Here is a 125483-nt window from a genome sequence, read left to right on the forward strand (position 1 = left end):
TGGTCTATGTCGATTTCTTTCATTTTCCTTCTTCTTTCAGCCTTGCCCATTTCTTAAAAAAAAATAGTATTTTAATCAGCTCTCTTTCAAAGTCAGTAAGGAGCTCTGCTAGAGCTAAAAAAATATTATCTTGCTTGCTGTGTTCCCTCAGCACCTTGACCATCACTTTTGAAATGGACAGAGACACAGATAAGACAGCTGTTACATGGTTCTGGCTGAAAGTGCTGAGATTCCCTAGCCAGATATCAGTATAGTAGTAAAGTATATCAGGTATGGTAGAGAGCAATTCTGTCAGGATGTAATTATTATATATATTACTCTGTTATATGTTTTAATTTTCATAAATATATAATTTTAAAATAGAGTGATTGGGGGGTTATGCTGCCATATTATGATACATAATATTGTAAGAAATCAAAATGGATACACATATAGGTATGATTGAGGATTATTAGGGGACTGGAGCATCTCTCACATGAGGAGAGGCAGAGAGAGCTGAGACCATTTAGCCTTGAGAAAAGAAGGCTCAGGGGGTTCTTATCAATGTATATAAATACCTGATGGGAGGGAGTAAAGAGGATGAGAAGGTTCTTCTCAGTGATGCTCAGTGACAGGACAAGAAACAATCGGCACAATCTGAAATACAGGAATTCCATTTAAACATCAGAAAAAAATGTTTTACTGTGAGGGTGGATGAACATTGCAACAGGTTTCCCCAGGGAGGCTGTGGAGTCTCCATCCTTGGAGACATTCAAAACCTGCTTGGACATGGTCCTAGGCAACCTGCTCTAGCTGACCCTGCTTGAGCAGGGTTGAACTAGACAATCTCCATATGTTCCTTCCAACCCCAACTATTCTGTGATTCTCTGTTTCTTTATAGTCACTGAATAAAGTCCTGAGAGACCAGAAGCCACTTGTGGGCTAAATAATAGCTGGCAAGGAGCCTGAAACACTGAAAAAAATTGTTTCCTATTGATTGGTTTGTGCTGTTTTCAGAGAAGTAGGACTTTTGGCATTCTTCATAAATGAACAGGATCAGAGAAACATTTGATTTGAAAATTATTTTCTCCTTAACCAAAACAGACAATTGGATTTCACATTCTGGTTAACTGCTAGAAGAGACGAGGTGTAAAGCAAGAAAGCTTGGACTTTGAAGTGACTTCCATCTGTGGTTTGCAAACTTCTTCTTATTAGAGAAACACCTACAATGTCCTGAGCATATCCAAACATGCCATCCTCATTTGGAAACACACCAACTTACATCAATGGAAGTGTTGCCAAGTAAGGCCTACCATTAGTACATACAACAAAATTAATCTGTCAACATGCTCCTTACACTTAAATACCTCCTTTTGCTTTGAAAATTTTTGCCTGTTAGGGTCTGTCTAGATTTTGATATTTTTAAAAATAGTTGATGATGCACTGTCAATCACTACAAATGTCAAGTTTTTGAAAAATTTTTAGTACTTTAAATGCAATAGAAAAAGAGAGGCTTCTAAATTTTAAGTTAATTAGATTATCATCTATTCTGGACCTTTTTATACCAAGTATAAACTCACTGAATACACTTATTACAAAAATCCCTGTGTTCCCTTGGCAATAGCTTGCTGCTTCCCTTTCCATTTCAGCTGCACTTACAATTTTCTGCTCCAGTTCTGATACTCTCTACTCCTGCTGCCAGACACAGAACTGAATCCTACCAGCTGCCTTTAAGGGGTTAGGCTGATGATTTCTCTAAATAGTGCAGTAGTCCAATTTAGGAAGAATGTGTGGTCTATCTTGTAGCATTAAAAGTAGTTTGTTAGGAATGCATATTAATAATCTCTTGGTTGGGTTTGAGTTGTTAACCAAGAAACTATGGCCCATACTTTAAAAATAATGTTTACTGAAACTAAGTATTTTTTAGTACCCTACTAGTATGGAATTTTAAGTAGCGCTAAGACTATATGTCTTGAGGCTGTCCATTTTTTTAGAACAGATAGAGGTTATGGATTCTTAATTCAACAATGTGACATGGGTAAAATCCCTAACAAATATCAATAGTTCAAAGATCTGGGAAGCATGAAAGATGTAGTGTCCTTGGATATCCCCAGTTGCTTCAGTCTAAGAAAAAAAAAAGAGGAAAATAGAGCAACTAGGATAACTGATATCCAATGAAATATATTCATAGATGTTGCAAAGACTTATGCATGAGTCTAAATTGAATCAACAGGATGGTTCATGTGCATTATTAGCATTTGTGCAATTTTTTCCTACTATCTCATTAGCATCACAAAATGCCCACCAATGGGATATTGATAGTCAGCCAAATCATGTGTGTTGAAATTACTCTTTCATATTATTCCCATACTTTCCTTACATACCCCTGCAAACTAACAAAGTATCTGTGAGTGATTTTAAAATCATTAATATTTATAAACAGTACTTTTTAAAATATTATACAGACAATTCAAACTTCTCAAGGAATGCGGTATTTATTGCATGACTAAGCTGGTAAATGCAAATTTGAAAAGAAAATCTAATCTAAGTATTCATTTGATGATGAATTAAAATCACCAAGTTATTCAGCACAATTCAAAATGAAAAAGCTGACATATCATTTATTGCAAAGGCCCCTGCTATAATAGGAATGTCATTGTTTCCCTTTCTGCTGGTCTCACACATTCTTTTTAATCTTGATTATTTGTCACCCTGTTAGAGACTTCTTATGGTAATGAAATTCTTTTGTTAGTGATGTAACATGAGTCTTTTACTGCATTTTTTTCTTCCTACATAAACTACAATTGCAGTTATAAACATTGTGGCGGATACTTTTTTTCTGAATCGCACAATTACTGATTGTTCTAAGGAAACACATGTTCCTAGCTGTTGCTAGGTGGCAAATGCTCTTAAAGATTTTGCAAGCTACAGATTTCTTCAAATCCTCAGTCCTCCATATTTGCTTTATAACCCACAGGAACAGATAAAAAGTATTCAGCACTAGGATAAAAGTTTTGAATGAGACAAAATGTTTTGCTTCAAAGCCTAGCCCAATCTCTAACTACAAATCAGCTTAAGACTTTCAAAAAGGATGATTATCCCGTATCTGCTTACTGTGAGGTTGCTCATACCTTCTTCTAAAGACTCATGTGTTAGCTATTGTTTACAAAAGGATCCTAGATGGAATAAGCTTCATCCACAGTACTATGAAAAATATAAGGGTATGAAAGAGCAATTTCATGGAGTGCAAGGGAAAAATCCCAAATTATTGCCTATTTTAAGCTTATCTAGGAACTAATTTTGCCTGATATCTAGCAGTAGCATTGAGAGTTGTGAAGAGTATGCAAACTCATTGATAAATCTATTTTATAGAGTTAATTTGAAAAAGGTCCTGTATTCTAAATCTTAGCCCCATGCAAATCTACCATTCCTAGTGATATGATTTTTTAAAACTGCATTTTAACTCCTACTACTATTTCTAGCAGAAACTTTATTTTTCGGATATTCTTTTGAAATAAGGCCAAATTCACAACTGCATTTAACTGATGAGACTTTTCACCTACAAAAGCTGTCACACCAATGTCAGTAGGCTTTAGTCCCATATCCATATACCAGGAATATTTATTAAAGGATAAGACAAGGAAACTACGAATAAGAAGAAAAAATCAGACTCATCAGTTGATAATAGAATAGTTTCAGCTTCTCCTGCAATATCTCGTATCAGTGCAGAAATCAAAAGTCCCTGAACCTCACACAGGCAAGACCTTAATGAAGGTAGTTATTGCAGCTGGAGAACACTGCAATGTCTGACTAGCACCATAGTTACTTTCTCCCACACCTCTCCCTCACAGTTTTCTCCCTTTCTCTCACATGACTTGCTGTGCCCTCCTTCAACCTGCTATTTTCTCATTTCTTCCCACTCCTTACATTTGTCCCCTATATGAGGCTCTCGAATACCTTTGTTTTCAAATCAGATTGCTTCTTCTTTTTTTTTTTTTTTTTGGCTGTCTATACCAGTTGAAGGAGCAGTAGGAAGACAAGAAAGACAATCTTCCAACTTTCAGTTCCAGTGCCCAGTCCCTCAATAGTCTCTAGCTATGGAAAGCAGCAGTTCGGCACTTAAAGCCCTGCTCAGTCTTGAGGTAGTTATCTCAAATAGTCCTGCTCAGTGCATTTAGAGGTTTTAGAAAATTTAGCTGTTAGACTCTAAGGACATTCTACAGAATGTATCCAAAAAGCAGTTTTCAGAAATTTATACTTCAGCCAAATTTAGACAAACTGTTACGGGGCCCAGAAAAGGCATTTCTCTTACTGTCCCATCCTATTTACATATCTGTCATTAAATTTCACTTTCTTGAGCCAGCGGGGATCTTCTCAGCAAAACAATGGTAAGAATTCTTCAATTTTGAAAAACTCATTTCTTCCCTAACCTCATGTTTTAAATGAAGCTATGTCATTTCTTCTGAAAGTTAAACAAACGAATCATTCTGAGACAAGCACTTGGAGAACCACCTCAAGATTTGAAGCGGGAATTAACAATTGGAAGTAAAAGGCAGCAGGGGGGACTACATCCCAAAGGAATATAGTTGTCTCTCTCTCTCTCTTGCATTAGTGACACTTTGTCTGGTGTATGCCTCAGCTCACACAATCCAGAAGTCCCCTGTACCAATGTGTAGCCCTGTCAAGGCTGCATCCAGGCTTCTCCTTGGTACCAAAATATAACAGAAGACAACAATTGTTCCAGGATGCTTAGAATCAAACTACTGAGAAAGATATAAAGGGAAAACAAATGATGTAGAAAAGAATGAAAGATACTGGAAGTAAATAAACAGAATTTCAGAGAAACAGAGAAAAAAATAAGAAATCTCAAGTGTGTTCTAAACCACTTTTACCAAATATGATTCACATTAATTTCAGTCTAGCCCACCATTTAAATGATTTTGTACTGTAGCATATTTAAGCCTTCAGTTTTTTCCTGTAATACCTGGTGTTGTAGAAAATGTCATTTTAGAAAATACGATATGAAACCATGTTTAGAAAATAGGATATGAAACCAATTTCCTGAAGAGCTAGGAATAGGATCATGCTTTTATCTAGGGTTATACTAGCAGTTCTGGCAATTTTCTTTTTTAATAAACATGGAAAACTCTGTAGGACAACAAAATATTTTGCTAAAGATGCTGAAATCAAATAGGTCAGAAATGTTTCTGAAGACAGAAAACGAGACAAAATCCTTGATGTACGAATGTAAAAAAGGCAGATGGTCGTTTTGTCTGAGTTCAGAGTAGTTAAACACAAATCAGTTCTGATTAGGAAACTAAATAGCTATGTTGGAGTAGTTTGGAGCCTAGACCCTAAATAGGGCTTGCTGGCTCATACACAGTGCTGCGTTGAGTTACCCCCATTCTGGACTAGAGCTGCTCTGCACCTTGGTAGTTTGAATCACAGCCATAAGAGCTTACTACTGTTTCCACAAGTTTGTGGAGACAGGCCTGTTGAAGAATCAGCAATATAGAGTCAGATTAGATGAGTAAGCAGTCATGTATTGATATTTCTAGAATATAGGTCATAAACTAATGTGAAGCTGAGTTTAGTCCTTTCCTAAAGCCAAAGAAAACTTTCATTCCTTTGAAAATACTTTTGCTTTCTTCTTGCTAAATCGACCATAGATGTTCTGCTTTAGCACCAAGACTGGGTAACGCCAGATACACATTCAAGTTCGTCCTCTAAAACAGCCGATGTGCCAGTCATAGGAAGCAAATAACTGAAAGGCAGGAGGTGAGTCTTTCACTGGGAGGCTGCTAAAAGAGAAGAGGATGAAGTTTAATTTAAGACAGCTAATCAATCTTTCCAGATGCCATGTAAAATAAGCTAATCTTGACTCAAATAATTTTCAGTAAGACAGTGCCTCTGTAGCTAACTTCCCAGTTCCCCCTGTACTGATGTCCCTGATTTTCTGCCTGGCACTACCCTTCCCCCCAAATTTGCACTGGCTAGGGTGGCTGAAGTCTGGTTATGGACCTTGACTCACTTCCTTCAAGGCTACCCAAGCCCTGCAGCCACTCCAGAGAGTGGACCCTGGCCACAGGTGTGAGCATGCATAGGGAAGAGCCTTCCCCCACCCAGGCAGGGACCCTTGAACCTGGGTCTTTCGACTCTCGGACGCTGTCGTCCTGGGAAAGGCCTCCTCCCTACGGCAAGGGCAACGCAAACTCTAGGTCGGAGCAGCTGCGGAGGGGACAAGCCCCAGTCCTTTCTTCAGCGGCTCCGAAGTTCGGCGTAGAGCCCTATGTGGGCAGCGGGGAGGTAGCGATGCTGATGCGGGACACGGGTGCCACAGACCCGCCCAGTCCCGGGAGCTGGCGGGCTCGGCCGCAGCAGGGCGGTGCGCGTCGGGGGAAGTGGAGGCTGGAAGGCTGCGCGCGCTCGCCTACGCAGCGGGGGTGTGGGGGAAGCGCCCGCTCCGGACACGGCGTGGGAGGGGTGGGCACAAGGAGGGGAGGGGAAAGCTGCCGATACTCATGCTGCTGCTGCATGCTGGGGCGAGTGGAGAAATTGGAGCTGTTGCTTTAAATCCCGTCCCAAGGGGCGTGGAAGGGGCCGCGAGGGGGACTGAGCGCGCGCGCGCGGTATCTCCGTGCGCTTCGGCAAGGCAACGGTGCCCTGACTGGCGGGGGCGGGGCAGTAGAGGCACGCTGGGCGCTGCCGTGTGGGTAGCGGTTGGTAGGAGCAGAGTTGTTTCTGAGGGAGTCGGGGGTCCTTCTCGGCTCCCCGCCATGGCCATGTCTCCGTGCAGCAGTAGCGGTGTTTCCTCGTCGTCCTCGTCGGCTTTGGGCGCGGACGCGGGGCTGGAGGTCCGCACGCGCTCCGTGGAGCAGACGTTGGTTCCGTTGGTGTCGCAGGTAGAAATTCCGCACCGCCGAGCCCGTCCTCTCTCCCCCAGCCGGGGATAGGGCGGGAGGGAGCGGCTCCAACCGCCAGCGGAGGCATGGCGCGGGCGGGCCCGGTTCCCCTCTTCCCGGCCGGGTCTGAGCTTGGCCGCGGCAGAAGTTTGTGCGCTCGGGTCTGGCCGCTCTGTAGTTCCCATGTTTCCGGCGGCTCAGGCGGAGGCAGCCTCGCTTTGCTGCGCCTCCTCCCTCCTTTTCTTCTAAGCTAGCATCCCGGCCCTGGGGGTCCCGCTAGGGCTGAGTCGCGCCGTCCGGCATGGGACGGGCGGCTCGGTGTGCGGCTGGGGGAAGAGGGCGATCTCCCGCCCTTTCAGGGCCCTGTGCGGGGAAGGGAGCGGGAATGCCGCTCCTGGAGGCCGGCGGGCTCCGGAGGGGCACCTGGGGGGACGGGGATGGGGGAGCGCGCCGTCTCACACCTGTCCCCCGGTAAAACTCCAGGCGCTGAAGTTTTCCGCAAGGTTGCGGTGGCGTTGCGTAACGCCTGTGGCAAGCCATTGCGTGTTTTTAAACCTGCGATGCTGCGGTTTGGAGCGCAGAAGCAGGGGCACAGCGTTGGTTTGGCTTCTCGTGTGCCTGAATGGTGAATTGGATTGGTACGTGAGCTACGCGGCTGGAACCATTAACGTTGCTCTTGGAACAAAATTATTTCATCTTCTGTGTTTCCTGGGCTTTTCAAATCTCTTGCCTTGATTTTTTCAGCTTGTAAATATTCTCTTTTTATAATTTTTCATGCTGGTGAAAACAGTCGATTTTCAAGGAATTTGTCTAAATGTAGTTATTTTCACTGTCAGGCCTGAATGTTTTTCATTGCATTGTTGCATTGATTTGCGTTCTCATCACATCCGAAGATACTACTTGAATTTTAAAAAGCTAAATAATACGTAAAGTGTGCTTTTGTGACATCTTAATATGTCTGACATAGTGCTAACTGGGCTTAAAAGCCTAATTTTTTTTCCTTTTTCCCTTAAAGTCTTAAATGGTGAATATATGTGATTCTTTAAGTGGTAAATATATGCAAAACACTTCACTTTATTAGCTTCTAAGTTACAAAATTGGAGTTCAGTATACCTAATAAAATTGTTCTTTTTTGTGTACATTATTTTGATTCCTTATTTTTGAGTAATTTCTTTTTAGTATTTTTGTGCTTTTAAATACTGGTTATAGAAGTTAGCAGGTAGAAACCTATGTGCATGTCTGTGCAAAGTGTTTATATGATGTGCAGCATCCATACAAAAATCATTAGCCCTTGTGATGTAAAGTCATGTCTATACTAATATAGCCCATCTGGAAACAAACTTTCGTGAGCCCCGCTTGTACAGCCAGGCATCAGGAAAGGTTTGCAGTAGGGTAATTGAGGCTCTGTACTTACTAGAGCAGTTAGTTGTCCTCTGTTTAAAGAAATCTCCTTCAGTTCAAAGAAGCCCATCTCCGGGATTCAACCGCTTGCTTGAAGGTGAAGTCAAATTAAAGATAAAGTTCAATGAATCTTCCACTTCTGAAATGATTCAGGGAGGTAAAATATTGAGACTGTTTTTAGGATTCTTAAGAACAAACAAATAAAAAATTGCAGAGGGTAAACAATTACAAAAGTTTAAATTCTTACTTTTAACAGATATCTGTGAAGAATTCTTATTCTTCTGGAATAAGAATGGTGGTCTTGCTTCTTTGTAGATTTGTTGCACATGTAACATGTCATGCATGATTTTTTGTTGACTACAGAACCTATGACTATGTCTTCCAGAAATTTTCCGCATCTTTCACTTCCACTGTGTACAATACAAAGTGTCTGAGCACTTCTGATGCTCAGAGCTTATCCTTTTCCTGGTAAAGCGTTTCAAACTTCAGACAAGCTTGTTCACTTGAATGTGGGGTACTTAGAGTACTGATAGTTCCAGGCTAAAGTTGCTGATGATGTCAGCTGTAGGGTATCCCATCAGGCATGTTTAGTGAAGCACTTACTGTACTGTTTTATGAATTCTTTCTTTACTGTTTCTTGTAGATTGTTAAGTAGAGGTTTCACTGTTAAGTGTAGGTTTTCTTTGTTTGAGTATTTTTGCAGAAATGGTATTTATTGATATAGATTATTTAGCTTGTTTTTGTATGCTGATACACATACAGATGAGCTGTGTATCTGCAGTAATGTTTGGGACTATATTTTTCTGTTCATACAGAATACACTTGCAAAGGATAGGGTTTTTTTTTTTTTTCCTCTGTCTCTCTGAAGTTAATTTCTGGCACCCTTTTCTTGAAAGTAGAGAAACATATATTTGTATGCTACTGAAAAAAGAAATACTCAGAGCATTGTTATTGCTTTTGACTACTTATTTTAGGCAAAGAGAAAACAATAGGCTGCTGTGTCTGTCAGACTTGCTTTCAATCTTCTTTGTTTAATAAAACCTGTTTTTCCTTTGTTAGGCAAAGAAAAAGGATGCATAGACTCTTAATTGATGCACTGTTTAGTGCCTCTTACTAATTGATGTGTAATATTGTAAATGTGTATTTGACAGCTTGCTCTTGTTCTGTAAATGGGATTTTTTTTTAATTACACTTTACAACTTGTTTGTCTTATAAATGGAGACTACATAGTATAAGAGAATAATTGCTGCCAGCAGTGCTAGCAGATTCCTGCTTTCCTGGCCAGAGAAATTACCCTTAATAGACATGTCTAGCAATTATTCTAATAAACTTTTTTTTTAAGCTTAGTATTTATAAACTTGAGCTTAGTCTTCTTTCTACCTGAATCTACTTAGAGCCTGATGTGGCTCTTTTATAATAGGCCTACAACTGACAAAACAGAACTGCAGACTCAAGCCATAGAAAGAAATATTAGTAAATATGGAATGCTAACTGTCTACATAGCCATACTCTGGAGAGAGTCATTCAACAGTATAGCACAAAGCATATGTGATAAAGTTTTAAAAAATATGGTTTTACAGGTCAAAACCCACAATTTTTTCAGAATAAGTGGAATTCCCTTTTTCTGGATAGATGCCTTTAATTTGGTGTTTCACATGTCTAGATTTTAGAAGAAAACTGTACTATTTACATCTCCTTTGTTCCTGCTACCATTTCCAGTGTAATTAATGTTGGTTTAGATTTCTTTTATGGAAAGTTTCTGGCAGCACATGTCAGGAAGGGTGGGTAAAGCAGTCAGTGCTTACTCCTTTAATAGCAAATTGTTAAAATAATTGAGGAAAGGCCAAGGGAAAAATCACTTTCCGGGATGTGGCTACACCAGAGACTTTCTCAGCTACCGTTACATACCTGCTTGTTAGTCTAGCAGTGGTCAGGTATCTTCACAGCTGTAGGAGTCTATCTGGAAGGAGTTGTTCCAAGGAATCATTATGAGAAATTGCAGAACAAGTATTTGTAAAACTTCACAATACAGCACATGGAAGAAGTCCACTGAGATGGAACTCTGAACTGATATTTGTCTATATATGTTCCTTGGAAAACAAAGACAGTTCTCACAGTTGATGGTAGTCTATCCTCCAGCATCCTGTGCGTAGAAACTGGGATTACATCTAGCTTCTCAACTTTCAGAATATCCATTTTGTCGTAGGCGCTTTGGAAAATGAATGTGAGCAAAACATGTTGAGTAACGTGTAGGCAACCTTTCTCGTTATGAGAGATTGTGTCAGAGGTTTTGGAATTGGTTTGCCCAATATAGTTAAAACAAAAACTTAAGTAACTACAAAAGCCTCTGATATCAGTGGATATCACTGGACCTGCTTTGAACTGGCGGCTGTATTAGATCACCCTGGACGTCCCTTTCTTCTTAAATCTGTGATTGATTTTTCCTTTTTTTTTTTTTTTTTTTTAATTTCATGGTGATATATATTATAATCAAATGATCTTGCTCCTGAGGAAGAATGATCAGCTATTGTTTTATGAGAGAAGCTAAGATTGTCCTTGCCTGTGAGTACCACTTTATCTGCAATGATTTTCACCTGGCATTTTATTTGTCTGGTCAATATTGCAAGATGCTTCTGCAATTCTGTAGCCAGGTCTTGTCTTTGCTGTCCTGAATAACTCTGAATCACTGACAAATTTTTATTTTTTTTAATGCTTATCTCCCCTCCCTTTTTTATGAATATGTTGAATAATCCATGTCCTAGAACAGGTTTCTGTGAAACTCCATTGGTCATCCCCTTCCACTGTAATAAGCAACTATTTACTTCTTCCCTTCCTCTGCTCTTCCTACTTACTTCATTTTCCTTTGCCTCTTTCTATCCCTTAATCAGGTAAATATTCATGGAAAGGACCATCTTTATTCTTTCAGAGACTTGCTTAATTTCCTTTAAAACTTTTGATTTGAACTTTGATTTCTAGTTTTTCTCAGGAGAGTATGTATCCATATAGTTCCTTTTCCATATAGTTGCTGATCTCTACAGAGAATGGCATAGTTTTGTGAGGCAGAATTTCCATTAAGAAACACCATGTTGAGTCTTTTCTAGTATATCGTATTTATTTGGGTGTCCACTAATGTTCTTCGTTCTTGTATTGATTTGCCTTATACACAGGTCAGACCGTCCTCCACCTCTGAAGTATCAATTAGTTTTAAGTAGAAGGTTGCATGAGAAAGCTAATGTCAGCTGTTGCATCCTTGAGTTCCTTGAAATCTTAAGAGAACAACATCTAATGTTGGCAAGTTGTTCCTTTTCATTTTATCTAATTGTTTTATGGCCTCTTCCATAGTCAATAGATCCCTTGCAAATTCTGAGTCCATCACAAAGATAGATTCTACTATAGGGATCTTTCACTTTCTTCTGTAGTTCAGCATGAACATGAATTGCTACTTTGCTCTGTCCTATTTTCTGTCAAAAGGATGAGGCAAAGCTATGTTAGGGAGGTAACTGGGTATAATGTCAGGCTTACGGTCCTGAAGAAATAAAGTGGACCATAAGAACCGATAGGTTACTTTTGGTTAGTAGAACTGATATTATTCTCTGTGGAATTGAACAGACTTACACTGTTGAAGAGAGAGTCTTAACAGAGATGTATAAAATTGTAGGCATAGAGTTCAGTCTGCCACCTTTCCATGACATTAATCTTTAAATTTTGTCTGTAGGCTAACATTGTGTTTGGGAAAGCTGTTCTATCATCTCATTTGCCCTAGATTTTCTCAGATGCCTGGAAACTACTAGGTTCCACGTGTTGTACATCATGGCAGCAGAACTCAGAATTTACATTAAATCTCTCTTTATTTTTGGATACATTTTAGGATAAATACATATTTTCTGATGCTCAGTGTACTTGTTGATGCACATATATAATCAGAGTTGTGATGAGAAGTCTACATGACAATTCTGCTTGTTGTCCTTATGGACTGGATGTCAAATGCTAGCTGCTGCTTCTGTGCTCTCTCGCGTGTATGCTTGTATGCTGTAGCGGATCTGGGTGTCAGGATAGCGTGTGCTGCTGTCTGGCTAAATGAGGCGGTGAAGGCCTGTGTCTGCATGTCTTCAAATAGTGCATAAGACCTAGTGAGATACAGTAATTAAAGTGCAACAGTAGACGTAGTTCCCCTCCAACTCAATATGAACTACTAAAAGTATGAGTGGTTTGGGGAAGGCTGCTTGTTTTGACCAAATGTGCTACATATGATATCAAATGTGGCAAAATTGCTTTGCAGCAGGCATCCGTTGTAGGTTTTATAGCTTCTTGTCTCATCTGTAGTGCTACTGCATTTTCTTAGCAAAGGCTTTCCATTGTTGTCATTCCCTTATTTTCATAATGGTAGAAAATTCCTTTTTGAAATTCCCTTTTATAAGCTAGAAAGGAGAAAATACACAAAACAGAAGAGGAGTGAATACTATAACTAGTCCTCATTGTACAGAGAAAATATCTTGGAATATTTGCTGTAGGAAGAGGAGAAGAACAATTAGGTCGAGGCAGTAACAAATGTAGTTGATGCAAGTCTGAATCATCCTGTGTAAAGCATGGGCAGTTACCCAGGGGGGTGTTTGTAGAGTGCCTTCCAGTGTAACTTCTGTTTGTGGGAGTGGCTGTGAGATAGCTAGGTTTCCTCTGATCTTTATATATAGTAGTCTATAAATACTCCCTGAAACTAAGCCATGGAAGGATCACTGAATTCTGCCATGCGAGACTTGATTACACTGATAATAAATAGACATTAGAATATTTTTAGCTAAGCACGCTGTCTTGATGCTTCCCGTGAATGACGCGTACAACAACTTAAATATCAGTATCTTAAGGCCTTCAAAAGGCTTTGAAAACAGTTGTTTGAGACCTGTCACGATCAAACTTGTTTTTGTAAATATAAGGTGCATCTTGCACTTTGCTTAAGGCTATATGTTAGTTTCAGTAAAGGATTTGGGAAAAGACCATTTTTTGAGGCTGCTCATAGCAAATGACAAAAGATGTAGCTGACAATGTATTGAGAGACAGCATACTGCTTAAACCAAGTGTCTAGAATCTCAGACAGGCATTCCATGGGAATAGCATAAGAGCCCTGATCAACAAAATATAAGTACCGTCAAAAAGACTGCTTCCTTTCTAGCACTTGACCAGTAAATCCTAAAGTAAACAACATACAATGTATTTCTTTTGTGCAAAAAAGACTTTCAGATAATCTTTTTGCTCATTAATGCCTGCCCAAACACCACAAATGCTAGTGACCTTGCACGTTCTTTCTCTGCAAACTAGAGTATAGTGGAAATTTTCTTAACATCAGTTGTGTTTAACTTTGCCTTGAAAAGTACTGGAAAGCTTTAATGGCCTAGATTAGCCAAGGGACCATTTAAGAAGGTGAAATGCCCTGGTTCTTCATTTTTATGATGGTATGGACTGCTTGAGTCCCTCTAATTTGTTTGAGTTCAAAGTCAGAAAGATACTTTCAGCACACATACTTAAACTTTGCATTAAGATGAAGGGATAATATTCCAGAGGAGAGATGGCTGTGTAAAGATCATTTACAAGATTTTGCTGACTGCATCTCAAATGTTAGTTGCTCCTGTCTGACTGGGTAGTACCTGACTGTATGCTGATTTGGTGAGAGCTGCTGCAATGGGTCAGGAAGCACATCACGTACCAGCTCTTAAAACTCTGTGATGCAGACATGTTCTAGTGGTGCTGTGGACACCATGTAGTGGAGAAAAAACTAAAAAGTCGCTATTGTAACATTTTATAAGTACTACCTATAGCTTGCTGTTGTTAACAGGTACTTGCCTATTAATATAAAATTCCTCTTGAGGCCTATCTTATATTTTATAGACTCCAGTGCAAGTCTGATTAACTGTGGCAGATGAGAGAGGATGCATCTCCTTCTAAACAGTAAGAGGTGTCCTGTAACACTTGCCTGCTGCATTAGCCTGGGTTCTGGGTTGGTGACCACAGCTATGTGATTTCTTTCTCTTAAGTAATACTCTAATTTTATTAAATAATGCAAATGTGGTCCCAGCAGTGCAGTTTTACTGCATTAGGACTAATATCTGTCACAGCAGGATACTGAGAATGAGTTTCTCTGGGAAGCTGTGGGTATGCATAATGAATTACTATCCCTAATAAAGTCTTTTTAATCAGGAGTCCTTGTCAGATCAATTCAGTTAAGTGAGTTTGCACTTTGTGAACACAAGGCTCCAGGTCCCTGACTTGGGTAAAACACCACATCTACTTTGAAGTCAGTGCACACACAATTAAATAAGTTGACATCCTGGCCCTAAGAGTTAACTTTTGTGTGTGTTTGTGTGACAAGAAAACTAATGTAGCTCTATAGTGTCCCCAGTACATACTTAGAATATGTAATCATGCTTTGTGTGTTTCATTTTTCCCTCCAACAACTTTTGAACCCTGTTCACATCCAGAGACTCTGTACCTATCAGTGTATTTCAACCACATTTGCAAGAAAGATAGATGTTTCAAAGATACAACTTTCCAGTAAGTTTGAAGGAAGCAGATAAGAAAGGAGAGACACTGTATATATGTGTAGAACTCTGAGTGCACTTTTGAAGCAAATTTCTCAACTGCCTGCTCTCAGTGTGTGTAGCTTCATGTCATGGAGTGGTCTCACTGTGTATGAAATGGATTCTTTTCAGATTAAATTGAACTGGGAGATGATGTCCAGGAATGTCCTTAATACACTTCAATCACATATGAGCACACAGTCCTTTGGACCAGTCAAGGGGTGCTAAAAGATCCCTGCAAAGCAGATAGCACAGACTGCGACTACTTTTCTCTACAGACCCAGTCCTATTACTCCACACAGCTTGCTAACATAGACATCAGCGCCCCCACCTGAGGCACACCCTATTTGACAGCAAATAGTCTATCACGTGTTGTATAAGGGCCACAGCTTCAGGAAAGCTTCAGCTAGAGTTCATACCTTATTAGATACCAGGAAGTCTATTCTTCCATCCGTGTGTCTGTTGACTGCACCTCAACGGGAGATCACAGGATTGCCTGTAAATTCAGGCAAAACTTCATTCCGACCCCTGAAAGCAAGCAGGTGTCATGAGTTCTGGTGTTCACAGAGCAGCTGTTAAACAATGTGTTTAACAGAAGCAGTTCTGCCTCTGATTTTGAATTCATACTAGTATAACCTCTAGAAAAATCTGGCTCCTTTGACCATTCTCGTTGTTCTTATCTTTTTAAAATTTCTCTAGCTGCTCATTTTTGTGTTTGAGTCTGTATTCCCTGAAGGATTTGCATGTCACAGCATTATAATTAATAATATATGATATTATAAAGGAAGATTGTTGACTGGGGAGACAGTTCCTTAGGTTTCTTGTTCCTCTTTGCTTTTTCTCCATTTAACTTGTCCAATTTTATACCTTTGCTTTAAATGTTTAAACATTGGGCACAAAAAAGATTTTTTGCCTATTCTTTAGTTTAGAAGTCTAGCTTATTAACCCTGTAATACTAGTTGCTTTATTTGTATCCTGGAGTAAATCATATCGTATGCTTCCCCTTCCCTTTCCCACTGTCCCCATATTACTGCTTAGTGATTTTTTTTTTTTTTTTTTTTTTTTAAACACCAGTATCTAACCTGGTCAAATAATCTCTCCAGTTATTATTAGCATTAGTTTCCATTGGTTTGTCACATAATGTACAAGTGAAATTACTCTCCTTGCTCAGTTATGATCTTGTTCATTAGTCCTTTAACTTTGATTGTTAATGAACATTTTAAGTCTTCATTGAAAAATCTGAAATTGTAATTGCTATTGGTGTCAAATATGGTATTAAAGTAAATTTTCTCCAATGGATTGTGCCTCAGCTTTTTTGTAGCTTCATTTTAAATGGAGATTATTCCTGAGTATATCCTGTCATTTTTAACACTTCATGATGGGAAGAAAATGATATTTCTCAGGATTACATGTTCTTGTTGTTTACACAGCTGTGTTCTCTGCAGGTGGCAGGTTATGAGAAGCCCATCTATTTCTGAACACCTTTTCTCATTTCAGTGACACTGTGTTTTACATTTGGTATATGTCTAACTCCTACTTTTTAGAACCAGAGACAGCCTTTTCTCCTGTAGCTGATGTTTATTTGATGTCATTCTCTACCTTTCTTTCATCCTGATTGACTTATTTCTGTTTGAGGGCTGTTTGCTACTTGCATCTTTAACTAACCTACTATACAAATTTTACTGTATTTGCACAGGGTATATTTACCACATGTGATGATGTAGTGTTGATCACACTTTAAATAGATATTATATGAAGTTGTTTTTGTTCTGATATGTTTCAAATTTCTTGACTAAGCTTTGTTTTAGTGCTTTTCGTGTGTGTGTGTGTGTGTGTGTGTGTGTGTGTGTGTATTTTTTAACTGGTAACCCACATAGCCTCTGACTTCTCTGGAAAAACTATGTACCTCAACAAAGTTCCTTCCATTCCAATGTGAAGATAGTTACTGTAGTGGCTGTAATGTAGCTAGAACAAAAAGAAAGGATATTGCGCAGCTAAGAGTTCGCTATTCGAAAAGGTAGTTGCAAATCCTTAGCTGCTGTGTGTAGATCATAGGTTTCCAAGCTCAGATTAATCTGCAAATACAAGCTGCTTAAGTGGCTGTTGGTGTTGGTGGTACCTGCCAAGACAGCTGCTACTTTTTGCTCCATCTAATGAGGTGGGGAGTGAGGTGGGTGTTTTTTCTTGAAATCATGCAGAACTGTTCATCTCTATGAAGAGAATGCTGAGAAAGTGGTAGGAATTTTAAACTTCACACATATCTCTCTTAAAAGTAATTCTGAAAATGTTTATACTTCAATAAAGCAATTTGAATTGTGACATCTTAGTACTTTTATCATTTACATGCCTCTACAGTAACATCTGGAATTAAAATGCACTTAATGATATGTAGTGGGTCGTTATGGATGGATTTCGTTCATTCTACATTGTTAGTTTCATATGTATTTTTTTCAGTGTTATGCCAAACATGTTCAAACATGTTCGTGTTTTATTGAACATGTTATACAAACATGTTATTTTATTAATACAAAATGATGCATGAGGCAAGCTTGCAGCCAGGATGTGCATCCAGTTTGTATTTTAGTTGTCTGAGGCCGTGTTATTCTATGTACTTTTGAAAAGCCAGTAACTGAAAGAATGTAAAATTACTCCGTTCCTTGTATAGCATTGGATTAAGCTGTCTGCTTGAAAATCGGTTGAGGAAACATAACTTTGTTGTGACCCTCCTTTAAATTGGTTTCCTTCAGCGTAGAGTAATTTGGGCTATTGCCCTCTGTACACTTACTGCCCTTCTCATGACTATTTGGGAACTAGCTAGCTGGTATTGTTAGATAAGCTGTTGTCAAGTGTTTGGTAGTTTGTTACACCTGAAGGGCCTACAGTACAAGAATTTGAGAGAACTGCATTTTACAGCTGTTTTTAACCAAGTATCAATTTGATATTATTAATTTGAGTTTCCACTGAAGTGATGATAACTGTGGGGTTTTATTTTTGTTTTTTGTTTCTTTTTTTTTTTTAATTCCGTTGGGGAATATTATTCCTACTGTAGAGTGAACCTGAAAGTATTGAGATGTTTGCTTAGTTTACTCTTTAGCAGGACCCTGTTTTCATCCTAAACTGATATTATCAGTGGATGGGCATCAGGAGTTTGTAGGCTTTGGGGAGGAAGGTTGGTGAACTGGGAACTTGCAGGGACAGATTCATTGTATAAACCACAGAAGGTAGCCTTCCTTTATTGCTTGGGTACAGGTCAGAAATAGGAGGGCATATCTAAGAAGGCAGTGGGCAGAAGATGCATTTCTACAATGATGTGTTGTACTAGGACAAAATGTTCTTCTATCCCCTTGGCAGTCCTTGGAAAGGGGAACACTCTTTATCTGGGAAGCTCTTTACTTTTTCTGGCCTCTTTACTTTTGTCAAACGTGCTGTGGGGTTTTGTTTGTTTTTTAGTGCAAAGTGTCCTACAAAGTATTGACAATTGCAAAGGGGTTAACATTGCTAGTTTGACCAAGCCAGCCCCATGACTTGTAAAGCATTCAAAAATACTGCAAATTTTGCCAAGAAATACAACTCATTAAATGATATGGCAGATGAAAGCCTTGGGCATTGATCAAATGCTGACATAGAACAGTTCTTACACTGATTCCTTCTATTTCCGTGTTTCTGATGTGAACGTTACAGATGCAGCTTTTATACTCTTGCTATACCATAGGCTAGACTGCAGGAGAATGCAGGAGTGAATGGTGTGGGATAAGTCAACTGTGATTAAACTGACATAGCTGAGGTGTTTAAACATGTCAGCAAAGTGATACATGTAATTCTGAGATTCCTTCGGTGGAGACATTTGAGCCTCTGGGGATGTAAGGCTACTCATCAGTACTCCAGTGCAGTTCTGCAAGTGTTTTAAACTGCGCTGTTGCTTGAAAGGAGCACTTTTGCCCATCTTTTTCTGTCCATTCTGTACCCTTTCCCTTTTGCCACCAAAACTATGCATATAGCTATGCAGTGAACTGGACTGGGAAATTGATTAGGGGTAAAGCTTAACTAACAAACACCACCTTCTCCACAATTCAGTTTTAACCCACATCAGATAAATTCCTTGCAAATATGAGAGAGGGAGAGAAGGACAGGCACAACTGTCTGTTCTGGCAACACCGATGGCTTATTTGCTGGTTTAGGATGTTTGAAACTACAGTGTTGGACTTAGGTCCTGCATCTCAGAATATTGGTGTTGTACCAAAAGTGTGAAGCTCTTACATTGTAATATAATTTGTAGTTAGTTAATTCTGACTGAAATCCTGCACACTGTTCCCATATTTCTTGTTGCCTGAGTTGAAAACCTACTTCTGCAAGCCTGCCTTTCTCTTTGGATGGGAGAGGGTTCTCCTCCCTGTATTTGGTGTTTTGGTCAAATCATTTTTTTGTACGCTGTATGAGCCAGAAGGTGATCTCTGGTCAGTGTGATCCAAGAAGTAGCACAGCGTAATGCAAGGCAGAAAGGCTGATACAGAATGCAGAGTTTAGAACAAGAATGCCGTCACAAACTGTTTTACTAACTTGCATCAAAACAGCAACCTCTTCTAAATTCCAGAAAGCTCGCAAGTAATTCAGGAAGTTTAAATTATGAGTACATTGAATATTTTAATGGGGGAGTGGATGGAATAGAAAACTTAAGATGGTTTCTAAAAGGTGAATAGTTCTTTTTGTTTAAAGACTGTGTTATTCCTCATTCCTTCTTAGTCTGTCTTAAAAGACGTTTTATCCAACTCATTACAAAGGTTCCTTTCAGTAATAAGGGCTACACCTCCTGAGTCTTGGCTGATGAGTGTGTGTACTTATGTGGCAGCACAAAAACTTTGCAAGTTTTCTGATGCTGGCAAACCTAAAATGGTGTTGGTATGCCAACTAGTAGACTCCAGCTTTTACTGAGTCCATCTTAATGTGAAAGCCTGCTGAGAGACCTAGGGCAGTATATTTTAATATTGCAACTGAGAAGGAAAAATCCCTCAGTTCTTTTAAGAAGTGAAATGAGCTGAGATCACAGCAGATGAGAAAGCTGAATTATACTTTTTTTTTTTTTTTTTTCCCCCTCCCCCTGCGGAAGAACTTAAATGATGCTTCATGGTTCAACACTAAATTTTATTAGTAAAATGTACTAAAAATCTTGCCTTTAATATTAGAATTGAAATATCTTGTTGCATGTAGTTCTAATAACTAATTCTTACTTGTTTACAGATAACTACCCTTATTAATCATAAGGATAAACTAAAGCGTTCAGACAAGACTCTGCAAGCAATTCAGCGAGTGGGCCAAGCAGTTAACTTGGCAGTTGCAAAATTTGTTACTGTAGGTGAAGCCATAGCCAACGAAAATCATGAATTGAAAGAGGAAATGAGTGTTGCTTGCATTGAGGCGAAGAGAGCAGGTATGTGGTTATTCAAGAAACTTGTAGCCTCTTGTGTTTGTGCAACTTCTGGTTCTCAGTATGTTTAGTGTCAGGGATAATGTAAGAAATTTAATTGGTTGTTTAATTGTTTGACCTTCTTGTGCTGGTTCATTTCAGGCTTGATTTGCTACCTGATCTTGTCACTTACTTAAATATCAGTCATTTTATGAGGAGGGGATAGAATTGTGTGGTACCTTTTATGTGATCTCTTGCCACAAGAAATTACCTGACTGCTGTTTATTTTATGATACTACTACAGACAAAGAGCAGAATTTTAAGAATACAGGTTTAGAGCTTGCTGTTGTCAAGCTAAAAGTGCAGTTTTTAAAGTAATTTTGATGTTAGATGATTGAGATCACTGCATTCTAAATCCGAATGAAGGTCAGTGTTAACCCATATTTTATCAGTGCTCAGTAAGTTGACTCACTCTGGTAAAAATGAAAATCTTAGAGTATTTGCCTTTTTGCTGAATTGACTTTGTTGCAAACTCTCTGACTGCGTGGATTGAATTTGAAATGCAAACAATGCCCCAAAAGCCCTTTTCTAAAATAGTAGGTTACAGTCTCTGGTACTGTAAAAGAATGTCAGTGTCATCCTAGAAACTACTTCTCTAGATATCAAGTACTGTTCCTTGTATGATACTTTAGTGACTGTTAACAAATTCATATTCTTATATTTGCAGTGCAGTATTCAGCAAGGTCATATCTGGAAGAATATTACTTTTGTTGTGTCCCCCCCCCTCCCCCAAATACATTCAGATAATCGGGAGTACTGCTTGAAGTTTTTCCTCCTTTAGCAGGTAAAAGTAACTACAGGTGTGTGACAGACTTTCTCCACTGAAGCCACAGTCAGCAGAAGGTCTATCTTGAGCTTCGAAATAAAATGCTAAGAAGCCTGAATAATCAAAGTTTGCATTGATAATCTCAGCTGTTAGAAGACCAAAGCAGTCTGAAGCTTTATTTCCTGTTTTGACAGGTTTGCTGTGGCCAAGTGCTCTTTTTTTTCCTTTGTTTTTCCACCTGTGTATCTAGGAGGAGCTCAGAATCAAAACTTGTCTGACTGCACTGTTTTCTTTTACCAAATGGTTATACTCTCTTTATGTTATAAGATCTATTTCCTATTGTCCAGTGATGTGTCTTAGTCTAGAGGAGTGAGAATACAGACTGTTTAGTTTTCAGCCAAGCCTCAGATTACCTTGGCATGGGTCAGTTATTCTTTCTGAGCCATTTCAGCTCTAACTGAAGACTTGCATAGGATATTCAGTACACTGAGCACGTTTGTTGCCTGTTGTTTTGGGGGGGTTGTGTGTGTGGGGGGGGGGGCTTGCAAGTTTTTTGCGGGGGAGATTGTTTGTGGCGGTGGTTTCTTTTGTTTTGGGAGGGAGAAAGAGGGGAGTAGAGTTCCCATAACACTGTAGGAACTTGCGCCAACCATGGCTTACTGCTTCAGGCACCAGCCCTTCTCATGGGGAGGGGAAAGGATTTGTGGGGAGCTGTAGTTTGCTGCAGCTATTTGAATTCTGTGAGGAGAGTGTGGAACAGAAAACTTCTGTTTTACTCTTGCAGAGCAGAGAGAAAATGAAGGGAGAAGTAGGTGAAGAAGCATCCTCTCTAAGATAAACTTTGGTAACTGCTTCTCGTTGACTAAGATTGCACTAGGCATTTGTTTTTTCTTTGTTTCCAGTTGCATGGTCATATTAAGGAAGCAAAAAATGGAGAACTATTCTGAAACCAGTTTCCTGTCACTTGAAATGTTCTGTGTTGTAAAAATTATATATACAGTAAAGCAGTGTTGAGCAGTAACAATAAAATGAAGCTTATGTGATTTAATGTGTAAAGCAATAGCTTAACTCTGTAATTCTGGGTTGGAGAAGTTTGGTTTTTATTGTAATAAAACATTCACAGATGTGTAAGTAGCTAAATCTGACCATTTCCTCTCTGGGTGTGTTTTGATTTTTTTTTTTTTTTTTTAAGTGTTGACATTCCATCTTCTAAAGGCACACGCAGTAGAAAGCCATTGCTGTTTAGAAACAAATAGATTCAGGACATTGAAACGAGATAGTTCTGTTGTACTAGTCTTCAGTGCAGAGGATGTTGTGGAGCTATTTATACTCTATTTTAGCCAATAAATTAGATGCTGCCTGAAAAATAAAGGGAGACATGAAGAGGAAGAAAAATAACTGCTAGACATAGAAGATATGTTTCAATACTAAAGGATTTAGAACATGAAGTGTCTTAACTGCAAACAGAAGTATGGAGTCTTTAAATTCATTGCATCTCCTGCAGAGGCTTTGAAGGAAGAAGAATGTTGCATCTGACTCATGAAGGTTAATCGATTAACTGAAGTGTTTTAGACTTGTTATGGCGACTTCCTCATAATAAACCTTGTTATTTGATTGACTGAAATAAAATAGAATTATAAAACAAACACTCCAGAGGGTCTTGTATCGGACTTTCCCTAACACTGTTCCTGCACCGTTTCGGTGTTCACAAAGGCAATATAGTAGTGGAACATATCTCAAAGAAGCACATTTCTGGGTGCCCATCTGTGTGGTTTTTTTTTTTTTTTTTTCCCAAAAGAAAGGAAAAACTAGTTAATTGAAAAGAGAAAACACCCATCAAGAATGAGTTAGTGCCATAACATTTTCAGTGTTTTGACATGTTGAATGTATGGCCCTAAAGGAAAGACATGGAGTAAAAATTATGGCAATAAACAGCTGTCTGTATTCTTGCCTTTTCTTCCTTATTCCTTCCTTACAGAAGGAATAAATAAATAAGACTAAAAAGCAACAATGTAAAATAAATAAATAGAATAATTTAGGTTGGAAAGGACTTCTAGAACTCATCTAGTTCAGCAGGTCCCGTTAAAGCATGATGCTCAGGGCCTTGGCTGGTTGAGTTTTAAGTATCTCCAAGAATTCAGGCTCTGCAACTTCTTTGCACACCTCTCCCAGTGTTTGACCACCCTCATGGTGGAAAAAGCTTTTTCTTTTATTTTGACAAATTTTCCTGTGATCCAACTTCTGCATGTTACTTCTTATTCTGTCACTGTGCACCTCTGAGAACAGTCTGTTTCTCTGTCTTCTCCATACCTGCCTATTAGGTAATTTTAGAAAGCAGTAAGCTCTGCCATTAGCCTTCTCTTCTTAAGGCCGAGCAAGCCCTGTTCCTTCAACCTTTCCTCTTATGTCACATGCTCCACTACATCAATGTCAGTCTTGTACTGGGCACCCCCAAATGGGACACAGTATTCCAGATGCTGTCTCACAAGTGCCAATTAAAAGGGAAGAATCCCTTCCCTCAGGCAGCTGCGGAGTGTAGCCAGCAGGCTGCCTCTGCCAACTCTTGTTCAGCTCATCGGTCACTGGGTTCTTTGTGCCCTTCCCTGAAAAGGTTCTCCCTAGGCAATTGACCCCCAGCCTGTTACATGGTGTTATGCACTGTTACATGGTGTTATCCTGGCCGAGACACAGGACTTTGCACTTGCCTGTGTTGAACTTCATGAACTTCCTGACGGACCATTTTTCCAGCCTGCCTATGCCCTTCTGTCTAGCAGCCCTGTCCTGCAGCATATTGGACGCTCCTGCAGTTTGGTGTTGTCCACACGCCTGCTAAACGTACATGCACTCCCAACGTCTAGGTCATTAATAATGATGTTAGGCAGTAATGACCCCGTATCAGTCCCTGAGGGATGCCACTGGTAACTGACCACCAGTTGGACTTTATACCAATCCTTTGAGCTCAACGATCCAGCCAGTTCTCCATCCACCTTTTTATCCACTTATCCAGTTCATATTTCACAACTTAGTTATAGGGATGCTATAGGAGACCATGTCAAGGCCTTGCTAAAGTCAAGATGCACCACATGCATTGCTTTCTTTTCCACAGTGGGAGACATCTCATCATAGAAGGCATTCAGGTTGATCAGGCAGTCTTTGCCCTTGTAAGTCCATGCTAGTTCTACCCAATTGCTTTTTTGTGCTTCCTATGGAAATGGCTTCTGGGATGATTTTATTAATATTCCTCGAGACTGATGTGAGGATGACTGGCCAGTGATTCCCTGAGTTTTCCTCCCTACCCTTCTTGAAGATGGGTATGACAATTGCCTTTTTGCATCATCGTAATTCTCCCCCAATTGCAACGATCTTTCAAACATGATAAAAAGAAGCCTTACAGTGACACTGGGCTGCTTCCTCAGCACCCTCAAATGCATCCTGATGTGTTCCATGGGGTTGGGTATGCTCAGCTGGTTTAAATGCTCCCTAACTCAGTCTTCCCTCAGATAGGTCTTCGCCTCCTTGTTCCCAGGGTGCCATTCCTGTCCTGTAGTTGCAGATCTGCAGTCAGAGAAAGAAGTCTTTGTTCTGTTGTCAGAAGTCACAAGTTGCTAGAGCTCTGTAGAGCTGTTGACTGTCAGATGTTGCATCTCTTTCTATGTTTTCTGATTACTTTTTGTAAGACATGATGCTGCTTTTTAAAAAGGTGAATCCCTTAGCATAAGAAAAGGGCTAATGACATTGTACATCTTTCCTTGGTTACCAAAAGCACTCTATTTTAGTTGCTTTCTGTGTGTTGCTACAGCATTTTATCTTGTCATATATATTTTGGGAGGGCAAAGGAAGAGGTTGTGGTTAATTTCCAGACAAAGTTGAAAAGTTCCAACTAGAGAACGGAGTGACCTGAAATGAATTTGACTGTAGGGAAGGCAACAACCAGTCTGTTTCAGTGTTAAATGGTCTTCTTACCCAATTGAAGGCTTGTCTTACAGCTTCACTGTGGGTGTATCTGGCTGCCCGTACTGTTGTGTGGGTATTAGCTGTACTTCAAGGAAGTTTTCTTGCTTCTATTCAGGCCCTTCAGTTATGGAACTTATTTTGTCAACTGTCTCAAAGTGTATACTCCTTTGTATATCACACTCACATACTTCTAATAGAGAGACTTTCTGATTATTAGTAAATGCTCTTATCACCTGAATTAGTCACAGCAAGGTACAGGAAGTTTCCTGCCAGAATGCAGTACCTATTCAGGCAACTTAAGAGTTCAGGGATTATAGTTGTCACAGGAAAGAAATCTGTACATAATCACTGTGAATCTTGGAGCTCTGTGTTTTGAAGGACTGTTAGGCCTTCCTTGTTCCGTAGTACTTGTATTTTCTGATTAATAATGCATCCACAAGTTCTTCATATGAAGTAAGATAGCTGGAGACTCCTAGCTTTATCAGTTTTTGAAATGAGTATCTTACACATTTGGGTGAATTACCTTAGTTGAAGTCCTGTAGATAAGTCCTATTGGACTCAGTCAAATGTTCTAGGTATTATCTTCAAGGGTGATCTACAGGTTAGTTGTGATTGATCATCTTGTCCTGCTTGCTAACAGAAAGTGCGTCTGAGTTCAGCCTCCTTCAGCAGTCTTTCTGCCGTTATAGAACAGGAAACTGCCTTTCCTCCTATTCCGCTATTATCTAGGGTACTTAGAAAGATTTAATTGAATAGGGTCTTTTGATTTTCTCAGTAAACAAGGAGATCCATTGGCTGCATTGGAGTATAGAACTTTTTAATTACATTAAAAATATAGGTGGTCAAATAGCCCATTTTAACTATTACTGTATTGAATGATAGTTGAATAAAAAGATGTTTGTGAACTAAAAATGTGTTCTTTATCAGCGCTTCTTGCCTTTTTTCCTTTCCTGTCTCTGACAGCATACTGTTTGATGGTCTTTTCATGAACATAAAGTGCAGTAGTCTCATTACAGTGCTTCAATCCTATAAATTATAAAGTTGTTTGGAAGCTATTTATTCTTCAGGCCTTAGGGTTTTAACAGCAATATAAACCCTACAAATCAAAGGAATAATAACTGGAATTTGGAAAATGAAAGAGAATTTGTAGTTCTTCGTTCCTTGCTGCATCTCATTCATCCAGGATCATGGTGCTGCCTGTGTAGACATTGATTTGACTTTTGCTATTAAAATTGGAAAAATATCTCCCATGAGTGTTTCCTCACTCACTCCTGCCTCCTCCCTGGAAATTAGACTCTTTTAAGAAAATTAGTATGCCTTAGAAATGGAAGAATGGAGCAGTATTGAATAGTCAAAATTTAAATTTGGAGAGGGTGCCGCCAACAGTCAATAAAAAGAAAAAAAAATAAGAGAATTGTAGATAAGTTTGAAACAGTTGTTTTATCCACCAAAGGTAAGAGTCAAGTGTGCTCAGTGACCTAGTTTCTTTTTTTGTAAGTATGAAACTTTATTTATTTATTTATTTTTCTCTACAGGTGAAACAATTGCACAGCTTACGGATGCAGCAAGCTTGGATCATCCAGAACCTGATAGCCACATAACAATTTTTACAGACAAAACAGGTGTTGTAAAAGCTGCAAGATTGCTACTGTCTTCTGTGACAAAGGTGCTTGTGTTAGCAGACAGAATAGTTATTAAGCAGATTATAACTTCCAGAAACAAGGTATTTGTAGCTTCTTTTTTCTTTTGTTTAACTGATATCTGCAGTCAATGCAAAAGAGTGGGTGCTAAATGAACTGGTATTTTCATTGTATATCTAGCGAAAGTGCAAAATAAAGTGGTTAAAGTAAATGTCTTACGTAAGTTTACCTACGAAATATGTGAAATGATGGTAATTCAGCAGGAATAAAATAAAAATTTGTGGTGAGTTTTTACATTTTATGTGACCAGGCTAGCATCATTCACTTAATCTGTTGGAGAAGAGGCTATGTTCCTGTTTATTTAGCTTTATATTTGTTGTGAGGTGGAAAGAATGACTGTCAGTAAAATAGCTGATAAAATCTTCTCCTGGGTAAAGACAGGATGTTTCTACTGTCAGGAACAAGTTGAGAGCATTCTGAATGTGTCTAAAGCAAAAAGCTGTGAAGCATGATGATAGGAGTCAGTACTAGTGGAGATGGATTTATAGATTTAAAGTTTTGTGCAATTTAGCTTATGTTCATCTTTAAACTACTTAGTTGACTTAAACAACACATGAAGGCCTGCTTCACCTTAAATGTAGTCTGCTTCATATGCTACACGGTCTTGACTATAGGATACTCTGTTTTTTCCCTGATGTGCTGAAATGAAAGTAGAAAAACCTTATGTTTAAAAAATGAGAGCCTTATGGGGTTTGTTTCTTTTCCTTAATTTTCAACTCCTAATCCCATGTACAGCCCTTCTTTCCTCATCTAACCCCTCATGCTATCTCTTTGTCTTTTTCTGTCCCAATTTGCTTTCCATACATGCTGTTCTCTGTTGTCCAGCCACTAAATGAAAGGTGCTTAGTTGAGACCAAGGCTGAGAAAATACAGTGCCAGTTATACCTGCTTCAGTTTGACTCCAGACTTCAGTAGCACTAATTTGCTGTTTTAGTAATCTCTCCTTCTCTGAATGGTTGGTGAAAGTGGTGGCAGTTGTGTCAGTGTTAATTTGCAATAGATGCTTATAGATTGGTTTTTTCTTGCAGCAGACACCAGAGTTGTTGCCCTAAGACCATTTGCTGCCTTTTCCTGCCTTTCGTGACCATTTCTTCAGCCCACATCTGGAGCCATGCAGTGATCTGAATTCATTTTCTGTCATAAAAGTGGCTGGTTTTAAATACAGATTTAGGCTACAGAGTGACTGTACAAGTGCTTTTATCATGGAGTGATAAGGAGTCATCTGTCCTTTAGGCAACAGGGCATGGTTAATGACTGCTTTAAATATATATGAAAGTATTGTCCTGCATGCTGCAGTAATGTGAATACAACAAGCATAGGTATAGAAATACAATTTAATTCTGAAGGTATTTGACTATTTAAAATAAAGTCTAATATTCCAAACTAAGTGTGTCTAACTGTAATTGCTGTAGTCACCCTAGTTTTTGTGGTCTTTTGGGATTTACAGCATTCTCCTTTCTAAGCATAGTCTATGTGTTTGAGAATCTCTGGTTCTATTTATGATATTGGTAGGGCAATTCACATCTCTAAGATCAAGCCAAACAAATGATGGTGTCTTACACAGGCATATTCATCTATAGAGGATGCATTCCTGAAAAGCATGCCAGAGAGGAATATGATGGGCAGCAAAGCATTTTTTGCCATAAGAAATACAATAGAGGGAAGATGTGGACAGGGACTTAAGAAGTGCACATAAATTAAATATTGAGGGACAGTATAGTATATATGGTATAGAGAATGGAGAGACAGGAGCAGGATCAGTATTGTCAACTGGAGGACATGCTAGCTTTTGAAGAGGATGACTGTGACATCTCAGCTGCTTCATCTGAGACTGAATGCCTCATATTAAAATTTTAGTGCCAGTTTTCTTGCTGCCTCTTTCTGAAAAGCCACATTTTCCTTGTCATCATCTTCCTCATCTGAATCAAAAGTAGTTAAGTCAATCAAAGGTGAAAGATGGAAAAGGGGGTAATGCTTGGATGTTTAATCTCACAGATTTATGAAGTGATTGAGATCTTCTGGAATGGCGATCCAGTCCAAAACCCAGCTTCTTCTCTGGCTGATGATCCTGATGATCCTTTTTCTGCCTCTTCATCTGTATACCATATATTTTGTCTCTGTGTTTTTAAATTGCATGCGGTTCCTAAGTCCCTGCCCACATCTTCCCTCCATTACAAAATTTGCTTCACTGTCAGCAGACTTAGTTACTTCATCAGTGAGCTTAACATCTTGCTCTGCTTACTGTCATCAGTCAGGTTAGGAGTGCTAGAACAATGGATAGAGAAGTGGTGGATAGCAGGGTGTTGCTGTAATTTGCAGATCAGATCAAAATATGGTTGTGCCCTGAAGTGATGTCCGTCTAAGACTTCAGTCTGAAAAGCTACATTCATGGTGCAGCAACAGCTCTATAATTCTAAGCTCTAAATTAGATATTAACAGTAATGTGAAAGTGTTTTTGGTGCATATTTTACCTGTGAATTTAAAAATATAAATTTTAATTGCTATTTGTATGTTAGATGTTGAAAAAAAGTTTAAAATGAAAAAATTTGAAAACATCCCAGATATTTTAACACGTTCTTGAAAAAGTTTTAGATAATTTAGAGGTGTCTATACTGTTTCTTCCTGTCTGTAATTTCTTAGAATGTCAGGTATGCCTGGAATGTCTTAGAATTGTTAGGTGTAGTGGAAATCTGTGTGCTTTCACCAAAGTTTTAATTTGACAAGGAATTTGTCATGGCAGAAACACTTACCCTAGGGTAGTTGTAACAAGTTGCTTGCAACCAAGACAAGCCTTATGAAGTACTGTACTTGGCTAAACCAAAGATGATTGATTATAATTACTCCTTATGATTTTTTTTTTATTCTAGGAAGAGAAAATTGGACCTTAACTTGTATCTTTTCTCTCTTCCCCACATTCACCTTTTCCTTCTCTGTCTGCTTTCCCCTGTCCGCCTCGCCTCGCCTCCCTTCCCTTCCCTTCCCTTCCCTTCCCTTCCCTTCCCTTCCCTTCCCTTCCCTTCCCCCTCACTTTCCCAGTTTTGTGGTTCTCTGCTTTCTTCACTCCCATACTGACTACTATTTTCTCACTTTCATCTCTGTGCTCCTTACTTCCAAGTCCTTGTCCTTTCCACATCAGCCATGCTCATGCATCAACACCTTAATCCTTAAAGTTCTTGTTTCTGCAGGATTTGTGGAACTGGCTGCATACAATAATGGCAGGACATGCAGACTGATACTGCTGTCTAGTATTGCAGCAATAAGTCAGTCAGTTCCACAGTGCTCACAGGACTTAGTGGGGTATTTGCTTTCCATGGATTCTGACTATGAGTTTGAGTAGGTGCTGTTACAAGAGAATGGGTGCTTCTCAGGCCGTTTTTCTGGGTTGCAGGAAGGGACTAATTTGTCATAATCAGTTATGTAGACTACTTCTTTAGTTGAAGGAAAGATTCTTTTGGCATGGGAAGGAGAAAAGTGAGTTTAAGTTTCTCCCTTTAAGTACAGCTTATTCAGTTTTCATGGGGTATCTATCTCCAGTCTTAAACACAATGAAAAACTGCTTGGACTGTCTTCCCTTGTTAAGTCATTTAGTAGGTTTGAAAGATCACTTTGGGTTTAGAAACCATACATATAACATGAAAAACCCTAATGTTAGCCCACTTTAAACTATGTTCTAGTGACCTCAGCAGGAGAACTTCACTAACTTATAAGCTATGTGGCAGCTATTTGTGTTGAATTCTTACAAAACAGTAATTTCACGTGCTTTTATATATCTTGAGTATGAGATACAGTTTGGGTTCATTTAGTTCTTTGTTTTATAAGAGATGATGAAGATTTTTAGAGTTAGAATAAATTGCTGTTATGGAAAGCATAAAACTATATATTAACTCAATTCTAACTTTTGTTTTTTCTGTGGAATGCATCTTTTTAATGCAAGCTGCCATTCAATAAAAACAGCTGTCTGACTGTACAATTGTGGCATTAGGTTTTGAAAAACTTGCATCTGAAAATGAACCTTTAAACTGAGAATTGCTGCATATAGGTATCATCTGTACATTAATTTTCAGTACTTGCATTTTTAAATTTAATATGACTAATATTTTGTCTAAATACAGAAACTGAATTCTGTAATACTGTTAATCTTGATAATGACAAGGGTGAGAAAAATGGTTATTTGAGGTGTCAGAATGAGTCATTTTGAATGAAGTATGATTATTTATTTATACTTGATTTCCAGCTGTTGAGTTCTTAATATTTAATTTGCAACAAAATGTGTAAATTTTATCCTCCCTGCTTTAGAGGTGTTTGCAAATAATAAAGTTCCTAATTCAGTAATAGTGTTTTCTGTTTAGTATTTGTGGCAATCTACAGTATTTTCCCTTAACATCTTACAGGTTCTTGCAACAATGGAACAGCTAGAGAAAGTCAGTAGTTTCCAGGAGTTTGTACAAATATTCAGCCAGTTTGGAAATGAAATGGTGGAGTTTGCCCATTTAACCGGGGATCGACAAAATGTAAGTATTAATAAAAAGCTATGAGAAACATTGTAAGTATTGCTTTTCATCTGATTCACTAGAATATTTGGGTTCTTCTGGGACGATTAACTGTTACGAAACAAAACCCCAGTGTCCCGTCTCTGAAACCTAAATTTCTCTCCTTGCACCACCCAAAAAGCATCTTTTGATGTTAAAGCTCACACTAAGAGGCATCCCTGGGTTATTTGCTCTGTGTATCTTCCAGTAGCCTGGATGTATATTATTTGAGCTTCTCCAAATGTCCTTTGGTTTCAGTCTATCTTTGGCTCTAGCTTGTCTGCTTTGTTACTCTGATACAAATTTTGTCTGCTGTCACTTCACAGAAACATTTGATGTTTGCATGTAATGAAAGGCTTTGAAAGCAGAGTAGTTCTTTTAGAAACCTGAAAAAAAGATAGCTTTAGATGCTAATAAAGCATCTGCTTGTATTTTCTCTCTATTATGGAGTGTTTTTGTAGGTTAAGGTCAAAGCATATGTATATCAGGGTAATGCCTTTTCCTTCTTGCATGCAGCTCCTCTTTCCAAAGCTTCTTTCATTCATGGAGGAGGCTTGCTGCTTCTGTTGTACAATATTATTTGAAAATTCATTTGTTTTCTAAAGCAGCTAGTAGGAACTTGCTTTTATATCCTTCTGTTGCTTTGAATGGTCTACCTCATTAGATCATTTACAAAGGGACCCTGCTCACCTTATTGTTCAGTCATCAGTTCATCATGGAAGTAGGCCTGTTTATTGATGCTTCCATGTAAATAAAAGGTTTCCTGAGGCTTAAGATCTCTGCTGTGAGCACTGTTTGCTTCCCCTTGGCAATCAAATTCATAATTGAGTTCCCCATTCATAATTGAGCTAGGGGTCTGATACAGATTTACAGAGTTCCTAATATCCAACAGAATTCAGAAGCTATGTATAAACAAATTGTCCAAACTGATACGTATAAAAATAGCCTTTTCTGACATGACACAAGTCTTCAGAAAAAATGTTGGGGAATATTCGTAAAAACACATACTGCATACCTTTTTTCTGTTGATGTGTCCTGAGACTCCTAAAAATATTCTCGAAGAACCAGGTCTGGAAAAGCTACATATAATTAAAGGAAATCCATGCCTGGAGATGAACTCTTTATTTTTCCCTGCAATATCGTAACAGCTGTTCCTTGGAAAGAGAAAGATGCATTCCTATTAAGTGATACTCTTCTCAACTATTTTTGATTTTCAATATTAAGTGGGCTTTGGCTCTCCCCTCCTTGCTCACTTGACTCTTTTGGAAAGAGTGTTTCATTAATATTTTTTAAATTCTGTTAGGACTTTTTTGATACACTCACAGTATTTAGGTTGCTGTGTGGAGCTATTAGTTTTGATGGGAGGAGACTTCCCTCAAGGTATTTTTCCTTTGTATAATTATATGTATGCTAGAAACTCTTGAATGTGGTCAGATTTCCCAGGATGTAATGTAAGAATTTCAGAAACAAGCTGTTTTTTAAAACTTGATGACCTCAGAATCTTGAAGATTTTTCTGAATTTGTTAAAGAAGTTTTTTTTAATGGCAAAATGGAATGTTGTAATGATTTATCTTTTTTTTTTTTCTAAATCAGGTTGTTCAATTCCATCCTGTAGTTCTTAATCAAACTCAAACTTAATTTGAAATACAGTATTGTAAATTCTTTCTTTCCCCATCCCCTTCACTGACACTTGCTTAATTGCCATCATGAGCAGGGTTGATTTACTTAGGTATGAACACTTTTTCAGGGCCTAGCCAGTTTGGGAATATTTTTTAGTTAGATCTTGCAAAAAGATCTGTTCTGACATACCTCTGTAAATAAAAGGAGCCCCTTGTATTTACACAAATCTATGTGAAGCTGCAGCATTTACAAGGATGGGGCTGCAGTATGTATTGTGTTACTTTCTGCAGGGACAATGATCAGTTTCAGAAGTAAGTCTGATATGGTTATTGTGGAGCTCTTCATGTCATCTTCTGAGTGACTTTTAAGCTGTTCTCTTTTTAGGTGATAACAGTTTTGTCCATTCTATATTATGTATTTCAAGATGAGTGACAGATTCTTGATGAAAAATGCATCTTATTTTTGTAGAAATGGTTATAAACTGCAAATGAATGCACTTAGACTGAGAATTAAGCTTTCTAAGCTTTTGCATGATGAACGGCTTGGACTTTCCCATAGCAATAGGATGAAAAAAAATACGCTGCTTTGAAGATAGGGCTTGATCAGTTTATAGAAAGGATTATATGACATAGGTAACTGCAGTAGCAGAGAACTAGACTTCATTTCACTGGAAGTCCCACTCAGTTGTCCACTCCCTAACCCTTAGAAAGCACTCAGCTAATCTTTCTAGCATTCAGAAAATCTTAGTTGTAACTCCTTCCTGTTGTTAGACCCTCCTACATGTTGAGGGATTTCTTCCTCCTTCCCAATTTAGACTCTAAATTTTTCCCATATAAAGAATTTTTCTTGTATTCCCTTCATTACAGTACAATGAAAAACTGGTTCTCTACCCCTACCCCCATTTCAAATTAATTTTTAGTTGTGTGTGTTTTTGCTTGCTTTCCTGCTTTATGAATAATGCTATGTGATAAGCATAGTGAAATTAGTGAGGATTTACATAGCATGTTCTGTATTTCTGAGATCTTTTCTCTTTGAAATCTGAATTGAATAGACCCAAGAATAAATGCATAAATTAAAATCTCTCAAAAAAGCTAGTTCTAGATCATGAGTTAAGCTGAAAATAGCAGTTGTCAGATGTGGCTTTCTCACAACCCATCGATCTGCAAGGCAGTTTCCTTTTTGCAGTCTGTGGAGCAGTTAACATTTTAGATACTATGCAATATTGAAATCATTTTTTTGGTGTTTAGGATTTGAAGGATGAGAAGAAAAAGGCTAGAATGGCAGCATCTAGGGCTGTTCTTGAGAAATGCACCATGATGCTCTTGACTGCTTCAAAGGTGAGTATTCTTGGATAAGAGTATTCCTCTTACCAAACCTGGATACATCACAGGACATGGCATCTGGCAGGATAGCTGTCTGTTTTTTCTCAGCATTGTTTTAAACTTCATACTGAAAAATATAAGAACAAAGAAAGAAGAAAATCTTTTTATTCTGAGTAATGCTAGGAATGCTACTTAATATAGTAGCAGTTTAACAGAACGTATTTATAATATTCTAAACACATTCTTTAGACTTGCTTTAGCAGGAAGTATTCATTTCATTATACTGCATATGTATTCTTTGGTAATATTTCCTTTGCTTTTTTAAGACTTGTCTGAGGCATCCAGATTGTGAATCTGCTCGTATAAACAAAGACGGGGTGTTTCACCAGATGAGACTAGCTTTGGAGCAGGTAATAGAAATTGTAACTGACTCTAGATCAAATGGAGAAGATGAATTAGCTTCCATCAGTATATATTCTGGCATCAGAGTATTCAAGGTAAGAATAGAAGTGGTATTGTTTTCTGTAATTTAATAAATTACACCAAAGCTAGAATTAAATCTTTTTTGAACTCCAGATGGTGGGTGGAGTTATATCTCTTCAGCAGTTTCTTCCATAACATAACATAACAGAATCTGACAAACGGTTCTTATAATTTCTTGGCTGTTGACAAAATACACTTCCTGATATTTACCATCTCCTCCTGCATCATAGATCAGAGTGCATTCAGAACTATAATGCTTTGTTGAGTTGATGCCTTTAATATTGGATAAACTGATGGATTGGTACACTGACCAGAACTTCATTAAAATAGCTGTTGTTGAAGAATTCTTGGTTTATAACTGGTAGTATTTTTAAGACCTTACACACAAATATTTATCCAAAAAAATCATTTGAAAGCTCAAACGTTGAGTATTTCAGAATACTTTGAAAGAAGTATTCTGAATTGAAATTGTGTCTCTTAGCTCACTTTCTTTTTCCTGATAAAGTCTCTTCTAAATTTCACATTCAATTAAGAACAGTTAATGAACAAGTATATCTTCTTTCTATGGAGTCTGTGATACATTTTGATTGTGGTCCCCCCCCCCCCCCCAATTTGGTTGATTTTTTTTGTGAAATCCTCAAAGTATTCCTCTTACTGCAGATAAATATTTAGAAACAATACACCAAATAGATGATATGGATGTGGAAGAACTTGTAAAGACCAAACAAAACCTGAATACATAATTACTTTCTGAAATTGTTACTGAACTGAGAAGCTTTTTATTAACAGCAGAAAAACAGTAACATATTTACTGTTTGCTCTGATGAGTGGCCAGTAATTTGCTGATGGTATTATTAGATTAAAAAAACCCAAACCCTAAACTGGAAACCTGGATACCAACAAATTTTTTGATTGCTTTGAAATTCAGTGATGAAAAAAATCACTGAGGAGAAAAATAACATGTAAAATGATGCATCTGCTTTCTGCATTTGTATCACAACAACATAACCATGCAAATGCACAAGGAATAGAAATACTTCTTTTTCAGAATAAAGTGGAGGGTCTTCGTGAGAATCTTTATTTTCTGCCGAAAGAGAACCTTTCAACAATGCTGGAAATTATCCTGGAACACACAGAAGACTTTACAGATTCTGCCTATACCAGTCATGAGCACAGAGAACACATTTTGGAGCTGTCTAAACAGGCTAAAATGGAACTAGAGCAGCTGGTTTCAGTGTGGATGCAAGCTGTAAGAGCTTTTTAGCAAAGTAAATCTTTTCACCTCTACTTTGAAAAGAAATGTTTAATGCAATGTTTCTTTTGGTCTAGTAAGAGAGAACTGTGTGTATCCCTCTTGAAGGAAGCCTGAGATTGTCTGTACTTTTGCTGCTTCAGTATGTTCTGTCCTCCTCTTGCAGTGGTATCGCTTTAGACTTAGACTTCTGAATTTTAGTCACTAGGTGGTAGGCTAATTTTCATGCTATTAGTGGAAAGGAAAAGGCTTATAGAAGTGTTGTGCAGTCCTAAACAGTTAAGTCTTTTGGATGAGTACTTCAGAGACTTAAGTTGTCTTGATCCCATGGTAGTGATCACAGTTTCTATTTCTAGTTTTCAGTGAAAGATTAAAAACAGGTGACCTATTGACATGTGAAATATTCTAAAAATCAACTGTTATTTTTTCTCACAGGGAGAGAGAATTCATTTATTTGTCCAGTAATTTTCCTTTTTAGAGAAGAAGCACATTAAGCCTATATCTGTCATTTGTCTTACCTCGTTCCTTGAAGACAATAGAAGATACATGCACACAGAGGAGGAAAAGCAAAGATGGAAAATGCAGTTTCTGTTTCTGATGCTCACTCAATTGCAGTCTTGTTCCTGGAAATACAGCAGCTGTGTACTAGTATAGGACACTTTTAATAATACAGACTGTTGTTATTACAAAGCAAACACATTATTCATTGCATAAAGTACTGTAATTATTAAAAAACCCTAAAGCTGTGTTTAACTTGGTTAGTTTTAAGCTTTGTTACTGGTAGAAACTCAGGAAATCATCTCTAGATAATTTATGTGTTGCATTTGAGTTGAATGAGCTCCTAGTACAGGGATGTATATATATATGATATATATCTATCTATATATATGATAAGTGAAAATACTTAAGTGTGCACCTATGTGCTTATGCATCAAGTGTTTGCATTAGTACATAACTGAGCCTGTCTTTGACAGAAGGCTTGGTGAACAGCTACGATAGTATCAACTGACTGAGGCGTTTTTTCAGTTTGAGCTCAGCAGCTTCCTAAGAGGGTGAATATTTTCTGATGGACTAATATTTTCTGATGGGCATATCCAGAGAGATACGTAAAGCTCTTAAGAGTGCCCAGTTATTGCCCTTTCCACTCACCATACTTAGGAATGTATTTCCTGTTAACAAGCAGAGTAAGTGTGAGTGTTCAGTGAAGAGTATTTCAGAGTGTATTTTAAAATAGAAGTGTTTTGTAACATCGATCAGTTATGAATTATAGACTGACATCACCTGTTTTCTCTTGTTTGTATTGTCCTGTGTTAATGCATATTAATGCAAACTGGCTGGAGCATACCAGAGAATCTAATGCTGTTGGTTGAATTTTAAATGGTTTTGAAATTCTTGCTCTGTCTTGCTCGTATAGATTGCAAGGTAGTATCTTGTTTTATTTTTTCTTGTAAACTAAAGAATGTCCTTTTGGATAGGACATTCCTTTGCTTGGGTTTATTAAAAAAAAAAAAAAGTTGCACATAGATGGACCTAAAGTGCACACAGTAAAAAAAGGGATAAAAAAGAAGAAACTCACTGTAGTGAGGTTAAAATACTATGCTTATGTTAAAAATAGGTTTGTGATGTTGTACTTCCAGAGAAGTTACTTGAAGGAGAGGACTAAATTTGAAGGGCAGATAGCTTTGAGACTTGACAATTAAGAATACATAAGGAAACGATCATATTAGTTTGGGTGGATTTTTTCTTTAAATGAAATGGAGGATGTGTATGTGTAGTATTGTACATATACACATTCCTAATGTGTGCATGTTTGAGTATGTATATACATGTTAATCTAGGCTGTGAGGAGGTAATGTCATTGCAACTGTGGCCATATTAATGATCCCACCTAGGGATATATTTTGGAGAAGGATGCAAAATCACTACTACTTAACTCTTTTCCCAACACGTCTTGTCATGGTTTTTTTTGTTCCATAGATAGATTGCGTTTGCAGAAGTTGAAGCTCTGTCTTGAAGTAGACTGAACAAAATGTTGTTAGCTACAGTATTTGTTTAACTTAGACAATAATCTGAATCTTGTAAACAATTATAAAGAAGATGCTTTAAGTAAATTTTTTCTAATTCAATATAAAACATTTGGGGTAACATTTTAGATGTCACTGTATTTTAGAACAGTGTTCCTTTGTATTTAAAAAAAACCCTAAAACTGATACTCTTTTTTAGGATGTTTAGATAGAAAAAGATTTTTGGACACTACAGCTATAAAGCTTAAGAAAACCCTTTTCCCAAATAGAGCTCAGTGAGGTTCAGAAACGAATTTCTGCTGAACAGAAACAGTTATCTGACCTCACTATTATTCTTAGATTTTATTTAGTGATAGATGTCTCTATAAAAGAATTTTTAAAAGATGAACAACTGAAAACATTACATTTAGAAATAAATGGCCATCTTTTAGAGCAACTTGAAATAATGACACATGATCTGAAGGTGGGATTTGCTGGGTTTTGCCTAATGTTTTTGCCTTGTGGTTTTTTGTGTGTAGCAAAACCAAAAGACAACGGATCTCATGGAAGACTTGCAAGTAGCCATTTTAAAAATGTGCCAGTGCATGAATGAACTTAAAAGAGAGGTAAGTATAGCCTAAACAAGCACAAAGTGAAGAAAACCTTGAATTTCTTGCTTTTCATGCATAAACTTGTAAAATAGGATCCTGTACCCCCAAAACTAGTATCTACAGATGAGAGTAGCTAATCAGAATTATATTAGGGGGGTCGTATGCAAACCTTTTCTGTGTCCTTTCATATAAGTGATCAGAAATGTTGGATACACAGCCCCTTTGCTAACTACCACAACAATCAAATAAATTGGAAGTGACTACCATGTATAGAATCATTACTTCATGTGTAATGGCTAAATTTTGCTTGTGGATGCATGCATTCACTGATTGAAACTTTTTCTTGTAGTGCGTGCTTGAATGAATAAATTACTCATGCTGTTGCTGTATATTTAACCTATTTTTTATTGTTTATATTGCAGAAAATGTCTTATATTGGTTGTACCTTATATTCAATTTTTTTCCTAGACGGGTTGTTTTTGGTGGGATAACTTTACTATTTAACATCATGTATGTTTTTCTTAGATATATAAAGTACTCCAAATTTGGGTTGCAAAGTATGCTAAGAGAAGAAATATGTAAGAACTTAAGCATGCCCAAGTCATCTTAACGCAGCAGTTGTGTATATGCTTATTGTAAATCACTCTTTTCCCAAATGCAAGCATGCTCGATGTCACCAATCCCCACATAAAAATAAGGGATAGCTGCTTAATTTGGTGCATGGGAAGGATCATGCTTGCTGATCAAGGTCTTTTTTCCCTCTTATTTAGTGGATAGCCTATGTGCCTTGTATACTCCACAGATTCAAGCCAAATACAGAATTACTGATTTCTGGTAGCTTCCTAAGTATTTGTAAAGCATTCAGATGCCTTTTCAACTCCTTCCTATTATTGTTCCTTTAAACAGATGGAGAAATGAAGAGAACAACAATGTTCTTATACTAGGCTACAGAACAGTGCAAAATGTTAGAGAAGTATGATAAATTTGCTCAGACTGAGCTCTGAGCTGCTGTAGCTGGAAACGCTTGACTAACAGCCTTTTTTCAGCTGGTTTTGTTATCTGTCGCATACTAGCTTTGTGTGCTCAAAAATCATGCTGCATGCTATTTAATAGAGGCAAAATCAGAGATTTGAACCTTTTTCTTTATCATTTATATATATTTTTTTATCATTTTTTATAGTTTATCATTTCCGCAGTTGTCCTGAAGATCTGAACAGTGCTTCAAACCTGCTTCAGTTGCGGTTAAGTGTTCTGTGCTTCGGTTATCAGGCTGTATGTTAGGCCCTCAAAAAACAGAGGATGCATAATTTGTTATCTTCAACTAATAATTTTTACCGTGGTCATCGTTAGGTAGGAAGTCAATAGCAGAGCTGCTTTTCCAGAATGACATTCAGTTGCTTTAACTGTAAGAGCACCCTCTTTCTGCAGTCATCTGTTCCACTTTCTACTCTCTGCTTCTTGGAGTATCTGAAGTAGTGGTTCTGCAGACAACAAAATCATGCCACTCTCAATTTTGAATAATGCTTTGAGTAACGTCATTCCTCTGCACCGAATGAGGAGAAAGGATTCCTGTCAAAATAGTATGCAATTATGTAGTTAAATAGATCATAAAGCCAGAGGGGCTGGAATATGATACGCAGCTCTGTAAATGTAAATCTTGCCATACTGTCCTGCCCCCAGATTTCTATTTATAAAAATGTCAAACAAAATGCAACAAAAATGACACACTTAGCACACTTAAGTTAAACCACTATGTCAGGGGACAATAATAGAGAATTATCTTGTGTAAATTAGGAAACAGAGGTGGCATATAAAAAACAGAGTAGTGGGTTACTTACGCCCTGTGCTTAGCCCCATATTAAAAGCAATATTGCTAAAAACAGCAAGCTGTTTTCAAAATAGTGGAGGAAATTGAGTGAGTTTGGATTTGTAAACTAGCAGATCCTAGCTTCAGTATGCCTTGCTTTTGTGACCTAGAGAGTATGAAAGCTTGCTTAGTAAGAGCTTTCTAAAATGTACAAGACTAATGCTAATCAATAAGCAAATTTAGAATATTATGTCCTTCATTGTTCCTTGTATAGTGATTAGATTTGTCTCTCATCCCACACTAGCCATAAGATTTTGTGTATGGTTGAAGAGGACTATCCTGTTACTCTTTCTCTGACTTCTGGTGCTGCAGTGGATCAGTCAGCTACTAGGTTCTCTGCTGATGAAATTTAAGTACTGCGGCACTAATTAAAATGTTTTGGAGATCATCGGTGGCTGACAACACAAGGCAGCCTTGTTAGAAGTAGCTATTTCCATTTTATGGAAAAAAACAAGATGATATTCCTGCTAACACTTCAAGACAGAATTAAGTGTAAGACAGTTACTATTTTATATCAAGATGATATATAGTCCATGTATAAATGAGAATTGCCAGTTCCAACTCTAACAACAACAAGTCTTGCAGATATTCAGAGTTGACTGCATTTCCAGGATTAGTGGTGTGTGACAATTTTTAATGACGTAGTTTATGACAGGTTTTCGTAGATTTAATTTTTTGCTTTAAAAAAGAAGTACAAAGTTTTGAGACAACAAGTCAGGTTTCTTATTTGTAATATATATAAAAAAAAGGCTTGCTTATACTGGACCATACAGGAAGTACTGCCAAAGAAAGGGAAGAAAATAGGTAGAGTCCAATAGAAAAAAATGCATATAATTCTAGAAAACATTTTCTTTCGTACAGAGTCCTCTCTTGAGTCCCATGCACTATCACATTATCAAAGTCTTCATTGCATTCATAAGAACTTAAAAAATAACTTTATGAGAAGGCAGGTTTGTTGTATATATTCAGTACAGTCCAGAAAAATGAATGTAATAATGCAAGACTTAGAACAGTCATGACAATGTTTTGCTACATCTAAAACAGCTTGCTATATCTTTGTTTTTACCAACATTGCTTTTAAACTAATGCTAATTACAGGGCCTTGATCCACTTTGACTGGTCACTGGTTACGTGCAAGTAACTAGCAGCAGCTATTACATGTAGCAATTGTCAAGCACAGTCGTTCAAAGCATAGTTTCCATGGATCCGAATGTGTGCCTGGATTTAGGGATGTATTTCAAGGGGAAGCTTCTTATTTGTTGGGAGTGTAGGGAGAGTTTTTGAGACTTTTCTCAGACTCAGCTCTTGCTTTAGTCTCCTTGCAGTCAGGCTGCTTTTTACTTGTCTAAAATGCTGTCACAAGCCGGTTATAGTCAAGTTTTTCTTTGTATTACTCAAATTCAGTTTATTAATGGAAATTTGATATCTAATGTACTGTAAATTCAGATGCTGTGTGGCCTTGGTCTGGTTCTGTTAGCCTGCGCTCTTCACATGAAATGGAGTGGTTGTCGTGTCACGCTCATGCTGAGCTTGGTGCCCCACAGATTCCTATACCTGTTTATTCCAGCTGTAAAATAATGAGAAGGCAGTATGATAGCTTCATGTCTTGATTCTACCGAGTTGCTCTTTTGTTTCTCTGTATATTTGGTTTTTTGACAGTGGTGGATTTTATCTTTGTAGTTGGAATAATAATTGAAGAATTAAAGCCCCAGATAATTTGCAGTCTGTATATATGAGCTTTCATGACAGTAAATTTTCTGCTTCTTGGAAAATTAATCTGTCATTAAGGTGGTTTCATTTTGTATTGGATGCATTTTTTTTCCTTCTAAGGTTTATCTTTCTTGTTTTTCTTCTTTTTTTAATGTTACACAAGCTCCACAGTGCAGCAACATCTTTGGCAGCAGATTTGCTAAAATACCATACAGATCACATGGTTCTGAAAGCATTAAAAATCACAGGAGTAGAAGGAAACCTGGAAGCTATAGCAGAATATACTTGTAAGCTATCAGAGCAGAAAGAACAGCTTGTTGAGGTGAGTACACAATTGCTTTCATTTTCTAAGACACTTAGAAAATGGCTGGCCAGACCTGCCTTAATTATTCCTTAGGAAGGTCTTGGTCTAGTGCCTTTTTTTTTTTTAAGGATTTTCGTAATATACTACTGAATTTCATATTGTTTTTGGTAGTGTCTGAGCTGGATGTATCCAGTGGGGCACACTGTTGTTGTAGAAGCAGTTCTGCTTGTGGAGCTAGACTAGATCTAGACTCAGACTCATTGTTTGGTTCAAGTTATTATCTGTATGTATATTTTGGGACCAAAATATTCATTAAAAGCTAGGTTTCTAAATCCAAGTGAGATCATAGCCTAATATCTTTTCCTTTAAGCAGTAGGCAACTGGCAACAACTAAACCCAAAGACACATTTTAAAAGTGCTCGGAAGCTAAAGTTAAGTTCTTTAATCCAATGAACTCGACCATTTTGAAGATCCTATTTCTGCATTTTTTTGTCGGTCTTCAGAGGGCCATTTAAGATCTTTCGTCCTTCATGAAAAGCAGTGTGTATCTGTTCATATAACGTTCACTAATATATACACAGTTTTGTACACCAGTATTCACATTTATGTGAACAAATAAGAGTTCCAAGTGTTACCACGTCTCACTGAGAGATACTGGCTCTTAGGAGTGCCTCTAGAGAGAGTGTCTACCAGATACTCCTTTTCACTCTCTAACCTAGCAGATAGAGAAATTTATTTGTGAGTTCATGAAGGTAATAGACTTCAGAACAAGCATGAATTGGCAGCATTAGAGATGCATCCTTGCAGTTATGAGCTCTCCTCACTTTCTTCCCAACCTGCATTCTGAGATAGCACAGAGAATACTAGCTTAGGGGCCTGAATTTCTTTGAGTCCTTTGAGATCTCTTCTTAGTGATGACGTTAACAGTAAGGCTCTCTTTTTTTCTTCCCAAGGTAATAAGGGTTGCCTCTCAGCCTGCCATATTTGTGCTGTATGATGTTATGCAGAGGTTGAAAGTTGCGTGAGGAAGGGCATATAGTGTGAGAGCAAGGCTTGCTAAGATAGTCTTGGAGCACTGGGCTAGATGGAGTGAGGAAGACCTGAGTTTCGTAGTCTGCATTTGTATTTTCGTTCTACTAGAAGTGTTTAGGACTGTTACTGGAAGTTTAGTATTTATACAGTTTTGGTCTCTTGAGCTTTTTTTTTCAGGACAGAGTTGTAGTCTCTTCCCAATCCCAATCTTGGATTTTTTTGTATGCTATGGATTATTCAAGAGTGTATGTTTACGTGATCTGCTTCACTTCCACAAATTCTGTCATATACTATGGACTTCAGTGGAGCAGAAGTAATTGCACCAGTAGGAGATACACAAAGATAGCTGATTTTGATCTGGAGCATGGTGATACTGGAAACTATGCTTGTATAGCATTTAGTAGTCATTAATTTCTAAAAGTTACTGATACTGTACAGGGCTTGAGGATTTGTCCTGAAAGCATGACTATGCAGAAGCAACAGTTTTGTACTTAAGGGATTGACAAATGAACTCTTACATATTTCAGCTTTAATGTTCACTTTCTCTGTGACTAATTAATGTTCCTCTTCTGGTGAGACACAGTGATTTTTCAGGCATAACTCGGAGGTAAAATTACAGATTTGTGTGAGGCCCTACAGTATTTCTTGTGGTGGACAGTGTAGTTAGTTTCATACCTGCTTTGTCTGTCTTAAATTCTCCTTGTAATCTGAAAACTTCTCTGTTCATTCTCTGCCCAAAGCTTGTTGTTAGTGTTATCACAAAGAGTGAACGCTTGTATTTTGTTTACTGTGAAAGGAAATAGTATTTCTTCCCTAAATTAATTTGATGTCATTTTGCTCAAAGAAAATTCAGTCCCCTGGATGATGAAACCTAAGTTTTCCAAATGGTTGATATTGGTTGAATAATCCTCTCTTGGTGAAGTCATTTATGCTACAGTTTCTAAGTTCCTTAAATGTCTGATTACTTTCAGCCTTATTCAGTAATAAATGTTGTTGAAATTGTTAGATTTTTTTCTTTCCTCTCCCTCAGTGATCTTCAAAAAAGCAGAGCTAAATACTCGCCTTGGAATGTGTGTTTTAAACCCTTACTGAGAGAAACACACAGCTGCGTCATCCCAGATCAGTTTCTGAAAGGAAGTTATTAATTCATTTTGTGTCTTTTTGCATTATTAATGAAAGCATATTTTTACCGTTCTTTTCTCTTTAAATTTTTAAAAAAATGTTTAGATGTGTCGTTTGTTGAGGCATGTTTCTGGAACAGAGCCCCTCGAGGTTACTTGCATACATGCAGAAGATACCTTTCAGGTCACTGGCCCACAGGTATGCCTAGCTTTTATCTGGCCACTTCAGTGAAGTAGAAATTCGCTGTATGAATTTTTTGGAGACCTAATGTTGAAGTTTACAAAGCAGTTTTTAGAAAGAGTTGTGTTTTACTGTTGGGCTTTAGCATATTATTGCTAAAAGAATGCAGAAGGAAGATTGTCAAGCCTGCAAATGTCCTGTGAATACACTACACAGGCATGTATTAACAGTTTAATTTTATGTTTTGCCTATGAAGGCATTGTGCATTCGTGTGCCACACTATTTACCAGGATTTCTCTGAATAACAAATATTTTGTTCTCTTTCCAGATAATTTCTGCTGCAGAAACACTAGCATTACATCCATCTAGTAAGATTGCAAAAGAAAATCTTGAGGTGTTCTGTGAGGCTTGGGAGTCTCAACTGAGTGACATGTCAACGCTGTTAAGGGAAATCAATGATGTGTTTGAAGGAAGAAGAGGTAAGAATGCTATATACACATGGAAAAATGCAGCTTCCAAAACAAAATGTAGTCTAAACGTTTTAACTGTGATTTAGGAATTACTGTTTTCTTTGGATAGTAAGTAAACAAGAAACAGTCCCACATTCCATATGGCAATATGGAATCTAGGTGGTCATACACAAATGTGTTGCTTTTGTGTAGACAGTGAATCAAAGTGTAACTTGAATTGTGTGACATGTTTAATTCATTTCCAGTATTTCTGGAAAATATATATATATTAATTCTATACTGTCAGCTTGCATTGTAATCATTTCATAATGTAGTGAATGTAGTTATTTGATTTTTGAACTGCTGTCCTTTCTCCTGGATGGAATCTCTGACTCTGCACAATCTTGGGATATTGTCTCTGGTTGGTAAGTTTATTGGTATTTGTACATGTAGAAGAGAACCTTGAAATCTTAAGAAACAAATCTGTGTTTACTCTGCTGTTAGTATCTTCAGAGTAGGGTAATTTATCTTTAAAAAACAATGGAAGGTGTTTTGTTCTTTATTTTTATGTAACTTTTTTTCCAGTGATGACTTCAGTGTAGCCTGGTGTTATACTTCTTGTGGCTATGTGTTTGTTTCAGGCTTTAAATTATAAATGCATACAGATAGAATGTAATATACAGAATGTCTTGTATTTTTAAGAAAAATCACTCAGGTTAAAAAGTTAAGATTTAGTTAAATATGGAAACTTCAGTATTTTGTGTCTAAAATATAGAACAAGTACATCCGTATTTAGGTTAGATGACGCTTTGTCAATTTTCTTCATCCTGCCATTGACATGAGACTTCTTTTGATGAGCAGAATTTATTTTGGTAGTTGAACTTTCCCTCCTGGATCAAGCTTTTGTGCAAGCAGTTCATGAGAATTTATCTTGCATGTGGAAAGACACACAATTTTCTTTAAAGATTAAGGGCTTAGATAAACCTTCACCTAGGAAACAGCTTTGGTAGCTTAAGGTTTTACCACTGCTTGGCTAATTGTTGTTGCTTCTTCACTCCATGTTACTTTCCCCCAGTAGCATTACGGAAGAAGAATGTGTGAATATACTCAGCTTAGTTTAAACTGCTGTGGAAAGTTGTTTGAGGTGAACTGGTGGGTGCTCATTTGTTCTTTTCTGCCAACTTTGTTGTGAGGACAGTAAACAAACAGCCATGGGACAGTAATATCTTAAACTGTTGTTGCTGGTTACTAGATGAATGTGTGTCTGATTCTGAAGGCTTGTAAACTGAAAATATAGTGAAACTCTGGGTGGGTTTATAATCGATGTGTATAGTACAGTTTAAGAGGAATCTGAGGCACTTGGGAAGTACCTGATTGTTACTCTTACTTGTTTTTCCTCCTTAGTCTGGAATGCTATTTAAAAATGTATAGTGATCCATTAGATCTGAGGTCCAGTTTATGGGACTGATCCTTTTAACTTTCAGTGGTCTTTGTTTTGGGAGCCAAGGATGTATTAACTTTCTTTAATTTCTGTAATATATTAAACTTAATGCTATGTTTAATGTGTTAGAATGAAATTGAAATTTGCAGGGCTGATTATGCATTTTGATTTTTGTATTTATACAGTGCTCTAGCAGGGTGGAGTGAAAGCCTTTTATTATATTGTATTTAAAATACTAGGACCAGAACCAGGCAGCCACAGCAAAGCACATACTTGGCTCTCAAAATGAATAATTTTTAAAGTGTAATGGCATGTTCCCAGCCTATCCTGTAGTTAATAACTTTTTGTTCTTTTATGGATATTGATAGCAGATAACAGGCATTTTCTGCAAATCCTATTTCCCAGTTTCTTTAAAGAACCATTGCACAAGGCATCTGTAATGCTGCTGCTTGAAGCAGAGAGAAGGGGATGGGTAGGAGTTGCTAAGCATGTTAGAGTCTGTCGTGTGTGGGCCTGGGTGCAATGAAGGCCAGCTTTACCCGTTAGACATAAACAGATGAGTCTGTTTTATTATAGTGTCTTGTTTCCTCACTCTTTCCTTCACCATAAAGTGTTCTAATACCACCACTGTTAGGGTAATAAGTGTAACCTGTATTCTTTACATTGCCTTAGGTGCATTAAGTCTTGTACTGCCAAAAAGATGTTTGAGGAATCTTGTCTCACAGCCCAGCTTAGTAAAAGACTTCACTCAGCCTGTGAATCTGATCGTTTCATATTAGTTATCAGTATCTCTTTAGAAATAGTTTGGTCTCCTGTACTGAGCTGTTTTCTACAAAATTTTCCTCTGTGTTGTCTTTCCTTTATTGGACTTAAGAGTGACTGAAAAAAATACAAACTAACAACAACAAAAAACCCTTTTTGCTTTCAGAAATTACCCTAAAAGTCACCTTAACAGTTCCAACATTTTTGTTTCTCCTAGAAAAACACTGTAGATGACCCAAGTGGAAAATTAGACTAAAGTATTTGTTTAGTAAGAGATTGTAAAAGTTTTGTGAATGCTACTCTACCTCCAAAGACAATGGAGTTTCATAATATTGTATAAAATCTCATTTCTTCTTCTTGTAACTCATGCTACTTGTCTTAATGCTGAGGTTGGTAAAAGTTTCTTTATTTTACAGAGTAAAGTGTAACAAGTGCTTTATTCCTAGTAAATTGTGACTGTGTGTAGTAGAAGATAAAATTACAGTAAGATGTTATATATTTTTTTTCTCCTTGGTTTAAAAACTTGTATTTTTGTACTAATACTCTAATGTTTGGCTTTGGTTAGAGAGTTCAGAGGAAAAAACTGAATGGTGACTAAAATGTGCTGGACACATCTAATAAAATAAGCATTTTTCTGACTATAGTAGATTCATATTGTTTAAACTCATCTGTTGATTTTACAAGTAATTGCATAATTCTTTATAAAATGTTTTTTATCGTATCAACAAGTTAGGCATTTTTCATACTGAGGTTCAAAACTCACATGGACAGAGAGTCAAATTTAGCTTTGAAATGAGTCAGTATTTCCTTCAGTTTTAATGGGATTATAGCATTTTATGCCCAGATTGAATTGGGCTCATCTTGCGCTCAGTGTGCGTGCACATGGGGGTCTGTTTCTGTGTGTGTGCACGTGCACACTGCGCAGAAAAGCAACCTTCATACGTATTCTGAAAATCTCTTTAAGCTTGCAGATCTGTTGAGTGAGGTAGAGTTGGACTTGTTTTTTTTTAATCCTAAAACAGTTTACTCCAAGAATGAGGAGGCCTATTCTGCATAATATTAATCTTTGAAAAGTTAAGTGTCTAGTCAGAGCTCCCTCCTGAAGTCTAAGGAGAGAGACTGGCACTTCTACAGGGTAGTTTATGTAAATTTAGTGATTTGGCTAGTGGAGGTACTTATTTGCTCTCCACTGACTATACAGAAAGCCTAAAATTACTATTTTAAGTTAGATACTTAACTTTGAGGCTCTTGCACTTTGAAATGAATCACCTAATGAAAGTATCTTTCATTGAGGATACTATCCAATCATTTGGGTGCCAGCCAGTCTTTTTCTTTCTTCTGTCCTTTTGGTTTCAACATGTTGGAGAAGAATGTGAATAATCCCCTTGATGGCTCCCTTGTAACTTGCTCTTCAGTGTTAAAATGACTTGCAAGGATAACTTCCTTTTCTGTGTTTCTCTCTTTGTTTTGCCTACTTGGTTTGAGAGAATTGATTGACCGTTAGGATTTAGGAGGACTACAGTGGGTGGATAGGGGATATAGGTCATAACTTTAGAATTGGGAAAGTAGAATTCTAGAAAAAAGGGTGAAGCAAGGATAAAGACATCCTAGTGTGAGATAAGAAATGAGGTCAGAAGCAGGATTTAAAGAAGTTAAAATAGAGAATGGGGTGTGTGTGGGAGGATATGTCTAGAACTACTAGAAAGCAGAAGTGTGGTAAGTAGGATTGGAAGATAAACAGAGTGAAATAATAAAAATTAAAAAAAAGAGGGAAGACATTAGGGAAAACATTAGAGAAACGGAAGGCAGACTGGAAAAAGTAAAAGGAAGATTGTAATATGGCAGAAAGTCTTTCGCTGTTTTAGCCAAAATCTGACTTCCAAAATATTAAAATTAAATAGGTGAAAAAATATGTATGCGTATTCCATCAGTGGAATCAAATATAAATAATGTAGTTATACTGATGTAGATAATCTGTCTTCATCAGAAACTACTTATGTCTGGCTTGAATCAATCTTTGCTTTTGAAATGCATGGCATCTGTGGGTCCAGTGAGTTTTTTTAAAACTTCATCAACCTTGGCAACAAAGGAAGACAAGCTTATAATTTTTACTCTTGGATCTTTAGGTTCCATTACATGATAGCCTGGGAACTCCATCCTGTTTTCTGCTTTTTGCCTTATAGAAGCACTGGTAGTTAAGCCCTCATCTCTTTTTCGTTTGCACTTGTTCCAAGCAATAAATAGCCTGGTCCTTCCTCTCTTTGAATATGGTCAGCAATTAAATCTTGCAAAGGTACATAATGGCAATTGGCAGAAGAGCAAAAGCAAACTTTTTTTTCTTATTTGTTTATTCTTCTTTCTACTTGGATAAGGATAATTTTGATTACTCTCATTTTTTGTAATGAGATGGTCCTCTAAGTATACATTTGTATTCCATTTCTGCTGATCGCAAAGCTTTCTGAGTTGAAACTTCTAGTTTTTTTTTTTTTTTATATAGTACAGGAAGTTTTTACATAGCATAAAGAAGTTCTTTTATGCTACAGCATTTCAAACTTATGAGTTGGCTTCTGTTCTTGGTACTTCTTACATGCTTTCCTCAAAGTACGCTTTGGCTGATTAGCTGATATCTTGACATAGAGGATGTTCTAAATGACTTTTCAATAAGGACTGACAGAATATGCAAGAAGTCTGATAAACTTGAATGAGTGTTTGGGCAGTTAATATCCGAGTAACTCTGCATCCTGAAAAAAATTAGAGAGAGAGCTTGATAGCTCACTTCCCCTCTTGTAAAACTTCTAAAACTTCTAAACTGGGGAGGGGAAAGAGGTGAACTTGGGAAGATTGAATTCAAACTGCCATACTTCTCAGGGTCAAGAGACACTTGCCAGCTTGCCAAAAAGTTTTTTTTTAAAAATGTCAGAAAAAAGTCAGTTGTGTCAGCATGGAGCTGCTCATGATGGGAGACAGCATACTTCCAAAAATCATTAGTGCACAACAGAACTGTCTTCTAGGGACTCAGAATGGGATTTCATTAGGAACTGATGCAAAAGGAGGAAACAACAATCCTCGGGGGGTTTGTTGCTTGTCTTCTGTTTGTCCAGATGCATCATCTCTGTGCAAACATGGTAGTAGCTCCATTGTAGTAGCCCCTTCTTGCTTTAGGTAAACTCCATTTTTTCATTAGCTTTTTCTTTTTTTTTTTTTTTTGACAGACTTTCCTCTCCTGACCCTGTTGTAATAAATGTAAGCCTTCATAGATGTTTACGTCTTCTTGTAACTGGAGGCTCCTGGTCTTGGCTACTAGTTCAGGCACTGTTTCCCTTTTACTAGTAATCTTTTCTTACACACTTCTAGAAAATACCTAAAGAGATTTTTTTCTCCCTATCTCTTGCTCAGATTGAAATAACTGAGGCCTCTTGGGATATAAGAAATAATTCTAATAAGAGTGTAAAATGCTATAAAAGAACAGCTTTTTTTCTTTATAAAATACCATGTACATGGGATATATATATAGTGCACTACATGAGGGGTTTATTGATGTTTTTAGAAAAACCTGCCTAACTCACTAGTGGCCTTGCCTACTCCACATATTATGCCATTCAGCTGACACTGAGAAAAGCCTTACGCTGAGTTACCACTCTATGTGCTGTACTTTGCAACAAAATGAGTGCGTGCAGTGATAGCTGCTCAGTCTTTGGAGAGAGAGCCTCTTAGTTGCGGACTGAATGCAAGGGACTAGAGGTCTTATGGGTGAGTGAAACTGTTAAGAGGAGCTGTGCTTAACTGGCAGTTACTGAGAGCTAAAATCTGAACAGTAAGGAGTTCTTGACTTGCCTATCTCTGGAAGCATAAGACAGAGTAGAAAACTTCTGTAACAGTCAAAAAGGAGAACTTGCAGGTAAGTAATTTGCTTTTATAGTACCAGAACTTAAGGAAGAAGTAAGACATGTGATCCCATTCATTCAAATCGGCATACAAATTTTGGTATAAATATGTGTGTTCTTCTTAGGAGAGAAGCGTGTCTACCTATCACTGCCCAGACCAGGGGTAAGTTGCTTTTGGGACTGTTGTATTTGCATCCTATCTGCTATTAACTAATTGGCTTCTTCCCATAATACACCTTGATGAGGACACAGCAGTATCTTGGTAACATGCATCTTGACTGGATGGCTGACAGTAAAATATCGAACTTTCAAAGTTTTTTACATGAACAACAAACTTTGAAAACTAGGGTAACTAGTCACATAACATACTTTAAACACTTTGATTGTAGGTGAACTTTAATTCTTGTTTTGTAAGAGGACATTTTGTACAACAAACTTTTATCTCACGCTATGTGATAATAAACTCATTGCCCCTAGCAGAACAGTGTTTGCTGCAATATACGATAAAATAAGTCCTGGTAATCTGATAGGGGTTTTTTTTAATGCTGTTGTCTGAGCTGACCTGTTTTGGACAAATGACCGCATTTGAGCATATTGTAATGCTCTTCAAATAATGGATTCTTGTTTCCCTGTTTAATCTGTAATGTTTTTAATGCAGTGAAAAAAGCTGCACCAAATATCCAGGTTTAGTTGTGAACTAATTAATATCCTTAGCTGATTATAATCAATATTACATTTTTTCTGAGAATATCTGTGTGTGAGGAAACCTCCTAAATCCCATTAGTAATGTGATCGCAGTCATCTAATTCATTTGTTATATACTGAATCTTTTCACTGGGAGGCAGGAGGGGAAGAATGATCTCAGAAGGTACTGTAAGCTGTAGCTTGTTTTTTGTCTCCTTGCTTTCCTTCCTTAATCAATAGCATTGAGCAGTTTGGGTGTGAAATAATCACCCATCTCCTTGTTCCCATGTAAGCAATTCTTCAAACACAATATAATACTTCTGACCCTTAATGAAAAGGGAAAGAGAAAAGGTTAGTTCATTATAAACACAATTCACAGATTTAAACAGAATATAAATAATGTTAGGTGGGATGAATGTGGGTTAATTTCACTCTTATGGAAGTAAATACTGAGACTGGAAAACAGATGATTCGGAGATTTTTGATAGTTTTTTTTGTCCCTCAGTGACTTGACTAAGCTTCTGAACTTCAGCCAAAATTTAAAGAAGAGATGTTTAAGTCAGGTTTCCAAATAGTGATTCACATGCCTTTTAAAAACACGTCCACTAATAACTTTGTTCCCAGGATTTAAACAATTCTGCTTTGCTCCCTTCTGAAAGGTCGTCTTCTGTGTTTTCTTTGCAAGACACACAGATTTGGGGGAATTAGGGTTATTAGAGAGTTTGGCAGTAGATGTCCCTGCATGGAAGCCAGACTGTTCCTGTAGATCAAATTAGTTAAGGCTTCTTGTTACATCTATTTAATTGTGACTGCTGCTTCCTGGTTATGAATGGCGCTCTAGACCATGTTATAGTTGTGAACAGCGCAGTAGTGATAATTCACATGTGCAATTAATGCACAGATAGGTTTTTCTTTATAGTATTAATGTCAAACTGTGTTTTAAAAGCAGACTGGTAACTGCTTATGTGATTCTCCCAGCTCTCCTATCAAACAAATAGTGTGGCTGAACATCAGAATGCAGAAAATTACAAGCCCAACAAATATTCAGAAGTTTCTTCAAATCTTAAGATTTGAATGAATAGTATTCATACTTAATTATTTCTGGATAGAGAAACTTACTTGTTTCTAGAGTGTGTGTTTTCTTGAATTCCCTTTCACCTAGCAGCTGAACCATCTGCCATGGGTTGTAGCCCAAAGTTTGTATTTATATAGGAATCCAGTTCTGTTGTGTGTTACTTTCTTTTATTTTAAGACACTACCTGAAAAGCAAGGTATTGAATTGCATCTGCAATCTGTAATAGGGTCAAACTTAAATGGCATTTAGGAACATCAAATCTTAAACTTTTTGCTAAGTCTTTTGATACGAGATCAGCTTCTCACATTTCTGGTACCTAGGCAGAATTAATAGTGTGATCTGGGTACACATTTATAGGATTCATTTTTAAAAAAAATTAGGGGGGACACTGCCATGAAAGCTAGACACTAGGCAGCAGATTGTAGTAGGAACTTGCACAGCTGTATTTTTTTCTTGCCCAGGTGAATTTTGCCCAGACACAATGAGTAGTAGATTTTTTCCAAGGGATTCCTGAGCTTCATTTGCATTAATAGCAGCTCTTTCTGATTCTCAAACAAGGATCTCTGTCCTGCACACTCATCACCCAACTTCCTCCTATGGCTCACACTTACCTCTCCAAGCTATGATTCCAGCTTTGTACTTCCTATTCCCCCACACTCTGGTGCAGTTTCTAAATGTTCACTAGTTTCTGCTGTCTTTGCACAGTGACAGTAGCAGTGCACAAAGTTTAAGGCCAGGAACTGCTGCTGTTACGTGTGGACTGATTTGAAACAGCTCCTATATTACTGTGGATATGTGCAGTGCAGTTGGGAACCTCTACCTTATCTTACTGGGTATTCCACTAACATCAATAAAACCAATAATTATTGCTTAATCTGAGCCAAGATTTGGCTTCCAGCCAGACAAATGTTTTTGGATACTTAGGACAAGTAAAGGAGGGAAACCCATAGAAAGGTCAAAGTCTCAGTATTCATTTCCAGCTATTTCAGCAAGATAACACAGAAAGAACCATCTACATCATCATGCCAACAGGTTTTACCTAAGACCAGTTTGGAAGTTGATTCAGCTAGTCCCTGTTACAGCAGTATCATCCCAGATGGAAAAAAAAGTGCAGTAGTCCTTGGCTAAGACTGTTTCTTTTGTATTAAGAATTACTGAGGATTTTGAGGGAAAGGGAAAGGGATGGTAGTACGTGAGGAAATGGAGAAAAGACACTGAGTCTGAGAACTGTGGGAGAGGTCTTTTAATGGAAACTTTACTGTGTTTGTAGGCACAGATAACACTCCCATATGCCATTGCAGAACAACCAAATCAGAACAGATGCTCAGCTTCTACTGAAAAGTCTGTCTGAGCCACTGAACCTCTCCTACAAAGTCTGCTTCTGATACAGCCACCTCTTACGACTTGTTAGTAAAATTATTACCAATTCCTTTCATTTAAAAATGTTATTTTTTGTTTGAAACAGAAGCATAACGCAAATCTGAAAGCATTAAAGCCAGTCAGATTAGATACTGAGGTAAGATGTCATCACTTTAGTAACAAATCATTTAATTATTCTTTTCTTTTGCCTGAAGAATGTGTTTTTGCTTGTCACAAATACATTTACCATTTACAGGAACAGGCAAAAATTGCAAAACTTGGATTAGAACTGCATCTGCTCACATCTGATGTGGATTCTGAGACAGAGAAATGGGAGGATCAGGAGAATAAGATTGTGCAACATGTACAAGGCATGTCAAGTATGGCCTACTCCATGTACTTATTTACCAGGTAATTGCACTGTATACAGCATGTTTTGGTGAGGAGAAGAGGTATTAAAAGTATTTATTAGGAACAAGAGGCACTGGCATACCTTCAAGAAGAAGTTTGCATTTCTGTCCTTATGCTTTATAAAGTCTTGTGATCTTCTAAGCTCTTTAATAATAAAACAAGCTAGGGGTTTTTTAAGTGTTAAACATCTGTTTTGTTGCAGAATAACTGTTTAAATATCTTTAGGAGAGGAAAAGATTTCAAAGAAGCATGCTCACAGATTGCTTTCAAAACTAAGGGAATTAAAGCACAGATGTGTAACTGTAGATTAGAATTGCTGATCTTTGCTGTTCTGAAAGGTGTATCTTCTGAAATTAGCCTACACAAGGTCAGTCTTCCTGTTCAAAGAATTTAGATTTTTTTTGATGCCAGACTATTCTTACCTAGCGGTCCAGTAATATTCAGGATGCCAGAGACACAGATTTCTGTACTTACTCTGCTGATGAGAACTGAACTATTCCTGCCTAATTTCCCAGTAATGCTCTAGCCACTGAGGTGTTTTTTATATTTTTGAAATGGGGCTCCTATAATAAGTTATTGTTGTGCATTTGCATAGTATCTTCTAAAAGAGTGATATTTTATAGTCTAGTAGTTTGGATGCCTGCTTAAGTTGAAAAGCCCTAGGTTACTTTTTTTTTGGTATAAAATGCTTAAGTAGATTAGTAAAACAAATATACTTAGCCATTTTAAGCAATAACTGAATAATTTGGTTTTGTGCAAAAGCACTTTGGGCATTACCTAGTTAAATGACTTAATTGCCTATGTTTCCCTACTTGCTCTAACCTTTGTGTGTTCATTTCTAAGCATTACACTGACACTATTGAAAGGTAACTTTACTGACTTAATTCTTAACTATGAGAAATTGAATATTAGTACTTAACTGTCTTTACTTTTAGATTTTCTGCTTTCAAAAGTTACATATATGTGTGTGTGTTTGTATATTTTACAGCTAGTAAGTTTGTAGCATACCCTATTTTTCATTTTTGTAATTCTCAATTCCATTTGTGTGTTGCAGAAATACTTCACCTTAGAAGAGAACAGAGGTTTAGTTACTGGCACAGGGGGAAGGGAAGCACATAACCTCTTTTCTAACCAATAAATGAAATAAAATTCCTTTCCAGAGTTCACACATCAAAGAATGTTTCAGTGTAAACTTCTTTTCGAATTGAGTGGAAGGGAAATGGTAGAACATTAGTCAGTGGAAATGTGCTGACATTATAGCATGCATATTTATATGAATGAAAAAGTTTTAACTATTGCTTTTTAAATACTTGAGCAAAGGTAGTTTGTAGCATTTATAATGTCCAATTTATTTTAATAGTTACATGAAGCATTTTAGGAGATTTGACCAATATCTATCATGAAGATAGGTAGAGTACAGAATATACTACAAGGATTTAGGGATCACATTTTGCCTTTTGTCTTACAGACCCTGTGTGTGTGTGTGCGTGCATGCGTGTGTAAGAGACAGCCTATAAATTACCTAAGTGGCAGGCAAAATAATCTGCAATCTGTATATGTCATATAGTCTGTTTTCATTGTTTCCCATAGAGGAGAAGGACTGCTGAAAACTACCCAGGATTTATTTCATCAAGCAGAGGTAATATATTTTTTAAAAGTACTGGAACTGGGAACTCCAAATGAAGAACAAATTGAATCTTTAACTCTTCAGTTCCTTACACACACATCACACAGTACAGCACATCACAAATGTACCAGTAATTGTAGTTTTTAAGCAGCATAACTCTGATGTATACTTTTTGAAAGCTGACATTCCAGTGTTCAGGTAATAGCTTAATTAAGACAACATTCTTTAAAATTTGACAAATTCCAGTTAGGAGTGGGAATGCCAAATTGAATGTCTGTTACGGCAAATATAGAAGGACTTCAAGGCTTCTCCCTTCTGTTACTTAGCTCAGTCCGTTATGGTGTTAATAGATATTCCATCCTACTCCAAACGACAGTATTCTTATGAGAAAGGAAGAAAACATAAGAATTTGAACAATACAAACAAAACACAAGAGGCCAAATAAGGGAATGCAGGGTGACATTTTAAGATACACGCATATGTTTAACAGGAGGCCATTGTCAGGACAGTACACAAACATGGCAGGTGTCTTCCACCCATAAAACTTTTGTGAACTGCTCTATTACAAAAAGTAACTGGAAAACATTTTTTTTTCTGTAAATGAAAGTCTTTAAACTTTGCTTATATGAGAGAATGGCAGTTGAAGCGTAGCTTAGCATTTCAGAGGTCACCGTGAAACACTGACTTGTTCATTATAAACGCATGCAACTATTGCACATACTTCCTGCTACTCTTTTACTTTATATATATCACTTACTAAAATGACAAAGAAAAGAAAGAGCCTAATCTTTAATTGTGGTTAATTTTGTTACACTTCTTTTTCCTCCATTCAGATTTTTGCTACAGAGGGCACAAAACTTGCTTCAGCTTTTCATTCCTTTTCTGATCAGGTAATGTATGACTGCTAAAATAGTCATTCCTTATGACTATCACCTGAGGTGCATCACCTTATGACTTTAATGATAATGCTTAAAAGCTGGTTGTGTTGTCTCCTCCATGAACTTGTAATTGGAGGCTTTAACACTAAGCAGTTCTGTCTTCCTGAACTCCCTTTCAGTTGCATGATGATGGTAAACCATTGCTTCTGTTGGAGGCTGAAAAACTGATCCCTGTGTGCCAGCAGCTTCAGATTACAGCTAAAGCTTCTGTTCAGGGTAAAAGTGCTACATTTACAAAGGTAAGGTTTAAAAAAAAAAATCATGAAAACAAGACCTGACTTATTTTGAAGTCCCGTGACCTACTGATTTCTGTTCTTGTTAAAATATGAAACAGTTTTTGACAACACAATGTCTTAGGGTGACAGAAGACCATAAAAAATAGCAAATGCAAAATTTTATGCTGCTATTCAGTATTTGTTTTCTGCTATACAATACTTCATTGTTGCTGTTCCTTATGTAGAAGAGAAAGTTACTTCAACTTCTGTCTGTACTGAAATACTGTTTACACTTAAAATGTCTTGAGAAGCTGATATGCCAAGTATAGATACAGATTAAGAATTGTTCCTCTTGATGAAAATATGCTTTGTCTATTGGGACATCCCTCATTTGTATCTGTGATCCAAGCAATTTATTGCACTGTCTCATGTTGGGGAAAAAAGTTTTTCAGCAGAGGTGTATTGTTTTGCTTCTATTTTTGTTGTAGTACCACTGGACCTTTTTTCCCCCCACTAGCAGAGAAGGGCTTCAGTGAAGTTTATCCTGACCATGCTGAGATTCTGATAGGAGGAAAAGCATGATACACTGGCACTCAGCATACATGGAACCCTGCCAGTGGGTAACTTGGATAGCATTACTTTACAGGTTTATGTGAATGTTTCCTTTAGGGAGCACAGAAGGCCTAAGTTTGTATAACTACCCTGTGGCCAAAGATATATCATTAATATTGATGAGCTACTAATATTTTAAGAAAGAGTACCAACTTTAGAGTCCAAGAATCAGTACTACAGTTAGCAGGATTTTTTTCTTTCCTATTGCTGAAAATATGAGATTATCACTTGGGTTTTGGATTTCAGTATTACTGAGAGACCTAACAGGAATGTTTCCTGAGCTGCTCTTAAAGGTGGTAAGGTGTCTGTAGGCTTCCACTCATATTGCTTTTTACCGCTGAGAACTTTTGTCAAAGAATTTAAGTCAACGTCTCCTTTGACTTGTCCATTAGATGAATAGAGCTACTGGAATTTTATCATGCTGCAACTCAGAATTCTCAGCTGAATAATATCAGATAGTATTTATCTTACTATAATCAATTAGAACTTTGTTCAGTGAAAGCTGAACTGTAATTAAGTGCACCTGAAAGTATTAATGAAGGTAATTTATATTACTGCCACTGTAATAATTATTTTTATCCTGTTGTTATTAATGCTTAATGTAAACAGAATAAATACCAAAACCCAAAGACCATACTACTGAAATACATGCTTGCTTCTCGAAAGGTAGAAACTCTGGAGTTTATTCTGATGTTAATCATATTTGTTACAAGTAAAGATGTATACAACTGCCATCTATAGCTGCACTCTAACTGGACTAAATGGGAACTGCCATCTGTTTACAACTACATAGTGATAAGGGACTATCAAATTGTAATCAATGTTTCTGGAGGGCCCAATTTTGTAACCTATACTGAGAGTTATACTTGGGGTTTAAACTCAAAGTCTTTAAGTCTTAGCTGGCTTTTAGTTTAACTGATGTCAAGGTAAGGCTTACATGATTCACTGCTTTCTAAGTCATGCTGACAGGACATAAAACAAAAGAAAGATATCAGAAATTATGATGAACACACAACTTTCCAGAGACCCAGTTAGGTAAGTGAGCTGGATAACAAAGACAAGAATATTGAAAGGATCATACTTGATTGAGCAGAGGTCCCTTCTGAGACAGTATTCCTCATGTATCAAAATCCTTCAAGGAAATCTTCCCCTTTGCCAATACTCAAGTTTTTAAATACTACCAAGTTGAGCTGAGATTTCTTCCCTGCTTTTCAGGCTAATTTCTTTTGCTTAGCTTTCAACAGTGATGTCTGTATACATTTACAAATTCATTAATATTATTACTAGTTGGCTCTTCTGGGATGTGTGTCATTCTCTTCTGTTTCCCAGATCAAGTCTTGTGTCAACAGAAGGGAGGTTGTTGCTCTAGTGTATTATATAGAGAAATTCAAAAAACCGAGGCAAAACTTTGACTGAAGGGGAAATACTTATGAAGGCAAATATTACTCTTTCAAATTTGAAATAGATCATCACCTCATGTATTAACACCACTGATTACTTTTGTTAGGCAATTGTTTATGCTGCTGTAATTGTCTTTTTAGGTTGATGCATGCATTCAGAAAACAAGGAGTGTGATGACTCTGTTACGTCAACTTCTTCCACTTTGCTGCACATTACTGAGAAAGGTGAGTTGATTCATGGGCACTATTAAATAGATTTTAAAAAATCGTCTTATTTAAGAAGTAGTAATAATCTTTGTTCTCTTACAGAACAAAGCAGGAAACAGCTGTCTTAAACCTGCTCCACCGTGGACAGAGAACACAGTACGAACTGGTACAAATGCACATTGCCCAGAAAGGACAGCTGAGATGTTTGGCATCAAGTCTTTAGAAAATCATGTAACAAATATGACATTTTTAGAGAGCAAGTAATTACAGCACTTAGAAATGTAGGAACTCCATTTGAAAGTAACGCTTTCTGAAGTCTCAATATTGCTTTCATTTGTGGAAAGTCAAATCTGAGTTAAAACTGCTGACCTTTGTCACAGCTGATATATGTCCTGTTACTTAACAAGTACAACACCAGCCAGTCTAACTGTTACGTATTTTTATAACCTGAATGCATTTCCTATGCTCACTATTGATACTGGTTTTGTAATTAACACTTATGAATGTCTTAATGGATGTTTCAACACAAAGATGCTGCTACTAGACATTTTACATGAAGAACCTTGTGCTCAATATACTATATTTAACACTACTGTTGAAATTTGTAAACTTATCTCCAGCCTATTTCAGTCTATGTATTTGATAAAGCATGATCAGGAAAATAGTCTGAAAGGCTGTGGCCTAAAGCACTGAAATATTTCTTAGGTATGAGTTACACCTGCAGTGAAGTAGTCTAGGAAAAAAACTATTCTTTCAGTATCTGCAACATTGAATTTTAATCTCATTGGAAATATATTTTGGGAACATCAATTATGTCAAGTGATTAATACTTTCAATTCAAAACCTTTTTCCTTATCCCATCTTTATTTGTAGGTCTTTTTGATTAAAACTTATTGATCAGCATTTGAATTGTATGTAGAGCTACTGAAGTATTATGTAGACTTTACATTATATCATTTAGAATTTTAAAAATAGACACTGATAAAATTCTGTACAAAGGGCATTACTTGACTTCAAGATGCTATGGAAATATAACCTGGTATGAAATACTTATTTTCAAGTTTATCTACCTTTTGTACACAGGCTCCTCTTACACTTTATCTTCAGTTCACCTTTCTCACACTCCATCTCATATTAGTTAGGCTAAATTAAGTGGTGCTAAGTCATGGGATTTCTCTGTATGTATTCTGCTTCCACTAAGCAGAACCAAAGAAGCCTCTGGAACATAAATACTCTCCAACATAACCATTCTATGCTAACTTAAAAACTTGTAATAATAGAAGCGAGAGAGAAAGAGAAAGCAAACTTCAATATACAAACTATTTGAGGTACTTTATTCTTGTGTGAAACAAGTATTTAAGTTATGCTTTTAAAAATGGACACTAGACCTTTCAATACCATGGAAGTTATAGTGTACAATACAAGTAGTTCATTTGCTAGCCAATACAGATGATACCTGCATACTTAATTTCATGAAGAAGAACTAAGACGTTTCAACAAGACTTCTTCATATTCCTTCTGCGTCAGAAGTCCTTGAGTTATACTCTTGCTTTCCTCAAATTTGGGTAGAACCACTGCTATGTATCCTTCAGTTGATGGCTAAAAAGTAAAATTAAAGTTAGTAGTGAAATAAAACTCAGAATAAAAAGCAAGAAAGTTTCTTACCTTCTCTTGCAGAATAGCTGGATTACTAAGAATGTTTTCATTCACTTCTATCAGTCGCCCTCGTATACAACTGTGAAAGTGTTTAGATTCAGTAGAAGTGCACACTACATCAAGGTAAGAAGAAAATGGGAAAATTCTTACCTATAAATGGTGTACTCCTCTCCATCTGAGGAGGATATCCTGCACAGAGGGGCAAGTTCTGTTAGAAACTGAGCTCCCTGCATTTGAAAAAAGTTACTTTGAGTTACACAGGGCTTTTTAAAGTGTTACCATCAGCAATATAAGAAGTTTGTAAACTTCAGAACAAAGGAGGTAACTGTGAATAAGTATAGGTCATTGCAAGTTACATAGTTACGGTTCCCAAGGGAAGGGAAGATGACAGCTTAGTTACCTGCACAAATCAAGTAGGAGCTTAAGAGTTTACAAATCTAATCATAACTTTCTTGTGGAGTAACAGATTTGTAGTTTAATCAGATTAAAATCAGCAAGTAGAGAAGAGAAATATAGCACAGTTGACCTTAATAAGATGAATCTTAACTAGGCATACTTGAAAACCCACCCTTAAACTGAACTACTCCATCCGCTTTCTAGGTATCTTTTACAAAAATGATGGTCTCCAAATCCTTGGTGCTTTGTCAGAAACAAGTTATCTATTAAGGGATGTTCAAGTCCTTCCGAATACTATGAAAAAAATGAAGGAACTACTAGCCTTGGTTTGAGCAACACTGGAAGCCACCAGCGCTGTAGGAGCACTATTGCACCTAGCTTGGAACACTCAAACAAGCCACTTCACATGGTCTAAATTCTCTAACCATGGAGGAGCTGTATTAAAATGCAAAGGTAACTTGGTAAGTTTCTATCCTAGAGAGGACAGAAAGGCTCAGGCAGTTTGAGACATTAAAATGAAAACTAGCCATACCCTTTTTGATTTCCCAGAGACCTTATTTTGAAGTCTGCTGCAGTTGGCACTGATTTGGTAATTAATGCTTTTAATTGTTTTTCCATTTTGAAGAAGAGGATGGGCTTCTGCCAAGGTGATGACACAAATTCTGCAACAAGAGTTATAATTATTATACTGAATTTGTGAAAAGCCATGATCTAATGTGCTCCAGGCAAGCCCCACAACTTTTTCTGCCTTTACTGGTAGGACTTAAACTGATACTGACTACTTCACTTGGGCTCAGAGTCTAAAATTCTAGCAAGGTTTTCACTGTTGGGTGCCCAGTCTTCCACAATATTCTTCCCCCTATAGTTTAGTAAGAAAGTATAGTTCAACTTACTGCAGCATAAGTCACAGAATATGCACATAGGCCTAGTGAGACAGCAAGAACAGCCAGGTCTAGGTGACAGCATAGGGGTTGAACAGGGTAATTTTAAAAAAACAGTTTACCTGAGCTCATGCTGAAGAACTGATGATAACTGACTGCAGCTGAGTGACAAATTTTATTTTCCTACTTAAAAAATTTCAATCACTCTATCAACTTGGACTCATTTTCCTTAGGGCAGCTTACTTGAAGAGTTTGCTGTACCAAACATAGTTGAAAACTGAACTCTGACTTAAACAGCTTAAAGCAGTACACAAAGAAGCAGCTTTATTTTTGAGATACTAGACTGGAGCGTAGAAACAGCAGACTTCCTAGTTAAACAAAACCACAGCTTTTAAATAGGAGCCAAGAGCAAGCGTGCTTCCTAAGCTAGAGCTGTTTTACCCAATATTGTACCCAACGCGAGCATATTCAATTTACTTATGATAGTTGAAGCAGATGTTCACATGGTGCTTTTGATGGAAAAATCTGTAATATCACATAATGTTTCTCAGAATAGTTAAGGGTGAATATAAGGGCTATTAGTGGTGAAGAGTTACAGCAGATGAATGCCACTGTGATCCAGGTGTCAGCTAACCTGTTGTTTGTGTTTCATGTTTTTCTAAAGGTAGGTTATTTCTTGTCGCAAAACTGCGGAATGTAAAACAAGTCCAGCTGTAGAGATTAAGCCTAAGTCCACCACTGTTTAGAACTATGCTTAATGCACAAAGATGTACTGCCCAGAAGTTGCCAATAAATGAACAGATACAAAATTACGCTTCTGTTTAAGAACAGTTTAAAAAAAATGAAAACAGGACCAGAATTATGTATGAACAGAATGCTGACTGAAGTGAAAACAGTAGCATGATCTTTCCCCTTAGATGCTGAATAGTTTTGATCTCCCTGCACTGTCACATCTGTCCTGCAGGTTCTTACTCTGTAACTCCATGCAAGAGAGAGCTGCATTCTGGTGCATACTTTCAGCATGCCTCATATGCCACTTTCAGCTTTCCAGAGAAAAGCATAGCAGCTCAAGGCAAGGTAGTAATGAAGCCACCTCCTCTTGATCCCAGACTCTTCTTTCCCTAAGATGATGATGATTTGGGGCAGTCCTCTAATCATTACAGCTGAGGCCTGGTAATACAACAATTCAGAAAAGAATTTTGCATTACTTAGAAATATCAAACCAAGCCACATGCATAACCATGGTAAGTAAAGTATTTCACACAGCTCAGCTAAGCTGCTAAAGCAGCCAAGGGCCCTGCTATTTCAGAATTCCAAACATCATCATCAGTTTTACCTACAGACATTTGAACAAGTGTTTCTATTTTTTATTTCCTTTTCCCCCTTATAGATCCAAATCTATAGTTAATATTTCCATCTCTGTGCTCCAAAAGAAGAGACTGATATACATGATAAACTGTATAGGATATTCTGGGAGCTAGTTTAGTCAGTGGAGTCTCCAAGAGAGACATACCTTTCAGAGCAAGGAAGGATGTTGGGAACAAGAATGCAAACAGTTTCTTGAGAATACAAATTATGTCTGCCATGGCTAGAAACTAATAAGCAATATTTAAATTCATAAATACAAAGATTTTTGTATTAGACAACCAAGACTACTAACTGCATGTTTAATATTCAGCATAAACATAAGGGTGTCCTTGCTTATCCTGGCTGTCACAGTAAACATACTGAATAGGTACTCAAGTTTTGGTTTCCAAAAAAATAGAAAATGAAACAGCAGTACAGAAGCCTCAGGTTCTGAAAGCTTCAGCAGAGATGGTTCAGACTTGTGTCAAGTACTTGCTCACTGTTTTTTGAATTCTTAATAGAAGCAGACAAGCCACTGGGAACAGCAAACCTCTCTCTCTAACTTTCCCTCAAAACGTGAGAAATTTGAAGAAAAATACTCTGCCTCTTTCTGTGGCAGACAGTAGTTAGTGTCTGGCAGAACATGTTAGAAACACTTCAGATGCCATCAAGTCACACTGCAAGAAGAACACACTTTGGCAGTGGGGCATGAGCTGAGGATGTAAGGTATTTTATTAATAGAGCAAACAACGTACAGTGTTAATGATTTATTCCAAATGACTCCATTGTAGCTGATATTCAGCTATATCGCAAAACAAAAGTAACAGTTACGAGTGTATGAAATTTCATTTCCTATCTTGCATTCACTATCTGTAGCACATGAAAGCACAATTAAAATCAATTTAGATATATCAAATAAAAAAGGCTAATTGTTTGCTTTAATTAAGCTGATTGATTTCCTAGACTCAGGGTAAACAGAGTGCTTCTAAACATCATTACTGAACAGACTTGAAAACTGCTCTTCTAATACTGAAGATAACTTAAGGACCCTTTCAGGAAGGGAGGGTACATGGACTCCACAGCAGTACTGCATGGCTCTAACAGCTCCCTTTTTGAGGTCTATGAATCTGTTGAGCAATACAGGGAAAAAAAATTCAAGCTCCACTGTTCTTATTGGAGTAGTAATTAAAGAAGGTCAGAGAAACCGTAAGATTTCTGTCACCCCCATTCTACAGAAAAATCTAGGCTCACCTGATATTTTCCATCTGTCCCATGCAAAAGGTTTCTGAGGTGTTGTCCCTATTAGTTTATATATCACAACACCAAGCAAATAAACAACAGTAGTAATCACTGCTGTCCTGTAAACGCAAGGAAAAAAAAACTGGCAAGAAGGGTTGGAAGTCTGCTTGTACAGAACACTTCAGTACATTGCATGCATATGTAAAATTGAAAGACTTGGTGGTTCTCACATATTCCAAGAAAGCATTATCAATGATTTCTCAGAAAAGACCTACTTTTATTCTTGTCAAAGCTCTTTCATTAGGAATAATGAATGAAAACCTGTCCCTGGAGAAGAAAGCAGAGCCAACCTCTGCCAAAAGCCCCAGGGACCAGGAGGTAGATGTTTCCTGCTCTTCCCTTCATGTCTGGCTCAATACATCTCAAGTTGTTTCATGTGGTAGTATTTGGGCATTAAGAGACAAATGAATACCCCATCCAGAATATCCGACATCAGAGTGAATGGATGGGAGATGTTAACTTCAGTGTTCTTCATCAGAGAAAGAGGAAATCAAACCAAGCTCTAGACAGGTGCTCTACCACTGAACTACTCTACAGAAGGGGCTATAGCATCTTTTCACCCAAATAAAAAAAAAAAATAGTAGCTCTTATTTGATCACAGGCACCTATCTTCAAGAAAGGGCTAATACAGCATACCTGAATTGCCAAGTGGACCCTACTGATAGCACTACAAAGGTTCTCCAGGAGCCAGATGGAGTAGAATCACAGAATCACCGGATGTCACGTTTCCCAGCAGCCGCTTAGCAGAGCAGCCAAGTGGAGGGCTGCCTCAAGGACACGGGTGCCACACCAGAGCCAGCCACTCGCACTCCGGTGGTCCAACGCCACAACATCGACAGGAGCAGCCAACGTAAGGCACCTTACGCACCGTAACGGCCAAACCGGGCTCCTGAGCCGCGCCTCACACCCCAAGGCTGAGGAGCCCCCTACGAGCGCGCGCAGCTGACGCAGCCGTGGAACTAGCCCAGCCCCTCCCCCCACAGGGGGGCCAAGAGCCTGCCGGGAGCCGCTACTCGCCTGTTGGAGTGCTGCAGCACGCAGAAGTCTTCGCACGGCCGCCCCTTCACATCTGCAAAGCCACAAACGCAAGTGACTGCACAGGCACGTGGGCCGCCGCCACCCCATGTCCCCCGCCCGGTCAGCGCGGTACCTGGCTTGTACCAACGCGTAAAGTAGCGTTCCGCGCCACCCTGCGCCGCGGTCATGCCCGCCGGCCGACCAGCCTGCCCCCACGTCCACCCGCAGGCGCGCCGCTGCCGAGGTCGAGCCGCCACGAAGAGCCTATCAGCGCAAACCCCCTCCCCTCCCACCAGGACCGCTGCACGCATGCTCCCGGGCGGTCCCGCCCTGCACGGCTCGGCGGGGTGGCGGCCAGGCTCGCTCGCCCAGCCCACAGCTGCTTGGCCGCGTGTGCGTTGCCGCCGGGGAGTGGGGGCTGGTTTGCGGCGGCCCCTGCAAAGGAGAGGCGGGGCCCGGACCGCAGCAGGCGGAGTTTGCGAGCAGCAAAGGGCAAGCGCGGAACGGAGTTCCGCTCCAGAGGCAGCCGGAGCGAGGCGGACCTTTGCCTCCTCCCGCGGCGAGGCGCAGGCACCTGACCATGTCTAAAGTCAGCCCCGCTAAATTCGCTGCCCTTAGCTTCACTCCGCAGAGAAAGAGCTCCTGTTTTCATTATGCTACAGAAGTCAATTGATTTCACTTCCAGAAGGAATAAAGATATATTCCTGTCTATATTGATTATCTTTCTTAAATATTTTGTGCATTAAGTTCTGACATCTTTGTTTTAATGCGTTTTCTTATGGACAAAGACAAGCTATTATTCAGGAAAATCAGTATTTTTATGAGGAAATTTACTGCTATGCATATATAGAGATACACATCACCTCTTGAAAATATTCAAGAGATACCATCTGGTTGAGTGGCTTATTTAATCTAGCACACAACAATACAATTGCTATAGTGACTGTTAAGTGCACCTAAGAAGTACTTTTGATAAAAACACTTCATAAAAACATGCATTTCTCTCATGACAAGTAGAATGACAGTTTTTCCACAAAGGTTGTAATAATGCTTGACTCTTGCTGTCTGAATTTAGAGATCCACTGTGAATTACATTTTATTCTTGAACATATTTTAAAAATACATAATTCAGCTGTGTTCCTGCAGCACATTTGACATCATTCTGAAGTACCCCAGCCACAAAGCAGAACAAAAGTGTAGTTATTGGACCATAGATGCTGGTCATGTGAGAACTTCCAAATGTTTATTATAACTCTCCTGCTGCATAAACTTGACATGACACACCCCTTGTATGTAAATCAGGCCTAAAAAAAAAAACATTATAAGAGCATGTTACAAGCGAAATTATTTCACTTGGATTCCATAATTGTCTGTTCTGTTCATCCATTTGCAGGTCCAGTTACAGGCACTAAATAAGGCCGATATAATTGCATATAAAATTAAAGTTTGCAACATCGTCTATGTAAACAAGGGTATACAAGACGTCAAGCTACTTTCATTTATCAGCCATAGATATCAGGCTTACTACAAGCTGCTACAGAAAAATATATGTATAAACATAGAGCGCTGCTGAGAGGCTCCACCCCATCCATTTGCCGAATCGTAAGTACTTTCAATGCAAGTCCATTTCAATGGAAGCCGAGATTCTGTATTACAAAGCTGACAGAAGGGGGCGGGGGGGCATTTCCCCCCTTTTTTCCATCCTGCTGGCACACACCTATAGTGAGCTTCAGGATATAGTCTTCCTCAGTTACTAGTCTGGACAGTTGTCAGTGATTCACATCCACACCAAAGATTCAAATATTAGAGCACTGAACTATCTGATATGCTTATGGCTAGGTTATTTAGTCATTTCTCCCCAAATGCTCTAAAAGCAGATTTATTTTTCATGTTGTTGCATTAGCAATGTATTCTGATGCACATATATTTCAATGTCAGTTTATTATGTAGAGCCAGCCAAGAACTCACTGAAAATGCAGACTGAAATTTGTAGATTCCTCTTTATAATTTAGTCACTGATCCTAAAATCTTTCAGGCAACATTAGGGTACATGCCTGCTTCCTATTTCATATCCACCAAATGGTCAAGAGAAAGTAGTTCAGTTGAACTAACTAGCAGCTGTTAAGGCTACAGGCAAACAGAAATCACTAACAAAAAAAAAAGTAAACAGAACTGTGCCCCATCTAAGTTTGAATTTCCTCATGATCAAAAAATAATTCAGCATGCCTCCTTTCTCTGGTAACTGAAGAAGTGGAAGGGAAGGTGAGAGACTAAAGGGCACTAAATGAAAGGGGAAAAAAAAGTATGTACATAGTGCTCAAACACTACAAGACCCACAAGGCTCCAGTAAGGTTCTATCTCCATGCATTTCAGAAAAATACAGCTGTGAAGAGATTTTTGTGTGGCGGGGGAATGACAGTAGTAGTCTACCAAATTTTTGAACAGGTAGGTCTTTTGCTCATCAGGAGCAATAAGGGGAACAAGAGCACAGAGACATAAGCTCTGAGAGTGACCACAACTATCACTCCAGAAAAGACAAAACTCATTTAGACACGACAGGGTCAAGTTGGACCCTGGAGAATGCATTTCTCAAGGCATGAAAGATTCAGAATTTTGACAGGTTTATGCTATGGCTGCAGTCAGAAACATGCATGTGCACGTGCATGAATGGGTAGGGGGGTTTGTGGGGGGATGCTCCCAGCTTCCCCCCCTCCCCCCAGCTGGTGCCAGTTACAAGCTGTTTGCATTCCTGTGCTTCACACTCCGAAAGGGAGGGTGTCAAGGCTTTGAAGTAAGGCCTGCTTGGGCACCAAGACCCTGGGAAACAAAGCCTCCTCTCACTGCTGGAACAATGTTAATTAGGGTGGCGGTCTGGACTATCTCCTCCTCCTCAGGACCTTGGGAGATAACACCTACTTTCACTGCTAGGGCAGTGTTGGCCGTTGTGGACTGGAATTAACTCCTTACCTGAGCTCTGCGATCTCTCCTTGGGACCACCACTGCAAGAGTAAAGCAGTCATTCGCAGTCACTCAGACTCCTTTCTCCAGTGCTGAAGAGTGCTCAAGGCAGCAAGCCTGCCCTTGGGGGTGTTCGGCTATCCCCTCACCCTACCCCATGACTGTGGGGACGATCGTGATAAGGACGGAGGAGAGTTGAACCCTGCAGCAGCAAAGAGCTAGGGACTGCGACTGCGCGAAGAGAACTGCAGCTGGCCTAGCGACTCCACCTCCACTTTCCCCTAACGGGTATAAATAGGTTGGCCCCAGAGGCTGTCTTGGGCTCTTTGTCGGTGACAATGGGTTTGTCAACTTGTGGATCCCCTTGGGATGGGGATGCCCTATTGCAGTTACTTCCCTGGGATTGAGTGTATGTTGGCTGCTCAGGCAACCTCTGGGTAAGAAAGATCAATTAGAATTGGAAAATAAGTATTCTAGTTGAACTAAGTTTCTGTTGATAAGAATTGTTGCTTTGTACTGTTGTAACTTGTGTAGTAACTTTAAATCTGTAAAATGAGTTGTGGAGTCACGGAGTAAATCTCCTCCTCCCCTCCCTTGCGCCACATGAAACCCTCATGGTCTGAGACTGTAAAGATAATTGGTTGTCCTGCAACAGGGTTGTTTTGGCTTTTTGTTTGTTTTGGATTTTTTGTTTTTCTACAAAAGCAAGCAGTGATGTGCACATGCTAGAAACTTAACAGCTTCACAGGAGCCAAAGTTTGAGTTCATCACTAAGGCTAGTGAAGGGAAGATGAGGATCAGCAGCTGTTTTTTGGGCATGGTTTCAGTTATCACAAAGTCAAGGCAAGAGTGTAGTGAGGATAAGGGCAAAAGTGTCTTAAGAATTTAGGTGGCTTGAAAAATTCAGTTACTTTCTCTTCAGATTAAGTTCACATGAGCTAAAAGAGTTTAAGAGCATGGAATATATGGCAGAGGTGTGTGGATATAGATGCCATTTTCATCATACTCTGAGAAACTAATTCAGGCTTGTGAACATTAGAGTAAGACTACTGTAAGAAAAATTAAATAGAGGTAGCACAGAATAGAAAATCTAGGAGATACTGTGAAAATGTACCAAATAATGGCCATCATACCATAGAATGACTTCTCAACAGCTCAAGTTATATGATTCTTCCTGGCAGACTGCATCTGCATTTTGGTTTTCTTTTGCTGTTAAGAGAGGTTTGCTTCTTATTAAGAAAGTACAGAGACTGAATGAAAATACAGAAGTGTAGAATGAAAGAAACATGAACTTCTAAACACTTGATGAAGGGAAGGAAAACACCTCAACACACCTCTATTCTCTCAATATTATTGTTAAACACGAAAGTCCTCTTGTGGATTGGTTTCTATCGCTGGCATGTAAGCCAGCAGGAAAAAGCAAAAAAAAAAAGAGCACTCCCCCCAGAAGTCTATTCTTCTCTGTGGACACCTGCTCACTGAACAAAGAGATATGCAGGTCCATATGTGTGCAGATTTGAGGGAGCTGGGTAAGACCCCAACACCTTGGTGCTCCCCTCAGGATGGAGTAACTATAGAGATGCCTTTCTTCACTTACTGAAAGAAAGGAAACAAGACAGAAATCCTGTCCACACGCAATGTTCAAATACCAAGACAATCAACTTGTCTTCTCTGAATACATGAGGATGTAACAGACGAGAGATTTCCTTTGAAGATGCAGTTCTCAACTTGCAGGATCACCACATGGATCAGGTGAACAATGATGAGCTCTGCTGGCCCCTGCACCGCTCAAACTGCTTTAGAAGAGGAAATTACAGGGAATTGTCAGCAGAACCCTCCCATCCTTAAGACTAGTAACCTCCTGTAAGACAGGAAAAGTGACCTTTATTTGCTTCTTTTTCCTTTGCTCATAAGTTACAGTAGTGCTGTAAGGTCTCCTACTGAGCACACTTTGTTCTTAAGCATAGAAACAAAGTTCAATCCATTGCTTATTCTATTTTTTTTTTAAATTTGGTAACAATTCTTCACAAAAAATGAAACAAAAATCCATCCTTACATAAATCATCAATATGAGCTCCAACACTGACATTAAAACCCTAACAGATCTATGCTGATTATTTCAGCTTTCTTAAGAAACATTGATAAAACAGCATTTTATAAATATGCAAAGAAGATTAAATCTCAATCTAGTTAATCTGAGGAAAGACCAAAGGACGAGGAAAAGGTAATATTCCATTGGCTGCAGAAAATCCTAAGAACCTTGTTTTTTAAGTGGTAAAAATCTTTCAATGCATTTGAAATATCTATTTCTGAAGCGATGTGGTAGTTTTCATTTTAATTTTATGCAGGACAAACATATGTCAGACCATTTAACCTGTCAGACATGGCATTATCAAATGCTTCCTTTTTAAGCTTTTCATTCAGCTTGTGATTTGAAGTAGTGGTAAACTCAGATCAGAAATAAGTTCTAATGGTTTTGTTTCCAGTTTTTAAATGCTAGTTAATTAAGACAGCATGGTTCAGACAATTTCTTCTTCATTATATAAGAGTTAAGAGATGTTATGTGAACTAATGTTTGCCTGTCTTCCCTGCAAACACAAGATTTTTATAACACTTTTTTCATCCTTTCTTCCCTCAGTTACTTTCAGGATGGTTAAAATCTTAAACTGTAGACAGTAAGCTCAATCTACATATTACATTAGCAATAATTAATCTCAATTTCATATGCTGCTTCCCTATATATGCTGTCAAAGAGTTTTTCCTTTTTTGGATGAGTCAGCTTAAGTTATTGCAAAGAATGTAGTTGTTTTGCACAGCCTAAGTTTATAGCATGCAAGCATATTGAACTAGAACCAGTAAGCTCTCCTAGTCAGCTAATTCCCAGAGTATATCAACACTAAGAAAGCTGCTGTAGTAAATGACTGTTGTCTCAGTCTATAGCACTCCTTCCCTCAAAACCTGAGTGTAACACAATTTTGCTGTTTCAGGCAGCATTAATGCAATATATCTCTACTTTAAAACTCTTTTTGATGGAATTTGAGTATATTAGAGACATAGCTATGCTTTTACAATATTATAGCTAATATTATAGCTGTAGTTTTGTTGCTCACTTAAGAAATCAGTAAAGATCATCTCATATCAAAAGAGATCAAACAAGTAAAACTTACTTGGTACAAACACTTAAAACAGGATTTCACATGAAATCACTTGGAGTGGAAATTAACCAGAATGAAGAAACAAAGAACCCACGAGCTATTCTGAGTAGAACCACCTCAAAAAGGTGGAAGTGGACCCATATGACATTCCATGTAGACTAGATGGAAACAGAAGTGAATTACTACCAAACATATACTACTCATGACATGTTGTCTTCTTGTTTAACACTGCTCCCTGAGCTTTGTATTGCCTGTTTTTGATTGTGGTATAATAAAAACCACTGTCATTTTATTTGTTTATACCAGCAAAACTATTCAAGTAAGAAAATGCCAGTTTCATATAGTTACATACAGTAGATAAATTCACAAAAAATTTTAAAGATCCCCTCTCCCCAAATGATGAAGCTCCTTTAATAGATTTGATACGTTCACCATGCTTTACTAAGTGTAACTTTCCACAGTACCATATGCAACACTAAACTGAATAAAAAATTTTACACAGGATTCATTTCTACTTTGGAGGGGGGAAAAAAACCAACACGTCAACAAAAATATCTAGTCTACATCAAGCCTAGCTCTGCATTACAAAATTTAATGGGGAGGGGGGGGAAAGGGGGAGAAGTGGGGAAAGGTATACCAATCATAATTTAACACTAAGCTTTGCTCCTGGCAAGCAAGACTACAGGTTTATGCTGAATACAATTTTATGTTCAAATACAGAGATAAGCAGCATTATCCCAAAACCCAGCAGAATCCCAGCGTTCTGTAATAGGAAATATCCCCAGCGGCTACATCCATGATCACTAGCATCATTGTGGAGCATTTCAGGCACCTAAACAAACAAGAAAATGTTAAACGCCTTCAAAATACATACTTATTTAGAACCAGGCTCTTCAACCATTAGGCATGTGAAAGTTGAATATTACTCCACTAGTCATCCCTATTGACTCCGTTAATACTATTCCTTGAATAAGGTAAGAGCCAACACAAATATCTGAATTTACTTTCCTGTGAGCTGTTTAGAGAGACAGAGAGGTTGTAATGGTCTAATTACAAAAAACTGTTCTCATAATTACGCTGATGTCTTAATTATACTCTGAGTAAATGGCTGGCTTATTTATCAACTGACTTAATCAAGCCAGTTTAGAGACTTTATTCTTAGAAAGACAATGGTTGTTCATGAAAGTTTGACAAAGTACTTCGTACTTCTGTACAAATGTACTTCTGATACACAGTATAGATTTTAATACTATTCTGGCTCCATTCCAAGAGACCCTAATGATTTACTGCAAAAGCTGAACACATCTTTGGTGGTGCTGACAGCCAGTCAGACTGAAAGCCACTGTCAGAAGCAAATGTTTTACTCCACTTCCACTGTTAACTGCCTCTAATTGAATACAGAGGCAGAAACGAGCTCTGTTCCAACAGTAAATAAAAGGAATCTCACATCTGAATATTTAACTAGCACTAACATCTAGTATCCCTCAATTCCTTCAAATACAGAATAACAGTTTATTGATGAAGAAAAGGTAGAAGGGTTCTTTATGGTCAAAATATAATTGGTACTAATACCTAAGCTATATTAGGTAAAATTTAAGAAGGTCAAGTCACTTACCATATCCACAAGTGCCACATACATGAATAAGCCAGCAGTAAGGGCAAATATCCACATTGAAACATTGTCTGCATAATGACCAATAAGAATCCCCGTTGCCATTCCAAGATAGGCCAGCATAGCTGACAGAGCATTATAAAGCACAGCTTGTTTGACGGTCATACCAGCTTTTAGAAGCACAGCAAAATCTCCTACAGCAAAAAACAATACAAAATTAACATCTAGAATGTAATTATTGCAGTATTTGTGATTTCTTTTTAGCACTTACAATATCGCTAAGCTATTTATATGCTGTCATCTAATTTTGTGAAGGAAAACATAAGGAAGAAGTTACTTGGACACAAAAAATAAAGTAACACATGAAAAACAACAACAGCAAGTAATATGAAGTTTTTAACACTTAAGTTTTAGGATTTCTGGAAAAAGCTTTTAGTCTATTCTGTATTTAAACCAACACTATAAAATATTGTAGTACTTGATACATATGAGTATTCCAAGACAATTTCTAAAACAAACAAACAAAAAAATCCACTTAATTGCATTAAACAATAGTGCCAAGATGGTTCTATTTGTTATCCTGTACTTGTTTGTCATAGTTCAGGTCTACTTCTTTCTAAATTTTGAATTTCTTTATTCATTTCTGTAAGTGATCTTTAATGTCTTAATTTTACTTGAAAGAATAATAGATTACCAGCCAGAAACAGTTTTCCCATAATTCAAAGTATGTCTGTTTCACAACAATACTAAGTATCCAAACAAAAATAATACTAAAATAATACAACTTTTTCTAAAGGCATTTTGAAAATAAAGTTGATTCTATACAAAAACAAGACTTCCCTCCAGTTAAAGTGAGCAAAAGCAGTCTTCGAAGTTGAGTTGAGAAGTTTGTTACAACAGCTTTTCCCCACAAGATGTTACAATTAAGCTGAACTGGTATAATACTAATGTTAAATCATTTTCATGAAAACAGTGATGAGATTTTTCCCTCCAGTTAATTTTAGCTAGCTCTATTTGTTTTAGTATTATTATGCCAGTCCATGATCTCTATTAAAAAAGGTATTTGTGTAAAGTTTTGTCTTTAAATTTTAAAAGATTTTTCTTGCTTACAAAACAATCAGAACATTTGAATCCAAGATATCACATTCATAACAAATTTTCTACTTTAGTAGATGTACGTCTAATTAATACAAGTTCCACAATTTCCATTGAATATATATTGAGATAACCAAGACTCATTTCTTCCCACATCATAAAAATGGATATTTTCTCCACGTAAAAAGTCATCCGATATATTTATCATCTGCACAATAATAAGTAGTTTGATGTATACATATACAGGTTTAAAAGGCCTGTTAAATGAAACTGAACAATCTACTTCTAAAGCATTAAAAAAAGGCGGGGGAAGGGTGTCTGACTGTTCTTTCCTCATTCTATACACCAGATCTGATCATGGTCATGACAGTTAAAAAAAGAAATGCCAGTTACACAAAGTGATTCAACCACTGGAAACCAGATCAGCTTCACTGCAAGTTGAATTAAACAGCTAAATTCTATTCTCATGAACTTTATTGCAAAAGAGCCAAATACTAAATTTGTAACTTAAAGACACATACATGCTTATGAGAAATATGGCCATGCATTAATTCACTTGAATTTAAAAGACAAAGTATTCTAGAAAAAGACTTTAAAGTAGTTTAAGTTTAATGTAGAGCTACAGCAATTCTTTGCAAGACTGAACAGGTATTTGACTAATTTCATGAAAACAGCACAAACACAAGAATAAAATTAAGCAGAGATGACAAAATCAAATTCCAACTAGGGCATTCTCCTCCAATTCACAGTTTATGCTGTACTGAAGAATAAAAGCAGTACAAATGAACTATACAGGTCGAGTTGTAAATAACTGCAAGAGACAGAGTTGCACAAAAAGTTCATAGCTGAGATGTGTAGATTTCTAATAAAGGATTCATTAAAATAAGTTAGACTCAACAGTACTTCAACTTGAAGTTCTCTAATCAATAATTCAAACATATAAAACATGTAAGAAAATTCAAACAAATTTTACTGTGCACAGAATAAAATAAACTATAGTTCTCCAAAGCAAACCTGTAAATATCTAGGTAGCTGCAGCATACCAAAATATTATGGTCTTACCTAGCTCATGAGGCAATTCATGGCAAAATACAGCCACAGAAGTACTTAAACCACTAGATAACCCTTCGGTAAAGGCTGCTCCTACAAAAAAACAGAAAAAAAGCATTACTACATATTTAGGTGTCATGTTCAGAAAAGTTGTTGCATATGCTCAGATTAGGACACTCAGTTTCACTCAAATTTATCTTATGCTTGTGAAAGCATTTAAAATTTAATTGAACAGCTTCTTTGTGTATGATTCATAAATTTAAAACCAGAAGTGAATATTAAAATCCTCTAATCTAGTTAAAGAAAAACAGATTTCATTTCACAATTTCTGAATTAAGCCAAATACTGTTCAACGCCACAAACTTCCCACAAAACAGAACACACACAAGTATCATCAAAAAAGACACTAGCTTTTGAAAGATACTAAGAGAAGAGTGCAGCTCAACTGCCTCTGAGAGTCAGGTACTAAAAAAGAAGGCCTGCCATTTCAACAATAAGAGAGGCTACACAATTGTGTGAAACTAGCAGTAAAAAATTTATAAATTCTAGACAGCTTGCACATATAGTACCTTTTTTTTATTTATTTAGAAGAGAAAAAGAACCCTTAAACTAGTCCTACAGTGCTCATCTTTCTTGTTTTTTCCCCTCCTCTTACTTACTATTTTTCCTTTTTTAGATGACGGCTCAGGATGAAGCAGCAAGCAGCATGGTCAGCAAACCATGACTCAGACAGCACAGAAGGTTCTCATGTGCGAGAAGTCTCACAGAAGGGTGCAGCAGAATCACATCTAGCTTTCTATTTATCTGGTACCCAGAGTGTGCCAGCAAACAAGGTACAGCAAATAAGATGTGCAAACAGGTGTGAGGCCATTTAGTAACAGCTGACATGCAGGGGACCCAGAAGTACTGCTCACAGAGGAAGAGCTACAGTGATGATGAGACCACAGGAGACAATCCTCTGTCCCTGCTGGGTTAGCCACCTCCAGCAACCACTACCCAGACGGAGTTCCTGAAGGTGGACAGCAGCTTTACCTCTTGGATATGTGCTGTTGCACCGAGAAAACTGGAAGCAAGAAGAAATGAGCAGGCATCTTCATATCAGGGATCATCAATCAGAGATTGAGCGGGTCTTCAAAGACTCTGCAGAGGCAAGAGCACAAGCCCCTTCAGGATGAGAAGGAAGGTAGGCAGGACCAAAGCAACACTAGAGCAGGAAGCCAACACAAACTCCCAGATAGGCAAAATCTGAGAATAGCAACATCTAGCAACAGAAGAACTCTCCATCCCCCCTTGTAGCAGTTAATCTAGAGAACAGGGTCACAACCCTGGCAGCAATAGAGGAAAAAATGAGATCTGCCCAGCCCATAGTCTTCAACATTTCAGATAGTCAGATTAGGGCCAGCACTATGAAAAGAAAACAAAGATTTTTAGTGGTAAGCAATTCCCTCCTGTGCAGGACAGAAGCCCCAACCTGCTCACCAGACCTATTGTCCAAGGAAGTCTGCTGCTTGCCTGGAGCCCACCTCCGTGATGGTGGAGGCACAGCCAAAGCTCATCTGGCCCATCAAGGATGGATGCATGCAGACTGTCTAGGAAAGATAGATGGTGTGGGGGGAAGCGATTTGCTACATAAAGGAGTTTCTTGACTGTGCAGAGCTTCAGAATAAAGCTAAGTATGAATGCAATTCTTTGTGCCTACTGAGAGTCTCCTGGTCAAGATCAGAGGGAGGAGGAACACTAAGGATAGTATTACAGACCACCTCAACAGAAAAGGTGGCCTATAAGGCTTTCTATGAAAACTGCACAAAACTTCTCCAGATTGTAGACCATCGTGCCCATAGGATATCTCAGCTCTAAAGGTAACAGCATTAGGTGTGCAATCTAGGAAGTTTGTAACATGTGCTGGTGACAATTTCCTGATGGAAATGCTAGAGGAGCCAGCCAGGGTTTGTGCTCTACTTGACCTGTTGCTCATAAACAAGGTAGAACTGATGGCCTATACAGCACAAAAGGGAGCTTGGACTCTGGTGAGTATGAGCTAACTGAGCCTGGGATACAGAAGAAGGTTGCAACCCATAAAACAATCTGTATATCGAGCCTGTATTTCTTCCACTTCCATATGAGGCTGCTGTGGCAGAAGTCTTACTAAACTCAAATTCTGTTATATTGGCTGTTGTCCCCTGTTTATATAGTCAGTTATTTCTCAATAAAAGACAGTGAGTTGGATCAAGCATTTGGAGATGGATTCCAAGCGGACATTTTTCAGGGGACTTTCCAGGGACTGAGGTCAGGCTGACTGGCCAATTGTTCTGTGAGTCCTTTTCCTTGCCCTTCTTACAGTGAGGATAACATTAACTTTCTCCCAGTCTTTGGGGACTTCCCTCTGTGACCATAACTCGTCAAAAATGATAGAACGGAGCCTTGCAATCACATCAGTCAACTCTGTCAGCACCCTTGGGTGAATACCATTTGGCCCCATTCATCTGAGCATACCAGCTTTTGTAAGCAATCTCTAAACTGCTGATTATCTGCTGTTGTCCCTTTTGTTCTGCAATGGTGCTGACACCTGCTGGGACCTATGAGCAGGCTTTGTCTATGAAGACTGAGATAAAAAAGGCACCAGGTACCTCAGCCTCTTCTTTTATGTCTGTTGCTTGGTTCCCTTCCCTATCCATCAACAGACCCGTATGTTTCCTGAACTTTATCTTGTAGCTAGCATTCCTGTAAAATTGTTTCTTGTTATCCTTAATGTCTCTTGCTAGTCTTAGCTCTAACTGGGTTTTGGCCTTCCTGTTTTTCATCAAAGTGCTTTTATCTTCCTTATTTGTCACCTGTCTTTTTTTCTATTTCTTGTATGCTCCCTTTTTGAGTGTTAATTCATTAAGAAGCTCCCTGCTTAGCCAGGTGGGCCTTCTACTGAAAGTTCTAGTGTACCTGCACAAACAGGTCTGTCATTCGTGGACTCTCAATAAGTGTTCTTTAAAAATCAGCCAGCTCTTTTGGGTGCTGCGTTTTACTTCTGGCAGCTTTCTAGGGGGATTCTCCCCAGCAATTCCTTACTGAATTTCAGGGTCCTAATTTTGCTGCTTCTCTTTTCTTCTTCATTCTTCAAATGCTTGATCCAACTCACTGTCTTTTATCAAGAAATAACTGACTATATAAACAGGGGACAACAGTCTGTATAACAGAACTTGAGTTTAGTAAGACTTCTGACACAGCAGCTTCATATGGAAGTGGAAGAAATATGGGCTGGATATACAGACTGTTTTAGGGGTTGCAAACTGGCTGGACTACTAGACTCAAAGGGCTTGCCAACTGGCTGGTGGCTAGTAACAAGTAAAGCTCACCAGGGGAACAATTTTATGGGATCCATGTTCTTCAATATCTTCATTAATGATTTGGATGATGAAACAAGATGTACCATCAACAAATTTGCAGATGACACTAAGTTGGGGGTGGGGGTAGGGGGGAGGAAGGGGAACAGAGGGTGAGTTGACCCATCGAACAGTAGAGCTTTAGCTCCCACAGACCTTGTGAAACATGAAGATTGAACAAAGGATGTGCAAAGTTCTGCATGTGGGGCAGAATAACCTCATGCATCAGTACAAGGTGGGACCTGACTAGCTGAAGAGCAGCCTTGCTGAAAAGGACCTGAGGGTTATGATGGACAACAAGTTGAACATGAGCCAACAGTGTGCTCTCATCATGAGGCAAAGGACAAAAATGAGCAATCGTAGGAGACGCAAGGCCAGCAGACTAGAAGAAGTACTTATGCCCCTCCGCTAAGCACTGCAGAGGCTGTTCCTGGGATACTCTGTCCATTTTGCCTCCCCTTCTCTTCCCCCACCCCAGTTCAAGATGGATGGGAATACTGTCATACAGAGGGCTCACGAGAATGTCAGAGCCTAGAACATAGGGCTTAAAAGCTTGAGGGTGCTAGGCTCTCCTCCAGACTAAGTGGTTATCTAGCAGCAACCTTTGACTACTTGAAAAGGAGTTACAAATATGAAGGAGCTTCATTCTTCAAAGTAGCGACAGATGACATGAGGGGAAAGGCTGCAAATTACAACTTGGGAGGTTCAGCAGAAAGCAGAAACTTCTTTATTAAGACAGTAGTGTATCACTAGAAGAGCTTAACCTTGGAGGTTAGAGATTTTCAAGGCTTGGCTATGCAAAGCCATGACTGACCTATCCTAGTGCTTGCCAAGAGTCACGTTTCAAGCAGAAGGCTGGACTACATGACCTCTCATGCTCACCCATTCCTATGACTATTTATGAAGTCCAATGCAGAGTGATGTAGAGTGAAAGACTACAGATAGTGTCTCAAGTCTTCAGCAGTAGTGGTTTACACTGCATTCTACAACACTCAGTCATACTAGCCTACACAGTAATTTAGAGTTATCACTGCTACTTGACTGGTAGGAGTATTACTGAACACTATCAATCATTTCTAGATATCAATCTGGGTTTTTTTTGTTTTCTCCCTCTCCAGCCACTGCTTTACAGTTTGAGTTTTTGAGTCAGATTTGAGAGGGAGACAGCATGGCTACAATTATTTCCTACTAGGACAACAGAATTCATCATCATTCAATTGGGCTTCAAATCCTGAGGAGACTAGATAAGGAAAGGAAGGCAGAAGGTCTCATGAGAGGTCTACCTCCCATGCCTGCATCCTGAATAACCTACAAGTTCCTCTGTATTATTATCCCTGTACAATGTTTTCCGAGTCTTATCACTTTCTAGAGAAGAAATAAAAATACAAGAATCCAGCTTAATCGCATAAAGTAAACCTAATTTTGTGACCACCAAAGCAAGACAAACAAAACCTGACTGCTTTGCAAAGTATCTAGGTGGCTGATGTTGTAGCCAAAGTACAAGCTTAAGATTATCTGGTTTTATTTTTCACTCAAATTGCAGGCCACATTAATATAGTTTATATTATCCTCTCTCAAGAAGGGGATTTAATAGTGGCACAGTTATTTTAAAATATACTTTTAAGACATCACTTATTTAAGACATCACTTATTTCTCTCAAAAGAATTATATGAAGAAAATACATAGGTAAGGTTAGTACAACAATAACTACAGCATTCTATATCTTAGTTATTTACTTGAAGACAAAACAGTTCAAAAAAAAATCAGTGATGTGAACAGAAGATCACTTTATACAAATTAGTGAGATTCAAGTGTTCCATGCTTTAATAGAGGAAAAGAAAAAAGCATTTTTTTAAATCTTGTTCCTCTGTAATTAACATAACAGACTCAAGGGAAAAAAAGAAATAACTGATGAAAGTAAGGAATAACAATCACATGAGTGAAAACTTATAAGTGAAGGCTTATTCTGGTTATCCCTATCTTGAGTCAAAAATATTTTTACCATCATTTAAATACAAGAAATTGTTACAGTAAGCAGTACTGACCTTTTCACATCATCATCAGATCACTGCTTTACATGGTGGATTTCCTTCAGTTCTGGATGTGCCTGAAGATACCTTTTTATTAGTCTGAACAAGCTACACAGCAGGACTTGCAAAAGGCAGTGCTCTCACTTGTTCAACAAGCTTTTATTAACCTTATAGCTTTCCCCTCTTCATAACCATCAAATCACAGCCCCTTCCCCAAACCTCCCTCATGCTAGGAGATAATTGATATTCCATACCATTTGTATGCAAATCTTCCTTCTTCTTCCACCATATTTTCACTACTGATTTGCTAGGAAATTTACATTCCATGCTTTAATTAAAAAAAAAAAAAAAAGATTTAAACAGAGAGGTCTTTTTTCACATTATATTGTGAATTGACTGGATCTGAACAACTGCACATGCTACAGTGAGAAATACTGAGTTATTATTGGGTTTTCTCTTCAAAAAAAGAATGAGCTTGTTTATACAATACAATTTACAGAAAGACTAGTACTGCTGAACTGACCCCAGTATGCTACACAAACTAGAAGTGAATCCAATACCTGCAAAACCACAGGTAAGTCTTAAACACTAAAAGTCAATACTATAAGACTAGCATATGAATTAAGGATTACTGAATTAATTTCACCTTCTAGAACTTACTTTTACATCTAGAATTCCTGTTGTCCAGCCTTCTAGAAAAAAACAAAGGAGATACCAAATCTGACCTCAAAGCCCCATGCCCAAAACACAATATTTAATCTATTTTTTTGTGATTAAGAAAAAAATCTTTTCATTGAAGCTTTGTCAAAAAAGATTGAAGAGCTACAACATGCACAGGAAAAACAGGGATATGAGCAGAGTAGGAGCAAAAAGACAACAGTATTTTGTTTACAGGTACTTTTTTTTTTGCTAACAGCAGAAACAGTTAAGTTCCCATAATTAAGGACAGAGCTATGTCATTAAACTAGACTTTAAGGGTACATTTTTGAGTACAGCATGATTATATGTGAGAAAAATATTTTTTGAAATACTTTTCCAAAAAAGATGTCAAAACTGTTTTGAGACTGTTCAGCACACTGAGCACATCTGAAGTAGGCTATTTTAGCTACGCTCCTTTAATTAGAGATCCTTAATCTAAAAGCCTCCATGAATGCAACATTTAGTGACTTAATTGATATCCTCTCCATGATTTATATTTCTGACAATTAACACCTAACTAGCATCCCACTCATGCATTCCTGGCAGACAAAACGCAGCACAGACGCGCTGGAAGATTAGCTCAAGTGCTAGAAAGAAGAGCTACAATCCTGCTCTTTATTATAGGATGTTAAGATTTGAGAACCTGGATGCAATAGGAGTGCTGTGCAAAACCATAATGTATTTCATATACTTGCTTTAAGCACCTTAGAGTACAACCAACTTAATCATGCAGTAAAACTGAATGTGGGTCTACCTCACACCGCGCAACAGTTATACACCTATATTGCCTAATCCATTTGGATAATCTTCCAGCTAAGGTACATTGAAACCATGGTCCCATCTCCCTGCCTTCCAAAGCTCTGAGGAAATTTATAGATGATATGTAATCAGGACCTAGCATAAGCAAAGCCAGATGTGTAAAGTATAGATCCCAACCTTATTAAATACAAGTGAAGATGGAAAAGAAAAAAAAAAGAAAGCCAGTGATATTAGTGACTGAAGTAGGAAAAAAACACAACTACTTTATGTGACCAAGACGACACACCTACCTTTAAAGAACACAAAAGAATTGCTGAGCACCTGTAGGCTCTTTAAGTCCTAAATACTGGTTTATGAGCCTAACTTTAGTTTCGAAAAATCTTACCTTTAAGTAAAGTAGGAAATAAAGCAAAGCGTATAGATTTCCCAAAGAAACATAGCTGCAGCATACAGCTTTGTTTGATTTGTCACCGATCTCCAGTTTGTTAAACTAGAGGCTTTTCTCATTCATTCAGAACCACTGCCAGATGAAAGTTTAGTCTTAAAAGAACCACCATTAATTAGTTATGCTAATAAAAAGACCTTGCTGTTATCACAGATGACAAAGCAGTATTATTGAAACTAACGCTTACCAATTGCAAGGCCATCACTAAAATTGTGTAGTCCATCTCCCATAATCACCATCCATGCCAGAGTTGCTATCCCAGCATCCTTCAGTTCTTCACGTGAATACCGCTGACTGTGACTGTGTGGATGATGGTTCTGGTGATGGTGATGATGCAGAATGTGATGGTAGTCATGATGATGATGACTAAGATGATCCGTCTGTCCTAAAGTATCATGCAAGTGAGAGTGACATTTGTTTCTACAGCCCCTGGATACATATTCATTGTCAACCTCCTCTTGGTGAGAATGAGCTATCATAACTTCTTCTTCTTCTTCTTGTACTGCTGGTTGCTGAGAAATGAAGGGCGATGGATCTTGTGAATCTGTCCCTAGATAGCCCTCAGGCCCTGTTACAAAAATCCAAAGTATAATGTTACACATTTTTAAAGTCATCTAGGAAGCAATGATACAATAAAGAAGTTTAATAAATGACAGAACTGAAAAAAAGTAGTAAGTTTAAAAGTTTAGGTTGATACCCCAGCTTCTCGTACCAATAATTTTTCAAGAGTTCTCACTACTTATTTTTCTTAAGTCAGATTTCTGAGGTTATTCACTTTACTGCAAAACACTAAAAACTTCTCATTTCTCCACCTCCTACCAGGAACGCACCCCCCTATACTGTTGCCATGAATACCTCCTAATAAACTAACTAAATAAATAAATAAATAAATAACTTTTCAGATAAGACCTAGTACAATTTAAATACAATAGCATAGGGATCTTTGTGTCTCATTTTCACAACGTGAAGGCTGTTACTTAAATGCTTCAGAAAGACAAAGCCTGAAAAGCATTTGCCATTTACCTATCTTAGAGATGATGAATAAGACTGCAAGAGAGCAGGATTATGTTATAGATAGAATTCTGGCAACCTTCTTGAATATCATATGGAAATAATTGGTTAAATGCAAGTTCTTAAGCTTGGACACCTAAAAAATAAACACTCAAATATAAAACTGCCAATACAGACCTCAAAATGTCCTCAGACATTAATGGCTGTTTTACCTGTCTCATTAACACTCCTAAAATTTGTTAAATTTTTCACCTGCAGTTGAATGAACAAATGCACATTTTTTCTGCATTACTGACGATTCATTCTTTACTTATAATTACTGCAAAAACATGAAAGCTTCTTCAGCATCCACACCAAAAACAAGTAGGCTTTCTGCAAAAGAACACTTTTATTAGTGGAAATAACAAGTGGGAGTCTTGGCAACTGAATTCCAGTTATAGCTGAGGCAAAATTTCTGCTCTAAATTGCACTATCATATAGCATGTGCAATACTGGATCAGCATCTAAAATTTTAAATCTTCCTAAGAGAGCATGGGATGTTGTCAACTTCAGTAGAGAATACAGTCCCAGTATTTATTTAAATTATTAAACTCTTGCATTCTTAAGTACAAAAGGGCATTTCACCTTCTAAATCTCTATGCGAAACAAGACAATTCTCATGCTAGAAACAATATTATTACTTAGTTACAGATAGGAAATGTTGCTTCTTTATAATAAACTCTCAGGATTTAAGCAAGGAGACCAAACCACATAGGGAAATGGAGGAAAAATATCCTCTTTCAAACTATTTTGATACTGTTCTCCTGAAGTAAATTGACTCCATTTCTATTTTCTCCTAGGCTGAGGCCTGAAGACTGAAATTATAATACAGTAAGTTATATTATAGTTTTCATTTCCAAAAGCTTCAATTCAAGTACAGTCCAACTTTAGCAGACAGAACAGAGTAAAAGTCTGCTAGGGAAGTAAAAGACGCAAACAGTTACATCAAAAATTTCTCATGTACTAATCAGAAAGCATCAAACACAGGACTTAAGGTTGCAAAGCACAGAGATACTGTAAGTCCAGTTTTCTATACTGTCATCCTACTCACTGATTTCCAATAAGCTTACGCCAGAACTGTGTTAATATACAGGCAGGTCACCATTCTTCTTAAACAAATGCTACGCATGAAGTCTGCTCAAACAAGTATCACAATTTTGCACAAGCCTTTCTGTAATAATATGCCAATTTTAAATATCACTCCTGCAGAAAATGATGCATTTTGATCACAATCCATGCCTTAAATTGCTGAACAAGATTAACTTTTGGAGATGATGTTGTATGTGACTACTCAAAGTTTATTCTTATTGAAACTTAGGAATCTTTCATACTGGATATTTCAGTAGACAAGGAAGCAACACTGAAAGTGATTTGCAAACCAATAAAAATTCTCTCAGTATTTTATCGTAAACTAGTATCAGATTATTTAGTTACAAGAGCAGACAAATACCTAATAAGGTGTGTTTTTGCTTATAGCTTGATGTTGAGGAAACCTGATCATTTGCAGTCCAATATCTCAGTTAACCTCTGGAATTTTAGATTATCATCCTTAAAACTATATATATATTCAAAACAACTAACCCTGGATTTAAGACGTGCATGTTCTATTCTTTAGATTTCTATACACTATGTCTAACAGTCTAACAAGAGAAGTGTAGAAGGAACTATGTGTAGCTATGTTTCCAAAGGCATAGCCAGAAGAGCATCTTAGCACGACTTGAACTTCTACTATCCAATCCAGCATTCAAAGGCTTGAGGTTTCAAAACTGTGAATACACTACTTCCAAACTATCAATCATAAAATAAAAATAAACACACACACACACACACACAAACAGGGCTAGTCCTCCACATATCAATGTACACACAGGTTTTGTTCCAGGAAGAATTCAACTAGGCAGTGATCCAACCTGCAGTAAGAAACAAATCTATGAGCTGCCTTTGGTCATGTACAGTATTTTAACTGTGCTCTTGCACAGTAACAACTGTGCAGTAATACTACTGAGACTTACGATCATCTGGATCCAACATCTCTTCATTCGCTGAAAACTTCTTACTTTCTCCATCATCTTCATTTCTTTTCTTACTCCAAAAGAAAACACTGCAGTTACAAATATGTTACTTATTTTTCAGGATATACATGAGCAACAGGATTTTCACAACACTTATGCAAGCCTGCACAGAAAGAGGATAGCATGGAAGCCATATAGAGAATGCAGAAGAGAAATGTTGGAAACTCAGCTAAGTACGGTTAAAAAAAAAAAAAAAAGTTCCTCAGGCTCCAAAGGGAAAAAACACCGCAGGCATAATTACCAGTTAATTCTGTGTTAGGGGTAGCAGAAGTTCATCTGAGAAGTGAAACACACCAAATGCTGAACAAAAGCAATTCCACTAGTGTGGGGGGTTTTTGGGGGGTGGGGTTTAAATATTGTAATATCAGTGTAACAGTTTTTAAGATGTGCTTAAGGAAAACCAAGTAAAGTCTGTAAAATCTACAGTCATCTCTGACCAATGTCTATATCACAGCAATTTATGATCAGTGACTCGATATCTAGAAAGGCACAATGAGTCTAATAGGAAATCCACTCACACAGCCAAGAGATAAGGAAAACAAAAACATTTGCTTTGCTTGGAACTCTTCAACATCTCTTCATGAATAAATTTAACTAGAGATAAATTTAACTAGGGAAAATGATCCTGTCACTCACAGTTAGCTCAACTTACTTCAGTATAAATTACTCCTGCCCAATACAACCTCCTGTGACCAAAGCTGAAGAGCTTTCAAGGCATCTAAATTTAGACTGCAGCCTTAATGACAGATTTAAAAATAAAAACTAAAACAGATCATCACAGTCTCTGTGGTAGCCTCGAAATTAGCTTTTTCTGAGCTTTCTAGATAACTAGTAGTTTCCTACCTTTCTGGAAGAAAAGCTTAACAAATCTCCAACTTTTACTGAATAAAGCATCATCATTTATGTCCTTGCTATACTAGCCTTTATAGAAGTTACCAACATTTATGATCCACCAAAATCATGCTATTCTCTACCTTCCACATGAAGCATACCAAAATAATCTGAAAGCTGTATTATTCTCTTCTTTTTTGGAGGAGAGGAAAAGGAAACACTAGAAAGGAGGGACCTGGGGGAAGACAATATTTTCAAATGGAGTGCTATCTAATGAAGTCATTACCTTTTATAGTGTAGTCAGATGCTTATTTGTGGTAGGAAAGAAGTTACTGCCACCCTCACCCATTTTGTGCAAGCGCTCCCTCAACAGAAGTATAAAAACTGCATGAGGTCTCTTATTTCATCCAATATAAGATTTTAAAAAATAAAAAATGCAGACAGTTATCTCTCTCCTTGAGAGATCAGAAGGAAGTCAGTAATAGGCAGTAGCTTCTTAGATCCCCTTAACTGTTATAACAAAGGGTGTTACTGGATGATTGCTTATTAAACAATTCACTGTGATGTCAAGCCTGTGCAGCTTGTCTGGTTAAGGAAATAGCATTCATAATTCTTCCCTAACATGATCACAAAATAAATAAATTAATTAATTAAAAGGAAAAGGTGGGGGGAAAGGAAAGCTTTTTATAATCTAGTTTGAAAGTATAAATGTGATTAACATAACTAAAATTCTAACACTAATCAAGTCAGCAAAAATTGGCTCGCTATCAAATCCAATCAATAGTCATTATATATATGATATATACATACATTTTAGTTTTTGTGACTGTATTGAGAAAACATCATGCAATACAATAAAGCTTCAAAATACAGTTTCTCTACCTTTTTCTTCTTGTCTTTAAACTGCTTTATTAAAGTGATCAAATGCTCCACCAGAAACATGAAATATAAGCCTCCAAGTGCTGTAAGTCCCTTCCATGTGGAATCCAGGTAAGCACTCTCTTCTAGACTTTGAAAAACAAGATGTTTGAAGAGAGAGCCTTTGTTTTGTTCAAGTAGAGGTTTTTCACGGTGATGGTGATGGTTTCCATGAGACTAAGGGGAGCACCATATGGGGAAGTCATTAGATTCAGAAGAACTGATAACAAAAACAAACATAGAAAGCGCTCCTCACATTTCCCCCCCCCCCCCCCCCCTCAAGTCCAGAGTTACCATTTTAACTTGCAGGGCATCTTGCACATATGCACACATACACACACACGTTTAGATTTTACATGACCTTCCCAGGATAAGTTCAAAATTAACTGAAAGGAAAAGGAAGAACCCTATAAAATACAGGCAGGGTTCTGAACCCAGCACAGGATCTGTAGTCCTTTCCTGCAAATCTCAGTCAAAAGCCAGAGTGAGTTAACTTTTTTTTTTTTTTTTTTTGGGGGGGGGGGGGGGGGGATTCTGCTTACAAAGAGCTTCAAGAGAGGTAGAAATTTAACAATCATTTCTTTCTCAATATTACATAATAGTAATAGATAAATTTGAAGCCTATCAAGTAATGTTCTCCCAGAACTTCAGAAATACTCAGTTCTGACCTAAACATTATAATGGGTAAGCAATCAATCCAAGTGCTGATTTTCTGTTCTGCATTTAAGAGGTAGTGAGCTACCTCTGCTAACTACAAAAATTGTGAAACTAGAGGAAAAAGAGAAGTGGCATTGCAGTAAAAGACTAAAACATTTTGCGTAATTCTTATGTGCAAGGAACTATGTATTTGTAAGGGTGATCCGGCAGCACATATGACTGAGAAAACATAGGAAACATTGGGGGATCGCAGTGTGAAGTTTTTACAGTGGGGAATATGAAATGAATAATATAAGCAGGACCAAATAATGAGAAAACTTTCTATCTAATAATCTACTTAACAAGGTTGAGAAGTGACTCATTGAGTAGGTGTTAAGCAATTGGTATCTAAGCCATCAATAAGAACAGCCACTATTTTGAGATTATTAATGAAATAAATACTTACATGTGGAAGAAGATGTAAGAAAGCATCTCCACTTAAAGTTCCAACAGCCAATGCCACAAGAAAACTTAGGAGAAACTTGAAAAATACACGATTCATCAGAGGTACCAATATAACACCCAGTAAGGAAAGAAAACTGATGACAGAGATTGATATAAAGCCACCAATCCAAGCTGGTAAAAGAGATGAAGAAGCGTTACATGAAATTTTGGTTGTTTAACATTCCTGTTATCAAATACTACTGAACATTTGATTAATCCAAGGTTAACAAATGGTACACCATGAGGGTTTCTCTCTAGACATACTGAAGAGAGGTACCAAAAGAAATTATTTCAGTGCTGAAGTATGTTTCTAAAATTATAACTAAAATAATGGGAGTTCCATTAGGCTTTTATTCTATATTTAAAAGACAAACTCACACAAACAAATGAACCTACCTATTTGCAAAGAGTAACCTTTTGGAGGAGTTTCAGCTTTTTCACTAGTTGCATGGACTATGCAGTATTTGCCATCGATCTGATTAATAATAGCTGGACAGAGATAACTAAATTCTGTAGCAGTCAACCACACTTGAGTGCCTATGCCATGGGACTGCATCAGTTTTGATGCATTGGAACACTGTGGAAAGAGACACTTAAAGATTAACCAGAACCAAAATATATCGTAAAAGGACCACACATCCCATGTTAACTGTAAATACACTGATTCCACATGAAAGTAGCTGAATAGTAACTGAAAACAAGTAAAAAAACAATTCAGTAAGAACTTCCCACATAAATCAGTGTTAAATATAGCCTCTAACTGGATTTTTTGCTTTATTAAGACCTAAAGTACAGCTGTACCTTTCTCCTCCTCTTCCCACATTCTGGCCCAGAAAGCTAGCTTGGTAGTACTGCCAGATGATGCATAATTATTGGCACAAGGAGGTCAGATGCTCTGTCATTAGATTAGAAGAAGCTTAACACTTTTGCCTTCCATTTAGAGGGGCCATATAAGGAAGAAATAACAAGGTTATTTTAATACAAGTCATTACTATGGAAAGTCTCAAACAAAACATGTTCTAAATGCACTTCCTCTGGCAAAAGTTTTCCTATAACATGATCTAGAGTCTTTGGGGGTTTAGTAATTATTCTTTTGGCTCCCGCGGAAGTACTTCAGCTCCAATTGTGCAGAACATAATGATAAGTTGTGAGTTCAGCACCTACAATCACACTCTACACACAAACTCTGAATTATCTAGCATGATTGTACACATTAACAGACTCCAAAAAGGTACTGCTGCTTTTTAAAGCCATTAACAGAGAAAGACCTGACTGTGTAACAAAACTACAGACTTAAAAGCACTCATTTTTATTTTCTTAAAGTAATGTTTTGCAGCCATCTTTATTATTTTTTTTTTTATGGCTGGTCCTTATATATAATCTCAAAGAAAGTGTCTTAAGATGCATCTTAGATTCTGTCCTAGGCTTGATCTAAAGTCTTTATTTTTTTAATACAAAATACTGGACAACAGCTTTTATATCCCTCTAGAGAAGAATAAGTTAAGACAGAAAGAAAGCAATTCTTCATCAAATTAAACCTAATTCTTATTCTACAGACATTTTTGCAAATTTTGTTATACTTGAACTTTTTTTCCACAGGTTAACCTAACTTTGCTTTTATTTTTTTTTTAAAAAAAAAGCTTTCACTACTTCATTTGGAAAACGAGACAGATGCTGGCTTTAAGGCAGAACAACAAGTTGAACCAATAGAATTTACTATTCTATTCACTACATAATACTAATAAAATTTAATGCCATTACATCTATCTAAAAGAGAAGCAAAAAGGTAATACAATTAGTCTAAAATTCTAATGGCATTCATTTATTTCCAACTCAGGGAAATGCATTACTACACTTGCTTTTTATTTCCTGCCCATTTGCAGAAAAAACACAAGTTCTAGAGGCAAGATCAACAACTACCGCATACTTACCTATCTGCTTACACAACAAGATATTTATTTTGAAAAACAGTACTATTAATTTCTAACTACCTTGTAAGTTTCTCTACAAAGTATTACAAACTTTTCATATACCTGCCTAAGAACACATGATTTTCAAACTTAAAGTTTATATTCTTCATTGCTAACATCAGGAATTTTTTTTAGAAAGGAAAAAATGAAAACTATATGAACTAGATTGCATAAATATTTTCCCCCACCTCAATGCATGAACATAACATTAATTTAAAACAAAGAGTTAAGATTCGAGAAAAGTTGTGTGTTTTGCTGTGAGTACTGACTCTTGCACTACAAAGCTTGTACCCAGTTAAATGAGCATCTGCAACTTATAAGCCATAACAAAATTCCTAGTGGACATCAATTCCCAAGAATGCGGAAGAGTCAGTCTCACCTCTTGGGTATTTTGGTTTTTAAATTTAGAATACAGGTAACTTCCTCCTTCCAATTCCTTTGGAAAAATAAAAGATTCATTTGCTTTTCCATTAGCAAGCCAACTTGTATTACCGCTGTCTGTAGCATTAGTAGCGTTAGTCAGATCTAAATGAGCAACTGACTTCACTTCTCCAGTTCCCAAATTCTGTAATTCAGAGTTGCCACCTGTGGGAGTAGTATTGATAGATGCAGTTATTTCATTAACAGTGTTCTTGCTGTGTACAAAGTTTTGCTCATGTTCTGTATTTTCTACTTTGTGCAGTTCCTGTAAGTGACTGTTCATGGGATCTTTGTTAGCATCATATTCATGGTTTGGGCAAACAGTCTTCTCAGAGTTTTTACTTGATGCAACATGATTATGATGAAGATGATGGTCACGGTAATGGTCTACTTTAATCCTTTTTATTTTATCTATACCTATGTTCTGGAGCAGTTTTCTAAATCCTTCAATCGTCAGAGTGTTGTTTTCTCCATAACGATGGAAAAGTTCTTGAAGGTGAAGTCTTTGTATTAGCCCTGCCAAGTCAGTATTGATGCCAGCTGCCTTTTCTGGAAAAGTTTTCTCTGCTGTCTGCACAACAGAAGCTGTCTCCACTCCATGATGATAACTTTCACACATCAGTATGGAAAATGATAAAAAGCAAGTGACTGATACTGTACTCTCCATTGCAGTTTCCTACTACAAAAGACGTAAAAAAATTCTCATAAAATAAAGACTTAACAGTTTGCATAAGACTAATCACCTTATCATCTGTAATATATGTTAATAATTTGCTAAAGGATCAAAGCAAGAAGAGTCACTTAAATTTCTTAGATAGCCAACATTTCTCCCAGACGCACGGCCGCAGGCAACGTGAGATGAAGCTGCATACCACAATGTCATTGGCCATAAACATTTCCCAGGTGTAAGCAAGCTTACTTTTGTTTAGCTTGGCCTAAATCACTTTTCTAACACACATTAAAATAATGAGAGCATGCTCAGAGGTGTACCAATTTAGTTCTAGGTTAGGCTTTTCTTGTGCTTAAAATGAGCTTCATAATATAGCTCTTCAACCACATATTAGCAGGGAATAAGTATTGTAAATGACACATTTCTGCTTAAAAATCAAAATTCCAAGCCTTCCATCCTTAGATTTCCCAGAACTCTTGGCAAGCCAAAGAGGTGAATTTCAGCACTCAACAAAAATTGCTTTTTATGCTGTTAAGTTCTATCTGCATTTTAACAATGCTGTCATACTACTTCTTTGAAGAGGCAGACAGACCACAGCTGTGGGCCACTAAGTGTTTGTATATTTTAGTTCATATATACATTTTATTCCATAAATACAACATTTCTACAAATAAATAAATTGATATTGAGACAATGCAAAAGAGCATGTCTGAAGACCGCCTCTTAGCCCTTTTTCAGAGTAATAAAGAGAATCTTGTTTTCACATCATATAATGCAGACAACTGTATTATGTTCAACAGTATAATACACAGCATTAAAAAAAAAAACACACGCACACTAAACAACTCCCCCTCACCCCCAAAACTAGAAGTGCAGGTATTTGCAATCATTTTTGCAAGTAATTACCGCGGAAGAAATACTCGCAAAGATGCACACACCCAGAAACAGCACCTTCACTACCAAGATCAGCGAGGGCGTGAGCAGGCCCTGTCTTTCCCCCTCGCCTCCCCTGCCAGCTAACGGCCGCCGCAAGAGGCTGCCCGAGCGTCTCCTTTTGTAGGACGCCCGGCGCCTATCCACCCAGCTCGGGCACCAGCACAGACAAGGCTGCGTTTACCTGCTGCTTCCCTTGCTTAAAGTGCGCGCTAGGCCCCCCCACCCCTCCTTAAGACCCTAGTTTGGGGTCCCTCCCTGTATAAATCGCTGCCGCACATAAGGGCAACAAGAAGACACAGCCTAGGCCTCAGCTCAGTGACAGCCCTTTCCCTGGCTCAGCAGATCGCAACGCTAGGAACTGTGCAGCGGCGAGGAGAAGCTCGGCGTGCCGCCGTCCGGGCCGGTCCGGTCCGTTCTGTCCCGCCTCGCCTCGCCCCAGGCAGCGGCGGCCGCGGTACGAGCAGCTCTACCCACCGCAGCCACGCGGCTGCCCAGCCTCGCCCCCAGCCGTGAGGCGCGCACACGCCCACTCAACAGCTGCCCCACAGCCTGGCCCCCGCGCCCTCCAACCACCGCCCCACCGCGGCGGAAGGTTACCTCCAGCGACAACTGAGGCTCCCGCACCGCAAGCCAACCAACCACTAAGACGCGCCCGAGCCTGCTGCCGACCCCCCCTCCTCAGCTACTGCTACACGCATGCGCCGACCCCTCCCTTCCCGACCTCCCCCTGCACTCTTTCATTCCACTTCCGGGGATAGCTCCTAGTATTGCTCAGGCGGCTAGTGGGGGAGCGAGTGTGCTGTCACGTGGCGGCACGGAGCGTGTGGCTCGCGCTGTCCCTGTGGAACTGCTAGCAGGTTCGACGCCGGCTGGGTTTGCCGTGTGGTGCGGCGGCGGGGCGGGCTGCTTCCCTCCGCTTCCTGCTGCTTCCCTCTGCAGAGAGCCTGAAGCGGGAGGCTGGGGTGTCTTTCTTTCTGCCAGGCAGTTTAGGGGCCCCCCGGCCAGGTTGTGCCGCAGGTATGCCGGCCACGGTGCTCCAGCAAGAAGCGTGAATGGCCGTTGGGCTGCCTCGGCTCTTTGTTAGTGTTTGTGAAGACGGTTGTGGCTCGTTTGCCTTCTCCTGTGGTCGCCTGCGAGGCGAGAGCCGAGGGCACGCAGGGAACTGCAGATGCCTTTTAACTTACAGGCAGGTTGGTTGAAGCAGCTGACAGCTTATTTACCTAGCTTTTCCCAGCTGCATGGGAGGCCTCGCTTGAGGGGCCCTTTGCCCTGAAAACTCTGAAGAACCCAGGAGATGCATGGTGGTTAAGGAAAGGCAAAGCCAGAGTGTCAAGCAGTAGGGAGGAGCATGACTGAAGAATTGGTGGGTGAAGAAAGTGCCCTAAGAAGAGGGTTTACTCCTCGTTAATTTCTTATTTCTGAAAATATGTTTGGGTTTAATGACATTCAAAAAAATGTTGAGTTATTAGTCAGGAGAAGTAAAATACTCTAAAGAGAGTTAAAATATACTACACAGTAACTGAGAAAGAATAGGTCAGAAAAAGCCACCAATACTTTCTTTTAATATAAGTCATTCTAGACTTAGGACTGTAGATTAAGAAAATGCACTTACTGTAACAGATTCTTGGAAATTATTTCATACAAGGACTCCCAGTCTTACTTGAAAACTACTTGCATAGGCTTGGGGAGTGAACATTGCTGCATGAAATGGAAACTGGCTGAGTGATGACATGCACTAGGTATTGCAGCAAACGTTGTTGAGTCTGTCATTAAAATTAACAATCTGGCAGAGGAAGAAAAATGCACTCCATGCATGAGAGAACAAGGAGAAAATAAGAAAGGACTAAGATCATTTAGGGGAAAGGTTTAAAACAGGCTGAAAGCCTTTTGTAGCCTCCTTCTGACTAGAGGTACTGCATTTTTCAAGTGTTGCTTCACTAGCAACGCTTTCTGTAGCTGACCATGACCCTCTTGTCTTTGTACGTCCATGGCTTAGACTCTGTTCCCCTTTTTTCCTCCTTCCCCACTTGCAGAATTTTACTTTCTACCATCATGTCAATTAATATTGCTGGTAGACTGGATACAGTTCTGTTTGTGCATCTCAGCTGGCTTTGGAATTTGGCCCCTCTTGTGTGATTGATTGCCAAGGTTTTACTGCTTGCTCAAGTATGAAGGCAGCATTGAATTCTGCCCTAGAATCTGTCTTTCCTGATCTCTCCTGAATGTTTTGCCAACAATTTAAACAACATCCAGTCCATTCTCAGCTATCTTTCTCCTTCTGTTTTGTGTTGCTGTTGACAGTACCACCTTGCTTGCCAGTCAAGAGATGACCCAGAGGTTACAGATCTGTTGTCGTCTTACCTAATACCTCCAAGTCTGTGACTGAATAAAACTCTTTCTTCATAACTTTAGCTGACTGGAGGACAGAATGGAATTACGGATTGTGAGCAACTCCAGAAACAAAGAGCAACAAATCAGAAGGTTATAGATTTATTCCATGTACTGGCTTTTGAAGTATTGGGAAAAAAATGCTGTGTCCCTCAGCCTTACTCATTTTTTCCTAGTGGAAGACAGGAAGTATATAAAATGCAGATGTGGGGGGGGGGGGAAGGGGGGGTTCTTTAATGCTAAAACTTTCAGCTAGAGGTATTTAAAACACTTTAATAAAAAACCTTGCAGCATCCTGTATAAGTAACTCTTGTGTGACTACTGTTAACCAGATCCCTTTATAAATATTTCAGTAACACAACATTTATGCCTCTCTAAGCTGCTAATGCTAGACACTTGATTGTTGTAAATGATTTTTTTTTTTTCTCTTTTCAAATACAGCTGCTAAATGATGGAGCCTGTTTTGCTAACCTCTTAAATGCATCCTCTGTCTCCTACTGTTTCACTAATGTCAGTTCTGCAGTTTTCTCTCACATCCTCTTATGGTCATTTAGGGGTTAAGGTGTCAGCTAATGTCACACAGAACTGGTCTTCAGTGATAAAATACTATCTTTTTTTCTTCTTTTTTAATTTAAGAAATTAAAGCATATCAAGTAGACCAAAAAAGAATGCAAGTGAAAACAATCCCTTTAACTTACTTTGCAGTAAAACTTAATCAGATCTGTTTTACTATACCTGAATTGATTTCAGTAAGTTTATCTCACAGTAAAATTTACAAGCATTAATTCTTTCTGCTCTTTCAGTTATCCAGTGATTTATTCTAAACACATGCCCAGTCACGAGCTCTGAAACAGCTATGATCACATAAAGTAAGGGTCTTGGTGTCAATTGCGGATGATTTTATGAACATATCATGTCTCTGCAACAGGTGGACAAACAGAAAGCGTTATTTAGAGGTTTAACAGAGAGCAAACTAAAAAGCTGTTCAACTGCTGTCTTAATCCATCATGTGACTGCACATTAGCTACTGTATGCAGCTCCAGGCCCTTATTTCAAACAGGATATATTAAGACTTGAAAAGATTATCCTCATTGGGATTTTTAGTTTGTTTTTCTGTTCAGAAAGGCTTTTTAAGAGGTAAGGTTAAATAGGACAGAACTCTTCAGCTTGGAAAACAGATGAATTAGGAATAATATGACAGAAGTGTATAATAATTGCTGTGAAGCAGATGAAAGAGAATGATGATTCACCTTCACAGTACAAGAAATAGGGTCGCTAACTAACCAGGTAGCAGGCTTAAAGCAAACTTAACTTAGGTGAAAAAGTATGTCCTTATAATTAAGCTGTGGAACTAGACCATCAACTGCCAATAGTTGAGATTGATTATGATGTTTTTGTTCTAATAACAGGCCTTGAGTAATAAAATAACCAGGAGCCATATTAGGTTTTGGAACCTGTCAGGCTTTCTCTGGTCTTGAATCTCTTTACTTAGGTTTAGCTTCACACAGTTGGGTGATTCCAGCAGTCAGTATGAGCAAAAATGGTAATCCAATCACAGAGAGAGTGATAAGGTATAACCTATAAAATAGTTGTAGTGTGAGACATGAACAGTGTGTTGTAAGTAAGGGAAGGAGTGTGAGATGTATCCAAGAAAGTGTTACAGAGTTCTAATTGGGCTTACAGTGAATCAGTCAATGTGAGAAGTAATGGATAGAGGAAGGTACAAAACTGAGTAACAGTAAATATGTAATGGAGATTGGTTATCTGGAAGAATGCTGTAAAGAGGGTGCTTAGTGGCTCTTCACATGGAAACTGGATTTGAATAGAAATTGAACAAAATCAGAGAACCAGTGAATTGTGCTACCGAAGACACCACTATGTGCCTGTCCTTCTCATTCCCTCTCCCCGCCTTGTTCTGCATCTGCTGTTTCTCACTGCTATTACATTCTTGCAGAAGGGTGGCTCCAGATGTGTGGTGAAACAGCTTTTTCAAACTAGGGAGAAAGGGAGGAAATAGGATGAAATAGAATATGAGATCCAGCTGGGTTGAGAGAGCAGTAATAGCACAGGAACTGGGATCAGAGTACCTGCTTCAAAAAGAAGCAGAGAGGGCACCAAGCAAAGCCCTCTGAAGGTGTCTCAGGAAAAGTGGTATGTATTTTACCGAGTAGTAACCAGCCTTTCAATTTCTGGTAGGATCTTCCCCTGCCTCCCTAGCCACTTATCTTTCCTTAGAAGTTTTTTTTCCCAGCAGTCTAAGAAACATTGAAATTGTTTTCCCAGTTAGTCTGAATTTATGGTGGAAAAGTATATGAAATAATACCACCTGTTTAACTGTTGTCAGTAGTGTTGCCCAGAAATTTCTTGATTGCTTTGCTGTCAGGGCAAATGCTTTAGAATGTAACAATTTAGGATCAGTAAGGAGCTGGGCATTCAGCCAGCCTCTTTCCTGCTTGCAGTTGCTAGTTATTGCAAGGTACCATTAGAAACGTGTTGCATGAGCCCAGTATTACGCACCTATGGAGGTGATGATGGGCAAGTGGGCAGGGAAGTGGCCCAGAGGATGTTGCTGAGCACCACTTTGTTGTGGTCCCTCTAGAAAGTATTTTACAGCCTCTGCCTCTGGTATCATGAGGAAAAACTTTCTTAAAATTTGAAAAGTTTGATGTTCGCTTGCCTTTTAGCTTTTCATTGAGAACAAGTGTGTGAATAGGCATAATGTTGTATAAAATAAATGAAAACTCTAAAAGTTACAGAAAGAGTTACTTTAAACTACAGAACGATTACCACACAATTTCTGGACAAGTGTCACCCCAGGCAAAACTCCTGTGTTATTCTTAAAAATTTCTATCAATCGTTTTATTCTATGAATAGCATTTTGCAATAGTAAAGAAATCCCAAAATCAACAAATCCTTCTTTTTTTGGTGTAATAGAATCCTTTCTCCAATAATATACTGAATAGCTAGTTAACAATTATATCACGTATAAAGGAATATTTTAATGCAGCAGTGTCCTTAGTTTTGTTCCTGTGTATTCTGTATTGGTTTTCAAAATACTAATTTTATACCTGGAAAAAATATTATTACCAGTTATGTCTGTTAAATGGCTACAGGTTTTCAGGGCCTTGGAGGCTGAGTTTTTTCAGTTATTAGCATATATACAGAGCAGTCATTTTTTTTTTAAGTGATAAAACAGCTGCAAACATACGTCATTGAACAGAGATAGTATAAGCAGTACACAAGTCATTTCGTTATGTAAAATCTCAAGGACCTTTTGCTGTGCTCTTGTCTGTCTTAAGTGGCTTATTCCCATTTCAATTAATTCTTTTCCTTCTTTCCTCTCAAAAATGGAGAGGTTTTAATGAAAGAAGCAATTATTTGAAAGTTGCATTGCAAGAGCAATAGATCCTTTTGTGCTGTTCTAAGTTGCACAAAAGCCTAACTGCTAGGATGGGGTTTTGATTTTTTTTTTTTTTAAATCTTTGGGTATAGTTATTAATTTGCATTTTAGACCTGTTTACAAATTACTTTTAAAGAATAAGTTTGGAAATGATTAAAGTATTACAGAATGAAAATAAAATATTGAAGTTATGCTTTTTTTCCCCACATAACATCTTTTACCTTTAGCCTGATCCATCAATTTTTGAAGTTAGTGGCTGTGAGCCAAACCAAGAGTTTTACAATTTGATTTTGCTGCAATTAATGTTTTCAGTAGTATTTTGTGTTCTTCAATGCTTATGATGCATCTAGAACCAATGTACAGGATGCAGATTAAAACTCTTGATTTGACAGTAGAAAAGCCTGAATTTTTAAGTGTGATTCAGTCACTGAGAAAAGGCAAATTTGCTGTACCAAACTGTCATAGACAAGCGTAATTTGTAAACTGTTATGGTTTACTTGATAGCCTGTCGTACACAGCTTACATCAGGATACTTTTTTTGTGTTATTGCTAGGTTATGTGATTACAGGCTCATATCCATGAACACAGAGGAACAATGACAGGCGATTAAAGCCCAGTAACCTAGCTGGGGAAAACACTGTGTGACCTGGGGCTATCAAAGGAGGATTATCAGACACTTCTCCAGGTGTGAAACTCACCAGAGCTGTCAATGAGAGAGACTCTCTGGATCACCTTGCAGACTGAGCGGGATTACTGCCTACAGGGGTGTGGGACTCATGAGATGCAGGGAAAGATTATCTTGAGGCTACTGGAGGAATCAGGAGGTCCAGGCCATCTATTGGAGAGACTGTGGGGGCTGGAGATCAGCTACTGGTCACAGGTCTGGATAAGCTACCAGAGGAACGTGTGCTTGTGTGTGAGCCAGCTGGGAGACCAGCGCGTCCAAGAGCCAGATGCTAGATAGACAGCTGAACGCCAGTTACTGGAGGGATTTGTAGTGCCTGTGTGTGTGTGTGTGCGCGTGTGTGTGTGTGTGCATGCCTGTGCATGAAAGGGTCTGAGTACCAGCAACTGGAGTGGAGCTGCACACCTTGGAGGCTTATATGCCCAGCTATCAACAAATGGAGAGACCAGGGGAGCCAGGGGCCAGTTACTGGATAGACTGAGTGCCTAAGACCAGCTACTGGAGGCATCCACATTGTGTGTGTGTGTGTATATATATTTCTGCTAATGGGCTTTCGTCCTAATTAGCCAGAGAAGGGAACCAGAGCTGGGAAAACATGCTCAGCCTCCCCACTGGCTGGACCTGGGGAACCAGAGCTGTGTCAGTCTTACCTCTACTGAGCCATCAGATTCAGCAACAATTAACAGGTATTATTGCTTGAGTATTGTAGTAGAATCAGTTCTAGACATAAAGAGGGTGATCTCTGAATTTGGAGGAAGAAAAAGAGTGAAAGCACCAGAAGTGGTTATAAAAACATGTTAGGATTATGGAGCAAAAGAATAAGGAGAAAATAAAGATAAATGAACACTTGGCCTATTCAGAATTACATAACAATGTTCTTTGTTACATAGCAAGACTTTTATTTTGTAGATTATTGTGTTATTGACCAGAAGATGGTAAAGCAGGAGAGTAATTTATTCATGCGTGACATGGTTTTTAACAGCATAAGTTATTAGATATCTTCATATGGGAATCTACAACATAATTGCAAGGTATCTCAGGATAGAAATTCTATTCCTTTATGCCATAGGGATATAATAGTTACAGTGCCTGAGTACAGTTTGTCATCTGGAGTCTAGAGCTTTTATTTACTTTTTAAGGTTACCCAAGAGGTTCTGCATCATAGAACATACACATTTTGTGTGGTCTGCCTAAAACACAGTAGTAGCAATTCTATCATTAGCAAACTTCTGCTTGATTAAAAAAATATTCCATTTGCCCCACAAAAACCACAGCTTCCTATTTTATCTATTTTTTTACTCATCTGGTTGCTTAAATGGAAGCCAGAATCTCAGATGACCTGGCCCAGTCACCAAAGATGGGCTGCAAATCTTATCCTGATAACATAGCCTTTAGGACATCCATTACCTCCACTTCTTTGCCTGAGCTAGCAATACAAGATTCACTCGTGACGAGAAAATTCCAGGTAAAGGATGGGGTAGCAGCATATTCTCTGCAGTTTTACATACAGTGCTATGTAAAAGGCATGTTATAGTAGGATGATCTGTGTTGTGGCTGTTCATTTGTGCTGAAGACAGGTTCATGTCTGGCCACCTTTCCTTTTGACATATTTTGCTCCTTTTCTGCATCATGTTTTGCTTGGCCATAGCAGAAAATGATGCCACATTAGATGGCGGTTTTTGAAAACTGACTGTGAGAATGGAAGTTACAGCTACTAAATATACTACTGGAATAAATTTTTAATATTCTTGTTAGTCTGCAAAGCTAACACAGACAAGAACTGGATTCAAAAAACATTTATCAACACAAACCATTTTTGCTATATTCTAATCTGTCTCCAGAATACAGGAGATAATTGCAAGGGTGGCATTCAGGAAGTTGTCTTTCTAATCTCCAACCTAATCTGAGTTAGTGGATGTGCAGCATCTCTGAATTTAAGGCCCCTTATTTACATTATTCAGTCTGGCTCTAGCATTCTCATGTCATTTTAAAAGTTTGTCATTAATGAATAAATAAGCTTAAATTCTCATCAGTTAGCTTTTATCACTGTAGTCAGGGTAGTACTTGAATGAAACTGGTTCTGACGTGGGCTAGATCACTAATCGAGGTGTTCGTTGGATGTCTATACATTGGAATTATGTTTACATATTCAAAGAGCAGAAGGTTGCCATATTTCTCTCTGGAGTTTTCTGGACAGAAACACTGCATATTTTGAGTAGCTGTTGGGACTTGCTCCAGCTGCTTGCTTATATTCTGCACAATAGGTTGTGTCCAAAATGCATTGTGTTAATTGTACATAACTAGGTACACTCTGTAGCTGTATACAGCAATTCTGACACTATAGATATGCTACACCACTGCAAATACAACATAGAACTGCTTGGTATAGGCAGGGTTTCTAGATTTCTCACAGCCCAGCACTGAAGATCAGGACTTGCTGTAACATTTTCAGTAGGAAAAAAGAGGTGAATCTAGAATTCTTTAACTCTATATGTATTAGCCGTAGTATGACAGCAAATATGAGCAGGGAACCAGTTGGCCTCAAGACTTGACTGTTTTGACAGACTGGTGCTCTTAAGTCTTCACTCTTGTTAAATTATCACTGTTTTCAGGTGCACTTGTTTCAAAGCTGTAATACAACAGTAACCACATACCACATATGACAGATGCCACAGTAATGTTTAGGATTATTGTCATGTTAGTTTCTTCTTGCCTGGTGTGTATTAAATTTGGATAGGATACGATAATATCTCTTGTGAAATAGAACACTAGTAGATAACTTGAAAATTTGGCACTGCAATTTTTTTCTTATCAGACTAATTTCCTTTCAATCCTTATGTTCTTGAAGCAGCATCAATCAAATGCTGTCAGCAGCACAATGAGGTACTTACTGTATATTGTCAGTGGAATATCAATTAGTCCTTAATTGTACCACATGTCCAATCAAAAGAGCTATTGCTTTCCCATGATGGCAGAAGGTCATTAAAACAAATGGTCTTGCTGCCAGACAGTGACAACAAAACCACAGCTCAGTAAGTAGTGTTATCTGTTATTGGGCACTGACAGCACACTAAATGCTGTGCTGCTCTCACTTCTTCATTCTGATTTGTTTCAGTGCAGGTGATTTCATGGCCTGAGAGCTATAGCTAAAATATGCTCTCCTAACTTAACTTTTTAAAGTGCATTTTTATTTGCCTCAGACATAGAAGTACACAGGTACTTTTAAGATCATAACTGTCAAATTCTGTAGCTCTTCTTTTGCTTTCAGCTATTGCTTGCAGTTTTAGTACTTAAAGTCCCATCCAAAGTAACAGCAGCCTCTCCTTTAGTACACTGAATGAGTGTTCTGTAAACCTGTGAAAATGAATGCTTGTGAATTACTTAAAATATTACAGTTTGTCTCGGCCACTGCTCAGTCATCTGGATTCTCTGTCACTTCTTGTACTGTGAATCATGACTAGTTCTCTGCTTTCTTCAGTTCTGTACATCAGAGAATTTCCAGATTCAAACTGTGCTGAATTTCTCCAATTTCTCACCCTACTCAGTTTTGAACTTTCTTATAAGAGACAGTTACCTGGGTTCGTTTCATGGACTAGAGAGCAAAATACTTTGCAAAATTTCAAAGTAATCCAATTACTACAGTATAATTTGAAGATGCTATTCACAATTCTGAGTCAATCAGCACAAAGTTACTAAAAATGTCTTAATGCTTTTACATCCAAAAATTAACAAAACTCTACATACTGATTACAGATACTAATTCCCCTATCATTTTTCCTTTCGAGATGCCTGTACAGAAGTAGAAAAGAGAAACAAAATTGGGAGTAGGGCATGAGTGACTGCAAAGGAACTGTCTTACTCTATATGTAAGAATTTCAGTTCAAGCCTTTGCAATTTTTTGCTGCAGTTTTGCTTAACAGTACCATCAACATTGAGAGGTGCTGCACTGGTAGCAATCAGGAAAAAGAATTTTTAAACTTACTGTAAAATAGTTAAGTTTGGGTACCCAGTTTGTGGGCACTCTTTTTTTCTTCTTTTTCTTCAGATTGTGCTTTCTGATTAACTTTTTGGTAGAAAACAAAACTTGCATTGATCGGAGCTGTTCCCATGACAGGTTCTCAGCATCTCTGTAAACCAGCCTCCAAGGTTGCAAGTGAGTACCTAGAAAATGAGAATTACATAATCACTGACCAGATGACAGCAACTCTTCCCCCTTCTCCAAAACATAGGGGAGCTTATTTTCTTTCAAGTTTCACCAGAGTTTTTTGAACACAGAAAAAATATATATATATAGTAGTTACACAAGTCAGTTGCAGTCTCTGAGTCTCCTGATAACAGGTTCCCTGAGAAAGACTGGTACCGCCAGTCTGCTAAATTCACCCAGTGCAGATATCAGAAGTTTGGATTGGAGATTGACAGATACATTGTTGCGGAGTGCAACTATGTGCCCCCCACCCCACCCGGTCTTGAGCCCAAAGTGTAGCGGAGCAGAACCCCCACCCCCCCTCCATCTGGGGCCCATCTGACCACAAATAACTGACAGTGCTCAGTGATGACCAGGAGGAACTAGGTGATACTGGTTGCAACTGGTGAGGCCAGAAATGGGCATGAGATCAGCAAAAAGATATCTTTTCCCCAATGCGGCAGGAGATCAGCAAAAAAGGTGTATCTCCACACCAAATATCCTATGACCATGAGTCATACTCCGTGCCCATAAATAGCACTGCAGCCTAGAGCCCATTGAGCTCTCCTGCATGGGAGTGGGCTACACAGTGGTGAGTCTTCCCTTGAGTTGGGAAGCCTCTCAAGGTTACTCTCTGGGAGTTAGGAGAACCTCTTACAAGAAACTGTTGGAGTGGTAAGAAACCGAGACTCGGGCAACAACAAATATGCAGTAAGATTCACTTGCTATGACTACACTGTATTGCCATCTTCAATAAACTTGTTTGCAATAAACCCAGAGTTAATACCCCCCACCCCCCGCAACGTACATGAAAACCATTGCCTATACCAGTGGTTCCCCCTAACCACAGGAGGATGTCCTGACTTGAGGGAGTGCAAGCATGTGCTAATACAGTGCAACAGAGCTCTATTAAGTCTGATTGTTCACTGGTGTACGTGCTAAAAGCTTTACTTGAAGCCATTGACCCAATGCCCGAAGATTAACAATTGACTAACTATTGCAAGCTAGTAGGAGGATAGAACAAAAGTGAAACTTGAAATCAGAAAAGTCCTCTCCTTCAGGGAGAGTGTTTTAGCTAAAATTTTAACTGCAGGGAAAAGGAGAAAGGTATTTTTTCATCATCTTGTGTCTCACATCCTCAAGTGTGATGGATTCAGAAAAGCCTTCAGGTATTCTCTATGTTTTGTCTCCCAAGCAATGGTCATAAAGAGGGGACAGGAGAGATGCAAGAATTTGCATAAAATGTAGTTGCTACAGAGGATTTAATACCTAGCTTTTGTGAATTCATGATTCCATATTGAGTTTTATGCTAATGTTTATTTTAAAACCCTGAACTTTTGCTCATTTAATCCTGTCATTAGAAAAAAATTTCAGTGTTCATGTCTTTAAAATGTTTCCACTTCTTGTGGTTCAAAGAAAAAAAAAAAAAAAAGAAAGAAAATTTGATCCACATTCACCTTAGTGTTTCAGAAATGAGCAAAAAAAAGCAAATACCAAGGATCATTAACTTGCTAATCATAAGTGCTGAAAAACAGTGCATCAGATGCTGAAAGCAACCCTGACTAAATGACTGAATATCTAAAACATTTTAAGATTAAAATAGTGAGAATGTGTATAAAGTTATCTTCTGATGTCAGGGATTCAACAATCTCTGTTTTCAGTCTTTTTTGCAACCATGAGGGCTAGAAACTCAAATCAGGCTTTTTCAAATAATTCAAGCTGAACACCAGATATTTCTGGACCATATTTCACACCTTACCACATATTTCTGGACTTGTGATAAAATCCCTGCAATTGCTAGTACTGCACTCATTATCCAGAGAAGACACTTTTAGGAAAAGCAGAGTGGAAAGATCTGATTTTTATGACAACAAAATAAGGAAGCCCTGGTGTTTGATTTTATGCTGTCCTTCCTGGCAACAGAAATTCATCTTCTGCCTTAGTCACTAATTAAACTGAGAGGCAGGGAAGGGAGATTGTAATAATTTCACATAGCTAGCCAGCAACTTGTTGCATCTTAAGCAGTGTAGATACCACCACCAGGGCAAAGCAGACCATTCACTTAGAAAATGTGTAAAAGAAATAAGATGATAAACTGAGATCTGAAATTTAAAACCTGACTACTGATGTCCAATAGTATCCCTGGACTTTATGCAGCTTTGTTCAGCAGGTTTCTGGTCAAGCACTTCATAAACAGTTTTTTTTAAAAAAAAGAACAAAAAAACCTTTTCTCCATGGTAGCCAGTCAATTACTTAAATTTTGATTGCTTATCCCCATAACAGTAGATTGTGGACATCAGTCTTTCTAATACTTACCCAAATAAAGTATTATAGAATGGTGTTACTAAGTAGAGAGTGGAAGAAAACTCTACTGCTAATGGAACAATGACAACCAGTCTTCATTTTAGAATATGGTATTAATTATGGAATACCTGAGCTTTCCCAGTTTTATAGTAACTGCTAAATAACATTGTTAATCGTGAAGTAGCTCATACTTTAACATGTTGTTAACGGCGGTAACTGATCCTTGGAATACGCAGAGGTAGAAGGCACCACTCTGGAGTAAGGTTATTAGATGTTTATTACCTTGAAATCCCCAAACTGCAAGGGGAACCCCAGGAGCCTTGTGGGGAAGCGACTAGGCTGTTCCAGGCACCGCAGGGCATTGGCCCATGGCAAGGTTTGGGGGGGCATGGGTTTAAGGCAAATTAATAGGTTACGATATGGGATGCTGCGCATGTGCTACAGATAACAAGGGAAGCAGTAATTCTTTAGGAGTACACAAGTCCAGATTGATACCTATGTGGTGCAAGTCTAAGGGTCGCGACCTGCCATTCCTTATGGGTTCTGCACACCAAGTGTTTTGGCAGCTGGAATAACTGATCTGTCAACATGCTCCTGTCTCCTCACCAATCTTCCGCTGTTTACTGACTACACACGTTAATTTTTATTTTTATTTTCTATGATGATAATTTGAATACACACTGTACAACTCAGTCCACATAGGATGTTGTTTGTTTGAAGCTGAGGCACAATGTAGTGATAGTTTCTTAATAATTATTGTTCTCTATATGTGTACTATTCATTTAATTATGGGCAGCTGAGAATGCAACTGCAAAATTATATCCAGTGTACTGTCAGTATTCATTACTGGCAAGGTCTTGTAATTTTTAGAACACAGTATTTTAAGCTGTCTATATTCCTTGTATATATCCACACATATTTTGAATATTACATTTTCACAAACTTCTTGAGATTCTGGACACTATTTTTATATATAGGGTCTTTTCAGGAAAAAATAATTATTTTGAAATAAATAAATACATGTAAAAACATGTATAAACATTTTAAGAAAGCAAAAGCTGATAATTAGGAACTGATGAGGAAAGAGTTTAAACAAGTCTAGCATCTTCCTTGAAAATATATAAATAGCAAAAGCAAAAACAGAAAAGCAGGTTTAAAAAGTTGCAAGGTTTGAAAGCTTTAAAAAGTGTTAAAAGGATGACAGATGCTTCAGACCTTAAGATATGTTTCTGAACAAAAAAGAGAAAAGGATAGATATTACATATAGATAAGAAAAACAAGCTGCTGCCAATTTTTAATTTTTTGGATACTATATTCTTGCAGAAGCCTTACTAGCTTTCCATTGTTATTTTCTAAAATGCCATGTTCTTTGCTTCTTACAAATAAACCTTGGAAAGCAGTTTTTCTTGTCTTTAAACATATTTGCAATAGTTACTTTAGCTGAATGTTTCTTCTCTAGAATCACAGCAAAAAACATAGCAAATAATTCTCTCTCCTAAACACATCATTTTCTTTGCTATTCCTACAAGCGTATAATTTATGGCATCAATGTCTAGAGGGTCTAATGTTTTAAACACTTTAAACTTCATACTTTAAAAGGATTAAATCAGTCTTCTTTCCTTTTCAACTTAGAGTTTGTTTCCAAGACAAAGTTTCCTGTCATACAGTGTTTGTTGATCCAAATCTGCTATTCTCAGTTCTCTTGTCATTTTCTCACAATACATTTTTATTTAAATTGCAGTTTTAGAGTCTTATAAATGGCACTGTTTACTCTTTTGTTTGAAGGCTATCTTGTCTTTCTCACAACCATTGATTTAAATGAATAATTCACTATGTTTTCAGTAGTTTTATATCATTAAAAATATGCATAGAAGCCACAGCAAAACTGATCTTCATTAACAGAGATCATCCCAAACTGTAAAATTCACAAGAAGATCAGTTTTATTTGGGCTCCACAATTCCTATTGCTAACTTTGAAATTTACATCAGAGTCATAGCTAGGCAGTAAAAAGTGTTTTTGTAAGAATGTTATTAGTTGCAGCTCTGCTTCATTTAGGCCCAGACAGAGGTCACCTGGGAGTAAGAACTACATGCTAATTTACTAGATCTTCTGTAGCACCACTCACTCATGAACATTATTAGAATCTTTTTTTCCTTTATTGTGTTTGTGAGAAATTTTTCCTGCCGTAAGCTTTGCTGAAGTTAAATATTCTGGTTAGCTGGTGTGGATCAGAACTTTCTGTTAGAGAAAGAATTTGTTGAAAAATTTCTGCCTTGGTCTAGGAGTGAGCCAAAAGTTTGTAAGTATTTGGTGCTTTATCAAAATTTAAATATAAGTACTGTGATTCTGATCTTCAATAGAGACAGTTTTTAGAACAATATATTCAAAATTTCCAAGCATATTTTTATTTGAAAAGTAATTGCTCAACATAATTACTTCATCACTATATAACTATTGTGACGGAAGGAATAGCCGCCTCTAACTCACGTTTGTCTAGTGCTTTCTGTAGGAAAAAAATAGTTGTAACTTTAAACAGTTCCAGTTCATGATTAGCTGCACATTTTGGAAGGTTGGCAGGAAGGAGTCTTTGGTTAGCCTTTTACTGTCATTATAAAAAGAAATGTTTAGCAGTGGCAGAATTATAAACTGTCAGAAGTCAAAATTTTCCCCATGTACTTTATGTTGTACAGATTGGTATTTTTTCACTTGCTGCCAAAACCCTTGACATATGAAAGCATTGCATGTGTATCAAGAAGGCATCCTAAATCTTCACTTCATAGAAAATTCAAAGTCTGAATTGGTCATGGAAAACATCTTCCTCTTCTTGTTTTAAAAGTCTGTGGGGAAGAGAAACCATGCAAGTAATAGATTTGTCTGGTACCTTGCTTGTATTCACTGTGATCTGTACCCTTTACTGTCCTACTAATAAACAATGCCTCTTACTTCACAAAGAACATGAACAAGCTGGAAAGAGAATACAAATCTAGGGTGAACACACAAACCATCTGTGAAGTTACATTAAGCAAAAAATTCTTAAAATTTTTCATTATTTATCCCTCTAAAACAGCATTTGTCATGTATAAACAACCATTCAAAAAGGAAAAAAGTAAAATCTGAAATAGCCTGGAAGCCTCTTCTCTGTCTTTGTGAATACAATAACTAATCATTACAAAACTCCATCAGAACTGATAATGATTTAGTCTCCTGTCCTAAACTGATGGCATCGGAGACCTCTGAAAATTTCCCAGCTTTTATTCCCTGAATATTTATTCTTCTAATACAAAGATGCTAAGTTTACTGATGGGAACATTTCAGAAAAAGACTGAGGAGGTGGTAGCAATCTGCACACTTAGACAAATCTGAGCAACATTAATTAGTGCCTACATCAGAATGAACAAATTTTGTCTAGTAACATTACAAAATTTTGGTCAAGAAAATTGCAATAGCAATAACTTGAATACAAAGTGCATTTTCTGAATGAAGAGAAATAATTTTTCATAATTGTCATGAAGGTGTCAAGAAACTGTAGAGCTACCACTGCAGCAGGAGTTTATGGCATGCACTGATACATAGAACGCGTAGGATCACTGTAGAATAACTGAAGCTCACTCACACGAAGTAGGCAAGGATGTTCTGAAGACTTCATAACTGAAATGAATACAGCAGCCGAGAGTTGTTTCAGGGAATGAGGTCTCAGCATAGGCAGCTCATGTTTCCTGTGTTCAGTGTGCGCACACCCAATTTGCTATCATAGAGAGGGCACAGCATTCTTCAGGAAAACACTTTAGTACCTAACAGATTCACTGGTGGTTCATTGTACTGTTTTACGTAACAATACATGATGCATGCAGATTTCTTTTACATATATTTACATGTTAGATCAGTGATTCCTGGGAAGAATCTTAGGAAGAAAGTATTAATATTTGGACTGTGAAAGCAAGACAATCAAATGTCTAGTTACTAGTTAACCAGTCCAATAGTTGTGAACTAATATAGTAAGGAAAATAATAAAATAAATATAGTAAATCTAGTTCTGGGAGACAGGAGTGTTTAAAAATGTGAGTAAGCTAATTTAAAATGTAAGATGAACTTGTGTAGCATCTTGAGACTCAGCAGCAGCATGTATTGTAAAGAACAGCAAATGATCACAAAAAGTTATGTGAAATCTAAGCAGATGAAAAGCTTTTGTCACAGATTATATTGTTTGTAATATGTATTCAGTTCCTGAATGTTTGGAACATTGCTCATACCTAAAGCAATACATTGTATTTTCCAACTAAAGTGATTTTAAATTAGTCTAAACCCTTACTTAAGCAGATTCATCATGGTAGGGAAACTGCATGAGCTTTTTAGAAGCTAATATGAATGGGCTAAAAGCAGATTTTTGTTGACTATTACAAAAAGTCTTAAGTCTTGGCCAAAAGATCACTAATTGAGAAATCCTTCCATGGTCACACCCATTAAGTTGTTTGTTTATGAAGGCACAGGATTCTGAAAAAATATAAATTGCCATATGCGGAACATGACTAGGCTATTCTCTCTTCTGCACTGTTCCTTTATTGTTTGAGGTATTTAGCATTGTGTTCTTTTCTGGAATGTCCCACTTCAGGTCATCAAATTGTTTTCATCCTTATTTGCATTTTATTAAATATTACATAATTAATTACATTATACATACATAAAAATATTTATTACATAAATATTAAATATTACAATTCTCATTTAAAAATAGGTACTCTATGGCCTACAGAATTGTTAAGGGACAAATTGCCATTACTGTTAGTTCTAGAACTTTCATTATCTTTCTTGTGGCTACTCAAAGGTGCTTTTAATGGCTATATTAAAAAGAAGTAGAATTTCCTTGGACATTTTAAAAGGTTTGTTCCTTACCAACCCCATCTTCTCAAAGAATTATAAAAAATACTACAATAATTAAGTTTATTTCTAGCAGCTTCACTTAAATAATCATCAATTTGTCTCTATTGTTAGTGTATCAGCACAGACTTTAAAACTCAGATACAGCCAGACAAATATTAGTAGGGATTTATGATTGAGTCGATCAAAAAGCATGACTGACTTCATGCTTTTTGCTCTCACACATCTTAATTTATGAGTTTTACAGGAGGTATGTACTTTTATTTCTAAAACATCTTTAAAACATAGAGATTAACTAACACAGGAGACTGAGGAAATGGTACAGCTTGTTGGAACAATACATAGAATGCTAATTGTTCAGATTATTCTTCTGCATACACGGGGGTCATTCTCTGCACGTTATGTAGTCCAGGTTAAAACTACAGTGGTGGAACTTTTCCTTCCTGCCTGTAAGAAAATCCAACAGCTTTTACTAGATCTTATTATTTGGAAATATTTCTTGATATTCAGCATTCATCACAATTTGCTTAACTTCATCTCATTCATCAAATTCAAAATCTGTCTGACTTTATCCCAGTATTTTTCTTGCTTCAGTTTCCAGAGCTTGAAGTACTCAGGGCCTTTTATCTTTTATTTTTGCCTTTATTATAAAAGTTAAGCAGGGATTTTATTGACCCTCTCTGTTTAGCTTTGACTGAAAAAATAAGATGCCAAGGGAGCCCTCAGAGTACTGGACTCTGAATTTCCCAGATGATAGACAAAGATGTGTTATTTCTCTCTGGAACAAAAGGACTTGTTGCTTCAGCAAACTGTTTTCAAAAACTAGCTTCTGAAGTATATCTCAAGGAGAAGTATAAAATTATTCTCTGTTTTGACATCCTCAGAAGGTTAAAATGGAGAGGAAACTACACCTGTATCTGAGGTTCTGGTAAATGAAAGGGAAAGACAGGTACTCAAATAGAAATACCACTTGGCTTTTACTCGAGACAAGATTAGGTCTTAAAGTGCTTTTAACAAGACAACACCAAGTATTCAGAAAAGCGCATGATTACACCTTGCAGGTGGGTAGGACCTGTGTATCAACACACTAGGAAACCCTGTAAGTATTTATTTGAGCAAACCAAAGTCTTAAGTAGTGCTTTGCAAGGCTGTTTTGTAGATGTTTCCCTGGAGTCCAAAAGAATCCCGCACGCCCCTCTAGTGACGCGTCACAGTTAGCACAGCTGAGATAAGGAAATAGTTCTAGTAGATTTAAGGTGCCCTTAGGATACAATGAGTTGAGTCCTGCCTGGGCATTGGTCCCATGCCTCCAGCACCTCCTCGTGGTTCCCAGGGCTCCCCGTGCAGCTTGCAGTGTAAGCCCTTTAATAAATCTATCCCGTTTAACCCTTCATGAACTTTGAGTGTCTCTCTATGCCGGGTATCTGACCCTCTCTCGCCCGCCTGGCAGTCACAATACCCAAAGCCAGGAAAGAGGATTCAAACTGTGTTCAGCCTCACCATCTGAAGCACAGGCTTCAGTTTTTGAATCCCATCATGGAGCTCTGAGAACAGCAAAGAAGGGATGCTTGACCAAATTAGTGACACTGATAGCAAAAACTCCTAAGTGCTTTATCTTACAGCATTCATGTTTTTGACAGGAACTTCATAGTTCAAAACCAACTTCAAAACATTATACCTTCTGTTTTGTGGAACCATTTTGCCCTTTTTTCTTATTGACAGTTCAGGGCTGACCTCCTGATACCTTAGTCCCTTGCAGAGAGGACTAACTATTAGCACTATAATTTAGCTTTAGGTCAGCTGATAGACATGACAAAGCAACTTCTGCTGATGAAAGCTGATTGGAATTTTGCATTATTTTTAAGAACTGATGATTAATAATCCTGAGTACTTTCACTATAAGGGATCTGTAAATGAATGTCTATGAATGCTTAGAACATCATCAGGGATCATCGCTGGCCTCCAAGGTCAGCAGATTTCAGGTTGAGTGGTGGCTTACAAGACCTATACTCAAAAAAAAAAAAGAAGTAGAAATGAGAGAAAATTTAACAGAGAATGACATGTCAATCATATCAATATAGGAAGTTAGCCATGCTATGATTAAATAAATTAGAGCAGTGTAATAGTAATAATAATAAAACTTAATATTTGTCAATCAGGATAGACAAATTTGGGAATGTGATGGTTATTCAGGAACTGTAAAATGATCATGCAGAACAGACACTCACCACCAGAGCTTAGGAAATTTTTCAAATGAGGCAATTTCATGCATCAATTATAAATGCATCCTAGCAGATTCCTGCATCCTGACAGCAGATTCTGCTCCAGAATAATACATTATTTAGCTGTATGTTTTCTTCATTGCAATGTAGATCACTTTATTCTAAAATACTGAATTTTTCAGGACTTGACTACCTAATAATGGGTCATATAAACTCAGTAAACAGATTGAATTCTGCTGCAAACTCAATATCTATACTTCTACTCTAAGAAAAATGAAGTTTTTAGTGAAATATCTGAGAATAAAGCAAATCATTATTATAGTATTCCTGAAAGAATGAATATTCTTTGACATGAAATGTGTGACCAAGTGAAATACGAACTAAATGATACATTTCAGATTACTCTCCAGATAAACCCTAAAAGATGTGTCTGAAAGCTTCAAATATTTATCTGGGCTAAAAAAGATGTGAATTGAAAACAGAAATTCTCTCTCTGTAGAGGGTACTCCTTATACCATATTTTTTATTACTGTCTGGTATCTTAGCTGTATATATCTATATAAAATTGGATTTAAATCAAACTAACTCTCTCTCTTTCACTGTCTTTCTGTGTGCGAGTATACCACTGAATATTTTCTGTGTTCCCACCTATTTTTCAATATTTGCTGAAAGCAAATTAAGATTCACAGGATTTCTTTAGCATCTCCTATTTCTTTTTCTAAACTCCGTTTAATATAATCCTTTATGTCCTTAGACTCCAAGTGAACTCTCTTACAAGGACTGGATTAAGTTTGGACTTGTCATATTTCAGTGACTGCTGAACTAAATAGGATAAGTTTAAGCATAAAATCACAAATCATAATCAAATCAGCATCACTTTTTTTGAAAACTGTTATGTGTTAATCATATGTATCCATCAAACCACTGGTGGTTTAGCATAATGTTGGGCATTCAGTATATAAACATCTGTTGAAATCATATAAGCTTTCTGGGGTATAATTAATATTATAAAAAGTTTGGAAGCTAAAATAACAGAAATGCAAAGACAACCATGGCTTCACAAACTCTGCTTAGAAAAGCAATCACAACAGCAGTTATTAAGTCCTATCATAGTTGTGATATGTTTTGAAAAGTGTAAGTCATAGTAATAATAATAAAGCCTCCTAACACATGTCATTAATAAGATATTTGGCAAGTTGCTTCATAAATAGCCTTTTAACCTGAACATTTGGAATGTTTGCTGGCAAAATCTCCCCTTTCTCTCTCTCATTTCAAATAAATCACAGAATATATCAAGTGGATCTTTGCTCCCTCTGTAGCTCTATAGAAAGTACCGTTAAATCAGGAAGTTGCCCATATAAATAATGTGTGTCTGTGTGTGTGTGTATATATGCACACATTTATATATGTCCATACAGAACAAAACGGCAGTTATATAATCCACAACATCCACGTGAACAAGCCCATGTTTCTGGGAATGACAGAGAATGTTTCTGAGAATTGGCAAGTGTCTTTACAGATGAGAATATGGCACATTTTACTCCTTTTCAAAAATCTTAAACAGAAATATTCGCTATCTCCTTACATGGGCATTTATACTTTCCCTATGAGGCTAATAAACCTCTCACCTTAAGACACATTGCCTGATGGCCCTGGATAAGCAGAAAGCTTTCCCAGTACACTTGGACACTTGACCAGGGCTCATTTAAAACAGGTCTTTTATTTCTGTCCCCATGGAAGACGTATGCTTTAGAGAATGATGTTTCCATTTCTAGGTAAGTGGTTAGATTTCCGTCCATGAGCTCATCTAAGGCTCGGTTGCTTTTTTTTCCTCCCAGAGTAATTTTTCACGGCTTCTGCTTCTCAGGGCAGCAGTCTGGTGCTATAGTTTTTTTGATTTGGGGATTGCTTTGTGTCTGACAGGCTAAGAATTGGCATTGCTAATAATGTATACATTCTATATTGACCTTTGGATTAATTATTGCTTAGCTATTAATATTGTTAAACATAATTACCCCTGCATAAGATAATAAGCTGTTATAGTGGGTAAGTGTTAAACACATGGCCTTATAGTTCATGATTACTCAGAAAAAAATACAGTTGCAAGTTCACTTTACTCTCTCAAAAGATCCATGTTCTCTGCTTCTAGGCAGGAAAAATATTGCTGGAGAAGAACAGCTGATATTACCCATCTGTTCTGGTAGATTATCTGAAGTAAGGAATGGCAGATGCAGGCCGGGTAGGAAAAAAGTGCCGTCTAATCTCTGCATAGTCACTGAAAAGGGCTTAGCATTTCAAGTAGTTGAGGAAAAATTGACTAATCTCAACTTCCTGTAGTGCAGAAAAGGAAATTTATTTATCTAATTATACCTCCAAATACAGCTCTGCAAAAAACACTGATAGTTTGGAAAAGTGAACTGAAAAATAACTTGAACCAAGTCATTTTACAGAAATAAGAGTTTATGCTTGTGTAATATTTTCTGCAATATAATACTTACAATAAAATTTGGAGAGTTTAGATTTAACCCTAAACTTACTAAAATAATAGGTGGCACTGAAAGAAGAATAAACTTAATAAACAAATGTAATTTGAGAGTATCTGAATTACACAGCTGTTATCTCTGTTCTCTAAAACTAGACATCAAAAAAGGGATCAGAATGTAACAGAATAAAGAGATTGAGAAAAGAAAAGTCACTGGAGCATAACATTTTTCAGGCAGAAGAAAACAGAATTATACTAACTGACTTGACCATGGGCTGTATCAGAGATAACTTCCTAAAAGAGAGGAAGATATATATTCTATTTGAAAAGGTTCACAGGATTTTGTTCCTTTATGTATTTGGAGATTATTGGTATATACTGATAGGAAGTGAATGGACAGTATGACTGGATAGAAACAAATATAGCCTAATCACTATTCAGGAATTGAAGATGACACTGTCACAGAAATCCAGATGATTGATAAATTAATCTCACTCTCAAAACTTCATTAACTCAATTTTCAGGTCTGCTGGATGCATTAAACCTGTGATGCTTTCTAGACTGTCAATCTCAGCAAAGAGCAAGCTACAAAAAAGTAGAAAAAGAAGAGTTAACATAATATCAATGGTGACAAGGAATGGTTTAGTAAGGAGAATGCCATAAAAACTAAGGTTAAGTAAAGAAGATCTGTAAGTAGGTTTTACAGTTTGTGTTATGTTTCAGATTTTAAATTCCAGATGTCAAGATGTGTGTATGCACTATTGATGTATTCACTATATCAGATGAACTGGTACTGAATGGGAAACTGCAGCAGTGGGAGCAGATGCTAAAGATGTATGCATAATCTGAAGTTTCAAAATTACTTCACCTAGATGCTCCATTCTGCAGGGTACCAATATTCATCCTCTGGAATCTTTTTGTGATGGAGACTTTCAGCAATCCGTTAGCATGAACAAGTATAGTTTAAAGAGTTCACTAAAGGATTAATGAAGGTGAAGTTTTAATGAACTGTTTTGAGAAGGTATTAACATTGTTAACTTTTAGAAATACAGTCTCATTTATTAGGAGCAGATTCAGTGCTTGAGTCAAGTAACACTGAGTAGAAGCTTGCAACTTGTGAATGAAGGCTGAGACTTAACATTCTCCATTCACCATATTCTGTTTAACATGTAAGCAAAAAGGACCATTCCTGCTTTTGGTTTGTTATAACATTGCTCAGAGGGCCAAGAGATGGTTGCATTGTGTAGGTAGTTCTACCTTTTATTTTCTGTTAACAGAGGTTGGAACATAGCAGCATTTGAGATTCTGGAAGGATTTAGTACATCACTGAATAACTGTTAATTGTATGTTCATGAAGTTTCGAGACAGATGATTTCCTCCTTCAGATTAATTTCTTGTCATTTCCATGTTCCATAACTCAGCAGTCTTCTCCCACTGCCACTGGAGCTTTTGGCAATGATTATAGGAAACAGTGGTTGCATTTTATTCTTCCTACTCCTTTGTCCATCTTTTTCTTTCCCCTTACTAAACTATGCAGCATAGCCCCACCTTCCATGTCTTCCCATTCTAATCCCTTTCTTCAGGGATGCCATGCAGTGAGGGACTAAGCAGAGGGCAATGGAGAAATTCAGTGCAGGAATGAAATTCCCACGGGGTCAGCTGCAACATGCTTTGAAGCAGGAACAGACATGAAGAGGATGTTAAAGTTTTAAGTCAAAGATGGAGCTCTCTTACATATTTCACAGCACAGCATTCTCTGTCTTATTTCCTACCCACATCTTCTGCACTGCTTTGCACAGCCTTTTCCCTCTAAAAGCAGCTGCAGTGGCAACATGAACGGGCAATCTGCTATTTTTTTCTCTTCTGCTGAAAACAGCAGCATAGGAAAGAGAGAATTTTAGGACTTCTCAGCTGAGGAAGCAGTGGAAGAAAGAGGTCTCCTACACATCCTTTAGCAGGCTGGTGAGCAATCCGAGTAAGTATGAGGATTTTAGGGCACCTAGAATAGGTACCTTTTAAACAGTAAACTTTATTCCACCTTACACTGGCAGTGGCACATAGCAGTACTCTGCCATAACCATGCAGTATGATACATATTGTCATGCCTGACAGTGGGTAGGCAGATCCAAATCCCTTTGATATTAAACGAAAAATAGGAGGTGTGACTCTGCCTAAGAAAATATGTGTAAAATGTGACCTGCTTTACTGCGACAGCTTATCTGCAGCCTGAATCCTTGGTTCTGATTTTGATCATTTCTCTTGACAGGCTTGACAGCAGTGATGAAAATTAAGAATATATGTGTGTGTGAGAGAAATTTGTTTATAATAAGAATTAGAAAACAGGAACATTGTGCAGGTGCTATACATTGAATAGTGTAAAGTGAGCAGACTTTGTGAAGTAATATACTTCAGTAGACTTGGCGTTAATTAATACAGGAAAGATAAGGGAATGGCTTTATGCTACTCTTGCCTCTAACAGCTTGCCTAATTAACATTTGGCTGCAAAGATCTCTTAGAGGTGGTATAGTAACCAATAGTAACCAGAATGCAGCACACTGAAATCACCAGTTCTGGGTTTACCCAAACCCTGATACAACCTTGCATTACTGCTGAAAGAATGAAAGGTAGTTAGCTCTTTGCTACTCCTTAAGTACCTATGAACCAGTTCTCACAATTGCTGAGCACATTTGAATGGATTCATCTTCAGTGTCCTTACATATCTTCCTAATGACATAAACCTGGCACAGAGCCAGCATTTGAGCCCCTGCTTGGCTAATATCCACACTGTTAGAAAACGCACTTGGGCCCAGGCTCAGGCATTGGGCAATCTGCAGAGCATTCTAGGAAAGTTCAAACTCACGTATGATTTCTTGTAGGCATTCTTGGAGTATGACTGGATTACAGATGAAGTGTGACATATATATTCAGCTCAGATTCCTCACCAAGTAGCCAGTATCGTCATCAAGTTAGATAGGCAAGTCAGCTATAGCCTCCTTCCCATAAGGAAGTTGCATACAGGAGGGGATTGTAGGATAGTAGGATGACAAAACTACCAAAAGAAACACTGAAATACACCATTTCTGATCCAAGTTCTCTCACAGCAATAGAAACTCATTCAAAAATCAGGGGAAAAGACACTGCCTAAATATATGCTAAATATTCAGGACTGGAAGGATTAAATACTCACTTAAATATTCATCATTGGAAGGATTTTCCTTCCAATAGTCACTACAGCCATGTCTACACAGGTGAATGAAACAATATGAGGGCACATGCTTGAGCATTGGCCTGAGATTATCCATACTGCACCTCTCCCAACTAGCTTTCTCCCAGGTAATGCCTGGACACTGTTTGATGGATGGAAGTGCAAAGGGAAATTATCTTAAGGCAGTGAGGACAAAGCCACTCTGTTCTGACAGTAGAGAAAGAGCCATTTGGAAATGAAGTGTGCTGTGCCATTCGACATCAGCTGACCAAAGGACAGTCCTTGGCCCTGTTTTAGAAGATATAATCTGTAAGTATGCTAGGTTTATCAAAAAAAAAAAAATCCTCTAAGAATATGTTAGCTGGTGATGAAGATAATGACCTAGCATACTAAAGATTTTACTCAAGAAATAAACTTTATGCTGCAGTTGTCAATGTAACATACACTGTGTAATGATTAATAGTTAGTAAGAGAAAACACATTTTGCTTTCTTCTTTGCCTACATTAGATTTATTCTACTGCTATGCTATGCACATAAGTCTTAGAGCAATTAAAGTTGTGTAAAACTAGTGGCAAACAAGAACTCAACAATGCTTTTAGAATTTTCGCACCACTGTACAGACATGCACCTTCCTATTGCCCTCAGAAAGGATTATTACATTTACTATCATATTATATGGAATGAAAAGCAAGACTCAGGACTTCTAAATCATCATATGGAATATTTTGGGGCAGGTAATGAATGAGAAATAAGAAAATTATTCCAAGTTTTGGCCATACTTATAAAAACAAAAGAATGTTCTAAGTAGATCTGTGAGTAAGAAACAGTTGTTTTAGCATTTCCATTAAGCTAGCTGCCCTGTTTTTTTTCTAATCATTTAGTATGGAGACAAAATATTCTTTATTTTCATAAAAATGCCCTGATGTCTGCAAACACTAGCATGGCTCTTATTCCTTAAGCTGTGACTTCACCATACTGTGAATTTTAATACAACCATTATAACTGATTGCTCAGTGCACCCAAGTGCATAATTCTTTTTCTTTTAAAAGGTTAATTGTAGCATTCTTATCATGAAGATCCCCCTTCTTTATTAACATTACTTTTCTATGAATCTGAAATATTTGATACTATTTTTCATATACCACTGGTTTTGGAAACTGAAAGCTGCACGGCCTGCTAGAGAGCATTTGGAACCTTATCTGGAAGACTTCAACATACTAGAAGCCAGAACTCGGTGTCTAATATAATGCATCCACATAGGCTATCAGTTTAAGCTTCCACACCTTGAATATTACTTGCTGATGTTAGTTAGGTAACCCTACGTAACTCTCAGCTAGAAAAAATTTGAAAGCTCCTCAATTCCACATACTGCATTCTCTTTTCTTGAAGAGATACAGGTATCTGAGATCGAGATGCTCAGAAGCCTGCACTCTAACAGGGAGTCACTTAATCCAGCTAGTAAGAATCCCAGAATCCCAGAATAGCTGAGGTTGGAAGGGACCTCTGGCGATCATCTAGTCCAACCCCCCCTGCTCAAACAGGGTCATTTAGAGCATGTTGCACAGAATAGCATTCAGGCAGGTTTTGAGTATCTCCAGAGAAGGAGACTGCACTACCTCTCTGGGTAACCTGTTCCAGTGCTATGTCACCCTCACAGTAAAGAAGTTTTTCCTCAGGTTCAGATGGAACTTCCTGTGTTTCCTGTAACATTGCCTTTCATCCTGTCACTGGGCACCACTGAAAATAGTCTGGCCCCATCCTCTTGACACCCTCCCTTAAGATATTTGTACACATTGAGAAGATCTCCTCACAGTCTTCTCTTCTCCAGGCTGAAGAGTCCCAGCTCTCTCAGCCTTTCCTCAGATGAGACATGCTCCAGGCCCTTCAGCATCTTAATAGCCCTCCACTGGACTCTATCCAGTAGTTCCATGTCTCTCTTGTACTGAGGAGCCCAGACCTGGACACAGTACTCCAGAGGTGGCCTCACCAGGGCTGAGTAGAGGGGGAGGATCACCTCCCTCCACCTGCTGGCAACGCTCTTCCTAATGCACCCCAGGATACCATTGGCCTTCTTGGCCACAAGGGCATGGTTAACTTCTTGTCCACCAGGACTCCCAGGTCCTTTTCCATAGAGCTGCTTTCCAGCAGGTCAGCTCCCAGCCTGTACTGTTGCATGGGGTTTTTCCTCCCTAGGTGCAGGACCCTGCACTTGCCTTTGTTGAACTTCATGAGAAAACACAGAAGTGTTTTAAATAGCACCCTTCTCAGCATCTAGTCATCTAACTCTGGGCTGCAAGGATGAAGATTTCATTGACCTGAAACCTTCTAACCTTTTATAAGTGCCTAAGCCCTTTCTTTAACAAAAAAAACAGCTCGTTCTTTCAAAGGACAGGAAAAGGACTATGTTGTGCATTCTCTTTTATTCAAAACCTCATTCATCACAATGATTTTTATAGTACTTACAAGAAAGCTGGAATACCAGAAGTTCAGTTCCCTGCCCTGGCTGTAAGGGTTTAATTCATCTCTCTCACTTCCCACGAAGGTGATTTAACTACTCACCTAGAGAACATTCTCTTTGGCCCAATAGGTATTTAATTGTTCTCTGCAAAGTGAAACAGCAAGAAAGATAGACAAAAGGGAGTAAGATGATACCATCCCAGAATAGTTTATAGCAAGGATGCACAGCTAAACTGAGTGGGAGAGCTAGTGAAAGAACCTGACAACCAGAGCTGTGTTCCTACTGCTACTGGGACAAATCTGTTTTGCTTCATTTTTGTCCAGAGATAGGGGATTTGCTTTCCGAAAGCAATGTATCTGGGGAACACTAAAACCAATTTTTTAATTACTTTCATGTCCAGCTGTTTAGTCCCCCTACATAGGTGTCTGACAACACCCTGCTGTAATACCACTTGCTCTGATGACAACCTCTGAAGTTCTCTTATCCCTTTTGCAATCCCTCTGGCTACCGGAATCCATACCAGTCCTTACCACTCAGCTGTTCAACCTCCATACCCTACTTTCCAACTGCATGCTACCACTTCAGCATTTCCAAACCCCAGTGGTCCTTTATTCGTCTCTACTACATGCTCCTACTTACTTAGTCTCCTCTTCCATTTTACACAACCTCTTGGCTTACTTCACCAAGCCAGGACTCCAAGTTTCTTCACCCTTTCCACCTTCCTCCCATTTTCTACTGATACTGTGCTCTTTATCTCTCAAGCCTTCTGTCCCACAGCCCCATGAAGAAGTGAAAGTGTAAGGATGGACCCAGTTGCTACACAGGATTTTGCTGATATTTGTAGGAATCAGTAGCTACTCTACTTGAGAGGGAAACTTACAGATCCAGGAACAACTTACTGAAGGATAACAAGTTACCATGCTGCTCCATGGTAATTTCCCCGATCACATTATTACCTGATGGTAATAATGGAAAATCCAACTGGTGAATAGCACTGAGGCTTTGGCAAGGGTTGGATGCTGGCCTACTCAAGTCCTACACTGAGACTGAGGAGCTGTTTTGAAGAAAACTCCACAGCATACAGGGAACAATGTTAGAAACTGAGGACATTCTCTATACCAGTTACTAAGCTCCCCCTCAAGTCTGCATTGATTTTCTGCAGTATAATTCATTCTGTTTTGACCCTGATAGCAGCCTCAGTCTGAGCCAGGAAGCTCTGCTGAACTCCTGTGTCATTTCCAGTAGTTCATGTCTGTAATCCCAGCCAGCTGGGAGCCTGAAAATGAGTATCTTCAACTCAAGAGCTCTGGGCTCCAGCAATGTTCTAGACTGACTGGGTGTCCACCCTAAATTTGGTATCAGTAGCCTGACATCACCAGCTTCCCTGAGGAGCTGTGACCCAGCCCAGGTTGGAAAGAGTGCAGATATACTGCTACTAATCTCACAGTCCAGCCCCAACTTGCATGCTTCTTTAAAGCTCACAGAAGCTCTGTAAGTGCAGAAAGTTCACCAGACAACTCCCCCTTCTTGACTTCCATTATGTAAACTGGTGAAAACAGGTACCACACTTGATCTTAGCATGCCACTTCTTCTCTCTTCTGCTCATTATCAGAGGCAGGATTGAAAGGAGAAAATAGAACAATTTGCAGAAACTAAAACAATTCTGGTGGAACAGTGAGAAGAATGATGTAGATTGTCATTAAGGAGCTACAGGGAAAAGGAGTGGCTTAAGGGAGTGTGAAATGGTTTGCTGGATTGATCCAAATTATCAGTGTAGCTGTACACTGAATGTACTTCCAGTACTAGTTAGCAGCCTAGCTCTGAGGAACTAGGTTTTTTTTTACTTAGGCAGCTGAAATGGCAGTTAGTGACAACTTCCACATCTAGCACTATGCAATAACATTTTTTCCACATTTAAATTCATGATTTCATGATAACTAAAAAAACCTCCACCATTTTGAAAGTTCTCTTGCCAATGAATTCCATTAGAGAACAATCCATTCTACCATTATATTTTGATGCCAACTATTGATACTGATCACTTTATCTCAACAGGAGAATAAGAATTCTTTTCAGATTCTTCACTAGTTCTTGCCATCTTGCCAAGATTTTGTTTAGAAAGTATGTGAAACGGCCATTCTTATTGTGGAACTATTGGCTACTATCAAAATCTAGCCTCAAATATCACAAAACTTTTCACATCTTTTGCTGATTGCAGTCTACAGTCTCATTTGCTCAGTTAAGATGAATAGTGTCTTACTCTGTAAGCAATAGCTTCAAAATAATGTACTACTTCCATGTGGCTAAGAGTATTTAATTATATCCCTGAATATCAAATACTTCTATGTTGTTATATCTCACTTTACAAAAATATTATATTTTTTTTCAGAATAAATGACATGTTTTAGACACAAAAGAGATTGTGTTCTCTCTCGTATAAAGTCTTACATGCCAATCTGTAGTGAATTTCATAGCTGTCTCCAGAGAGGGCAGAGACAACTGACTTACCATATATACAGTAAAAAAGGCATAGCAATCTAAGTAGGATTATATACAAGTATCAATTTCTGAAACATGAGGATGGAAATAGCTGAAGAAAACTGCGTCTTGTATGACCTGGAACTCTCAGAAGCCTATATAACTTTGTTAAAGATATGCAGGAACTGACTGCAGATTTATTATAATTTTGTAAGTCATGTAAGGCATAAAATCCAGATGTTTTTGCTTTCTTTGATCTAAGATGACCAAATGAATACTCGTACTTAAGGACTCTAATTCTTCAGACTCAGCAATGAGGCTTCAGAAGTATCTAACCAAGGTAAAAGTTAGATTTCCAGCATAACTGCAACACTATCAAATGTAAAGTAAGCAAAAAAATGCAAATACATTTTATCTGTGCAGTAACTAAAATCTGAGTCTGAATTTTTCAAGTCCTTGGAACAAGGGTAGCAATTACAGGATATACACTGTTTGCTTAGGGAATTATGAGAAGAGGAAATTCCAGATGCAGTTCACAAATAGAAAACAACCAAAGGCTTCCCACTGTCCCACCAATCTGTTGAGAAATAGGGTGCAGCTGGATCCTAAAGGCGTTTGGTGATGGCTCTGCTGGCTTGCTTCCTCATGCTGCTGAGGTTTACTCTGCAACCTCTATTCCAGCTCTGTGCAGCTGCCAGTCACATCATGCAGTCCTGGCATAGGAATTCCACTTGAATTTTTCATATAGTCACAAACAGCTCATGAAACACAAGCTGAGCCTTTCTGTTATAGAAATAGCCTGTATATAGAACTATATGGAAGTAGCCTATCTAAAGTTCATTTAATCTGGAAACTGACTGACCCCACCAAAATCTTTTGCAAGCTTTTTTCCCTAAGTTTTCTAAGATTTAAAAAATGTTTATTTAGCCTTTGTTAATAATAAGAGTTACCAATAATAAGCAGAAAACCTTTTGCTTGCACTTCAAGTGCAAGCAAACTTCCTGGTAAACTTTCAAATATTCTTTATTTCACCTTAAAATATATCAGATGCTCTGCAGCTATCAGACTTCTCTTGGATTGTAGGTAGTGTTTGTATTTTCAATCACAGGCTCAAGGCAGCATCAACCTTTAATTCATAGAAATCGTCAGCTCTCAAGATAACACACAGTCCAGTTCTCAGCTTCCAGAA

At 37.9% G+C, this 125483-nt stretch overlaps 3 protein-coding genes and 1 long non-coding RNA gene across 11 annotated transcripts; 1 reads left to right on the forward strand and 3 right to left on the reverse strand.

Annotated features, from left to right (window-relative positions):
• The first annotated feature begins 6540 nt into the window (after positions 1–6540).
• CTNNAL1 (catenin alpha like 1) lies at positions 6541–60884 on the forward strand. 4 transcript variants are annotated; one of them, XM_064506759.1, is made up of 19 exons: positions 6544–6881; positions 20087–20276; positions 26568–26755; positions 31124–31243; positions 34129–34218; positions 34530–34700; positions 35735–35935; positions 38481–38567; positions 42293–42451; positions 44693–44785; positions 45096–45246; positions 51429–51466; positions 54528–54578; positions 54678–54832; positions 56423–56471; positions 57293–57349; positions 57517–57636; positions 59766–59849; positions 59934–60884. In XM_064506759.1, exons 1-19 carry the CDS (start codon positions 6756–6758, stop codon positions 60093–60095), a joined length of 2292 nt encoding a protein of 763 aa, XP_064362829.1. In that variant the 5' UTR covers positions 6544–6755; the 3' UTR covers positions 60096–60884. The 4 variants fall into 4 exon arrangements, with proteins under 4 accessions (XP_064362832.1, XP_064362831.1, XP_064362829.1 ...); XM_064506762.1 differs by lacking the exon at positions 35735–35935 and having other exon boundaries at positions 6541–6881; XM_064506761.1 differs by lacking the exon at positions 44693–44785 and having other exon boundaries at positions 6542–6881.
• Positions 34179–40224, reverse strand: LOC135327516 (uncharacterized). The gene is made up of 3 exons (XR_010387744.1): positions 39888–40224; positions 36457–36561; positions 34179–34330 (listed from the first exon to the last, which is right to left on the reverse strand). It is a non-coding gene; the product is annotated as an uncharacterized LOC135327516 (long non-coding RNA).
• A 260-nt stretch (positions 60885–61144) lies between the features above and the next one.
• ABITRAM (actin binding transcription modulator) lies at positions 61145–66761 on the reverse strand. 2 transcript variants are annotated; one of them, XM_026110316.2, is made up of 6 exons: positions 66561–66760; positions 66428–66479; positions 62416–62545; positions 61638–61714; positions 61497–61566; positions 61145–61430 (listed from the first exon to the last, which is right to left on the reverse strand). In XM_026110316.2, the coding sequence occupies exons 1-6, from the start codon at positions 66736–66738 to the stop codon at positions 61302–61304; spliced, it is 636 nt and encodes a 211-aa protein (XP_025966101.1). In that variant the 5' UTR covers positions 66739–66760; the 3' UTR covers positions 61145–61301. The 2 variants fall into 2 exon arrangements, with proteins under 2 accessions (XP_025966101.1, XP_064362834.1); XM_064506764.1 differs by lacking the exon at positions 66428–66479 and having other exon boundaries at positions 61638–61676; positions 66561–66761.
• Positions 66762–71249: 4488 nt separating this feature from the next.
• Positions 71250–94337, reverse strand: SLC39A6 (solute carrier family 39 member 6). Of its 4 annotated transcripts, none has more exons than XM_026110312.2 (10): positions 94210–94337; positions 91966–92682; positions 90013–90193; positions 89579–89748; positions 88441–88653; positions 86668–86737; positions 83793–84173; positions 76310–76390; positions 74156–74346; positions 71250–73372 (listed from the first exon to the last, which is right to left on the reverse strand). In XM_026110312.2, exons 2-10 carry the CDS (start codon positions 92671–92673, stop codon positions 73220–73222), a joined length of 2148 nt encoding a protein of 715 aa, XP_025966097.2. In that variant the 5' UTR covers positions 92674–92682; positions 94210–94337; the 3' UTR covers positions 71250–73219. The 4 variants fall into 4 exon arrangements, 3 of the variants coding, with proteins under 3 accessions (XP_025966097.2, XP_025966096.2, XP_064362833.1); XM_026110311.2 differs by having other exon boundaries at positions 91966–92685; XR_003260774.2 differs by lacking the exons at positions 71250–73372; positions 74156–74346 and adding an exon at positions 77330–77437 and having other exon boundaries at positions 91966–92685.
• Positions 94338–125483: the final 31146 nt, after the last annotated feature.

The sequence above is a fragment of the Dromaius novaehollandiae genome, chromosome 2 (genome assembly GCF_036370855.1).
Source record: "Dromaius novaehollandiae isolate bDroNov1 chromosome 2, bDroNov1.hap1, whole genome shotgun sequence".
Taxonomy (NCBI): domain Eukaryota; kingdom Metazoa; phylum Chordata; class Aves; order Casuariiformes; family Dromaiidae; genus Dromaius; species Dromaius novaehollandiae.

Excerpts from the sequence above, each read along its gene's own strand:
- ABITRAM (XM_026110316.2), bottom strand. The coding sequence starts at position 66,738 with ATGCGTGCAGCGGTCCTGGTGGGAGGGGAGGGGGTTTGCGCTGATAGG. Across the intron at positions 66,480-66,560 it reads TACGCGTTGGTACAAGCCAG|ATGTGAAGGGGCGGCCGTGC; the intron begins GTACCGCGCTGA and ends GTGGCTTTGCAG. Across the intron at positions 62,546-66,427 it reads GTGCTGCAGCACTCCAACAG|AATTTGTGTCATCACCTTGG; the intron begins GCGAGTAGCGGC and ends CTCTTGTTGCAG.
- CTNNAL1 (XM_064506759.1), top strand. The coding sequence starts at position 6,756 with ATGGCCATGTCTCCGTGCAGCAGTAGCGGTGTTTCCTCGTCGTCCTCG. Across the intron at positions 26,756-31,123 it reads TTATAACTTCCAGAAACAAG|GTTCTTGCAACAATGGAACA; the intron begins GTATTTGTAGCT and ends AACATCTTACAG. Across the intron at positions 35,936-38,480 it reads TTTCAGTGTGGATGCAAGCT|CAAAACCAAAAGACAACGGA; the intron begins GTAAGAGCTTTT and ends TTTTGTGTGTAG.
- SLC39A6 (XM_026110312.2), bottom strand. The coding sequence starts at position 92,673 with ATGGAGAGTACAGTATCAGTCACTTGCTTTTTATCATTTTCCATACTG. Across the intron at positions 76,391-83,792 it reads TAGTGATGGCCTTGCAATTG|GAGCAGCCTTTACCGAAGGG; the intron begins GTAAGCGTTAGT and ends GTTTTTTTGTAG. Across the intron at positions 73,373-74,155 it reads ATGTGGCACTTGTGGATATG|GTGCCTGAAATGCTCCACAA; the intron begins GTAAGTGACTTG and ends TTGTTTGTTTAG.